At 41.1% G+C, this 142,225-nt stretch overlaps 9 protein-coding genes across 12 annotated transcripts; 6 read left to right on the top strand and 3 right to left on the bottom strand.

Moving 5' to 3' along the window:
- Nucleotides 1-2,023: 2,023 nt before the first annotated feature.
- On the bottom strand, nt 2,024-13,684 carry zgc:110045 (uncharacterized protein LOC664755 homolog). Of its 2 annotated transcripts, XM_035173619.2 has the most exons (14): nt 13,148-13,684; nt 11,855-11,895; nt 9,662-9,772; nt 9,452-9,475; nt 9,297-9,329; nt 9,075-9,191; nt 8,727-8,858; nt 8,165-8,293; nt 6,964-7,053; nt 6,287-6,328; nt 5,796-5,871; nt 4,767-4,819; nt 3,691-3,860; nt 2,024-3,343 (listed from the first exon to the last, which is right to left on the bottom strand). In XM_035173619.2, the coding sequence occupies exons 3-14, from the start codon at nt 9,737-9,739 to the stop codon at nt 2,983-2,985; spliced, it is 1,305 nt and encodes a 434-aa protein (XP_035029510.1). In that variant the 5' UTR covers nt 9,740-9,772; nt 11,855-11,895; nt 13,148-13,684; the 3' UTR covers nt 2,024-2,982. The 2 variants fall into 2 exon arrangements, with proteins under 2 accessions (XP_035029510.1, XP_035029511.1); XM_035173620.2 differs by lacking the exon at nt 11,855-11,895.
- A 2,417-nt stretch (nt 13,685-16,101) lies between these two features.
- mocos (molybdenum cofactor sulfurase) lies at nt 16,102-24,563 on the top strand. Its single transcript, XM_035173394.2, has 15 exons — nt 16,102-16,414; nt 16,501-16,590; nt 17,542-17,608; nt 17,718-18,362; nt 18,454-18,530; nt 18,684-18,883; nt 18,995-19,111; nt 19,196-19,576; nt 19,684-19,846; nt 19,964-20,051; nt 20,454-20,578; nt 21,817-21,913; nt 22,057-22,198; nt 22,295-22,399; nt 22,498-24,563. The coding sequence occupies exons 1-15, from the start codon at nt 16,303-16,305 to the stop codon at nt 22,585-22,587; spliced, it is 2,499 nt and encodes an 832-aa protein (XP_035029285.2). The 5' UTR covers nt 16,102-16,302; the 3' UTR covers nt 22,588-24,563.
- Nucleotides 24,564-25,601: 1,038 nt separating this feature from the next.
- On the top strand, nt 25,602-32,520 carry si:ch211-117n7.7 (Monoacylglycerol lipase ABHD12-like). The gene is made up of 13 exons (XM_035171971.2): nt 25,602-25,821; nt 28,736-28,851; nt 28,950-29,055; nt 29,190-29,309; nt 29,452-29,482; nt 29,588-29,633; nt 29,922-30,051; nt 31,273-31,310; nt 31,400-31,479; nt 31,579-31,661; nt 31,785-31,863; nt 32,001-32,122; nt 32,231-32,520. Exons 1-13 carry the CDS (start codon nt 25,736-25,738, stop codon nt 32,250-32,252), a joined length of 1,059 nt encoding a protein of 352 aa, XP_035027862.1. The 5' UTR covers nt 25,602-25,735; the 3' UTR covers nt 32,253-32,520.
- Nucleotides 32,521-34,091: 1,571 nt separating this feature from the next.
- tm9sf3 (transmembrane 9 superfamily member 3) lies at nt 34,092-45,136 on the top strand. The gene is made up of 15 exons (XM_035171970.2): nt 34,092-34,296; nt 35,252-35,447; nt 35,588-35,710; nt 37,639-37,799; nt 37,911-37,988; nt 38,306-38,437; nt 38,601-38,767; nt 39,569-39,663; nt 39,777-39,907; nt 40,626-40,765; nt 41,441-41,509; nt 41,591-41,737; nt 42,423-42,506; nt 42,728-42,804; nt 43,498-45,136. The coding sequence occupies exons 1-15, from the start codon at nt 34,204-34,206 to the stop codon at nt 43,563-43,565; spliced, it is 1,761 nt and encodes a 586-aa protein (XP_035027861.1). The 5' UTR covers nt 34,092-34,203; the 3' UTR covers nt 43,566-45,136.
- A 252-nt stretch (nt 45,137-45,388) lies between these two features.
- On the bottom strand, nt 45,389-50,879 carry prdx3 (peroxiredoxin 3). The gene is made up of 7 exons (XM_035171976.2): nt 50,769-50,879; nt 48,844-48,955; nt 48,409-48,550; nt 48,062-48,197; nt 47,865-47,968; nt 46,239-46,404; nt 45,389-45,565 (listed from the first exon to the last, which is right to left on the bottom strand). The coding sequence occupies exons 1-7, from the start codon at nt 50,802-50,804 to the stop codon at nt 45,515-45,517; spliced, it is 747 nt and encodes a 248-aa protein (XP_035027867.1). The 5' UTR covers nt 50,805-50,879; the 3' UTR covers nt 45,389-45,514.
- Nucleotides 50,880-51,191: 312 nt separating this feature from the next.
- sfxn4 (sideroflexin 4) lies at nt 51,192-55,483 on the top strand. Of its 2 annotated transcripts, none has more exons than XM_035171974.2 (14): nt 51,192-51,401; nt 51,500-51,565; nt 51,641-51,694; nt 51,783-51,809; nt 52,388-52,442; nt 52,689-52,714; nt 52,825-52,878; nt 52,959-53,021; nt 53,124-53,195; nt 53,289-53,379; nt 54,347-54,462; nt 54,539-54,624; nt 54,711-54,828; nt 54,990-55,483. In XM_035171974.2, the coding sequence occupies exons 1-14, from the start codon at nt 51,363-51,365 to the stop codon at nt 55,065-55,067; spliced, it is 945 nt and encodes a 314-aa protein (XP_035027865.2). In that variant the 5' UTR covers nt 51,192-51,362; the 3' UTR covers nt 55,068-55,483. The 2 variants fall into 2 exon arrangements, with proteins under 2 accessions (XP_035027865.2, XP_035027866.2); XM_035171975.2 differs by having other exon boundaries at nt 51,193-51,401; nt 53,127-53,195.
- Nucleotides 55,237-60,209, bottom strand: dennd10 (DENN domain containing 10). The gene is made up of 10 exons (XM_035171972.2): nt 60,021-60,209; nt 59,872-59,926; nt 58,932-59,128; nt 58,260-58,339; nt 58,008-58,156; nt 57,400-57,511; nt 57,195-57,295; nt 56,980-57,087; nt 56,803-56,897; nt 55,237-56,724 (listed from the first exon to the last, which is right to left on the bottom strand). Exons 2-10 carry the CDS (start codon nt 59,915-59,917, stop codon nt 56,557-56,559), a joined length of 1,056 nt encoding a protein of 351 aa, XP_035027863.1. The 5' UTR covers nt 59,918-59,926; nt 60,021-60,209; the 3' UTR covers nt 55,237-56,556.
- Nucleotides 60,210-62,144: 1,935 nt separating this feature from the next.
- On the top strand, nt 62,145-72,403 carry eif3s10 (eukaryotic translation initiation factor 3, subunit 10 (theta)). The gene is made up of 22 exons (XM_035172352.2): nt 62,145-62,334; nt 62,790-62,980; nt 63,064-63,200; nt 63,367-63,530; nt 63,929-64,128; nt 64,325-64,533; nt 64,612-64,783; nt 64,959-65,063; nt 65,217-65,315; nt 65,426-65,542; nt 65,700-65,885; nt 66,551-66,898; nt 67,005-67,109; nt 67,196-67,309; nt 67,421-67,543; nt 67,741-67,894; nt 68,583-68,764; nt 69,039-69,118; nt 69,209-69,729; nt 70,627-70,753; nt 70,868-71,169; nt 71,559-72,403. Exons 1-22 carry the CDS (start codon nt 62,286-62,288, stop codon nt 71,738-71,740), a joined length of 3,867 nt encoding a protein of 1,288 aa, XP_035028243.1. The 5' UTR covers nt 62,145-62,285; the 3' UTR covers nt 71,741-72,403.
- Nucleotides 72,404-74,981: 2,578 nt separating this feature from the next.
- On the top strand, nt 74,982-79,865 carry emx2 (empty spiracles homeobox 2). 2 transcript variants are annotated; one of them, XM_035171762.1, is made up of 3 exons: nt 74,985-75,738; nt 76,968-77,152; nt 78,625-79,865. In XM_035171762.1, the coding sequence occupies exons 1-3, from the start codon at nt 75,348-75,350 to the stop codon at nt 78,790-78,792; spliced, it is 744 nt and encodes a 247-aa protein (XP_035027653.1). In that variant the 5' UTR covers nt 74,985-75,347; the 3' UTR covers nt 78,793-79,865. The 2 variants fall into 2 exon arrangements, with proteins under 2 accessions (XP_035027654.1, XP_035027653.1); XM_035171763.1 differs by lacking the exon at nt 76,968-77,152 and having other exon boundaries at nt 74,982-75,738.
- The last annotated feature ends 62,360 nt before the right edge of the window (nt 79,866-142,225 follow it).

Genomic DNA, 142,225 nt, shown 5'->3' on the forward strand with positions numbered 1-142,225 from the left:
GAAGAATATTTTTAGACTATAAATGAGTTTTTAGTAGCGATTAAGAACAGCCCTATACCATCCAATTTCCCACAAACCCTCAGCGGTTATAACACTAAAAATGTTTATTTATCTACTTATTTGACCATGAATTGCTTTTCAAAACTGCACGATGGCAGCGTGCTCCAAACACGAGCCGCTCCCTCCTGCCTGTGTCAGGTTGAAAAGGGAAGTCATTAATTTAGCATTAGAAGCTGGCTGTGAACTCATAACTGCCCTGGGCACACATCGGCGTACACGCAGCACTGTTCTCTGCTGCTACACCTTCCCTGAGGTTGAAATGTCATCCTTCACTGTCATTACATTTCTGCCCCATTAACTATTGATTATCTCCACTTCAGCATTTCGAGCCCTGCCGTGGAAACGGCCCACATGGCTCACAACCCCGGCACTCCACGGATTAGGAGCAGAAGTGCCCACCTCCTGCAGGGGGAAGGGGGTGAAGACAGATTTGCAGTGGGGCTGGGGCAGAGCTGGAGCACAGGGAAACATAGAGCGTCTAGACTGTACCTGCCCATTAGCAGTATGCTTGAGTGGACAACCGGAGGTTTAGTTGTTCTTTTTCAGGACTCCTGAGAATGTTGCCGCAGCATGAATATTTGTAATATTTGTTGAATATTTACTGTGAGGTTAGTCCATGTTTGTTGCTGTTTTTTCAGCAGGGTTAAGGTGGAAAAAGTTTGTCTGTGCAGGAACTATGCATCCTCTGCTTCAACAAGCTGCATCCATCAGACAACGTGCTCGTTTGTGCAGGGTTGTCTTTATATACCAGCCAAAACTTCTGTGCATCTGTGTGCTGCAAACTGCTAATGGCTGCTGTTACTGCTCTGTATTGCTTCTTATATTTCAATATCAGTGCTGTTTAATGTTCCACATGTGCAGGCTGCAGAAGCAGGTTTTCTCTGTGGAGAAAAACTATCAAAATGAAAAATATGTATATGCTCTCACTTTATGCTGTGTCTAGTGTTTGGGGTTTATACAGATCAGACATAAAGTTAGAGAAAAATATCCCCCTCATGGATGTTCCTCTGAGTCAGGATATTGTAAACACAATATAAAATCAGATATGGTCCCGATGGAGTCTTCATTTCTATAATTTTTAAAGCATTTAAAGTAAACAATTCTAACAACCCTTATTAATGCCATTAATTTAGATCTCCTCAGTTTAAGTGTGAAAAGGTCTAATATCATTTTACTTGCAGGAAATAAGAAATATGTTAGAGATCATAATAAAAAGGGAATTAATGTTGCATCAACATGTTTTTAGCCGTGTGACTGATAATAAACTCTTTTAGACGGAACAGGGGGGTTTTGTCAACAAAAACTGTTACTAAAGAAGGTTTTGTACACAGCAGGTGTTTTTATCGTTATATTATAGCTTATTTTTTTCAATATTTATTATATTGCAATATTATATGGGCAAGTAGTTTTCAAACATATCTGTACAAAATATTGCTTCCCTGCAAAAACTTTATCCAAAGCTGTTTTACCAAGTGCACTTCTCTATTTTTGATATTAACATGTTACAAATATGTGCATTTGTTTTCAAAGTAAAATTTAAAATGGTAAAATGTATCTTATTGTTTTAGATACGATTTTGACCTGCTGTTAGCAATGAAAATGATCTCTTTTGAATTCTGTTAATCAGTTGTATTTATAGCATATATACTTCCCAAACTTATATATGTCCAATCTTCTCTTTCATACTAATATATAACCTGTATTGAAGAATTTGTATGTTTTGTATTTATTCTTTTGTAGTTAAATTTGGGTGTGGTTTTCATATAACTCATTGCAGGTTTCTACCACACCACAGACATATTTTTAACATTTAATTTATGTATTTTGTATTTATTTTGTATAAACTAAACTGAACTAAACTGATATTTCTGAAAATGTTGATGTTTGTATTTAGGGGCATAGAGATAAGATATAAGATATAAGATTTACTGCTTCAACAAAATTAGAACAAAACAACCAAATCTGCATTGTCGAAAGTCCCATTTATTTCAGTCATTTCATCAGCAAATAAAACAAATGTGCATTGTTTGGGGGATAGACCCGCACCAGAAACACATGCATAAAACATTTATTACAATAACTGCTCAGTATTCACTCTAGACGCTGAAAGTTGAAGCATTCCACTCATTTAGGTTGGAGAATAAACAGGAAATACTCTGGCGTACAGAAACAATTTAAATGAGTTAGTTAGGCCAGTCCCGCTCTACAGGATTACTGTGTAGAGTGAAATCCACTAGAATCCAATGTGGCTTTTAGGATAATCCCATCAGAACTGCAACAGTGCAGCGTTACTACAGAACACCCAAGCCTGTTAGCATTGATGAGAGCCTACAGTGAAGGAAAAGGGGGAAATATGACAGAAGAGTGGAGCAATCCTTGTGAAAAAGATACTTAACACACTGATTTCTATCGTACAAGACAAACATTTTAACAGCCTGCTGCCAACAAAGCACCACGTTTTATCATATTATTATTGATTCTCTAAGAAAAACTGCTTGTAAACTAGTTACACAGATAAAAAACTAAGTCAATCTTTGCATCATGGAAAACACACATGGTGTAAGACTTCATATAAAGCTCTGTAACATGACTCCATTTGAAAAATATCTTCTTTTAGGAAACTAATACAAGCCTGAGTTACCCAAAGTAATTGTCATGCATGTCCAAAAGATAATACTAAGTTCATATTCACCTCCACTCCCTGTTTTAATTACTGAGGACATGGTTTTTTTTAATGCTACCATCCTCCCAGTATGCTTTCAACATTCTCCTGATTTATTGAAAACAAGTATTACGCTCGCAAAGCTTACACTCACTGGCTATTTTCAAGCCTTTACCCTTAATGTTAAATAATTTGACTGTACTGTATATTGATAATGTCTTTCCAGCCTGCTAACACTGACTGGACTTAAAAAGCAGACATCAATAGGGAGCAAACTTCTGGCGGTCAGATTTTTTGATACCGGAGGTCTGCATTTTTGCGGTGAATGGGGATAAACTCTGTGCTAGGCTAGAAGCAGCTGCTGGGTGCATAGCCAGGACAGGCAGAGTTTTCATGCCGAGAAGGCTGGAAACGGGTACGGCGTAGTGTGGGTTTTGGAAGGCTGATAAGGTGGAAGGAGATTGGACGTTAATGGTGGTTGGGGCTTGGGTTGTGGCCGCCAGGACGGCCATAGAGGTAGCAGCAGCGGAGGCAGTAGGAGCGGACTGAGCAAAGCTCATGTTGAGGTCAACTGAAGTCGCTGCGGAAGCGGCCTGCATGGTGTATTTAGCCATCTCTAAGCTGCAGGTTGTGACATTGGGAGAAGGGGCGGGGGAGGGAGGGGTGAGACGGCGAGTGGTTTAGAGAAGGGAGTGAAAAATGAACAGGGGGAGGATGGATGGAGACAAAGGAGAGGGGAGGTGAGAGAGAGGAAAAAACATAAGAATCACAGAAGGAAAGTGTTAAAAAGCAGAGACAATAAGGAATTTAATGCAGTGAAGAGAACGGAGCAGTGAGCTGGAACAAATCCAGCCTCACCCTGAGCACAATAACTCTGCCCTAATACAATAGCATTGTGTTTGGCTGTCTTATCATCGGACTGTGATGTGAAGCCCTGCTGGACGTGGCCAACCTGCGTAATGTCTTACCTGGCGTTGATGAGGTACTGGGCCACGCTGATGCTGGCCAGCGAGCCGGTGATCGTGACTTGGCGCATGGCTGAGCCATCAGTGGCGCTGGCAATTTTGATGTGAGCTCCAGAGACCTGGCGAATCTCATTGATCTTGCTGCCTTGTCTTCCAATTATGCAGCCAATAAACTAGAAGGGGAGAAATGTGAATAACAAAACAGCTCATGTTTCCGTTTTTTGCAGGAATTGGATTTCAAGGCAGCATTTGGAAGTAACCACTGAAACAGACCACAAAAACAGATCCAGATAGATTTCTACAGAGGAAAAACACATTTCTAGCTTAGTTATTGTGAAAGCACAAACATCTTATAGTAATATTACTAAAACACCTTTCTATAATTGTAAGATTAAAAGGAATGTAATGATATTCAGAATGTCATCACTGGATCCCTAGCCATGCAACTCTATTAATATGAAGAAACACTCAGATATTCTGGGTGATATTATATGGAGGCCTACTTGCTTTCCTGCTGACAACTTAATTAAAAGATTTATATCACTCATATCTGTATCATAGACTGTGTATAAATATGGACAACAAAGCATTTTGGTCATGACCTGGTGGCTGGCTGCAGTATAGGTCATTACTCCCAGCTCCTCTATGTCAATGATTGACAGCTGAGACTGATTCATGATTGGTCGATATTTTAGCCTTATTTCAGGATAATGGGAGGAAGTGGAGAAGAGTCTATCTCTATTTACAACTTTATTTACTTTAATTCTACAGAAATATAAAGCACATTTATCTAAGATATGTGTTACTATAAATCCTTAGAAACACTGATATATATATATATATATATATATATTCAAGATAACTGATAATATTAGCACAACAACAATGTGTGCAATGGATTTATGTGAGCCAGAAAGAGACAAGTGATGAAATGCTTTGTGCTCCTTTTACAGGAGGTGAAACACTAGTGTCCAGACATTGCTCATTAGCCGTCCTCCTGGGAAGTGTTGATGACAGTAGCATGAGGATTACCAGTGTGAGTTTTAGTGCTGCAGGAGAACAAACAAGGTGGCACTTACATCATTAGGTATTGCCAGCTCTTGTGAACTTGTGTGGGCAGATGCATCCAAACCTGCAAAGTAGGACAAGGAATGCTAACAACAGCATGGCACTAATGGCTTCCACTTTCATGGCATGACAAGTTGGCCTACTTTATCTAGTGTATCACTGTTGCACTGCTAAATTAGGAACATTCCAATGGCATATGGCACAATGTTTTTTCTAGTTAGACACGTACATATTCAACACACATTCTATAAACACATTTCACACGACTACAATAAAATAAGCTAGTTTAACAATAAAAGTGAGCATGTGTTATAGGTTTTCATCAAACCAGTGCTGCCAATGTAGTCATACTGTTTTGTTCGCAGTTAGTTGTGGCAAAATATATGAGTACATGGGGTGGTTCAGGTCAGGGATGGTTTGGCCAAGACAATGTTAGATTTAGGGCAGAAATGTTGCAGAGGTGAAGGATGGGTCAAGAGATTAGGATTTCATTTTTTTTTCAGACAGGGAGACTGGGCGAATGGAGCTGAAACTTTGGGAGGATATGAGAGATAGTGAGAAATGATTAAATATTTACTCTACTGTAAATATTTCCTACCATTTTTCACATTTCACTCTCAGAGGACTCTCTTTTTTCTTTTGTATTCTAACCTTTATATTGTTTTGTCTGCTTGAGTCTGTCACATACCCTTTTGGATTCTACATATTTCAGGGACTGACTTTAAAGATTGTTGACAACAAACTACTTTTTTGCGTTACCTTAAAACTTTACAATTCTGTTTACTATTCTTCCATCTTTTATTCTATCCTCTGGTACAAATAGATGCAAATTACCAATGCTTTTTTTTTTTTTACATATATACATCTCTCTAAAGTCGCTTTCTACAAAAAAACAACCTGTGAGAAAGTCTGTAAACACTGAAGGAATGGAGACATCCTTGATCCTCTCTGAGGTGACAGGGTTGTTTTAATGGTGTGATTCGTAGAGGAGTGAAGACAGAGGGATAGATGGACTTCCCTGGGGAGCCGTGGGTACGTACCAGGGAAGGTAGGGTTGCTCTGCCCAAGGGAAGGGAGGGGGATATGCTGCATAGCCAACTGGTGAAGCTTGGTCAACTGCAGGGTAGGAAGGAAGTTAGAGCTAACCAATCAAACTGGATTATTTCAGAGGAGCTGACAACTACAATACAGAGCCAATCTGAAGTTCACAAACATCACAGACGGTGTCAGTACGAAGAGTTTAATTTTCCTTCAGAGAGCATGCTGGCTTATCTAGGCAGTCATCTGAAAATGCAGTCACATCTCTGGCTACAAAGCTAAAACTGATCATGAATTCTTTGAGATCTTCCATTTAATTTCAATCAGTGCATGCTGCTACCGTGTGTTAGAGTTAGTAATGTCAAGAGATCAGGGTTACTGAAGTTTCATCTTCGCAGAGTAGGGCACACAGAGGGCGTAGTGGTGGCTTGGAAGGAGTGGGCAGGAGTAGGTCATTACGGCACATGTCAGTCACTCGAACAAGCATACTTACATCTTGATGTGCAAAAGCATACTGCCCTGGAATTGCAAAGGCCTGGAAGGAATAAAAAGAATGTTATCAACCACGTAAAAACACGGTTATGTGACTGAGAGGTACAGACGCGTTTCAACATGTCACTCCAAATGGGAATTTGTCATAGAGGATGAAAAGCATGCTCAGTGCAGTGGTTTCTGAAAATCCATCCCTGACCTCTTTTCCATAGCTCTAATGTGTATAGATTTGATGGAATTTCATCTAAATGTGATCTGCTGTCTCTCCCCCCCACCCTCTTTTGACCATGGCCAGAAATCCAATAACATAAACAGATGTTTGATAGGTCAGAAGAGACTGTGCCAAATTCAGGACAGTGGCTGGCCAGCTCTTAGAAAACGTGCTTTAGTCACGACATTGTTCAGATTTCCCACGGCAGGGGAATTATTAATGTAAATGGATGTGCTTCAGCTCTGCCAAATACTTTTTAAATAAGATCATTACTGCATCTTTCTGCTTACAGCATTACAATATGAAGGGCTTATAGTTGAATAATTACACAGATGTGACCTTCGCTTGGTAAAAACATACTTGATCAGTGTGGCTCTGAGATCACACATAATAAGGGGCCTATTTGCCAATGTTTTTTCACAAAGAGGCTAATATCACACCTACATAGCCTGCAAATGGGTACTTACTTGTGCATGGTGCTGCGGTGCTAATACTGCATGAGCACCTGCAGGTATGGCCTTTGGACGGTAGGGAATAGTCGCTCCTTTCGGTGGAGACTAGAGACGCAGTCATGCCAACAGAAAAGGAGAGAGAAAATTATTCACTGCTACAGCTGAGAAAAGAATGGCACTGAGGCATTTTATATCCCTTTTTATCTCACTCGATGAATCTTTTCATACCCCAGTCATTGCTTGGACGTGACATGAGACCTTGGGCTAAAGAGACCTATGATACAACTTTAAATAGACCTTTTATCCTGACGATTCAAAGTTGTCAAGTCAAGTCTGATCATAAATCTAAAATCTTTTTCTAAGATTAACAATGCATGAAGGAACCCATTTTACCTATATTTTTAGGCTTACATAAATCACTAGAAAAAGTGATAACACTATGCTGAAAAATGGCATTATGACATGTCTAACAAGTATCTCCATGCTAACTGGGAGATTGAGAAGAGGTCAACTATCCAACTCTTCCAAGCCATACTAACTCAACATCATAAATCATAAATCAGATTTTTTTTCTAAAATAATACATCAACATGTTTGTGTTAGAGAGGAAAATATATAGAAAATGGAACCAAATGATTTGACAAACTAATAATGCTATAAAGCTGGATGTTTTTTTATTGTTCTCTTTCATGTTTGGAAGGGGAGGGAGAGGGAGAGGGGAGGGGTATTCAGCGGCAACATGCAACTTCACCACTAGATGTCACTAAATCCTACACACTGAACCTTTAAGTAATACATAACAGTTTTATTTGAATCAATAAATAATAATGATAATTTATTTATATAAAGCACTTTTCTTAACAATGCTATGAATTGCTTTACAAGGAAGAAACACTGAGAATACAACAATAGAACGTGACAGAGTAGAGAAAATATAGTTATATATATAGAATAGAATAGAAAATAATTATTCAGAAAATGAAAAATATTTCAGCTGATTATTTAATATAAATAAGAGGCAGTGCTTGTAAAAGCGTTGCATGAAGTTTGTATGAAGAGTTGATAGGGTTAGATAAAAGCAACACATCGTTCTGACTGAAAATGTCCTAGATGTGCTACTGAGTATCTCTTACCGCAGCCTAAACAAATGAGACACACTTGACACCTAAACAGAGATGCAGAATGTGAAGATCATCTGCTGCCTGACAGTGCTTACCTCCAGCATGACAGAACAGATGTGTCTTACACACTGAGTGATGGCCTGTGGAGTGCCCGAGATTGTGACAGCCCTCTCTGTGGAGTCCGGCAGCATGTCTCCAGCCACCTGAACCTGGGCGCCTGTGGTCTTTAACATCGCCACACAACAGAAGAAGCAAAGTCTATTTACTGCTGAAAAGAGCACAGGCATCACCCAAATTGAAATTCTGTTTCAAGCACCCTGCAAATTACCCCCGAATCCATTTTGACATGCAGGGAGCAGCTGCAAGCCAAGTAGCGCATGGGTGCTCCAATATTTGTAGGAGGCATACACAAATATTGTCCATTCAGAATGAGTATTCAGCCTCCGCTGATCTTTACAGGCATAATCAGTTGGATTTTCATGAGCAGCAAGCAAAAAAACTTGCACACATTTTGAGGCAGAAAGATGCAAGAAAAGTTTGACTGGAGTGTTTGATACTTGAGGTGTCGGAGCCCTGGGGGGGGGGGGGTTTCTGTCACCACTTGGGTGCAGACAAACAACTTCCTGATGGAGAGTAAGAAACGAAAAGGACTCCTACCTCTCTGATCTCTTTAATCTTTGAGCCTCCTTTGCCAATCAGTGAGCCACACTGGCTCCCTGGGAAAACCAGGCGAAGTGTCACAGGTGGCTTGCTTGTCACGTTGCTGTTTGTCATTGCTGCAGTAATGTCCTGAGGGAGAATTACAAAAATATATTGTTGAAGTTTTTTTCAGAGCATAGACTGTAAGAATGTCAGTCTTTTTTTTTCATTTTACAAGATTGAGGAAAAGGTGCATTCACTGCGTTTCAGACTTCACACCAAGTCTTCAAAGAACCTCAATATGATGTTATATCATGACATGCAGAAAGTTGCAGTGGAGTTTGTTGTGTATTAGTTCTGCAGCACCTCTTCAAACTTCAGTGCGATCATGGAGAAAGCTTTAAAGATGCCCTCTGTGGGTCCTGTGATGGTGACAATCCTCTCAGGAGAAGAGCCCTCTGATATGTTGATACGAGCACCACTCTGGAAATACACATCCACAATTATAATCAATTAGTTCTAATTAATCTTAGGGACCCATTAAATCATATATGTTTCCACAGTATGGATCTGAGAGAGACGTCTCACCTCCTCTCTCATCTTCTTTACGGTTTCTCCTTTCTGTCAGAAATTAAAAAAGAGGAGGCTTGATTAGTTTTATAAGGCGAAGGAAACAAGACAAGCAAGCAAGAAGGAAAGCAGTATGAATCAATGGATATGGATAGATTGTAAAATAAATCTACCTTGCCAATTATGCTGCCAACTTCCTGTGGATGAAAAGATAACAACGAGTGAAACAAGTGGCAACACACACAGGATTTTCTCTGAACAGCTTCTCACATTTAAACGGATGTAATCCTTTTAACGGCAATGACAGGCTATTACCCCACCATTAGGCTTTTACTACAAAAACACACTAAATTACTGTTACTATTCCCACGTCTGCCCATTACCTTTCCATGCATCAACAGCCTCAGCGTCAATGTAACATTCAGACTCCCATCTGAAGCCATCTCTTCCTTGTCAGACATCCTCTGTGTTTTGCGAGCTTTAAAGTCAACACTCTGCAGGAAGAAAGAAATTGTCTGAGACAGTTCTTGTGTGTCACCTGTGCTCCAGTGTTTCAGGTGGTCCAAGACATTAAAGTTAAAGAGGCATTCTATAAAATCCAAGTGAATTTTGATGAAACTTGTGCTACAGTACCCGTTCAGTTGGGATTCAAATAACTAATTAAAACAAAGCTTATTGGAAATGTGAACACATGTGACATTCATTAGTGTGATAAGAGCTACCTAAAATTGCAAGAATCTTCTTTGGATGAACTGTACGTGTGCTTTGACTTTTCAGTTTGGTCGATAATCTACTAACATGGAGGAGGTGGGAATTATTAACTATACTGCAGCCAGCCACCAGGTGGGGATCGAAATGCTTTGGCTTTACTTTTTGGGATCCGTCATGTTATCCATCTTTATATACAGTCTGTAGTCTCTGTATATCATGATACGCTGGCGACCTGGTGTACCACACCTATCGCCCAATGTCAGCTGTTATTGTCTCCAGCCCCCCATCCTCCCACGACCTTCAAAGGATAAGTGGTATAGATGATGGGTGGATATGGTACTTTATTTTGATTGATTTCAAATATATTTTTTCAATAAACCCTCAGCCTCCCCTGTGTCTGTTGAGTTTGTGTGGTTATCATCACTGCTCCTCCTAACTGCCCTCTTCTTCTTCTGTGTATTACGATCAAGCGGCTGCAGGAAACGTGAAATGTAACATATCCTGGGCTCAACCAGATTTCTCTGGGAAAGAGCTCCCACATTCTGTGTAAGATCTTTCATGAACTTGGTGAAGGTTGCGTCATCGTTGTTAAATCAGTCTGAAGCAGTGATTTAAAAAAAACTATGCAGAATCTAAAGTAACTGGAAACTGCTCTGAAGTTGCTCAGCGGCTTTTACGCTTTTAAAAGGAGCCAAATTCCCTCCTTTTTAATAGAATTTATCAGGGGACTGATGCTCTCTGAAGAGTTGTGGATCATTGTTGTTCGTCTTCTGATCGAGTTGTGAGCGGGGGGAGAAGATAAGCCTATCACTAGGTGCAATCTTCACATGGGACGGTGTCTTTCGTTCCGGCTAAATACAAGTTGTGTGACTCCCTGTGATTAGATTAGATACAAAGGAAGCCTCTTGTGCAGTGCGAGCCTGAGGATCGAGTGTGTGTGACTGTCTCTTAATATCTCACTGACACCACACAATGTTGGCTCTGTCGTGGCCGCGTATCCAATTTGTTGTATTTGCAGAACAAATACAGAATGCCTTGACACAGCGTAGGTACTTTATGGCATCACAACAGACAGACAGACATATCCTATATCTATAAAAGGAAAAGGTCATGTTGTTTATTAGATTATCATCGTTTTGAGAATGTCTTTATTACATTTACTCATGCCAGGATTGACAAAGTGCAGTATTTGAGGCACTATGTCCAGACAACCGACTCAGACTAAAATTTGTCTGTAATAAAATAAATAAATAAAATAATAATAACTAAACTAAAATACTAGATATAAATACTTAAATAATCTAAATAAAAAATGCACTGTTACAATTGCTGTTTTGATTTAAGGCCCACTGATTAGCCGGTCACATGTCAAACTTAAAATCTAGACCTAAAATCTGTAGATTTACTCGAAGAGACAAGGGAGGAGGTAACATGGCGGCACGCTATTGGTGAGTGTGTGTGAGGCAGTTAATCCAAAGTTTAAATCAATCCATGGTTTTAACCCTACGACATTTTAAAGCAATGGTTCAACAAATTGGGGAAATACACTCATCCGCTCCCTGGACGAGAGATTGATTTAAAAAAAAGACGGAAACCTCTCCCTTGTTTGTACTGTAAAGATAAGGCTATAGACAACTGTTAGCTTAGCTTTGCACAAAGGCTGGAAGCATGGGGTGTAAACCTATCCCTGCTGTGTCCAAAGATAATCCTCCTACAAAAACTAATGTGTTACAACTTCAGTTTTAATAGACACAGACAGCAGCAGAAACAATCTTCTCTTCTAACTCTAAAAGCAACAAAGCCTATTTCCCAAAATGTTGAACATGACCTTTGACCCTCCCACACGCTCAAGCTGAGATACTCACACAAACCAATAAATACAGAACTCTCTGCCGCCATTCCACTCCTAAAAAGAAAAAAAGGAGTAAGTTTGACTCTAGCATGCTTACTCTGGCGATAACACAAGAGAAATGTAGCAGCATCAGTGTGATAATAGTAAAACAAGTCTCTCTGTGAGACGAGTTCACTAAGATATTGTTCACACATTCCAGTGTGTAGCTAAAACACTTAATTCAAACCATATCGTGAATAAGTGGAGGGGGTGTCTTCCTGTTAACAAGACTCAGGACGCTCCATGCATCATTATAAAGTTGCAGTGAATACATCAAATAAACAGCAACATATCTGTCTGATCCTATGGCCCGGGATTTGTTTAGTTAATGCTAAGACCCTTTTGACCCATTTCTGTCACCTCGAGCACGTCAGCACCCACTCAAGACTTTCAAACAAAACACTGGTGCACAACAGCACCCACAGAGGGTACGTGATAAAATGGATCATCTAAAGGAAGCCAGCACCCACAGCACTGACACACAGAAATGTGTTTCTGAGACAATCAAAAACAGGCCATTAATCCTGGAGGGAATTGAAGAACAATGTCTAAGTGGATTACTTGAGGAGTCGTATTTGAAAATGTGCTCAAATTTGAGGCTAACACAAAGGATTCAGAAGATTGTGATGAAAAGATTATTGCAAGGAACAGTATTATAAACAATAGTGATTGAGGAAAAACACACTTAAATAGACATGTTTTTTTCAATGCCCACATTTTGACAGAGCATTTTAGAAATAATTTATCTTTATCGACATGATTTTTTTTTTTTCTTCTAAGGCAACAGTAACTGCTTATTCAATATCTAACTGAATGTTCTATTAATAACCATTTGTGAGCCTCTGCATATTAGATTAGAAGCACGGGGCCTTACAGCATGGCTTTCCTTCCTCAACACAAGGTTTACCGTACTGCAGATTCATCACATGTCTGGTTTAATGTGATATTAATTACAGCTCAAACCATCTCTCAATCTAAGATTTCAGCAAAAATGCACTTTTACTGCAAAAGAGAGCACAGAAATAACTCAAATTAACTCAACCTAATGTGAGTCAGGAGAAGTGTATTAAGAAAAAGACTCTAAATATATAGAAACTAAAAGGCAGAGCCCGAATTAAAAGGTACATTTCAACTTCATGTCTGGCGAAACCCAACATTACTGTAGACTACAACATGGTCACCAACACAAACTGAACTCTGAGCTTCTCTGTGTGGTTTGGAGAAAGGCCTGACAAGTAATGCAACAAGAATGATATAAATCACTGACCTTAAATACAGAATACTTGCTCCTCTTCTTTACTTCCTCTATCTCCAAAATGAACGTTCTTTTACTTTGTAGTCCGTGTTCAATGTTTGCCCCCTTTGTTGGTTATCCACAGAGTGGACAGATGGCTCCCTGTGCCCTCAGACCGGCTGGAGCGGAGGCTGGCTTTGCTATTAGTCCCTCAGCTTAGCCCAAGATAAGCCCCTACGCAGGGCAAGTGAACCCGCATCTCTTGCTTAATTCTCCCTGTCACAGCCACCAAAGAGGCGTTCCTCCACACGGAGATCCACGAGCCGAAGAGGCCTGAGGGCAGGGCAAAGAGGCTCTATGCCTGGACACTGTCCAGCATGTAGAGCGAGCTACACTTCCACCACAACAACAAAAAAACGAGGTCTAGCCTTTTGCAGGCATCAAAAACACACCGAGAGACACTGAAGAGAAGCTTTGTTAACCAATGTTGCTCTGTGACTAACAACTCGGCATGACTGCTGTGTTCTTCATTCGATTTTCAGAGAGCTTCCTGGCTGCACCGGGCCAGATTTTCTCTAAAACTAAATCTCTCTGTATGAAATCGGTGCTTTGTACGAGGAACACGACTAATTGAGGGCTGGGAAGGACAATGTGGTGTTTGAGTTATTTAGTGATGTTAAGCACAATGTCTTGGTGGGGTGCTTCTCCCCCCCTCACTGCCTCTGCCCTCCCCCACACCAAGCCCCTCTGCCCTAGTAATGAGGCCATACTGGTAACAATACAGCCCTTCTGCACCGAGAAAAAAAATGCATTCAGCTGAGCTTCAAAATGTGAAGGAAATGAATCAGTGAAGCATAAGTGGCATATTTAATTACTATTCAGTGCGTTGCACAGAGACAATGATGGCTGCTGTGAGCCTCATGGCCGTCTATCAGACATCTAAGCAGCTCCACATTACATTCACTCCTCAATACAACTTCTGAGTTATACTTCTATGATTAGAAGGACTGAATGTCTTCATGAGAACAGAAAGATGAAAATAATCCTTTCAAATTACAAGTATATTGCTTTGTATCCTCACTTTTAAAGGCTTCTGCAGGGTTAAGACTGTGTTAGGTTAGGATTTGAGGTTGAGGAACAAAGGTCAATAAAAGTCCACAGAAGTGTAATAAAACTTTCAGAACAGCGTGGCTTTGTGTGTCCGAACTGCAAACACACTCAACCAGAACAAAGACTTCAGAGCTGTCAAGGACACGGCTCCTGACCAAGTGTGTGACAGTTATTTCAGATCAATTCAGAGCCCATGAGATGATCAGGTATTTCATGCCAATCACTTGTGACTAATTTACTCCTTCATGTTCCTTGTGCGACAATGAGATTACAGAGTCATGGATGATATGTAATGGGATTACTGAGAAGTGTTGGTGTTATCAGTTACTGTTACTGCAAGAGGGGTAGATTTCAAATTGGGAATAATCAGAAATATTAAACGAAATGGGGTCATGGTTTTACCTGAATCTAAAGAATAACTGTGATTGATTCGTTTATCATTATCTAATAACACAGCAGGTCTGCATAGCTCTACCATAAAGTAATCATTACACTTGAATAATGTAAACTAATCAATATTTTTTATCGGATTTTAAATACCATAATTTACATGTGCCTTGTGTGTCAGTTTGTTGATGAAATCAGTTACAGTTGCTAAAAGAAGAGTAGATTCCAAATGTCTTGGAAGGTACAGACTGTAGGTTGCAGTTGCTATCATGCTAAATGGCCACTAAGTGTACATTTTATATACATGTTTCTCTTTCATCAATATATGTGCTCAATTTAAATGTCAAACAGACATCTGAAGATATATTACATTTACCTCTTGGGACTTTGCAATAATTTCTATGCTGTTTTATGATTTGAAATGAATCATATTTGAATTTATAGTGAAAGTTATAAAGTTTGTATAGTGTCATTAATGACTTTAGAATATTTTTTCAGATTTAGGACCAGGATGATGAATAAAGATGGAAAAAAAAGTTTTTATAATTACTTTGGTTACTTAAAGAAGTGTAGGATTTAAGTTTCTTGAAATGAATACCTTGAAATGATTGAGGGACCCGGGGTTCCTTAAATAGATCCATGCAGAACTAATACAACATTTACATGGTGCTACAATGCTTACAATACTACACTAACTTTTCAGGTCTGAAATAGAGAATTTGACATATCACCATTTATAGAAATTACATATATTGTATAGTATGTGTGTCACTGTTTGTCTTTTACCAATATTAATAATGTATGAGTCAGCATAACATGCAGCATATAACATATATTTCAAAAGATAGCAAAACTGGGGGTTTATGTATATTTCCAATTTTTACAGCAAATAATTCTAAAATAAAAAGCTGTTGCAATATGAAACATTTCCCATATCTCACCATCTGGTGTAAATTCTGAAGCATCTTTAATCTCTGTAAATAGAAATCATAGAACATATTATAACAAAGACATACAATTAATTCTCAAACATTTAGCAAAATACAAAATTCACAATCCCTGATCATATTTAATTCGATTACATATTACATAGAGTAATTATTTCATGATTAAGGTATATATAACACACAGTGTATGTATATAAAAAAACATGTACAGTAGACATACATATTATTGTCCAAAGCCAATATTTCAATTCAATTCACTTTTATTTGTATAGCACCAAACCACAACCCCCACCATCTCAAGGTATTTTACATAATAAGGTCGAGACCTTATTATTGAGAGACGCAACAGTTCCCACAACCAGCAAACGCGTGGTGACTGTGTGTTATTATCAACTGATAGTTTAAACTGTCACAGTTAAATCAGCTTTAGTCATAGAGGAAGGAGCAAATCTGGACAGACCAGTTTGTCACATGACTGAAGAGCATTTATTACGACACAGTTTCCTCTAAAATGTGCTCTGTGGCTCCAGTCAACTATGTGGGAGTGACTAAAGTTACCGTGTTGTGTGTCAGCAGACTGGTTGAGAGGAGCAGGACTTCGGACAGAGCAGGAGAGTGTGAACCGGCAACTTGTCAATGAGTTTACAGACTGTGTGTGTGCGCGCGTGTGTGTGTTGACATGTCTGTACCCTCAGCAGTCCCACTGTCTGCTCTGTAGCTCTCCTCCTCAGCAGACAGCGATCGATGGCTTTCCACCAACTTTGCTCGTTTGAAACGTTCCTGCAGGTCTGCGGCCACTACGGTTATGGTGGGAGGCTGGAGGAGGTGGTCGAGCAGGAGTTCGCTCGGATCAAAGGTAAAGATCGTGTGCAGACATAGTGGAAGTAACGGGAGAGCGCAGGCTGATCGCTGTAATGGCTGCTGCCCCCCCCCTGTAAACAGGAACCACCTACTTGGATCATGCAGGAGCCACTCTGTACCCCGAGTCACTGCTCAGGAACTATGGCCTGGACTTGTCAAGGAATGTCTACGGTGAGAGAAGTGTTATTTTTAATGTAGCCATTTCTTTTACTGTCAAACACACAATTTAAAGTGTCCAACCAGTGGCGGATCTAGGATTTTTCTAATTCGTGGGCCATGAACGGGCCCTAGTTCTCACATAGGGGTCAATTATATGTCCAACGTCCATGCACAATTCATGATCCAAGCTGCTTTCAGACATGCACTGTACTCTGGAGGGGCTGTATGTGAAAATACAAATGTCCAACAAAGAGGCTCCAGAATTTTTTGTGGAGTTTCACTGGCCAGCCCCCTAGTATAAAGTCCAGAGGATGTCTGAGTGAGCCCATGTGAGCGCACAGCAGGGGATCCTCCACAGGACTCACTGATGATGTTGTTTCAAACACATGACAGTAGCAAAACTGGGAAAAAAAAGGAATCAAATATCTCTCTATCTATCTATATTTTATATGTGTATATAAGTGTGTATAAGAGACAGAGGAAGATGACGAGAGATCTTTTGGTGATAAGGGAAGATACCAGTTTCTAAAACATGAGATCTCTACAGCGGAATTAATACCTTACTTCCTGCATCCGCCTGCTTGACCTCCGCTCACCTGAAACCTCTGGAGATTTCTGGGTTGTTTCTGGGATGCGTCTGAGCGGAGAATCTCCTGCTGCATTTTGCATGTCTGAGCTCATGTCTGAAAACGGCTTCAGTAAGGTGCACACTCCTCATTCTTAGTTTACTGTTAGCTCTCTAACTTTCAGCAAAGCCACACACCATTTAATATATTTTTCTAAATTGTGACTTGTTCAAGCACATTGTGTACTTCAAAAAAGCTTAGAAAATACAAAAATAACAAATTGTCATATTTATTGTCAGTATCAGGACAGGGGCACTTCATGAACCAATCAGAATTGGCCCCCGAACCCACCCCTGGATTCACTCTTGTGTCTAAGTTTTGTTTATCTCCTCAACAGGGAACCCTCACAGCCAGAACCCCAGTAGCAGATTGACACATGACACCATAGAGAGGGTCAGATACAGGTAAAGTCTATTCACGCCCTAATACGCCTTTATAACGGGGCCCTTGTGAGACCCTTGAATTAAACTTTACTGGTTCAAATTATTTAAAAAACAGAACATTTTCTTACAGGATATTGCAGCATTTCAATGCCACCCCCGAGGAGTACTCTGTGATTTTCACTTCTGGTTGTACAGCCGCACTCAAATTAGTGGCAGAGAGCTTTCCCTGGAGGCCGCAGACTGTGAGCGAAGCGGGGAGTCACTTCTGCTTCCTCACTGACAGCCATACCTCTGTAGTTGGCATAAGAGGGTTGACTTCTGGCCGGGGGGTGGTTACCCTGCCTATCTCCCCACAGGACGTGGAAAACAGGGCAAAGGATGAGCCTCGGGGTGAAGATGATATTTGCCAGACACCGCACCTTTTCTGCTACCCAGCACAGAGCAACTTCTCTGGGAGAAAGTATCCCCTTAGCCATGTGAAAGGCATCCAAGCAAGACGCCTCTACCCAGCGTGCGACCACCGAGGCCGCTGGTTTGTGCTCCTCGATGCCGCCTCTCATGTCAGCTGTTCCCCTCTAAACCTACAGGAGTGCCCCGCTGACTTCATTCCCATCTCCTTCTACAAGATGTTTGGCTTCCCCACAGGGCTCGGGGCCCTTCTTGTCCGTAACGACGCAGCAGGCATACTAACAAAGTCATATTTTGGAGGAGGCACAGCAGCAGCTTACCTTTCTGGAGAAGATTATTATGTGCATTCAGCAAACATTTCCGACAGGTAAAGCCTTGATATTCTTTGAGTTTACAGTTGCTCTGTAGTTCCTGCATCCTTACCCTGAAATGCAATGTTTTCTTGCTCCCTGATACAGATTTGAAGATGGAACTGTCTCTTTCTTGGGCATTGTTGCCCTGAATCACAGCTTTGAAGCTCTTTATAAGATCACAGGTGCTGTAACAAACCGTGTTGATTCTTAGAAAAACATCTAAAACCTCCTTTAATAGCAAAGTCCTAATAATGCATATGCAAGTTGTTCATATTGAGTAATTGCCTCAGGTTAACATCAACACTGTCCCTGTCTTTTACCCTTTTTGCCTTCAGGGGGCATGCATAACATCCAACAGCACACGTTTGGTTTGGCACGCTACACTTACATGCTGCTGTCAAGTCTTTGCCATGGCAACGGGCAACCGGTAGCTTGGATTTACACCGAAGGCCAGTTTGAATGTCCAAGCACACAGGGTGCAATTTTAAACTTTAACCTAATGGATTCTCATGGATTGATAATTGGGTATTCTGAGGTAAATAACCAGGGAAATAGGACTTATTTCTATTTCATAACAGTTTCAATACGACATGTATGAATAGTTAGTACTTAGGCATATACTAAACTATTCCTCTGCTGTCCTCAGGTGGACAGAATGGCCAGTCTGTACAACATTCACGTGCGCACAGGCTGCTTCTGCAACACAGGGGCCTGTCAGTCCTTCCTCGGGATCACCGATGAGCAGTTGAGGAGAAACCTGCAGGTAAGATCAAGGAATAGGAAAAATGTCAAAGTCTGTTAAGGGGATGAACAGGTAGAATAAAACATTGTCCTTTTTTTCTTCCAGGCCGGCCACGTCTGTGGAGACGGTATCGACCTGGTGGACGGCCAGCCTACCGGATCGGTTCGCGTGTCCTTTGGTTACATATCAACATTTGAAGACTGCCAAAAGTTCCTTAACTTTGTTGCTGAGTGCTTTGTGGAGAAACCAGTCACAGTGGACCAAAAGAAACTAGAAAAGCTAAAAACAACCACAGCGACATCCCCGGGCTCAAATGAAGATCTGCCGACCAAAATTTCTAATGGAGAAATATATAAAGGAGATGAGAAGGAGCCCACAGAACCATCACTGAAGGGATTTGGACAGAGACACTCAGAAAGCCACGGGGAGGCTTATACTCTCACCAGCATCTACATATATCCCATCAAATCATGTGGAGCACATGAGGTCTGAGCACAGCGCCACCCAGTCTCTTTTCATTCCTTTTATTTCTTTCTCTGTCTCTCCTTATTTCTTTTCCTCTCTCTGTTTTGACTGTGCTGTTCTTCATGCAGGTGCACGAGTGGCCGGTGGGACCACAGGGTTTACTCTATGACAGAGGCTGGATGGTTGTGAACACAAACGGCGTGTGCCTGAGTCAGAAGAGAGAAACACGTTTATGCCTAATTCACCCACAAGTCCACATGCCTTCAAACAAATTGCTCCTGCAGGCATCAGGTCAGACAGTCTGTCCGTGGCTCACTGAAAATAAACACACCACTTAGCCGCAGGAAATTTCACCTGCAGGTGAATAAGTGGAAGTTGGTTAAAGGATTTTTTGTTGTTTCCCTGCAGGAATGAACACCATTTCTGTTCCTTTGGAAAACAACGCTCAAAAGCAGACAAGCTATCAGCTGTGCCAGAGCAACGTTTGTGGTGACAGGTGAGTTGGCAAAGTTAAAACATCTGAAAGCAGCCGCTGCAGGAAATACCGTCACATATCATTTGCTCCATATCTTTCACTCATATCAATGCATTTCTCTCACTCCACTGTTCTTGACTCAAACTCTCTACAGTGGATGGCATTATGAGACCTCCCTTTCTCAGCTTCATATGAATTTCCTGTTTTTTGTTTTATCATTTGTAATGGAAAAACAAACAATGAGCAAGAGACATTATTAATGTCCTCAGACAGATACCTGCATGACGAGTCACTGGCTGAAAACAAAACTTTTTCATCCAGTGATTCTTGGATTAGATGTCGCCGCAAATAGTAAGCAGCATCAAACTCTGTAGATTTCCCCCAGGGCCTACTGAATATAATCGTCCTCCCTCTTCCCCCCAGGGTGGAGACTGTCGACTGTGGGGATGAGGCTGCTTCGTGGCTTTCAGACTTTCTTGGACAGCCGTGCCGCCTGATAAGACAAAGTCCTTATTTCACCCGAGACATGAAGAAGAGGCCGAGCGGAGGTACACGACAAATAAGCATTTCACCTGTTCTGTCTGGCTCTTCTTCCTGTGCTTCCTTTACAGATGTATCTGTACAAGAGAAATACAGTGTAGCTGAGATCTTGCATTCCCTCCTGCTGCTTACTTGAAATTTAGAAATGTCATATTTTTCTGCAATTGCAAGTAAGTCTGTTTTGAAGCATTAGTTTATTATGTAAAAGAAGATGAGAAATTCAGGCTGAGGTTGGATAATATATTGATAAATGAGTCCCGGGGTTCTTCTATTCCAGGTAGCTTTATAAGATCATCTTTAACACCTGAACACCACCTGGTGTCACTGACTACATTTACATGGACCTTATTCTAAATGAGACCTCATTTCAATAATGATATTTACATGAGTTGCAAACAGAATACTTATATTCCTGATTATGACGTATACATGTTGACTTAATGTGACTAAGATTGGAGTATTTTAAACGTCTTGATTTGAGTATTGCTTGTTCAGAGTATGTCCTTATTCAGGTTAAGGTATTCAGAAGATTCTGTTTACATGACAGAATCGCAGACTATTGCCTTTATAAGGTTAATATTGGCATATTGCTGTCAGTGTAAATAGTTATAGAGAATAGATAAAATAGATAGTACCTCCATATTTTAATAATAAGAATGACCTGACCAAATGGACCTAAATGCTGGCATTTCAGTTGTGGGAGGAAAATACATCATAAATAATCTCCACTTTATCATATTCAGATGAACATATTTTGAACATGACAGGTGCTGCTGATGAATGTGGCAAGGCTGTGAGGATATGTCAGACAGAAAAAGACTGATGTATGGACCTAACATCAGACAATATGAATTTCTAGTACATCAGAGACTCTAATATACAGAGGAGGCGATCAGCACCACTGATTTATACATGTAGTTTAGTGTTCATGTTACAATGATGTCTTCTGGCTCTGAAGGGAGCTGCCAAGTCCGGGAATATTACCATGATGATGTCATGAATCTCAATTGATCCTCTACCATAGTTGCTATATCACAAAGTGCTGTATATTTATAGTAATTACTACTTCATGTATGTTGATATAAGTTTTGATCAATATTGATAAATGTAGTTTTTCTACCTTCTATATTACATTAGAACTGAGTTTGCAGCCTCTTTGGGGATGCACATGGCTGAATCCAGAGATCCGAATGTTTTGCTGAAGTCAGATAAATCACTGGAGTAATATGAAGTCTTTCCGTTCTAGCTGCCACCTCCACATCCCTGTCCCTGGTGAATGAAGCTCAGTATCTCATGATCAACCGTGCCAGTGTGGAGCTCATTGAGAAACAGATGAGCCGCAGGTTTGAACACAGAAAGTGTTATTAAAAATATGCAGTGAAAAACACCGGAACGCACGGACACCCAAATGTTTTTGCATTACAGTGGATCATTTACTTGGGGTGGCAAACTAACATGCAATTTCCACATCCCCTCTTCTCCTCAGTCAAGACTATTCTGAGGGCGATCAGCTCCTTGACACACAGAATGTCATTAGCCGCTTCCGAGCCAATTTAGTCATCACTGGAGTCGAACCATTTGAGGAAGATAATTGGTCACACTTGATTATTGGCAACACTCGATTCGTGGTGAGCTGACACTTTGAGATAAATGTTGAAATCTTCACATGCATTAAAAGCGGATTTTTCGAAAATGAATGTGCTCCCTGTGTGATTAACCCGAAGGTCGCAGGTCAGTGCGGAAGGTGCCATATGGTGGGAGTAGACCAGGAAACAGGGACCAAAACAAAAGAGCCGCTTATGTCTCTGTCCGCTTACCGCAGAGGGAAGGTCGGTCAAACTTACTTCCTCTCAAATGTTATGTTTGTGCCAGTGTGTTTGTGCATGAAAGGTGCGATCACTCTGCCTGTTATTTTGTGAATTTTTAGGTGACTTTTGGTGTGTACCTGACCCATCAGCTACCAAAGGGTTCCCTCTCTGTTGGCTGCCGCATACACCCTGAGCCACTCACTTCGTGAAGAGGTCATCTGCATCAACAGCCTCTTTAATTTATTTTGGTGACATCTTTGGTCCTCACCACTCACGCCCTAGATCACATGTCATACACTGTGAGGACCTTCTGTAGATGGCGCTCTCTCAGTGGCATTTGTTCTCTGAAGTGTCCTTGTCACACTCAAATTTGATTCCATCCAAGTCTGATTTGATGGAGAATGTAATGAGATTTTTGTATTTTTTTCCTCCCATGATTATGTTCTTTAAAGCATGTGTTGTAAAGTAGATTTGAAGTACTCATTGCATGACAAAATTACAATTTGTATATGTTGCTGTTATTTTTTGGCAAAAACAAGTCAGGCTTGATGCTTTAATCACAGTTCATGTTAACCTCCCAGACAGCTCTTCCACTGTGTTCACCCTAGGAGGTTTATATTGCTATTTATTCCAAACACAACACCACTCTAACTGCTGCCAGAATTCAGAAACATGTTGCTCGCTTTAATGAAAAAAACTACCAGAAATCCAGTGCTCGGTACATACTCCCAAGTGGTGCTGAATTGGACATAATATTTTATGCCAGGACGTGTAATAATTTGAAAAGAGCAGTAAGGTTAGGTTTCATGGCCAGCAGAAATGTTATTCTCAGAGTGATGTGCTCGAATATAAAGTATATATGTGCTGTACTGATCTGTCAGTGTCTGGTAGTAAAACTGGTCCTATGTGGCTCACCTATGGTGGAGTTATAGAAAGAGGTGGCTGCTGGGTATCCCAAGGTTTTGTAATGCTGATAGCAAGTTTGCCAGTGTGTGTGTGTGTGTGTGTGTGTGTGTGTGTGTGTGTGTGTGTGTGTGTGTGTGTGTGTGTGTGTGTGTGTGTGTGTGTGTGTTTTCAATTGTATTTGTACAGCGCCAAATCATAATATACATTATCTCAAGGCACTTTACATAAAAGGTCAAGACCTTCAAATTTAGGTTAATTTATTAATTAATTAATGTTTGAGTGTTTAAGTGTGTGGTGGTCCAATTATTACATATGTTTTGGGGACCTAAATCTGTTTAAATCTGCAAAAATGGGAATCATTTATTTTCACTATAATTTCATCCAAGTGACACACTGAGAGAATGTATGACTATTTTGGTCCTGAATTTCATTATCTTCCTGAAATAAACCATCTAAAACCAAATATCTTGTCAAATGGGGGTCAAAGGTCTACTTCGTGTCAGTAAAGCGGTCAGAGCCACATTATGGGGACTTGTCTTCCTTATGGGGACAGTATTTAAGTCCCCATATTGTAAATCATTCATTTTATAGGGTGAAGACAGGTTAGATTAAGGTTAGCGTGAGGCTAGGGGATAGGCCTAGTAACTAAGGTTAAGGTAAGTTAAGGTTAGTCTCCAAGAAATCTATGTAAGTCAATGTAATGTTCTCTAAAGTCATGATTGTGTTTGTGTGTGTGTTTATGTGTGTGTGACAATATTTAAAGCCCTTACAAACAAAAGCTGAATTAAATATAGAGGGATGACAAATTTTGGAATTGCCCATGTAAAGTGTCTTATTTAATATTTTGATGATGTGCGACGGGCACCGTCTAATAAAAGTCACTCCAGAATATTTCAGTTTGGTTGAGATCTGGTGACTTCATAGGCCATCGGAAATGATTCACATAATTTCAACACTCGTCACCTCCTTCAGTGACTCATTCACTCTGGTTCTCCCTTCAGTATATTCACTCATCTCTACCTCCTACTGGTGCACAGTCTGTACAGCAGTGTGTGCACCCTGGCAGTGACTCTTACTGAGAAGCTGCTAATTGATTTTAATCAGCCGTGTTTTGTTTATTAAAAACAGACAATTATGTGTGAAATAATTTAATTAAAAATAAAATTTTGAATAAATAAAAGCATATTTTAAATAGTTGTATAAGTATGGCATGTACTGCATATGTCCATATATAATGTCACAGTTTAATTTGTAAAATAAAGAATGTTTTTTAATCGCATTGTAAGATACTTTTTTGTGTCAAGTGACTTTCAGTGCCATACCAGTACAAAGAATGTGTCAGATTTAATCATAAACCGTCAATAAACATTGATGACACATCTTCACTTCCTCTCTCTATTCAGAATCGAAGCCAATTATCCTGTATACGAACGCTGCCATTTTGCGCATTTGAAGCCATAGTCTATACAGTAGCGTAGTCTCGCCCATACACGTCAGTCACAGCTGTCATCACAGCATTTGACCCAGTTTTTTTATCAAGATTCAAATGCACAGTAAAAACAGGCGTCACACTGTACAAATCTTACTTTGCTCGTCCTCCTATTGCAACAGAAATAAGGATTAAACACAAGACTAGTTTACTAATGAATAGTATATATACAGTACATACATACACACATATACACATACTTGTGTACATATACATGTATTTTGTACAAAGATCAGCAGCAGTGGAATCATAAAGTGAACAATATTTGATAGGTCACAAAGTGCATTGTGCATTATTGTTGTGTGTGTTATTGTTTTCTAAAGCTCTACAGTCACAGTGGTGTAAATGAGCAGTGTGTGCTCCTGGGCCTGACGGCCTGTGGGTAGAAGCTGTTTACCAGTGTTGTTGTCCTGAACGTCAACACTTCTGCAGCGAGTGTGAAGAGGCAGTGTTGTGGATGTGTGCGGCCCCTGATGATGTTGTGTGCACTACTTCTATCATCATATAACTCATTAAAACCAAAAATAATGGAAAAATTAACACTTGAACAAACACTTGACTTGTGCTTTGATTTTTCTTTGGGGGGGGGGTCCATGTCCCTTCCACTAACATGGAAGAGGCAGGATTTATGACCTGTACTGCAGCCAGCCACCAGGTGGCGATGGAGACACATTACTTGAGGTAGCTGACATGGACTCAGGGATCAAGCTAAGAACAGTATACAGTGTACTGTGCTGCCCTTAAGGTGGCGTCGAGTGCAACATGTATTGTGCTTTGTGATAACATGATATAAAGCAGCGCTACCTTAACAAGCACTGGTTCCTCCCCTTCCTCGTGTTTTAACTGTACTTTGATCAAACTTGTGATCGCTGCTAATCAGCAGTCAGAGAACTGTGAGAAGTGAACATATATACACATATATCATATATATATATAATCAGTGTGACTGACGAGGAGACGCCATGAAGAGACGAGTGGTTCAAAAGACTCCTTCAACTTCCGGAGTGGGAGCAGCTCAGAGAACTAAGCAGAGGAAGGAGGAGACCCTGTGAGTTCACTAGATTACCTCTCTAACTATTTACACATATGTCAGTCACTGTGGATCACTGTTTTTACTAGTTTGCATTTCGAACGAAACAAGAGAATCCAGTTTAAAGGTTTTAAGTTGCAGCAGTTTAGTGTCTGACATCATGTTTCACCCACTGACTTATTTACAGTTATAGTTAGAATAAATAATGATTGACTCAGGATCCAAAGACCACAGTTGTTGTAAATGTGACACTGATCAGGTTGGTGAGATGTAACAAAGGACTTTCAAGTGCATCTTTCATGTATCTGTACTTTACTGAAGTAGATTTGTTTTCAGGTACTTTATACTTCTACTTCATTACACATATCAAACAAATACCTGCGCTTTCTACACCACAACATCTTTGCACTGCATTGTATTTCATATTCATATTATTTCTAATGTGAAGTTAAAAGTTTAAAAGTTATCAATAAGAAAAGGGGAGTTGATCCAATCAGGGCAGGCAGGTAATATTAGACCCCGCCTCCCGCAGCAACACATCTAAAATGGATTCAGAAGAGCCCCCCACTGAGAGCCAGACATGATGTTGGAGGAGTCCATTGCATTAAGGAATAGGATACACTCAGCATTTACTTTTAGTTTTAATATTTAAGTATATTTAATAGCAAGTGACCCAGCCCAAGCTTCCTATCATAACAAGTGTCTATGCCAACCTAACAACTGTACTGTTTCACAGATTCAGATCAAGATTCCCATAAAAAAACAAATTTTTCCTTGATTTGACCCTCTCTGGTGGATCTAAAATCCATTTCAGCAGATGAATAGCAAATTTGATATGGAAAAGTTTCAATGTACAAAAAATTGTGCTATCTCATATAAAAGCATAATGTTTTTATATTTTGATGACTGAGAATTTTGGGTCACTTTAGGAAAAGTCATCACATTTCAGGCTAAAGGAATCACAATAAGAGTGTCTTTACTGCTGTCAGATCTCAATAAGTTATGTGTGTAAGGGTGAAAACTGCATTTACAACACAAAGTGCGAAAAGTGAAGGATTCTGAATTTCTGGTGCATCCCTACAAAAAGAGTTTGTCCAGAAGACATCACACTGCAGGTGTTTAGTCATTAAAAAGTCTGATATGAGCTCATTGCCAGCTTCAGAAAAAGATCTGAATATCAAAGTGAGTAACTGTGGACAGATGAGACCACAGTCTAATGGTTGCTGGAATAAACCAACTCCTCTGTGTTTCCCTCCGAGCTCTGTGGAGGAATCTGTCTTGGACTAAAAGGGCTCTTCTGGCTGATGAGAGTGTTAATGGAGGGGGAGGGATGTATTGTCCATTAATTGGTAATAGTCTGAATAGCTTCCTCTTTTCTCAGTCGCTGGCTTCAGGGAGTCGAGGCCTGTCTCCAACGACCGCCTGCCCTCCTTAATAGATTATTCAATTACTCTCTTCTATATTAATGTTTCCATATTAATCTTGCAAGGTGAGACATGTGCGGAGCAGCTCTGTATATACCAGTGGGCGTAAGTGTGTGTCCTCATGGAGGTCTATATCTGCTGCATCGGTTTCACCATCTCTTTAATGGCAGCTGCTATTTAGAGGTCATTTTTTCTCAAGCTTTGCCTCAATGCAGCTACAGGTGCTTATTTCTACACTACTCACAACTCTACTTCACCCTGAAACTCCTTCCCTTTACTGATGCACCTCACAATCCCTGAATCACCCAAAGTCACCCCTCTGCAGCTGAACTGAAACAGAGGTTGAGCTGAGTTCAGATGTAAAGTGGATGAAGAAGAAAGTTGGGATTTAAAGATTAGCAATGTTGCCTGGTGATGATTTGGTGTCTTGGCACTTCAGATTGGATAGGTATTGATTAGAGAGTTTGAGCCGATCTAGTATTGAAGAGGGCATTTCAAATCATCAAGAGGAATGACAATCAGAGGAGGCCAAGGCCAAACTGTCCCCTTAAATTCAAGCAAGCTGCAGAAAATGTCAGACACTCGTAGATATCAGTCCCCTAAACATAACATTATTCTTTGAGAAATTAGTGAAAATGTAAAAATAAAAAATAAAAAACAGCCTAATCTCACAATGTTAAATTAAGTGATAAAAACCTTCTGGAACTGCCCTTTTTGCAGATCTGCATCAAAATAAAATGGGTTCTTTAACGACAAATGACCCACCCTCAAAAAAAGGAATATGCACATACAGTAAAAAAATCTATAGATATGTGCTGGATCAAAAAAATATAAATAAATAAAATGTTTGAAAAAGAGAAAATCCACACACCTGAAGCTCCTTATATTTGCAGGTGATGCTTCAAGCTCTTTCCCAGACTTGTGATTTCAGTAATACAGAATGTATACATATCATAGTACATATTGTAATTAATATATATAGAAAAGTAATGCTCAAAATATAAACATGCAAAATGTAAGATTGATTGGTTTGGTATTCCATAATACATTCATAACAAATTCCAGCTAAATAGTTGTTATAAATACTATCAGTATCCATGTCTCATTAAGTTTCATGGAAATTTGTCCAGTAGTTTTTGTGTAATCATGCTTGAAAACAAAGACATTAATGAACCTACCAACGAACAGGGGCTGAAAACATAACCTCCATGGCCAATGTAAAATAAACAATAATAACTATTGTTAAATGAACAGATGGTGATCTGTACTTATTGACACTTTACCTATATGTTCTTGTTGGGCTTAATTATGAAACTACAATACTACAAAACAAATATTCGAGTCGGAGCAGACCACCTCTGGATGTGGTCGGTGGTGAGTGATCAGTGTTGTGATTGGATTATCAGATGTTAACACCAGGTGTGAATAGTGCCTCAGAGACACCTGGAGGCTCCTTAAGATAAAGCTTGGATGGTTAATAGTCTCTCTCTCTCTCTGTCTGTGTCCAGGTCCCGATGGTGGCTGAAAAGAAGCTTATTGGCCGTCTTTGTCGTCTTCATATTGGTGCCCGCCTCGCTGACAACACTCCCAGATTTAATTCAGCACTTTGTTTACACTCACAGAAGTAAGAGAACAAAACCCTGTCTGCCTCTAGCAAGCACTGTGAATCCTCCACTTGCTCACAGAAAAAGGAGCCCACCTCTCTTCTTCTCCTTTTTGTAGTCAGGCTGCCGTTCTTCCTTGACCTCCGCCAACCTGCTGATCTCTCCCTTAATCACACAATCAACATGTACTTAACATCAGAGAAGGGAATCTCCCTCGGCGTATGGTGAGTACAAGCCAAGTTCGACCGTTTCTTTCTCTAGCATTGGTGTAAAAAGGCAAAAAGGACAATACCCGTTTTTTAATGATCTAATTATCAGTCATGTCTCTGAACCAGTTTGTGGTTTCAAACTGTTCAAGGCACACTGTCCCTGAAAGTCGGTGGAAGGAGGCACGGGGGAAGGACTTGGCGTGGTACCAGAACACTTTAAGCGATGGAAGGCCAGTTTTCATATATCTTCATGGGAACACGGGCACAAGGTATAATGAATAATGCATTTGTCCTATAGTTGGCTCCTGCAGAGGCAGAGAGAAGGTGTTCCACACCACTGGACATATTTTTTCTTTTCTCCAAAAACACCAATTTATTGGCACTTGTGTTGTGTCTGAATCATTCCAACAGGGCAGCCTCTCATCGGGTGGGAGTGGCAAAAGTGAGTGACCAACACCACAAACATATTGTTTTTATGGCACTCTAATAAAAAATATAACGTCTCAGTAGCCATTATGATGATAAATAAGCCTTTTTATGTCAACAGATATTGAGTTCACTTGATTTCCACGTGCTGGTGCCTGACTACAGAGGTTGGTGCTGAGTCTTCTTTTAAACATGATTTCCATCTCTATGTTTCTTTCCCCTCTCACTGATTGTAACACACAAGCTTCTCACATTGGTTTAATATATTCACGATCACTGTAGAGTCACTGTGCAGCTTGATCACCTGCTTGTTGTGAGACAGTTACCAGACAGTAGTTCAACTGAAGGTCAGCCTCTAGTGCAGGTTCCCCTCTGAGTGACTGCCACCTTGTGGCAGAGCGAGGCAGCTGCGTGATGTTTCAGTGAGCAGCAACTGACATGAGAAACTCTGGCAGGGTTTGGAGACTCCACTGGGGAGCCGACTGAGGCCGGACTGACCACTGACGCCCTCTACTTGTACAACTGGGTCAAAGCTCGCAGTGGAAACAGCCTGGTTGTCTTCTGGGGACACTCTCTTGGCACCGGGTGAGACGGAAACAACTCAAAATCCGTCCACTGCTGTAGAGCGTGTGCACTGTATACTATTCTGATTTCTCTGATTGAAGAGATAAAGAAAATAGCTCAAAAAACACAAACCTTCAGAAAACTGAAATTCAGCACAAGAACCAAAGATCCAAAGATTTCTCTAAAATAGTGATTAGTTACACAATTGAGTATCTTAAATTATTTAACTAATGTGGCTCATGATTGGAGCATGTTAAGGAGGGGGTTAAATGGGTAAGACCACAAACACAGTTAAGTTTGACAACTCACGCATCAAATAGTTATTGCAGCAGCAAAACATAGTCAGAGTTTGGCCTGAAGGCTCTGACTGGGGATATAAATATAATATATTTAAACCCTCTGTCGGAGCCTACAGGTGGATGCTGCTGGGGTGGTGGAGGGGCTGAATCAACAGGCAGCGATACTGATGCAGGGCAGCAGAGGCATTGATAAGCAAAGGGAGAGATGGGAAATCTTTTCAGCTTAAATATACCTCCACATTAGGAGGGTGTGCATGATAGGGGATTGTAGCGAATGAGGCATGTCACATGATTAGAGCAGAACTGCCTGAACTACCTCGCAAGTGTCGATCCATTTTGGACTGACGACAGTCACACACACAGAAACACAAAAAATCAAAAACACAGTGTAGCAGGTGGATCTTGATACAAACTGCAGAACAATCTCACCATCTTGAATTTACAGTTTCTACTAGAAATAGTATAAACTGTAACTGACTATATATATTTGCTAAGTAAATCATTTAATTTTAATTCATACCAAACAACTGATTATCTGTAGGTAAAATACATCATACATTCATTCTCAGCTAAAATGAACCTGCCACCATCAGAAGTAGTTAAAGAAAAAACAGAATTATTGATAATAATAATAATTTTCTGTGGTTGGTTTCACCTGTGTCTGATGAAGGATGATGCAAAAACTACTAATTTGATTTCCACCCAAACTTGAGGGAGGGATGGGGCCTGATAGAAACCAGTTAAATTTCTTGACAAATGCAGATTTACGGGCAGATCAAGGATTTTTTCACTTTTTTTCTTTTTTCTAAGCTACTTTGAGACCTAGACCATCCTGTGCAGGATTGTTTGTCCTTGGCGGAGGTTTGCTCTTCAGTGAGCTAATTGTTGAAGTTATAGACAAAATGTAGAAACTGAGGTTGTTGTTTTTCCCATCTCTTTGCAGTGTGGGCACCAACACTGCAGCAAAACTGATTGAGCAAGGTAAGTTATGCTACCAGTGAACTTTGTCAAATATAAATAAGTGGAAGTAACTTCTAAATTTTAAAATGACAACGATTTCTTGTTTTCAGGTGTAGTTCTTGACGGTGTCATCTTGGAGGGTGCATTTAATACTGCTAGACAGCCGATTACAGATCATCCATTTACTTGGGTAGCTTAATCTAACTTTTGGTATTAGATTTGTAAATATCATGGCGCTGCCACTGCATTACACAAAACCCTGACATGTTCTATTTCTTCCTGTTCGAAGTATTACTGGAAACTTCCAGGCACTGGATACTTTTTCCCGGAACCATGGGCAGAAAACAAGTGTTTTTTTCCTACTGAAGAAAAGTACGTTTTCATGAACTCATGGTTAATGACAAATATGAGCTGATGCATGATATCAAACACTGATTAACAAATAATGTTGTTACTACCAGTGAAACAGTAATATGTGTCTTTGTGATCCCGCAGTTTGAAGAAAATGAAAAGTCCAATACTTTTCCTTCATTCAGAGGACGATCACCTAGTTCCCATTCAGATTGCTCAGCAGGTACTTCTGGCACAGAGAGCTTCTTTTCATCTATGGAAACTGAGGCAGTGATTAGAGCTGGAACAGATAAAAGTGTCTTCTGTGGGATAACTTTTTTGTTTTCGGGGGACTGAACTTAATTTGCCTTTCTGTCCCAGATGTACGAGGTGGCAGTGAGTGCCCAGAATGCAGAGCAAGTGAAGATAGTTTCATTCGATGGTTCTCTGGGGTACCTGCACAACGGCTTGTACCGAGACCCTAGTGTGCCTGACATCATTAAGTGAGAAAACATGTCACTGATAATGCTTCAAGTGGTTTTATTCTGGGATGTTTTATTTCTACCACATGTGTTTGTGTATCTCATCATGTCTCCATTGCTCCTCTGCAGGAACTTTGTGCTGTCGTTGTAATGAGGGCAAGACAATGGAAACCGAAAAACCACGCCACATTCCAGATGATTTCATTTCAATATTTTTGATTTGTCTTTACTGCTGCATATGAATAAATATATGATCCACAATGTTTGTGATGAATACAAATAAAATTGTTTAGGGGAATCAATAGCTGTAAATTTAATTTTTAAAGTTGCAATTGCTTAGGAAGGATTACATTCTTAACTGCTGTTTTTTTTATTATATCTGTCAACAATAAATCATCCTGACTTAACAGAACTATGAACAATACTTTGAATGTGAATTATTAATCAGATGAGATGTTGCTACAGCAAGGGCCCTCTGCTGGGTGTGTTTGTGTGGTGATAACGTTAATCTATAACACTAGGTAATCACTTTATTAATCCAAGGCTTCACATGTCTATGTTTATCAGTAACATTTCAGAATAATACAAGAAGAAAAACGAAAAAACATCTGACCCCTGACCTGGTTATCACAAGTGTGGTTTCAGGAAAACACACAATCTTAGTATTCTGACTGCTGTCAGTTCAACCATATATTCAATTATTCATAAACATTTAAATAATCTCTGTTCATATGTAACAGCAGTTTATTATAGTAAATATTGTTTATTCTGTGAAACCAAAATGTAAAGATTTATAAGTTAACCTGTGGTAGTCACATAGACATTACACTCACAAACTTTCCTATGCTTCATGCTTACAACAAATTTCATTATGTTAGATATTCACAGAGCAGTTTTTTCTTTCCTCTGTCCATTGTAATACACCACTACAGCCTAATCTCTACCAATCAAACTCAGTGAAGAACATGGGGAGGTATCATTCAATAAGGTCCAGCACTGATATGTATATAAAACTAAATTTTGGTGAGGATCCAGGAATTTTTCTTTCTTCATGTGTGACAGGTTGTTGTTGATTTCAAGTAATTCGTAGATCTTGATGAAAAAATCGGAGATGTTTAGGATTGATATGTATGAGTGTGTGCAATTGGGTGCAAATCGAAACAAAAACCTGGATCTAGTGAATTTACAAGTGGTTTCATGCGGGGACTGTTGGGCCTTGGCAGAGGTTTTGAGTCCCATTCTAGTTTCAGGTATGTATCTCAATATTTGTATTTGTAAATAACATTTTAAAGCTCAGGAAGTCAGATGTTACCTGTCAAATAAGAAAGGCTTGAACTAGTATTGTCCCCCAGTGAAAGAGAAATTACACTGAAATACTGCTGTAGATTGAGCATTGTGTTAAATAAAAAACTGCATGCCAATTGTTATTAAACTTGGGTGTTGTGGTTCTGATGAGTTAAACTAACTTTATCACAGAGTTGCAAAGTGAAGCCTCTATGGGTTTCTGGAAGTGGGAGATATCGTGTTTCTTAAAGCCTGTCTATTAGTGGACTTTTAAATGTTCAACTCTGGTATAAGTTTCCTGTGTTATCCTCAGGGGAGCATGACAATGCAAAGCTCACAGAAAAGCATAGGTGGTGGCTGTTGTGAACACTTTAAACTCCACGGGTCAGTGTGTGAAAGGTGTGATATTGTTCAGAGCCGTGCGGAGGCCTCGGGAGACGGTGCAGGCGGTGAATGGAGCGGGTTGCGTGGGGCTGGGATCGTGTTTCCTGCAGCAGATCCGTCAGTCACACGCTCCAGCTCCGGTCCAAGCAGTCGGATGACGTGGCTGAAGGTTGCGGACGCTGCGCCGACACGGTTTCTTTACTCACCGCTGCTCGGCCCTCTCCCCGCGCTGATTGGACGCTTTGAGCCACGTGACTCCACTCGGCCAATCCGACGTGCGTGCGTTGAGCGGTGGCGAAGCACTTACGCCATATGCGTACGAGAGCATCCCAAAAAAAAAAAAAAAATCGCCTCTGTCATACAACCAGGAAGAAGGTGGGATAGCCCCGCGAAGCTAACGTCCCCGATCTTTCTGCACACTTTCTCCGATAACGATGGGTTCCTCCCGGTGGAAGGTGGCAGCGGCGGCGCTCCTCGCCATCGTGGGCTCGTTATTAACGGTGGACGCAGACGAACACGAACACACGGTAAAACAGCGTCTGAGAGGCCGATTGAAAAAAAGGGGGAGCCTTGAAAATAATGGACGTTTGTGCTCTGTGCGAGCTGCTAACTGTAGCTGCGACGGCTAGCTGCTGGCCAGAGAGGGAGGATTTACAGACATGACACAGTGTTAGCTTTAGCCCGTCGGGTTATTTATCCACTCCTGGTTAGCTCTCCTACACAGACACTCAGTTAGCTCGCTAACTTGTCTCCACTTATCGGCCTATGTGCTTATGGCTAGCCTCTGCCTGCTAGCTTGTTAGCACGGTCTCCACTCAAGCTTTCCTTGAGCACCGGCGGAAACTGCACTGAAGTTAAACTCGTTAGCTTTAGTTAGTTGCTAAACAAAGTAAAAAAAACACTAACATAAAGAACACTTGAGCCTTGTAGCCTTGTGAGAATCTCACCAGACTATTTCCCTGAAGCCAAGACTGCTATTGTTGTGTTTTTTAACAGCTAACGTTTGACTGGAAGCAGGAACTCTGGCCACACAGCGTCAGGGCCTGTCGGTGTTTCCTCAGTTACTAACTAGTTAACAGGTTAATAAGATGTGTTACACTGTGGTTTAAAGCTGACTTGTGTCTGGAGGCTGGTAAATTAGCGTAAACTGATAATATGAAGTCCTCTGTTTGTAAAGTGCATCGCTTATCATAGTGTTAAACTAAGACAGACATGCTATGTGTTTGCATACATTTGAATGAGATAGCGTCCTTCTACTCATCAGTATGAGAGATAATGTGATTATAGTTCTATTCTCAAGAAGTGTTCTTTAAAAGTATTTAAACCCAATGTTGCTGTGTTGTCATTAATAGGAGTGTGATTATGTGCTGGTATTTTCCAGTGTAATATCAAAAAGCTGCAGGGTGAAACCAGCAAGACGAGCAGAACAGGTGTAGCATTCCTGCATATACACTAAGAGCCTTTGTGTTTTAAATGTTGCAGTACATCGATAAGGAGGAGGTAGTTTTATGGATGAACACAGTGGGGCCTTACCACAACCGACAGGAGACCTACAAGTACTTCTCTTTGCCCTTCTGCGCGGGCTCCAAGAAGACCATCAGTCACTACCATGAAACACTCGGGGAGGCTCTGCAGGGAGTGGAGCTGGAATTCAGCGGCCTCGACATCAAGTTCAAAGGTAACTCCGCTCTTTCACCGGCTCTCACCTGCTGAGCTCATAGGAAGTGATGAGTGGGATGTTTTTACAGCCAGTCTTCTAGTCCACACTTCATTTTGACATCTCTAACAGAGATTATGTTGTGTTTTTGATCCGTGTAGATGAAGTCATGCAGACGACGTACTGTGAGATCGACCTGGATAAAGCCAAACGGGATGCCTTTGTCTATGCCATAAAGAATCACTACTGGTACCAAATGTACATAGATGACCTGCCCATCTGGGGTAAGAGATGCTCTAAAGAAATGGCCAAATAATGAATGCATGCTTGTGTTGAGTTGCTCTGTGATTTTAAGTTTTATTGTCATATTTCCTGGCTGTATCTTCCATTCTGTCTGAGTTACTTATTTGCTTATTAACTATTTAGCTAATTACAAAGGGTTTGGTACAGGTTCATTCACAGGTAGGAAAGAGCTTCAGATGCCAGACCTGACAGTAAGGTGCTCAACTGCATTTCTATACTAAGGAGGATATAAATGAGTCACTGTCATTAGACTCTTCTTAAAGCGTTCACTCTCACAAGCTGTCATTGTGGTAGCAGGATGGACTACAGTGACACTCCCACAGCCGCTCAAACACAACTGTGTAATCTGATGTCGTAGGTTGTGGGTAGGTCCCTGACATTTGTTCACACATTGTTGTATACTCAAAGAATACAGACTTTGACCTCATGTCCGGTTTGCCAACGTGGAAAAGGAACCAGGGTGGTTCATGGTTGGGACATTGGCCTGGGTAGCTGTGCTTATTCACAGCAAATCTCAACTCACTCACTTTATAACCTCTTAATATAACCACACTTAAAGCACTTCTCACTACAGTTTGTTAAATCAGCCTCAGACCACATGTGAGGTTAATGAACAAAGAAACATTAACTAAAAAAAACTTGTATGTATGATAATTATGGAGGATGTAATTTATGTTTCTGTTAAACTACACCGAAATACATATAGATGTGTTCTCTTATTTACCCTGCCCTCATTGATAATGGTGGGGTGGACAAAATAATAGAAACACCTTGTTACCATGTAAAGCCAAACAGCAACACAAACTGCAACCTCCAGAATGACCATAAAGTGGACACAATAGCTCTCCAGATCAATTTTTTTCAGGGCTGTTGCATTTAGGGCGTTGTCACATCTGAGAGTGTGGACCACGGTCCAAACCAAGGTTCATGTCTTTGTTACACTTGATCTGGTTTGTTTTGTTTACACACTGCAATTTAGGGAGTGGACTTAAGAATATTGTATAATATACGTACATCCTATCATCGTTATCATCGCATCTACCTGAACCTAGTTGTGATTGATTGATTGGTTTGTAGACGGGTATGTGGCTGATGTTGGAATGTTGTAGAATTCTCTATTGTATTCACTAACTCTAAATTAAGTGCATAGAAAAAAGTTATCTTTCTATTTGAATGGAGAAAATGAATGAACTGGATCACTTTCGTTGCCACTGCAATATTGTTATTGTATTACTACCAGCAAAATGAAAGTCCTCGTCATTATATCGTCATGGTAAAGACTACAAGCAATTTCTTCTTCTATTGTTTAATGCTATCTCAATTTCCTGCAATTGATCCAAATTATCAACACAAAAAAAAATCACACTATTAACGAACTGAACCATGTCTGGACTGTGATCTGAAGCACCTTTCACACCTGTTATTTTGGTTCAGACTAAACTGAAAAGTCAGAGGGCCCGGACCAAACAAGGAAGCTGTGAAGCCCCCTTAGTTTCAGTGTGTAATAGACAGCCAACTTAAAATATATCACATCAAATGCTTTACCTGGTATTTTACCCTAACAATGCCACAGTATGATGTGGTATGATGTACTGTAGGAGAAGCAAAACTAGTGTATTATGGTACATTCTCATAATTTTTTTTGTATGAGAGTGATTGTTCTGCATCACACTGATTTGATAGATAAGATTGTTTACCGTGGCCAACAGGCACAAACTTTGACAATAGCTGAACATTGGAGATTTAAAAGAACAGATGAAAACAGATGATGCTGTTGGAGAAGTTAACAAGCAGTGTAGCAAGTGACCTTTATTTGGCATTTCCACATCCTGATTATTTATTTTTATAAAACTGAAGGTCTGTCTACATGACGAGATCTTAAATCCAATGCATATCAACTTCTTTTTAGGGATTGTTGGTGAGGCAGATGAAAACGGAGAAGATCATTATCTGTGGACGTACAAGAAACTGGAGATCGGCTACAATGGCAACAGAATTGTTGATGTAAATCTGACCAGCGAGGGGAAAGTCCGGCTCGTGCCAAACACACGGATCGGAATGTCTTATTCTGTGAGTTCAGAATGATCCCTTTTATCAGCTCAAGCTCATATTACGTTTGTAGTATCTTTATGAAGAGAAGAATGAGAACATGTAAGTCTTAATACATCTTTCTCATCACAGGTGAAGTGGAAGAAGTCAGATGTGAAATTTGAAGACAGATTCGACAAGTACCTGGACCCATCCTTCTTCCAGCACAGGGTGAGTTGAATATCATGTTTATCATACCAGTCAGGAACCTGACATGTTGTAACAGCACACAGTGTGTGCCCTTACAGTGAGTATGAGTTGAGCTTGTTCCACACTAGGTGCGATGTAACTGACCAACCTGGTAACTTTTGGCTGACTCTTAAACTGTTGCTGCCAGCGTGGCAGGGATCCAGCTGGTTTCTCTAAAAGGAAGTTTGAGAGACTGAACTTTGGAATCCATCTGCTGCTAGAGTCTGTGGATGATAAAGCTTTGTCCTGCTCAGACTTTTTATTATTCTTTCATACAATTCCTGTTGTTGGTTTTTCAGATTCACTGGTTTTCCATCTTCAACTCCTTCATGATGGTCATTTTCCTGGTGGGTCTGGTGTCCATGATTCTGATGAGAACACTAAGAAAGGATTATGCCAGATACAGTAAAGAGGAGGAAATGGATGACATGGTACGTTTTCAGTTTGCTTGTGAGCTCACAGTTAGTTGATAAATGAAGATTATGTTTATTTTATTTATTTATTTTTCTCTGGGTTTTAATAGATATTGTGTTTTGTCTTTCATCTGATCTTCTTCTCTCCTCATCGTCTCATTCTGTCACTGTGCACCAACAGGATAGGGACCTGGGAGATGAATACGGGTGGAAGCAGGTACATGGAGATGTGTTTCGACCATCAAGCCACCCACTGATCTTCTCTTCACTCATTGGCTCTGGCTGCCAGATCTTCTCTGTCTCCTTCATCGTCATCATCGTCGCTATGGTTGAGGATCTGTACACAGAGTGAGTCACTGGCAGCTTATTGCTAAATTCTTATTTAGTTATAGTCATTTGGCTAAAAAACAAATATGTAAGCCCTCAGGGGAAAACTCACTGAGTTTTTTCCCTTTAATTGAGTAATCTGTTATGTAAAATTGCCTAAAGCAAAACCTAAATGATCGATAATCACATTTAAGAGGATTCAAGTTTCAAAGTGAATCTTATGTAAATGTCTAGTTAAAAATGTGCAAGAGTTAAAAAATATTATTTCATCACAAATGGAAAAATCACAGAATTGATGGGTCCTTGGAGGAAAGGAAAATGTTTTCATTTTATTTTTTTAATGAAGCAAACAAGTGATTGCATAATCTAACTGTGTGTGCATGTGGGTTTTCCTTTGGGTTATATCAGTTAAAAATCAAGCTCTGTATTTAAATCTAAGTTTGAAAACATTAAATAAGATGTGAGTTGGGCCAAAGACTTGAAATATTAAATCCTATGTTCTGAACTAGGCCAGTAGGAGAGCACACACCTCAGCGAAGGCTAACGCCCTCACTCGTCATATTAAAGAAAGTGAGAAATAAATCCTGGATCCACCATCTGCTCCAAAATGTAGACCTTGACTACACTATTGCGGCTATAAAAAAGAAAAAAATGAAAAACCTAGTCCACAAGTCTACAAAATGTCAAGGAAATCAGCTCAGTAGTATTTGAGTGATCCTGCTGACAGACAAATAAACAAATTGCCTGAGATAATAAAGTCCAGTCAGTGAGGGAGAAGAAAAATTCACAGGACTTGACTTGTGCCATATTTTTTCTCTACAGGAGAGGATCCATGCTGAGCACAGCCATTTTTGTTTATGCTGCCACCTCCCCTGTCAATGGCTACTTTGGGGGAAGTTTGTATGCAAAACAAGGAGGTGAGACAACGCATCCTATTCTCTCTGACTTGTTTCCTGGACATGGACTTCTGGATTTATTTATTTTTTAAGACTTTATCTCTGACACTGTTTGATTTGTTTCAACAACACAGGCAGAAGATGGATAAAACAAATGTTCATTGGGGCCTTCTTGATCCCAGCGATGGTGTGTGGGACTGCCTTCTTCATCAACTTCATCGCTATGTACTACCACGCCTCCAGAGCCATCCCATTCGGCACCATGGTGAGTCTGACGCAGGAAACACTTCCCTAAAAACCACAGAGTTATGAACAACATCCTCAAACGTTTCCAGTTTATGTGTGTTTGATTAAAGTCCTACTCTTAGTATAAGTTTGAAAATACATTTATGAACTGGTCACTTATAACATATTTTCAAGAATCACTCACTCACTCACTCACTCACTCACACACATATACACACACTCTTGATTAAAAATGTCTTACGCCCAAACTGTTCAGTTTCCTAATTACAAACAGCTGTTTGTTGGCTCGACCCCACACTCCAGAGTTGTTATCGGCACAACATAGAATCAATCAGTCTTGAAATCTTACCATGAAGAAGCTTTATTCCAACTGTATCAGCCCAAACTCGTCAGTTTAACAGATCTGGAAAGATTCGGCAGCAGTTTTAATTTGTTCTGGCTGAACCTAAAAATCTTCGGACAACAACCATGAGTCTGTCTGTGTTTTCATTTCTTCAGATTTAGTGCGCATTGGTGTTTTTGCATCAGGCTTTGAGCATTAATGATAAAAATCTGGGAACGAGGAGATCCAGCTTCTTTAAAAACATTTTCAGCAGTTAATTAAATGTTATTGAATTTATAACAAAACATTAATGAACAGTTAAGATAAAAAAGAGGATCTGAAAACACTGGATGTTTCCTGTAAACACAGACAACCCAATTGACTATTAATGCATGTTTGTTCGTTTGTCTCGCAGGTTGCTGTTTGCTGTATCTGCTTCTTCGTCATCCTGCCGCTAAACCTCGTGGGAACAATTTTGGGGAGGAATCTGTCAGGGCAGCCAAACTTCCCCTGCCGAGTGAACGCTGTGCCGCGACCCATCCCAGAGAAGAAATGGTAGGTGTGGCCCAACTTACCAGGGTCGATTCATTCTACATTACAGAAAACTGTAGCAACGTGCTGGAGACAGTTAATATTCTTCACATTGTACACAAAGAAATACAACATCCTTTTACTCTTTAAAATTCTTAAAAATGATACAAGCCCAAAGATTTTGAATGATATGAAACAAAAAAGAAAAATAAACTACAAAAACATCAGAATGTCTAAAGCACATTTAGTAGCTATTCTCGAGTGTGCTTTCAAGCACCAGGGCATATGCTGTATTTATTGTTGCAGGAGGAAGTGTAATGAATGATCAGTGGGCAGCGGGTGGGCTGTTCTTAATGCATGAAATGAATCCAAAGTGTTGTAGGGCCTGTGTTCAAGTGTTTGATGTCAGCTCAGAAGCAGAAAGTGCTTTTGCTGTCTGCACAAACTCTTTGGATAATGAAAAATAGCAAAGCAATAAGCTGCGAGTAGATTAACATTTACAAACCTCTGCCTGGCGTGGGGGTCTGCTGCCAACAGGAAATGTTAGATGTGACTCAAGGCCACTGTCAGACTATGCTTGGATTTCCAATCTGTCGCTACCTTTTCTTTTTTGCTTCTAAAAAAAACAATAAGTCATGTATCCCTACGCCCCAGAGCGGGGAGTCTGACGTAAACACTCATATTTGATCCTGTGATCAGGTTCATGGAGCCCGCTGTCATCGTCTGCCTTGGAGGAATCCTTCCTTTCGGCTCCATTTTCATTGAAATGTAAGTTTTTGCAGTGATACCGACAGTTGTATATGTTGTTAGCTGATCTTCGCAGCTTTAGTGACTGTCCTCATTCTTCAGGTACTTCATCTTCACGTCTTTCTGGGCCTACAAAATCTACTACGTGTACGGCTTCATGATGCTGGTCCTGGTCATCCTCTGCATTGTGACCGTGTGTGTCACCATCGTTTGCACGTACTTCCTGCTCAACGCTGAGGATTACAGATGGTGAGTGTTTTGGTGTTTTGCCTAATGCAATGAGGACATTTCCTCTATAGATGTAACTATGAGCCATGAAGTTAATGTATCCTCATAGCACCAACTTTAACTTTTTAAAGATGATTCTACAAGTTTAATTCCACAAGATAATCTTTTTCAGGTTAGTCCCATATCATGAGCTGAGAATAATTACTGATTAAAATAAAAACTAGAATGACACTCAGTAGAGTTCATACCTCAGACAAGGCCCAACAGTCCCTTTATGAAACCTCATAAAAACTCACTAGATCCGGATTTTTATTTGTATCTGCACCAGAGTGCACACACTCAGACATCAGTCCTCTAAACATGCCTGATTTCTTTTTTTTTATCAAGGTCCATGAATTATTTTCTGAGAAATCTGTAAAATGTCGGGAAAATGCCATATCTCTCAATGTTAAAGAAAGTGACAAAAAAAATCTTGAATCTGCCCCTTTGTCCGGATCAATGTCAAAATTAAATTTGGTCTTTCTTGACCCATGTTCTTGTGTTTTGTGGAAATCCGTTCAGTAGTATTTTGTGTATTCTTACTGACAAACAAACACCCGGGGTGAAAACATAACCTCCTTGACAGCTGAGTGAAAAGGTGAATTAGGTCACTGATTGAAATAACACTTTTACTGACCATAGCTTTTTGCTTTCCCCTCATTTCCAGGCAATGGACAAGTTTCCTCTCGGCTGCATCCACTGCTGTTTATGTTTACATGTATTCCTTTTACTACTATTTCTTCAAAACTAAGTGAGTATCAGTATTTCTCAATCACATAACTCTGTTAAGTCCAGTTGACCTGTTTTTTTAGCACTTGGGTATACCATGACCTGGATGACGGAGAATCTTCAGACATAACTGCGTTAAATAACCTCATTACAGGCAAAAATACTACTTTAAGATTCAGAAAAGTCAGAAAAGTCAAATTCCTTTCTTCCATGTTGTTAAAATGCTCTGCTGATGTATTTCAGGATGTACGGGCTGTTCCAGACGTCCTTCTACTTCGGTTACATGGCTGTGTTCAGCACTGCTCTAGGAATCATGTGTGGTGAGTACTGGTTTGACTAAATACTGTGACACTGCACTGGACCACAGAAACTCTGAGAGGAATAATAGTCACATAATTTTGCCAATTCTTGTGATCACAGTCTGTTGCAGTACAAGAGTCATGGAGTTTACTGCTAAATCGTATTCTGTCAGATTTCTCTTTATGACAGAATAATGTAGAAAGGCAGTTACTCAGTGAGATTAATAATCTGAGAGGTTAAGAACTAAGAGGCTCTTGAATATTTTGTATTTGCGTACTTGCAGACGCCCGACCTGACATTTCCAGCAGCATTGGAGGCATTTCAGATTCTGTATCGGTCTCAGAAGATCTCTAGTTCTATTGGAACTGCAAGTGTTTGTGCACGGCACAGGCCATTGAAAATAATGTGTTACAAAGTGCAGCAGTGTTGCTGTCATGTTGTATCTGAAAGGGCTTTTAACTTCATGTCACACTCCTTCTTTATCTTGAAGAATGATAAGCCATAGCTGTCCCTCGTGTATCTATGTAAAACACCTTTAGTGGAGCGATCTCTTGTCTGCTCGATCTACTACATGCTGCCTTCTGGGTCTGTTGGAGATCTGGCTGCTCAGTCTGTACATGTCACTGCTCACCTCTCCTGTCCTGTGATGGATTTACCCACAGAGTTGTCAGTCCCTCCTAAAAAGAAACTCACTGACCACATTTGTGTTGCAGGTGCCGTTGGATACGTGGGAACAAGTGCCTTTGTGAGGAAGATCTACACAAATGTGAAAATCGACTAAGGGGCGTAGAAGCAACACAGGGATATTAATGGATTTGCCTACGACGGCGGGCACAAGTCATCCTTTATTACTTTTCTTTTTCTTGCCGAGAGATTGTGAGAATCTCACTTCGTACAATGTAGTTTTTTCATTTTTCCTTTTTCCTTTTTTTCTGAATGATTTTCCACGCCCGCAAACTCGAAGCGACCAAGAGCAAACCTGTGGCGGAAATATCAAAACACCAGGTTTTGTTTCTATCAGTTGAGTTCAAACAAACGTTGGGGCAAATGTTTAAGGCTGACATGGCTTCTCTTTAAAAACCCAGTCCCACCTGAGACCAGAGAACATAAATGTTTATCGATGGAATAGTGAAGCTCTCTTCAGTGAAGAGGCCGAAGTGTATTGAAAGCCTTTCGTTCTATGTGTCCGAATATTAGAGAGTTGGGTGCGTGCCCGTGTTCTGACTTGATTTCTATTTTGTATTCTTGCAGTCACTCGAGAAATCATTACTACACAGTGCAGTCGTTTGTTCAGACCTAGTTCCACTGCAAAATGAAAGAGAACTCTGTCGACACTTGAGAATCATTCCCCCCATTTTTGCCGATTCTTAATTCCCTGTTACAGTAGCAGTCCATCCAGTCGATGATTTTAGTCCTGCTGTAGTTTACTGTACAGACGAGAGCAGAGGGACTGATCCATGGTTGAGGTACAGTAAATAAGACCAGATTTCTTTTTTAAATGGATGTTTGATGTGATCCCATTTCCCCGTTTAGTCTTGTTTTCTTAATGTTTGGGTTTGAATGAAGTCTACTTGTAAAGATAATATATGGATGGGGGGGGGAGTGTATATAACCTTAAAAATGTACCTTTAGATGTAGATCTCAAATGTATTTTCGTTGTACAGATTTACTACAGGGTGTTTTTTTTTTTTAAGAATCATTTTGTTTCTGTTTGGTGCTTGGGGTGGGGCTGGTGGCGCTGTTACATCTTGCCTGAAATTGCATGAAGTTTTTACCGAACCAACGGATCATCAGATTTTCATTTCAGTCAGCGCTGTCGACTTCGGTTTGTCTCTCTCTCTGATCGTGAGCATCCTCTCAAAGTGTAAAGGTACATTTTGACGAGCTGTAGACTTGCTTGTGGACACTTCTTCTTTTGATTTCATGTTTATTATTTAAAGCTTTAAACAGGCTCTACATGTTGGGTAAGCCATTGTCCCGTCATGTTCCTTTTGTTGCCCAACCTGAAGCATCATTTGTGAATGTCAAAACGGAATGAGGCAGTTGCTTTGTTTCCACAAACATACTGTACAAAGTGAAGTTTATGTACACTTAAAAACTAGATGTTTTCATAGCCACACACACACACAGTGCTGCGGAGTGTTTCAACTGCTTCTTTTCCATTTTGTGTAAATACAGTACGTTCCCTACTTGTATGAGAAGGGGCAATGCCTTTTTTTTTCTAACTTCCAGTTCTCCCCCACTGAAGTTGACTTTGGCACCTCATGTTGTGTACCGATGTCTGATTAGACATTTTGAACCTGCATATTAACTTGCTGTAAAAAGAGAAAATAAACATGTTTATGTACAGGGGTTATTAAGTGTGGTTTGGACTCTGAGGGTAAATATTGTTTGAGCAGGTTTATTAGATAAGCTCATACACACAGTAGATGTGTGTTACTATCACTGGTACACACAGTGGTGCAGTTCAGTGCGTTTTCTGCAGCGTCTCGTGGGGAAGCTCAGGTGATTATCTTCATCAGTCACGAAAATAAGAGCCATGAATAAAACTGAGGTTTCAGGTCACTTATTCAGAACCACTACACACAAATCCAAACAGAGCTGTCAACTATAAAGAATATATTTATTAGTGCATTCAGCTGAACAGGACTAAATACAGCTTCAAAGTCATTCATTTATTTATACATTTGTAACATTTAACTGTTGTAGCTGAAAATGTTTAAAACTTTGTCAGTTGACTTTTTCAAAGTATTCCTTGGATCCCTCTGGTGTTGGTTTGATCTGAAAGACAAAGATATGGGATGAACTTATTCCATTATGGATGTCTCACACATGACTGAGGTACTTAAAGCAGAATAGGTTCTCGTATTAAATGTATTCAATCAGGCTACAGTCACTTATGTGTTTTAGTGTATTAAGTCTATTAGGTCTGTGTCAAATAATGTCCATCCACCCTAACACACTTGAAAACTCAAATCACATGACCACTCATACATGGTCATGTGTGTGCAAGTGTTAACAGGAAGCAGATTGTCGACTCTGCAGTTTAAGTGGCAAAAAATACAAGTGAGGAATAGCAATTGTGTAAAGTAAGACAAGGGATTACTGATGGTTACTTAGCAACGCTTTGCATTCACCACTGTTAGTCGAGTCTTTACTGATGAGACCCAAGAAGCGAACACAGGGGACTGTGACACTGTCTCTGCCCGTCCAGTCTAAAAGCACAGCCCCAGAGTCTTTAACTGGACGCAGGGTGTAGATGAAGCTTAAGGGAAACATTTAAAATCTGAAATGTTCTAGTGTGGATGTGGCTTCACTCTCCCAGTGAATAATTAATGTAAAAACCTGACTATAAAAGGACAGAGTGAGAGGCATTAGTCGGAGACAGGAACATTTATATCTTGATGTTGGATACATTGAAATGTGTAAATGTCCAGAGGTTGAATGAACTCACTGTTGGGGAGTCGGGGGTCCAGCTGGCCGGACACACTTCACCGTGCGTCTCCACGAACTGGAATGCCTTCACCAGACGAAGGGTCTCTTGGACAGAGCGGCCCACCGGCAGGTCGTTGACACTCATGTGCCTCACCACACCGCGTGGATCAATGATGAACAAACCCCTGAATCACCACGACAACCAAAAGGACAAAAATTATCAAGAATCTCCCTGGACAACTCATAAGTGGTTAGTGAAATAAAGAGCAGCAAGTCGAGGCTGAATTCTGTATTCTGTGGACAAACAACTTCATCTAAAGCATCATGTTCTCTGACTTCAACTGAAGCATTGATCAAATCCTTCCAACTTTACCGAACACTGTTAATAGCCATATGCAATGTTTCTCTTTCACCTCGAGCACATCTGGATTGGACGCACAGACTGGTTTGAGAAGTTCATAAAATGAGTCAGGACAATGGGCCTATAAAAAAAATCCAACAGTGCTGGAGCAAACATGGTCTCAAGTAAAAGTGACATCAGACAAAAGGGTCGTTAGCCACCGACAAAATTATTGTGATGAATACTTCATAGTATTTATCCAAGAGCCAACCAACTGATGTTTGCCACTAGTTTGTGAGCTGCCATTTTGAAGCCTTAAGTTTGACATTTTGTCCAGCGCCATCTTGGTTCATTACAACCAGGAGTAACCATGTCTGGAGGAGCCTGACCGACGCCCGTTGAGCACTGGCCACTGTCTTCCTTTTCATTTCGGCGCCCATGTTATCAGGTCAGAGCAGCCACACTGCCTGCTTGAGCAGAGCATCTGAGGCGTGTGAGTCCCGCTGCTCTTCTAAAGAGTCATGGTCTCGCCTATTTTCTCCGCGTACAGTATTTATAAAATATGATTATTTGCAACACTTCCTATAGCTGTTTCTAAGTAAAAGAACTCTCACGTTTCTGATGACTGATCCATTCATTTGTTTCAGCAAGCCGGAACCGGAAGATGCACAGCTTCATACCATAGTGTCGTGGCATTTAGTTGAGGCCGTACTTTTATTCGAGGAAAAACAGAAGCTATACCAGAAACCTCACGCAGCAGACACGCTAACCCTAACCCTGTGTGAACAACAGACAACAGCCACACGCAGCAGATCCGCAGCTGAGCCATCTCATTGTCTATTTGACTCCAAATGGGACCATCATTTTTCGCGTTGTATTGCAGAAGACTTAAAACTAGAGGTTAAGACCATAAACTCTGTATAAAACTGTTTACTGACGTTACAACTCAAGTGCGATGGAGGATCATTTTGTCATAGACTTCAATGGAAACTGCCTTTTCTTGCCACCAGAGGAGTCCCCCTCTACTGGTCATTTCAGAGAATACAGGTTGAAGGCACTTCCCCACTGGCTCCACTTATCAGACCTGGAGTCTACGTTCATTTTCATAAACAGTCTATGGATTTATCACATTTGCAAACATACTTCTCTCTGGTTTATTTTCTGCATCTCACCAGCAACTTCTAATAGCTTCATATCACACACAACTTTACCTGTGAATTAAATTCTAAGTTATTTTAAATTCCAGGCTACTTTAAAAAGGGGGCTGCAGACTGATATGCTGAACAGAGGACATGATGGACATACCTGAGTGCAATGCCCGGACCCTCCAGCAGGACTCCATAGTCTCTAGACACCTGCTTGTTGAGGTCTGACAGCAGAGGGATGTGGATTTTGCCCAAACCTCCAGTCTGACAAAACAATGGTGGATTTATTTGAGCGTTACAAACCACTGTCAACACAACACACATGTAGTACCTGCTGAGTAATGATTAAAAGTCTACCTTGCGTGGAGTGTTGATCCACGCTAAGTGGGTGAAGTGGGAGTCCACGGACACGCCCACCACCTCACAGTTGACGTCGTGGAACTCGTTGGCCTTGTCGCTGAAGGAAATGATCTCCGTTGGACAAACGAAGGTGCTGCAAACACACGAGAGACACACGGACGAGGAAAAGGCTCCGTGAGTGAAATGGTCACAAAATAACCACAGTTCACCTGCAGAGGACTGAAGTACTTTCATTCACCCTTCATCCTCAGTAGAGCTACTTAACATGTACTCGCATTGATGTGCATTCAAATGAGCGCCAAGCAGAGGGGCCATGTTAATAACTTCTGAGAGTCACTACTCACAAATCCAGTGGATAGAAGAAGAGAACCAGGTATTTGCCCTTGAAATCATCGAGGCTCATTTCCTTAAACTCCCCGTTGAGAACAGCTGTGGCCTTAAAAGCAGGAGCCGGCTGAGTGACAGCAGGAGCCCATCTGTAAGAGCCTGATAGAGACGTGTCCAGCACATTTATTCACACACTGTTTGCATGAGTCAACTGAGGCCATTCCCACAGTTCAGAGAACAAACTGCAAGAATTCTCTCAGGTTATTATGCTTCTGTTGTCCTGCGTCTGTGCAAGATTGCAGACATTAGTATTGCAATTTACTTTCACAATCGTTACACCCATAATATTCATGTATATTAATGAGGATAAACAGGATTAATATTGTGATATCTGATTGGATCTGAGAGCAAAGCTTGACCCTAAAGTTCTATAATTTGGGATTTGTACGTACTGGTGGAGAGACAGGCTCTCTGCAGTGAAGGAGCAGCGAGGGCTCGTGCAGCTCCAGAGACGCCATGTTGAGCTGCTGCTGCGACGTTCAGACGTCCAGCTGCAAACCTCGCCTGACAAAACAAAGCAGTTCATTGATCAGCCACATGTGTTGAAAAAATGCCAAGTTATTTTAATTAGCAACTTGGCATTTTTAACGTTCAGTTCAGTCGTGTGTGTGTAATAAAAACACTATGAGTTCAAGGGTGTTTATTCCCTCGTGTTCGAACCACTTGAATTCATCCATTAAGCTAAAAGATGTTCTGACTATGTTTTTTTTTTGCTGCCACCACTTCAGAGTGTAGTGAACAGAGGTCATGATAGTGAACATCATAAAGACATCTTTACAATGAGAGGTTGTGTTATGAGCTGCAGAACACACTGAAGCTGCTTTCAGACATGCACTGAACTCTGCAGATATTCTGTATTTTCTCAGGAAGACGTGCATGTGTGAACGCAAATGTCTGAGTGAGAGGCTCCACAGTTTCAGGGGACTTTTTACGTCTGGCCTTCTAGTATAAAGTCTGTAGAAATTCAAGAGAATTTGAAGTGTGAACACAGCAGGGGATCCCCGCTGGATTCACTGCGAGCGAGTTGGGGGGTGATGACAATTGTTTTAACACGCGATAGATGCAAAAATTAATAAAAAACTAAAAGGAAACAAATATCTCTAGATGAAAAAGCGGCGTCACACACATAGAAGAGGCTGTAGAACATGTCAAGAGAGTTTGTGGTGATAAGAGCCGACACCGGTGCCTGTGTGTTGTGAAGAAGATCATGTGACCTCCGCAGCAGAGTTAATACGTCACTTCCTGCCTCTGCCTGCTGCACCCGGCTGCTCCACCTCTCGCCTGAATAATGTGGAGGATGTGTTGCTGTTGTGAACGTGCAGAGAAACTCCTGCTGTGTTGTGCATGTGTGAAAAGCAAACTGTGGGTAAACTCCGTATTCAATCCTTCGGACTTTACCCACAGGTCATGTCTGAAAGCGGCAATAGACAGGATGTCCACAGTTATAAAACTGAAAACTTCTCCAGGACAAACAACCCTCACCCTTATTATCTGAGCCATGATGGATGTTCAAACCCAAATTTGCATAACGACTATTTTTATAGAGAAAACTCAATTTGAAATATTTTTTGTCACATATTGACATATAACCTAAAAGACAAGAGTGATAAGACTTGTAACTCTGACAGTTACAGGATTATGTTCCAATTCAAAAATTAAACTATGTGTCACACAAAAGCCTTTAACATCCTCCCACTACACAGACATAAAGACAATATGCAGCACATTTATTGTATTTGTTTTCACGTGCAATATTCTTTGTTTTACAGTGTGTTTACACTGCTTTTGAAGTTGTTCTATTTTTAACTATTTATATACATTTTTAAGATTTATCTCTACATTGTGAACCAGAAGCAATGACATTTTGTTTAAATTGTGAATGTGTCTGATGTTTAGGTTTTGAATGACAGTAAAAGTATTTTATGAAGTTGACGTTAGAAAGAAGATAAAACACAGAGTTTAGTGTCCTTGTGAACTGACTCTGCTTCTGATGAAGTTTTCATACAACAGCAAGAATTGAATAAATTGTGTAAATGCACCGAATGGAACAAAGATCAACACATTAACAGTTACACAACATTTAAATGGATATTGCATCAGTAACTCAACAACAAACTCATTCTTAGCTTTAAACAATATTGTTCTCCGCATGTGTCTGTGCCCGCGGCCGTGGACCAGAGGTTGGTACCACAGTGTCCGTCCTGTCTCGGATCCCTGACCAATCAATCACCACTACCTGGGATCGATACCCGTTCATTACTGATCGATAAAGAACCAAACCACAGGTACGCGCTGTGTTGTGCGCAGTTTCACTCACAGAGGTCTGGAACAGGCTTCTGATGGTGGCTGCCATTTTGGATTATGACAGAGGACGGCGGCGGATTGAGCAGGTTGTTGCGTCATTTACGTACGTGTTCGACGTAACTCCTCAAATCGATAAGCCTCCGTGCTGCCTTCACGTGTTTACTGTGATATTTCAGATAAAATCAAATAAGAAAATATATATTTTTTTTTTATTGTGCAGCACTTTGGTCAACTCTGGTTGTTTTTAAATGTGCTTTGTAAATAAACTTGATTTTATTTAATTTTGGTTAAATATGAATTGTTTTTTAAACTATTTTATCTATCGAGCATAAAAACACACACAGAGAACATACACATAGAAACAACAGCAATATAAATGTCGTCATGCATATAACAGAGAAGACTATTTAGATGTGGTGGTTTAGTCTTGTAACCTCCGATATGTCTGATGCTCCTGAATGCAGCACGACTCCGCCTACAGGTGGCCACGTGGTTAGACGCGGAAGTAGAGCTTGACCTCAGAGGCATGAGAAACCAGTGCATCAGTGTAGTTTTATATTATTTATTTATATTTAATGTTTGAGAAGCCCATGCAGTATCTGTTGTGATGGATCCCAATCTGCTGTACTGGAAGAGCCAGGGTCAGGTCAGTGTGTGAACACGCAGCAGCAGCAGCACAGCTACTCTGAATGGAAGTGGGCTGGTTCCTCTTGTTTCTATTGACCTGCAGCTTGTCTCCTTCAGTCTTTCCTCAGCCGAGTGCGGATCTGGTTCGATCTGCTCGACCCGTCGCTGCTGCTCTGCTCTGATGTAAGTGACCCACAGTGCAGGGATCCTGCTGGAGAACAGGTCTGATGTTTAACATGATGCTGCTCCTCTCCTCAGGCTCAGATCCAGGGGGCGCGCTCCCTCATTGGAGGAGGAGAAGACAGTGAGAAGGTCAGAGGGTGATTTACCTGTCAGTGGTTTGTCGTTCAGCTTCATGACCCGCCTCTCTCTGATTGGTGTAAACCTCTTTGTTCTGTAGGTTGCAGCTGCACAGACCCTCGCTCTGGTAAGTGTTCACAATGGATCAGTTCTTATTGGAAGAAATTAGAAGAATTAATATAGTTTCCCTTTCTTTTATTTTATTTACTTTAATTCTCATCATTATTATTAGTAGTAGCTTTTCTTTCTCTTTTATACTTTTGTAATGGCCCCTGTCTGTGGTGGGTTGGAGGGACTGGCTTTATGGGATTACTTTAATATGTGAATTATTTCCCCTTACCCGTGTTTTCCCCTGCAAACGGCTCTGTGTGTCTGAAAATTCAATAAGAAAATTGTTTTTAAAAAATCTGAAGAATTCTTCATTATCTGCTGAAAGCTTTAATTCATAACATCACCATTACAGTATTTACCAAAGCTTTAACAGAACCCAGGGCTGTAATGACTGCTGCTGCTTTAAATGAACGTCATGTTTTTGGACATTTGAGCCTCACACACTTCAAATACTTGTGCTAACACAACTGAAGTTCATGTGTCCAGTGTGTTTGTGTCTTTAAATGTGTCCAGATGTTTAGTCTCGTCAGAGCGTTGGTGTCCAGATGTTGTGATTAGAGTTTGAAAGTCAAAATGTTTTCTCTTTGTTCCCAGTCGTCCGTCCACGCCGACTCTGGAGCCGTTCTTCCTCTGGTTTTCCGTCCACCAGGTACAGCAGAGTCCAGACTTTGACTAGTCGATCTCCAGCCAGAATTCAAATCTCAAATAAAGTAATATAAAGGAGGTTTGGAATTCAATAGGTTTTTTCATCTTTGTTTGTTTTTGTTAAATTTCCAGTAGCATTAAAACAAGTCTTTAAACACCGCACATTACATGTTTGAAACTTGCACATCCTGTGTATGACTTCTTCTGAAAACACATGTTGATTCCCTCACTTCTCTCATTTTCCTTCTAGCCTTGATGCCAGTAGCAGCACCTTTGGTACGTGTGGCGTCTCATTAATATTCTATAATTCTACAACTATTTCCTCCTTTGACACTTTGCTCTTGTTATTTTATTGGCTGTTAAACAAACTTTATGTTTTCTTTCAGGTGGTTGCCAGTTTCTTACCTCACAGCAGTGTTAAACCAGCTCTGATTTGGCAGGTGAGGAAGCACAAGCACCATATTAATACAAATATATTACATGTGGCTGTAAGATTAATGAGTAAAATGGATTCTTTCAGTTGCTGCTGCAGAGTTACAATGCTGGGTTCAACTATGCAAACAGGAATTCTTCATCAGAGCAGGTAATGAATCAGTGAGTAGTTAAAATACAACAGATCCTCACATATATCCCGTTCTTTGTTTGAGTCCTTCATTAATCTCCAGTCTCCCTCCTGTGTCACCAGCAGAGTAAGACGGCGTCTCTGAAGCAGCTTCTGTTGATCGCTGGAACTGTGTCGTACGCGACGTGTGCAGGGGTGTGTACGACCTGACGTTCACTGTTGACTGTGACGATCCAAGTAAACTGTACAGCTCAGAATCAAAAGTTCTGAATCCATCTTCTGTTTCAGGCTCTTCCTCAAATTTTCATCAACCGTCTCGGTGTGAGAAGTGCACCCATCCAGACGTTCTTCAGGTCCATATTACCAATCCCACTCTCAGGTAACGTCTTCCTTATGAAACTCTGCCAACGCCCAACTGTCCCTTTTGATTCACACAATCACAGATATCAGTTCCTTAAATGTGTCAGAGTTGTTTTCACCAAGATCTCTGCACTATTTCTTTCGAAATCTACAAAAATGTTGAAAGATCTCACATTAAAGAAAGTGAAAAATCTGCAGCCAAATGTAACGTGTCCTTCCACCAAGTGTCGTGGTAATCTGTCAAGTACTTTCTGTGTCATCCTGTTAGCTGATAAACAAACATATCAATGCAAACTTAACCTCCACTGTGGAGGTGAGTATAGTATCAGTAATCTGAACGCTGTTTGACTTCTCCGATAGTAGATATATAGAGCCATACATTATGGACGCATCTAGACAAAAAAAAGATACATAATGTGCCTATTTTCCTTTTTATGCCTTCGGCCGCCGGTGAGTCTGATGCTGTGTTTTTGGGTTGGCCATCTGTCCGTCCGTCTCATTCTCGTGAGCACGATATCTCAAGAATGCCTTGAGGGAATTTCTCCAAATATGATACAAATGTCCAGTTGTACTTTATATTTTGGTGATCAAAGGATAAAGGCCATGGTCGCTGTAACCTTACAAAGCACATTTTTGCCTTGTGAACACGATTTCTCAGGAAAGCCTCCAGGGAATCATTTCAGATTTAATGATTAACTGATAAGAATTTGTTGGTCAAAGGTCAAGGTCACTGTGACCTCATAGTCTTTAACTGAAGACAGCATATTTATAACTGGCAATTATTGTGTGAGTGGTGCTTCACATTTCACAAGAACTACACTCAAGAGCTTATATTAAATTCAACATATTATGATTGAAACTGAACTGGTTGGTGGAGGCAAACAGCCACAGGGCTTTAATTCTAGTTCTTTATGATTAAATAATAACTCAGCCAGCATGGGTGCAGTAGTTGGATTTTTTACACGAACATGTGTGTGTCTCTCCAGCTGCTCTGGCCTTCTTCAGTGTCTCCACCATCAGAATTGAGGAGACGGAAACAGGGATCCAAGTGTTTGATTCTCATGGAAGTCCTGTGGGCATCTCTAAAGCAGCAGGACAAAAGGTTTGAAAAATGGTGCATATGGACAAAAATAAGCCTCATTTCAAACTTCCAGTGTTAATCTTTTCTTTTTGCTCAGGCTGTGAGGGAAACTGCGTTGTCAAGAGCAGCTCTGTTTGGTACGACCGCTGCTGTTCCTAACCTGCTCATTTTCCTTCTGAACAGGTGAGTGACTGTCAGGTGTCGCTCTGTTTACCTGGAGCAAGTCACACATGTTAGTAAAACTTCACCAGAGCCGTTTCTCTTTCCAGAACGAGACTTTTCCAGAGGAACTCTCTGCTCGTCGCTCCTCTCCGTCACATCAGCATCGCATTGATTCTGGGCCTGATGATCCCAGTGTCGTTCAGTCTCTTTCCACAGCTGGGAACGGTAAGAAAAGAAGAGAAAACTACCTAATATAGATTAGAGAAACATCATTTTAATTAAGTGCCATAATCAGTTTGCCCAATTCTTTGTACGATAATGGACCCTCATTCGGCTGTGATGTTTTCTTTGGGATGAACTCGGCCGACACTGACCTTGTTTTACAGATAAAGAAGGAAACGCTGGAGGAGGAACTACAGGCTGCAGCCGCCGACGGACACTTATTCTATCACAGAGGACTCTGAGCTGCAGTTACACACAACAGATACTAAATTAACCACAATTAGCTTGACAGCGTTAAAATAAATGTCTTGTGCAGCTGAATATTTCATCCATGCAACAGACGGGACAATGAAGTACAGCTTTTCCTTAGATTCATGTGGAATATTCTGTTAAAAAAAACCACAGACGATCTATTCTGATAGTAAATTTATTTAGTTAGAATATTCAATGTTTTTAATCGATAGGAAATGTTACAGTTCATGAAAATACATTTTGTTTTCAAACGTACATAAGCTTTTCTATGTATTGCACTCTGTGTCCTATCTGAAATACTGAGGCACAAAAACCATCCTTTCAGCAATGTGGAAGAAAATGATCTCAAGGGTTAGACAACATCTGTAATTGTACATTTAAAAATAAAAAGGAATGTGAACAAACAGTGTGATATAAATCACTGAGGAATGGAAGCATCATTATTAGATCAGCTGCAGTGATGAGGAACACATCTTTTTCTTTCTATTTTATAAAACACTTTGAAAAAGCCTCATAACACAATCTGCTTCTCTTTCAGTTGTGGCACTATAGTCAACATGAAGTGCGATGTTTGAGTCCAGATGGGCACTGTGGTAGCAAACATCTGGAAAGCTCTATCAGATGTACTGGCTGAAAAACTACCAGACACTTATTTGTGTCATTATGACATTTGAGACAAATACTGTGGCTCCTTATTGTCCATGGCTACTAATGTTAAAATGATAAGACTGTCGTTATATTTATCTCTTAATCAACAAATACCATGAAAAGACCAGAATCAACTTTACATACGTAACGACTTCAACACTCTGAAATGTCACCGATTCCTTTAAAAACAATCCACAAATACATCGCTTTTTTATAGTTAACCTTCTTAGAAGATCTGGACGCTGTGGTGTTTATCAAACACTGCTCACACGACAGTAAACTGTAGATTACTTGGGGACTATTTTCACCAGCGGATGGAAATGCATTTGGTGTTTCAGTGAGTATTTTAGCGGCAGGACTGTGTATAGTGATATACGTGTGTGTGTGTGTGTGTGTGTGTGTGTACACACACACACACACACACACACACATACACCCAGTATAACAGTGTGGCTCGTTCATTCTTTCTAATAGTTTGTCATGGATAAGATATAATCAATAATATATAAACAGACTTTGAATCTTGATTTTGGATTTGGTCTTTTCATGGGATTTGTTGGCAGGAAGAAAATAAAATATTGTTAAAAGAATGTTGAGTCGTGACTCGTGTCTCATATTAGCAACAGTGCGAGTTCAAATTCGATGCTAGCGACACTTTCCTACCTCACACGCAGGTTCCTGTGATAAACGTCTGGTGCAAACTCTCATGATAACAGCAGAAATCTGTACAAGCCTTTTAGAAAACAGTATTTATCCCAACATGTACAAAAGATTTGAGCCAGAGTCAAAGCTGACGACAGTAACGTGATTCTGCAGCGTCTGAAAACAGGTTTATATCCTTAAGAGTTGCTCAGCCGCTGCCAAATGAAAGAGGAAGTTCTCTGTTGCAGGGGGGAAGTGATGCTGCTTCAAACCCTCCAGAGTGATTTTAGAGTCTTCACACTCGTCTGCCAGGGCGACCAGGTTTGCGAGGATCTCTTTGGTCTTCACAGAGATGTCCTGGTAAGTAGAGTGGGATTCAAGACAACATTTCTCACAGTGTAAAGCCAGACATGTTAGTGTTGTGTGTGTTCTCACCTTGATCACCTGACTGTCTGACCTCTCACTGTCCTCCGCTGATTGGACGATGAGGAGACCAACCTCCTTGTGTAACTTCCCCATAGTCATGGCGTCTGTGGAGGGACACTGCTGCTGTTACTCTGTAACTCTCTCAGGAATCTCTCTCAGACACGTATCACTTTAAACTTCCTGTACCTTTGGCATCCTGGGAAACTGTGATGACGCTGTCAGGGAGGTTCACGTACACATCAAACAAGTCCGATCTGTTGCTCACTTCCGGATCCACAAATCCTGCAACATAACCTGAGAAGAAAACACACATAAACAACGCATTTCTCCAACATGAGGTCACAGCGATCGCAGTGCATATGGTGGCATAATGAGAATCAATAAACCTGGAGCAGCCTCACCGGGACATTTCTTTAAATCCTCTAGCTCAGGATCGGTCAGGTGCACGTAGGGGTGCAGGATGGACCAGTCCTTCCTGTGCCACGTCAGAGCCGGCAGAACTCTGGAGGGAAAAAGATGAAGAGTTAGGACAGTGATCTCCATAAACAAGATTCATTATATTTACACTTTTGACCCAGAAATCTTTTATTTAAGTCTCTGATTTACCTTGTAAACTCCAACAACGCTTCAATACGAGGGTGATGGACGACGATCCTCTTCTTCAGCATGAGAGCGGTGTACAGGATGATAGTCTCCAAACCAAACTGAGACACCACATCTGAGGAGGAGTGGAGACAGGAAAACTGGATGAATCTCTGAGGGAATCTGGGTTGTGTTTCTAATACATTTGTATGAATCACTTTAAATGTGAGTTTTTCTGCTGGATGATCAAATCACCAACATCACAGGCAGCAAGGACAGAGAGACTTCCTGGTTTCATTTTCTACTTCATTTCACAAAATAAAATGTCAAATCCACTACAGGCTGTTGACTGAACTCCATTTTCTATTCAATATTTAGCACCGACATTTAGAGCTGAAACCATTTCATTTGTCAATTATTTGATCACCAGAAAATTAATCACAACAACTTGGATAAACATCTAATTCTTTGTATCGGAGAAGCTGGAACCAGTGAATGTTCGGTTTCAATTTCCAAAATAGCTGAATATTTTTCTATGAATCAATAAATCATAATCTTGGATAGAACCATAAATGCACTGCAACAAGTGAAGTGAAATCAGACAATAGTGTCCAAAAGCCCTGATTCCTGACCTTTGACTGAACCAGCCAGGTACGCCTTCCGCACGTCGTAGTCCTTAATGACAAACGAGCCATTTTCATCACTCTGACAGATTCCTTTAGTAAGAACAGTGAGGTACGCCTCCATCATCTTCACTGGGCTGCCATATTTGATGTACATCCTGGATAACATATATAAACATACCATTCTACTGGGTAAACACTGTACAGATGATCATGTTAGTATTACCCATGAAATACCCTGAGAACTTCACACACAATTACCTGCAGAGGATTCTACTGAGAGCAGCGTACTTCTCCGGGTTGAAGTCTTTTGCTGTAACAACTATTGAAAAATGAGTAACCTGGAGGCAAAGAATAGAGTCAACGGAGAATGAATGTGTTATCTACTTAACTAATTAAGTCATTTACTAAAGACAGAGACCAACAACTGCTTGTTCCAGTTTCTTCAATGTGAGGGTTTGCTGCTTCTCTCAACTCAACATCATTGTAAATGTAATATATTTGTGAATACGGCTGTTGGATTAAACTAAAAATCTGAAAACTTCACCTCTCTGAGAAATTCAGATAATTTTTTATCATCTTGCATTTCATAGTATAAAATAAAAACTCTCCCACAATGTACAACGTTCTCAGTTTATATATATATCATACTTATGAAAGTCTTGTATTCTTTTTATATAATATTTATGTATTTTATGGTTGATTACAAAAAACATATAGATACATTTTGTTAAAGATCTTGAGCACACTGCTCTTGTCCCACCATATGTCTTATAATACAAATGGCTGCCCAAATATAAAGTAATAAAAAAACAAAAAATAATGAATAAAAACAATAGTGCAGAATAGTGATTTCAGCTGCAGATTCATTGTCCCTAGTTGAGAGTAAATGGGTAATACTGGAGGATTCATGTGTGGGTAATGATGCTCTACCTTTTTTAGCGCTGTGGGCTCCTGCACCTCCACTGTGGTGATGTAGTACCACATACGAGTGAACTGACCAAACACAAAGGTGTGGATGTCCCGGCCATGCTGCGTCAGACAGCACTTACTGAGCAGGACTTGCCTCACGCCTGAGTCCACGGAGGGGAAGCACCACACCCACAGTGTGTCTCCATTCACATCTTTCTCTGTGCACAGTATAGAATAGTATAATGTTGTGTTAGAAGATGGACAGAGAACAGAACAGGCCTTTCTAGGACCTACAGCGTGTGGGAGCTAAAACAAGAAACAGACAAAACTAAAAAAGAGCCAATATGATAAAAGTAATTAAATCTCATCTATGTATTTATCACCTTACATTTTTTTTCTATTTGAACTTGCAAAGTGAGCGACATTATTTTGGTTCTTCAGCATCTTTATTCCCAAAATGTATTGTTCTGTGTGTCATTACCACAGTTTTTTCTAAATGTGCTTATTCCAAGTAGAGTCAAACCCATTCTGAAAACTGTGTGTCTTATGATATGCTTCATACATTATCTGTGCAGTATTTAAATGCATCAATAGTAATACAGCGCAGTGTCAGCGTATATTACTTAATAAAATGGATGCTAGTCAGTGCACGATAACCAGATGGATTCATTATTCTAGCCTTCTTCTGAAACATGAACATGTGATGTGTTTGTTTATTATGTATTTCCCAGACTTCCACACAGTAGGTCATGTATTAAACACTGGGACCAGTACAGATCATTTAAATGTGGTTTCTATCTTAATGAAAAGCAATGAACATGCAGGGGCAGTGAACTGGTGAGGGGCGTGGAGCTCTGCTGATGGGACGCTGAAATCTCACTGGCATCATGTGATCCCCCTTCATGCACAGAGACTGACCCACCAGCTCCTCTTTTGAAAACACTGCTGAACTGACACTTACCGATCAACCCGACGCTTAACATAAGCTGTATTTCAGTTGTGGCCATGTTCCATCCCTGAAAGAGTTCACAGTCCCAGAGTTAACAGGAGAGACAGCAGGAACCAGCTCACACTCACACACTCACACACACACACGTGACTGAGAGGCACCTTGAGGGCTCCTGCTGAGTCCAGACACCAACACCCGACCCGGGACAGATGAGGAGAGAGAAGAGTTCAATCTGCCTCCGTGACTCAGATCTTGTTTCCGCTGTCAACACACTTTCTTCTCTTCCCTCTGTGGAACCCTCTTCCTCCTTCCGGGACCGGAGAGCGGCGCGTAAGGAAGCGACACGCCGCTCACAGCCAATCACAGCGGGCGTTTCTCCAGGGCTGATGGTGCGTTCACGGTACGGGAATAGTGGATTGATACAAACAGATTTCCTAAACGCGTAAAATGCCAATTGATCGAGTGATAGTAAATGTGTTTTACATGTTTGTGTCCTTGTGTTTATTTTTACTACACCTCCACTGTGTTTATTTGTATGCATCCATGTCCAGGCAGCAAGGTCTATTGTCCATTTTTACACAACAAAGTCCATAAATCACTTTGTATATGTATGTACATATATATGTGTGTGGAGTGGTTATCTAGCTCATTTTGGGCTGTTGTAAAATGCTTATTTGCTCATCTAGGGTTGTTTTAGCACAAACTTTCTGGGGGCGCCCCTGCTACTACTACTATGACTACTACTACTACTACTACTTATACTACTACTACTACTGATAATAATAATAATAATATAATAATAATAATAATAATAATAATAATAATAATAATAATAATGATGATTACTAATAATAACAATAATAATAATAGTTGAGCGGTCAAATCTGTATCCTGCAGCTCTGGAGTCAGAGACACCTGCAGAATGATCTAAAATAAGCTATATAGAATAAGTTATAGGAAATAGTATTTTAGTATGATGCCTATGAAGAGGAGGTTTAATTGACTTCTCTTTGTCTCCATTGTGAAAAAATCTTTAAGTTTTAGAGCTTTAAAAGTCTAGACATACCAAATACCACTGAATGTATTAATACTTCCTCTTTGAGGGTAGATGTATATCTCACGTTCTGAGTCAAGACCACTGAAAACAAGGTACAAACTTTAATGGTAAAAATCCCAAAGTATCTTTTTTTGATTAATGCTGCTTTAGTAGGGTTTTGGTGTGATCTTGCAGTTACACATAAGTTAAGCATGAGATTGACACTTTACGTGGGTTACCTGAATGCATCACTAACAGTGGTCATACGGGAACTTTAGACACCCAGAGCTGCCAGGTTTGTTGAAACCCCCCATTTGGGAAGCCTACGTTTTGAGGAGTGCGTGTTAATTTCAGTTTCAGTATATGGTCAAACATTTATTCAGGACTATCCTCTAGGATATGACTACTCAGAATAGTCGTCAATATCTTATTTACTACAAACTTTATTATTGATATGATTTAAATCAGCCAACCATGATCACATATCAGTGAGTTACAGATACTGTTTTAAACAAAGATGAATAACACATGTGTGAATTATAAAGTTCAGGATTATCCATAATACAGATGTGGCCATTCACCAGTGGCTGTTGTGAGGTACAAAAGTCTGTAGCTGAGTGCAGTAAAGTATGTGCTTATGTATTTTTTATGTGTAGCAAATAGGGCTGGTCGATAAGGCCAAGATATACATTTCATATCAGTCAATATTGATAACATTTAAAGGCTGATATTTGCTCCGGAGTGGGGGTTGTGGTTTTAAACTCTTATTTAGGAGCACAGAATGAAAAACACTTGATAAAAAACAAAACACTTTATAAATCTTTTGTTCCAGTCTATATCTATAAAGATAATTTATGTGTTATTACTCCTCACTGTTATCGACTTTTGTCATATTTTGTCATTCTGCACCTGATAAAAATGATATTGCAGTAATTATTGATATTGATTTATTGCCCAGTCCTGGAAGCAAATATCAATAAGAAACATCAACAACTTGGACAACCAGTTTAAATATATTTCCAACTATGATTTGCACAAACACCCGCAAAAATCACCCACAAATCACCCAAAAAAACAGCGATGCCCAAGTTGACAAGTTTGCATGTTGAGGTTTTATTATAAATTAATAAACAACACAACCTGAACCGTAGAGACGGGTTCATGAACTTCTTTTCCTAAAATTGTTTCCGAGACAGAACCACAGTTCTCCAGCTCATGATAGGGGGATAGCGTGCGACGCATCTGGCAACCCTAGCTGGGCCGTTCACGAGGTTCTTCCTTTCGCAGCCAGCACCGTTGAGGGGAGTGAGTGCGTGGCCTGGATGGCCTGGTGAAATTAGTCCAAATACCCGAGTCAGTGCATTTGGAGTGTCACTAGAACGCCGCAAACATGCCGGCGTATTTCCAGCGGCCGGAGAATGCTCTTAAACGAGCGAACGGTAAGCGGAGAGGCGGCCCCGCGTTTCACGGAGATCACACACTCATGCTAACTCAGCTAGCCGCCGTTAGCCGAATTCACCTTTCTAATGCCTCGTCGCTGTAAGGCTGCGGCGTAGTTAGCTAGGCTAACTGCTACTGCTAGCCTCAATGGCGGGGAAGCCATGTCTCTTTCATGCAGCTAGCCTCAGTTTTAAGCTAGCCGGCGTGGCCGTCAATGTAGCTTCGACTGATCTTATCAACCATAAGCGTTAGACACACAGGTTTCTATGTTAGCATTAACACCAATGTCCGCTCTGAACGTGACAGATTGTTACCCTATGTCAAATAAGCAGCACATTGAACACCGAGCATCATCACAGGCCCGACCGTCAACCACCGTGTTGGGTTGGTACCATATGTCAGAGGCATTTTATGTTACATCACTGACTTGTGTTATTATGATCTGTTTCTCCAGAGTTTCTTGAGGTTGGCAAGAAGCAGCCAGCCTTGGATGTTTTATACGATGTCATCAAGAGCAAGAAACATCGAACATGGCAGAAGATCCACGAGCCCATCATGCTCAAGTACCTGGAGCTCTGCGTGGATCTTCGCAAGAGCCACCTGGCCAAAGAGGGTCTCTACCAGTACAAGAACATCTGCCAGCAGGTGTGTGATGGTTGTACAGGTTGGGTAGTTTCATGCACCAGAGTCGTTCAGGGTTGAAGTGGAATCTCTTTCTCTGCCTTCAGGTGAACATCAAGTCTCTGGAGGATGTGGTCAGGGCTTACCTGAAGCTGGCGGAGGAGAAGACTGAGACTGCGAAGGGGGAATCCCAGCAGATGGTCCTGGACATTGAGGATCTGGACAACATCCAGACTCCAGAAAGGTGAGGGTCGTACAGGAGTCAGGCTGCCGCTGGTGTCTCCACTCGGGTTGTTTAGACAGAATTCTAACTTAGAATTGTTGAATGACAGTTTGTTAATCTCATCAGATATTTAGGGTTGTGTTAAAGCTATGATGCGTTATTAAAGTTGAGTGTGCTGTGACTTCAGTGTGCTCCTGAGCGCTGTGAGCGGAGAGGACACTCAGGATCGTACTGATCGCCTGCTGCTCACTCCCTGGGTGAAGTTTCTGTGGGAGTCGTACCGCCAGTGCCTGGACCTGCTCCGAAATAATTCCAAGGTGGAGCGGCTGTACCATGACATCGCCCAGCAAGGTAGCGACACAAACCTAATATCTTACCAAGTACATTTTGCTATAATTTAATCTCATATTGTCTAGATGTAGCGTAATGTTTTTCAAAGTTGCATAAAACCTTCTGTCTACAAAATATTTTATAGTTTTTGATGCCATATCTGTAAATGTTACTGAAAGGCTAAAATATGTGCAGTACATGGAAGTGGCCTCATGTTTAAAATGATAAACACTATCACCTCAGTCGGAGAGAAGATAATTAATCTTTGTTTTTGTCCCATCAGCAAATTCAATGTAAATGTGCCTTTTTATATTCACTTTATTTTGACAAGATTATACCAATTACTTAATTATAACTAATTACTTGCTGAATGTTGCATTCTAAATGCTGTTAATAATATCTGGTCCTCTTTTCTGCAGCATTCAAGTTCTGCCTTCAGTACACCCGCAAAGCTGAGTTTCGCAAGCTGTGTGACAACCTGCGTATGCATCTGGGGCAGATCCAGCGCCACCATAACCAGAGCACTGCCATCAACCTGAACAACCCTGAAAGCCAGTCCATGCACCTGGAGACACGCCTGGTGCAGCTGGACAGTGCCATAAGCATGGAGCTCTGGCAGGTCTGTCCTCCTAACACTGAGACCTTAAATGGGTTACACAAACTGTCCATACATAATTATGTTTAGTAATGCAAAACATGTAGTGTATGACTTAAAGAATAACTAAAAACATGTGTGATCTACTCCGCTGTACTAAAATTGGTGTTAACTGGGCCAGGTGATATTTGTACTGATACAATGTTGTTTCTATTTCCAGGAAGCCTTCAAGGCTGTTGAAGACATCCATGGCCTGTTTGCTCTTTCCAAGAAGCCTCCCAAACCTCAGCTGATGGCCAACTACTACAACAAGGTGTCAACTGTGTTCTGGAAATCTGGAAATGCTCTTTTCCACGCCTGCACCCTTCACCGCCTCTATCACCTGTCCAGGGAGATGCGTAAAAATCTGACCCAAGATGAGATGCAGAGGTATCTTATCATTATCTCTAGAGAAGTGCACATGTTTACTGTGAAGACCAAATGGTTAATGAAACTTTTCACCTTCAGGATGTCCACCAGAGTCCTCCTGGCCACACTGTCCATCCCCATCACCCCAGAGCGCACTGATATTGCTCGGCTCTTGGACATGGATGGCATCATTGTTGAGAAACAGCGCAGGTTGGCCACGCTCCTGGGTCTCCAGTCTCCACCAACCCGCCAGAGTCTCATCAATGACATGGTACATTATGTGATTTAGGTTCCGTGGGTTAGTGCCCCTGAGCACTTTGATATTTTACTTTTGAGAAGTCTTTAGGATAATCTGTCAAGCTTTTCACATTTTACTTTATAAAACTGCTAATAAATATTTTATTACAGATGTTTAACAAATGTTTGTTTTTATCTTTTCATACTAGGTGAGATTTAACTTGCTACAGTACATTGTACCTGATGTGAAAGAACTTTACAACTGGCTGGAGGTAGACTTTCATCCTCTGAAATTGAGTGGAAGAGTCACCAAGGTAAAGAATGTAGCAGCATCTGTCACATAAGTCTGTAAATTAAGAAAATATACTGCCCAGCTTTTTAGTTACGGTTGCCGTTTACATGATCATTAAACTGATTGTAATGTAGCTACTTGTTTCATCATAATTTAACACTTACTGTCCCACTAGGTATTGAACTGGGTGAGAGACCAGGCTGAGAAGGAGGCTGATCTGCAACAGTATGTTCCTCACCTGCAGAACAACACCATCCTCAGGCTCCTGCAGCAGGTATTTGTCCTTTTATTTTATTTTATTTTTTCATTAATTCTGGAATGCTTCTAGTAACATCTACATTTCAATGAGAGTAATCGCTCATTATTCTGCATCCATTATTTTAGGTTGCACAGATCTATCAAAGCATTGAGTTCAGCCGTCTGGCCACCCTGGTTCCGTTTGTGGACGCCTTTCAGCTGGAGCGCTCCATTGTGGATGCTGCTCGCCACTGTGATCTGCAGGTAAGGTCAACATCAGGAAACACTAAGACATTTTGTAACCATTAGTACTATTTGTAGACCAGCAAAAGTGTTATTACAAAGAATGAGCATGGATGTTATGACTTAATAATGATCAATTTCTTATCTAACTAATCTAATGTTATGTTTTGTCTCTCAGGTTCGAATAGACCACACCTCTCGAACTCTGAGCTTTGGGTCAGACCTTAACTACTCAACCAAAGAAGACGCTCCTGTTGGCCCGTTCCTGCAGAACATGCCCTCAGCGCAGATCAGGAACCAGCTGACAGCCATGTCTTCTTCTCTGGCCAAGGCCATCCAGGTCATCAAGCCTGCCTCCCTCCTGGTAAGTCTGCCTCTATACCCTTTTTACACTAAATATTCATGTACATGCAAGTTTTTTTTAGATGCAGGTAACCCCAAATAAGTTGACTAATTTCCACTTGCCAGTATTTTGACTTTAAGGCTTTTCTGTGTTGCGTTCAAAGTCACAAATGTGTCATGGGTAAATAAATAGGGTTAGAAAGCAGCATGGAGGCATGGTTACTTTTTAAATATCTTTTACTTCAGTCCTTTAAAGCTTATCGCAGACTGAGCAATGTTCAAGTGCTGCTGGAAATGAGATGCATAGAATTCATGGCTAAAAGGACGTCAAGCATTTATGACCTGTATAATGCATGTCAAAGCATCATGCAGGAATGTGGGCATTCCAAAACTGCTGGGTGTATTGATCCATCAGTGCTGATCAGAGCTGTAGCTGATAAATACCTGTGACTACTGCAAAGTCATGTGACCTGAGAATTAATGTCATTTGTACCATTACCCACAGAAGACAAAGCCAGATGTTAGTGGGTCTTTTGTCCAGTGTGAAAGGGGCTTTTACTGAGCTCATGTATAGATGCACAGTGTCCAACATTAACTTTAAACATACAGGCATGTTTCCACATGTGGTAGTTAAGTCCCTTTTTTAGTACAGTACCATGGCTTTATTCTTGTTTTTGTCCTTTTCAGCAAGAGCGTGAGGAGCACAGCCAGCTGGCAATCGCTGCGTACCTGAAAAATGGACGCAAGGATCACCAGCGCATCCTGGCTCGCAGACAGACCATTGAAGAGCGTAAGGAGCGCCTGGAGAGCCTGAACATCGCGCGTGAAAAGGAGGAGCTGGAACAGCGGGAAGCTGAGATGCAGAAAGTCCGAAAGGCTGAAGAGGAGCGTCTCCGCCAGGAGGCCAAAGAGAGAGAGAAGGAGCGCATTATGCAGGAGCATGAGTTGATCAAGAAGAAAACTGTCCGTGAACGACTGGAGCAGATCAAGAAGACTGAACTTGGGGCCAAGGCCTTCAAAGATATTGATATTGAGGTAAAACGTAGTGAAAGTAAACTAAATTAAGATGAACTCCATGTGTCAGAAATGGGTCAATTCGATATTAAATTTAAATCATGAGAATAACAAATCTGTTTTACAGGACCTGGAGGAGCTGGATCCCGACTTCATCATGGCCAAACAGGTGGAGCAGCTGGAGAAGGAGAAGAGGGAACTCCAAGAGCGTCTGAAGAACCAGGAGAAGAAGGTAACTGAGTGAGACATCACTCAATCACACATGTTGAGGATCTCATTTTAACTTATTTAGTGAATTTGACACTTTTTTCCCTCCAGATTGACTACTTTGAGAGGGCAAAACGTCTCGAGGAGATTCCTCTCATCAAACAAGCTTATGAGGAGCAGCGCATCAAGGACATGGAACTGTGGGAGCTCCAGGAGGAGGAGAGGGTAGGTTGAAAAAAAGAACTGTTTTGTAAATCATTTTACAAATTTGAATCTAGGAAATTCAACACTTTCAGATTAATATCCAGAATGTAATGATTTTGCCTCTTGTTGTAGATCAGTAACATGAAAGTTGAACGGGAGAAGGCTCTGGAGCACAAAAATCGCATGTCCAGGATGATGGAGGACAAAGAGAACTTTTTGTCTAAAATAACTGATGCCAGGAGCTTCATTTATGAGGTAATTCAATTTAACTTTATTTTTGTAAAGTCAAATCAGAACTTCCATTATTAACCAACATTATAGAGATAAACCCAAGAGCCAAATACAGCTTCGACCAGTTGGGTTGAGAGGAGAAACCATTCAGTCATTTCACAAGGCTATGCTGAGAACTTGTGATTTAAGCAGTGCTCTAATGTTCACTTCTGTCTTTCAAGGAAAAACTGGAAACTTTCCAGGAGCGTTTGGTGGAGGAGAGGAAGAAGCGTCTGGAAGAGAGGAAGAGGCAGCGCAAAGAGGACAGGCGTAATACTTACTACCGCGAGAAAGAGGAAGAGGAACAGCGTATCCACGATGAGTCTCTCAAGAAAGGTAAGAAATCTCTGTTTGCACGTGTGCATGGGGACAGAGAAACTTGTCACAATAAAGGAAAGGTAGCATTGCATGTTCCACAGGAAACGGACGCTTACAAAGAGAAGAAAATTAAGGACACTGGTAGAAGTGGGCAGTTGTGGTTAATTGGTTGTATTGAGCTTTTGCCCAACATAAAATTTTAATTTTGCCAGTTACACATACATGGTAACTGAAGCTGTCATAAAGTGTATAAATAGACTAAGATAAAGGTTTCAATCAGGAAATTGTTGGTCAACTTGAATCATTAGCTGCTTTCAGACATGCAGAAACTCAGGGCTTCCTGAGTTTCTGCTGGGTTTTTTTCCTGGCCCCATAGTATAAAGTCTGCAGGAACTCAAGAGGAGCTGGTATGAGAACACAGGAGGAGATCCTTGGCAGAATTCAGGATTTGTTGCTGCTGTGAATCCGTCTGAATGGAGAATCTCTCGCTACGTTATGTATATGTGAAAGGAAAACTCTGGAGACAGTCCCGACCCAGTTCCTCCACAGGTCATGTTTGAAAACGGCTTTTGATATAATTTTCTGATTGTGCGAGCAAGTGTGTGGCACCCTACTTTTTAATATCTGCAAAAAGCGGTCGGTCTTTTTCTGTACAAGTTAATGTAGTTTGAACAAGCCTCAATTTATTTTTCTATTTATGTTACAGAGCGAGATGAACGTGAACGCGTGGAAAATGAGCAGCGAGAGGAGGAGGAGAGGGAGTACCAGGAGAAACTGCGCAAGCTCGAAGAGCAGGAACGTAAGCAGCGTGCTCGTCAGCAGGAGATCGAGGAGCGGGAGCTCCGTCGTGACGAGGAAAAAAAGACTCCAACAGAGGAGAGAACCAAGGTACAAATGAGCTTTATTTTTAACTGATGGGTGAGCTGACAGTTAGTTGAAAATCACAATGATTTGGTTTTTCTGCATTCTGAAATACTAAACCAGAAATAGGCTGAATACCCAGATTAACAAGTTACTAAAATGTTCAGGGAAGAGTAATGTTGCACATTTATACTGAGTGATATGTAAGAGTTCCTTGTCTGATGAGGATAAATTAGGTCTGGAGAAGTTTGAGTGTTCCTGGTGTGACAACACAATGCGTCTTTATGTTTTGCTCACACAGGAGTGGGGTGAAAAGGAGGAGGGATGGAGGAGGCGCACAGAAGGAGGTGACTCAGAATGGCGCCGTGCTGTGCCTGACAGGTTTGTGTTGGTAACTCATCTTATTTCTAATTGTTTCCATATAACCAAGAAGAGCTACACTAACATTACCTCTCCTCACTCTTCCTCTAGGGAGAGGACACAGGAAGGCCAAGATGAAGAGAGCGAGGACAGGCGAGCTGAAGTTCCCCGCAGGGTCGGAGATGAGAGAGCACCCCGTCGTATTGGTGAGGAGGATCGTCCTGTACGCAGAGGCTTTGATGAGGATCGTCCTGCACGCAGAGGCTTTGATGATGATCGTCCTGTGCGCAGAGGCTTTGATGAGGATCGTCCTGCACGAAGAGGCTTTGATGATGATCGTCCTGTACGCAGAGGTTTTGATGATGAACGTCCTGCACGCAGAGGTTTTGACGATGACCGTGGTGCCAGGCGTGGCTTTGACGATGATCGTGGTGCCAGGCGTGGCTTTGACGATGACAGAGGTCCTCGCAGAGGCATGGATGACTCAAGGGCTCCCAGGCGTGGGGCTGATGATGATTGGGGCCCCAGAAGAGGAGGAGGAGATGATGATGGAGCTGGAAGGAGAGGCATGGATGAGGGGCCACGTCGCGGTGGTGAAGATCCCAAAGCATGGAAACCTCTAAGTAGAGCTGGTAAGCCTGCAGCTGATAAGTGATTAATGTGTTACATTGATCAGTAAGGGTGTTCCGATCAGGATTTTTGATCACGGGCTCTATGGCCCAGTTTACGCCTGATTAACATGCGTCTTGGGTGATCCAAGTGACCACTTATGATCCGATTTCTCTTCCCTGCTCTATATGTAAATTAACACTACAGAGCTGAATCCTACTTAAAATTTAGTCAGTAAATATCCATTATTTCTGTCAAGTTGTGACTTTTTTTTTCTTCAATTCAGCGCCACATTAAACTCCTGTACCAGCCTGTGTCTGTGTCCCGTATTCCACCTGCGCTGTCAGCAACTGCTGGAGTGACGCTGTGGTGGATTTTATGACTGAACTAAATGAGTAGGACACACACTTTAACTTTCTCTGACTGTGTGGAAATGTGATGTTTTCACATCACAGATAGATGACTAGGAAAGCCATTAATACCAGAGAAAAAATAAATGTGCGTTCTGTTCGCACCACGCAGCGTCTGTCCTGCCGGGCAGTGACAGGCTCTCACCCGGGAGTCGCACACAGCGGACCGCAGTAGAGGAGGTTGTAGACCCGATCAGACACACCACTCATGATAGAATTCCCCGCCCAATATACAAATAAACACATACGTCACCCTGGTTGCAAAGAAGAAATGTGTTAAAGAAAAAGACGAAATGCGTTTTAACCAACACTACTGAGCCAACATGCATATTCACATACCTAACCTGATCGGCTCCTCTGATAAGCTTTTATAGAGCTCGGCGATCAGAGGGAATATCGGCCGATACCGATCTGTGGCCGATCAATCGGACCACCCTTATTTATCAGTGGGACTAGTCAGCAATTGTGTTTAGATGTAATGTTTACCAGGACACTGAACCAATGCCTCAGTTGCAGGTGGCTGGCGTGAGAGGGAGAAGGCCCGAGAGGACAGCTGGGGACCTCCCCGTGATGACGCCCAAGGTGATGGAGAGGAGGGCGAAGAAGAGGAAAGCTCCAAAGCTCCTCCTCCACAAAGGTTGGCCTGACAGAAAACCTGCGTTGATAATATTTATACATTTTTTGATAAATACAGGGGTTAAGAGGTGTTTCTTTTCAGTGAGTTGTAATTGATGTGTCACTGTATTTACAGAGAGGAAAGTGCCTGGAGGAGACCAGGTAGTGAGGAGGGAGGCGGAGGAGGCGGAGGAGGCGGTGGCGGCGGTGGCGGCGGCGGTGGCGGCGGCGGCGGCTGGAGAGAATCTCGCAAAGAGGACACCGGCCGGGTTGAACGGGTCGAGAGGGTCGAACGGGTCGAGAGGGTCGAGCGTGTCGAGAGGGTCGAGCGCGTCGAGCGGGTCGAACGGGTTGATCGCGACGACCGTGGTGACCGCCGTGATAGAGACCGCCCGGATGACCGTGAACAAAGAGCCCCACCCAGAGATCAGGATGAAGGTAAACAGCTGGATTGAGGGATACAAAAATGGTAGAATGCTTCATAGTTTTGCTTGAGGAAGTGATGTCATTAAAATCTATCGACAATACTGCTAAGCTGAAATGTTTGTGGAGTTCTTATTGACATGCAGCTTATGGCTGAACAAACCCGAAGTGACGCCTCTAAACTTGTATTTATCCTGATTGCCTCCAAATAGATTCATCAGGTTATGATAGAATAGAATAAAATTTATTTAGCACTCCTGTCTAACAAAAATAATTTGGTACCCTGTAGTGATGTATTCAGCCAGCAGGGGTCGATGTTGATGCACGTACCCATTCCAACACCAAGCTGGACTAATATACATTTTCTAACCAACATGAACTAATGATCATCTTTGTTTCTTCAGGGAGCTCTTGGCGTCGTGGCGGTGAAGAAAAGAAGGAGGAGAGGGACCGTCCCAGAGAGGGGGACCCGGAACAAGACCATGGTGATGCTGATGGAGAGGGGGGTTGGCGTGGTGACAAAGAAATCCCTCGTCGCACCAAGAATGAGACAGATGATGATGGCTGGACCACTGTCCGCCGCTGAGCAACAGTTTTTCCATCTCTTTGGCTCATATTATGATAAATTGGTTTTGGAAAACAAATTTAATTACCCAGTTATAGCCACAGTGGTGAATCAACGGCTACAAGCTTCTGATATTCATGTGTGTTATTCCTTTGGATGAAATATTTGTAGACGGTAGTTTTCCCGGGAATTGTTTCCTTTTATTTTTATTTTGAATTTCAGCTGTTCTGACACAGAGGCTCTCCACCACTTCAAAAACATCAGCTAATGAACTTGTGTCAACTTAGGCCTCATGCATACCATCTATCTATCATGATTGCCCCTAGTGGTTAGGAGTGTTATTACCTAATGTTAGAAGAGAAGCTGATACAACTGAAAACCAATTTTCAACTTCCAATGCAAACTCAGTCTATCACCAAATGCCTCTTTTAAACAACTAACCTTTGCGTAAACATTGTTATGACAAAGATACAACACTTATAAATACTAACAGTCATCAGCCTCACTGATCTCTTCTCTTCATGTTTCCGATGCTTCTTAATTTTCCATTTAGATGCGTTTGCTTCAGTTTTCAATTGGTCTTGCTCAATATCCCGCGTGTGCTTCTATCTTGCTGCAATTGTTAACAAACCAGGTTGCATGTGTACAGATGAAGCCTTTATTAATAAAGATGTTTGCTCACCACATACAGTGTGTTCATTTTGACTGATAAATGCTTTGTACATTAGATATATTCAGTTGCTTGAAACAGTGAGGTCACAAACATTGTCGGGTGGGAGGGAATCACTGACCTGCATCTGGGGGGGAGGGAACTGATATTACTATTTTACATTATACTATTTACTGTAAGCATTATTATTATAACTACTAACTGGTGCAGCTATCAGTAATGGCATAATTACATCTGTGGGTATCACTATTATTGTCATTATGACAACCAGTCTGACAGAGTTTAATTATGAAAGTTTACTGTTCCAGGTTGTCTCCTCTCTTTTCCACTCTCCTCTCTACCCCATTTCTTTCCCCTCACTCCAACCAGTAGAGGCAGACAGCCACCCACATGGAGTCAGGTTCTGTTACGTCTCTTGTTAAGTGTTTTTGTTTGTTTTACCACTGCTGCCAAGCGTTAGTTCATTATGGGAACTGTTGGGTTTCTCTATAACAATATATAGACCATGAGAAACATCACAATGTAAAGTGCCTGGAGATAATGTATTAATTAACCTGTCAGTTATTTCTTTCACAACCCAAGAAAAGACTGCATTAAGATGTCATAGCAGCTACTTCTACAAACATTTCTAGTGTCTGTACTAGTGATGTGGGTGAATTATAGTGTATTAATAGTGGACCATTGAAGTTATGAAGACTGTTCACTGAAACAATCTGAGTTACTGTGCCAGCTCTAACGTCTACATGGTGCAACCACCAGTGAAAGTCAACTGTTGTTCATTTTGTTGGAAACTTGCTGGATCTCTGCTCTCCAGCTACTCGAAGCTCCTCTGAGCGCGGCTGCGGGACAGCTTCATCGCGCTACCGTGTTGCAGCCACCAGAGGTCCTTACAGCACCGCGGAGAGGCCTCTAACGCCTCCGTGTCACAGCGTGGTGGTTCGTGTCGGAGATCAGCCGTGAAGACCATGTCAAACTACACAAAATATTAACACGCAGCCAGAAGTCATGTGCGGGGACCGTTTACAAACCAGTGTCATACTGTTGGATAATAATATCAGTAATATCACACGAGCAAAACTATTTCCCCTTGAAAAACGTGTATGGTTTAAATTCAACTTCTGTGGCCCGACTTATAGATACGAAGGGCTATAATGTATAATACAAATAATAAAATAATAATGGTTATTATTGTAATAATAGTGTAGATCATGGTAAGACACGGACATATTGTAATTAGACAATATTACACAATAATAGCTCTTTTTTAGTTTACATATTAAGCAAGTTTAAATAAAACTCCCACTGTCTCCTCTCAGTGTTGATAACTTTTTTAAATGTCAGATCGGTAGTGTTGCGTGTTGTACAGCTGCTGATGCTCCTGACTGCTTCACTGTTTAGTTTCTATTTTATTTTCTAGAGCCCAAACAATTTAATCTAGAGCCTTAAACTACCCGCAGAAATTAAGCCTAGTGGAGCGCGCATTGACAAATATACAACCTGCATTACACGTCAGCGACAGTAGCAACTATGTCATAATAATAATAATAATAATAATAATAATAATAATAATAATAATAATAAATAATCTTACAGTTACATAAATATTTTTATTAATTTACACATATCTTCTATTTCGATTTTGTGTTCCTCTAAATGAGAAAATCTAGTTCCCTGCGTCATGGAGTCATAATCACCTCATATAAAATATTCCCTCAAAACAAAAAAAGGTTCATACAAAAATGTGAATATTAATAGTAATTGAAAGTAACATATAGGTGGACAGCTCCGGTGATTTGTAAGCCGCCTCTTGATGGTTCAACTCGGCGTGCGGTTAGTGTGCAGTGCTGATGTTTACAGGCCCTCGGTGCGCGGCCATGGCTGCAGCTCTGTGCTGCTGCTCTCCACTCCCTGATCCACACACATCAGCACAGAGAGGTGACAGCTTCACTAAACACAGGAGCATTTAGCCATGAATAACTGTGACACGGACCGACTCATCGGTGGGAAGGTGTTTAGTAGATCCTGAACCCTCTTGTCAGTCTTCACGCACAGTCAGTCCTCTAACATCAGCTGACAACAAGCTCTAAATCTTGCTCACGCTTGTTTGTGTCTCCGGTGTCTCCCAGACATCCAGTCCGACAAGAGCTCAATGTGAACCTCATCCTGCAAGAACCTGGAGACTGGTGGAAACGAACTCTCCACAGAGAATCCAGAGGAAAAATCCAGATGCAGGGCGACAACTGAGGAGCAAGTGAGGGCCTTGTAATGTACAACCTGGTGATATAAACCTGGGAAATAGACTAGTGCTGATGTGATGTTTGCGCCACATTGTTGTGCGTAATTTAAAATAATCACTCCCACGCTTAAAAAGAATAAGTTTGAACCCGTCACAGGCCTCACACACACAAATAAACAGGCTACCTTCAGCTTTTCTTACTGGCTCACTTGAGTGTGTTAAATGTCCTGGAGATATGTGCGCGTGAGTGAGCATGTGTGCGCGCGCGTGTGTGTGCGGGGGGCTCCTCTCTGGACGAATCCGTTCCGTGTTGCGCGCTTCGAGTCCGCCTCTCCGCGCCCCTGCTTCCCCATTGACGCACTTTTTAAGCGTCTTCCCCCTCTCTCCACCTTAAGGCGAGCAGCAGCGGCGGCGACCAATCACCATGCCATTACAGCCTTCAGAGGAAGCTGTTTATGGGACTGCAGCGCTAATTAGGCTCATGAACTAACAAATCTGCCTGCACGAACCCGGCGAGGAAAACGATCACATCCATGGATTAGTCTGGGAGTAAGCCGAGCACTTTTTATTTTCTGGCTTCCTCGGCGCTGCAGCCTTTTCCCTCTCCAACTTATTTTTGTACTGCGCCGAAAACTTTCCCCTTTTCTTGGGTGTGGAGTATTTTTTAAGCGAGAGCGCCGCGACGACTTCAACTTAAACTGGGGAACCTGGACTATCAGACCATGTTTCAACCTACACCCAAGAGGTGTTTCACTATAGAGTCTTTAGTGGCGAAGGATAATCCTCTACCGGTGTCCCGCTCCGAGGAGCCCATCAGGCCAGCGGCTCTCAGCTATGCAAACTCCGGACAGATGAACCCCTTTCTGAACGGCTTTCACTCCGGCGGCCGGGGCGTCTACTCTAACCCGGACTTGGTGTTCGCCGAGGCGGTCTCTCATCAGCAAAACTCCGGCGTCCCGGTGCACCAGGTGGCCCCGCCGCACGCTCTGGCCGCTCATCCGCTTTCCTCGTCACACAGTCCGCACCCTCTTTTTGCCAGCCAGCAAAGGGACCCTTCAACTTTCTACCCGTGGTTATTACACAGATATAGGTACTTGGGTCACAGATTTCAAGGTAAGTGAGCAAAGAGCATGCTTCGGGTTCTGGGTTCACTTTTACGCACGACACACGCCGAGCGGCTGGAGAGAGCAGGCACATTATTTTCCTCTCTGTCCATCAGTGGCCACACCGAGCAGACTGTGAGTAGAATTAAAAACGTGTGGATGTGTAGCTGACCAGCTTTAAAGCTAATCAGCTCCAATCCTCAGGCCCAAACAGACACTTCTATAAAGATTTATTTTCTTAAAGTGGTCCTGTGATCATTTCATCAATTATAATAGAAAGCAGAATAATGTGGCTTTAGGAAATAATTGTTGCCTTGGTTTATTCTGCAGCTGTCTGCTGCTGGAAGTGTCTGCTCTGTGTTTAAAAAAAGAGCAGTGGTGATTCTGACATGTTTGTACACTGTACGACTGCAGGTTATATATAGCATATGATTTATATTCATGCGTAAAACAAACAGAAAGTATTTGACTGCTGCCGGTTTAGTTTTTAAAATATCTATTTAACACTAACTGCAAAAATACATTTTTATTTTCAAAGAGAAAATTATTAAAACAATGTGGCTGGTAATTGAGGAGGAGCCTGCTGCTAATTTTCTAGAGCTGACATGTGTCAAATTTGCGGTAATTTTTAATAAAATAAAAAAAAACGAACTTGCCCTGCTCGGTGTGAGAAAATTCGATTATTATTTTGTGCCTCTTTTTACTCATTTTAAGGTATTCCATTGTTATTATTTATTTATTTTCTGGACAAATTAAAGCTAATATGTCATATTTGCAGGAAATTATTCTAAATTAATTTCTAATGGGTTTTTTGGCTTCGGCTTATTCAAACGTTTTCATGCTGTTTGCATTTTACCTGCGATTTTGTTTACAAAGGCTATTTTGGAGCTAATTTAATTAGGCCCAGGATTATACCTCCGCTTTGTTTTGTTTCCCTCTGTCCTTTATATGCGGTGGCCTCACAAATGAATACACACATCAACACAGTCGAATAAACAATTATTGAAATACACGTTTTTTTGATAAATGATATGCTTTTATTGACGGATGTCCACATTCTCCTCAGACGTTATCATTATGACATATTTCCAGTCTTGCCCTCGGTGCGCTATTGTTCCACAGTTGTGCGCACAGGCCTGCTGCTTGTTCTGTGATGTTAATATTTTGTAAAAGATATATTCTAATAATGAGGGGAAAAGGCAGATGATGACACTCGCTGGTTTTGTTGCTCGTCTGCAGGTAATGAAACGAGTCCAGAGAGCTTCCTTTTGCACAACGCGTTGGCCAGAAAGCCCAAAAGAATCCGGACAGCGTTTTCACCCTCGCAACTCCTGCGGCTCGAACACGCGTTTGAGAAAAACCATTACGTGGTGGGAGCAGAAAGAAAACAGCTCGCCCACAGCCTTAGCCTCACAGAAACTCAGGTAAGAAACACCTGCTTTACTTTCCCTTTTAACTTCACATTGTTTTTGAATTTCTCCTGCGAGCAAATGCTCTTATTTGATTGTTATTTCGATGCTGCTGTCCAGTGTGTTGTGTGATGTTTGGACTAAACAGACCCACTTGCATTTTATAGCCATTTTTATGGCATCATAAAATTATATTTCTCACATTATGACTGAATGTGTTGTTTTAGTGTTTTTTTTACTTCTTTCTGAACGTGGCACCGTGCGTCGTGCGCCTTTTAAAAAAAAAGCAACATACATTGACGCATACAATTAAAGAGGCGCAGTATCTCTTAAAACACAACCATTTTAAATAATCAGCCGGCTAATTGTTCCTTTATAAACGCATGTTGTCAATGGAAGACAGAGGCTTTCTGTTGGATCCAATCCACCGTCATTGTATAGGCCTAACCTCATTTCAGGAGGGGTTGAATTACTTTGTTTTGGGGGGAGAATGTTGCCTTTCAAAATGGAGGGCAAATTAACCAGTTAACCATTTTATGGGATAGGCGATACAAAGAGCAGAGGCGGGTTCAGTGAATTCCCCCTGCCATATTTAAGATGCCGTTTGAGCCCATCAGCCGGTCGTCTTTTGTCCGCCGCGTCTCCCTCGGACGGCGCGGCCTGTTTGGAGGAGCTGAAGGGAGAAATGAACCGTCACCTACTTCAATTAGTCCACTGAAGGCTTATTAAACGCACCTCGGCTGCCATTTAGGAGCTAAAAGAGAGGCCGCCGAGTGACAAAGCAGGAGCAGACAATTTATCGATTTAGATGTTGTTAATCCCCCACGGTACCTTTCAGTATCAGAGCTGAGTCGGTTTAGAGGAGTGTGTGAAAATATATGTTAAATTAATGACATGGGTGGGATTCTCTTATATATCCTACATTCAGTCTGCAGGCTGACATAATACTTAAGCTATTATTATTATTGTGCAAAACAAATATCATGACCTACTTTAGGTGAAGCGTAAAAGTTTCCCCAGAATCATGTTTTGTGCACCTATAAATAAAATAGTGTTAGTTTATTCCACCTTTTTACCTTTACCCTTTTTACTTTTTATTTTTAAGTGAATATTGTGGTGATAAAATATACCATTTTATTTAAAAACAGAATTGACGGATTATTTATAGTCTGACCTAACGCTCTGTGCCATAAATGAATATCATATATTAGGATAACAATTATAATTTTATTATTTAAATGCGTGGATTTATGCTACAATGAGAATAGTATTGACATGTTTATTGTGATGGTTGTTTGTTTTATAACCATCCAGCACAGTTTACATTTTTACTCCCACTGTCTGCCTGTATTTAGCCCTGGTATCCAAACAATGCGTCCCTTTTACGCGTGGTTTTTACGCACTGGCCAATCGCGGTTTATCTCATGAAACTGATCCCTGTTTTTCCCCCTTCCTTTTCTTTTCCTTTCTCCCTTTCTCCTCCTCAGGTAAAAGTGTGGTTTCAGAACCGGAGGACGAAGTTCAAGCGACAGAAGTTGGAGGAGGAAGGCTCGGAGTCGCAGCAGAAGAAGAAAGGTTCGCATCACATAAACCGGTGGAGAATGGCGACGAAACAGGGGAGCCCAGAGGAAATTGATGTCACTTCGGACGATTAAAAAACTCAAGACAGACAATATGATCGTTCGCGTGAAGGAGGAGGACATGGATAAAGGATGTCGTGTAGAGACAATGAGAGGGTAACAAGCCAATGTCACATTTCAGATCTCCGGGGATCGGCAGCTGAGGGTGAGAGAAACCCGGCTGGTGGCACTGCTGTCACCGTGTGGGTCCGTCAATCCACTTGAGCCGGGGAAACGTGACTGACAGTGTCTCAGTCCACCTACCTGCACCCTTCCACGCACCAACCACCACCACTACAACCCCACATCATCCACCACCTCCAATTCTTTCTTTTCTCCAATTCATTTTGGACGTTTGCACTTCAGAAGTTTTTTTTTTAATTACAAGAAAAAAAAACGTTTCCACTCAAGATACCAAAACACCAAACTGCTTTTGTAAAACTTGAATTGCATGGTATAGTTTTTTCCTGCTAGCTGTTTTAATTTGACAAAGTTTTTCTCAAACCGAGAAGAAGAAAAAAAAAAAAAAAGATCAATTTTGTTTTTAACTCTATTTTCAAACTGAGAGATGTCGTGCTTCTTCCTTTTTACAAAGTGTGCAGTCTTTAATTAATGATTCTCGTGTAAAAGTGATTGTGAAAACATATGAAGTAGCGGTGCTGCGTTATAGTGTTTTTTTTTCCTTTAAAGAAAAGAGAGCAGAAAGTGAATTTCGATTTATATAAAAAAAAGAAGTGAATCAGACCACAGATAAACGTATAGGCTACTTAAAGGGAAGGTATCAGGACATTCCTTTAACATAAAGCTTTACCAATGTGTCGCTGCAGTGCATGGCCCCACGCACGCAGCCTTTCTGTCAGGACTTGACCCTCCAGTGAAAGTTGCCAAGAAGGACTAAATGCAAGAATTGAGGAGAATTAAAAAAAAAAGCACTGAGCGTATTCCATGTACAGAAATGCTAAAAGTTAATGTTTCTGTTGAACCCTCTTTTACAGAATGTAAATAATTTTTGTGTTTGTGTTAAGTTTGCTACAATTTTAACACAAAGTATACTTCCAAGAAGTATGTAATTGTCAATATTTTGTCAATAAAGTTTTATCAATATGTGGCGCGCAGTAAAATATAAAGGCTTTTGATTGTGTAGCGCAGCAGAGCGCAGGCCTCTGACAAAATAGGGCGATGATCTTTATTCTTATTCTGGAGGAGAATAACGTGGGGCTGCTCTGTGAGGTCTGTGGAGTTTGATTTTTTTTTAAAAAAGACACAGAGGGAAAATGCTGCAGCCTGTAATCTGCTGTCCACTGCCTCTCAGTGTGTGGAATGGACCAGGTTCGGCGTTTTTATTTGAGAGGCGCTGCTGAAGCCTGGGCTCCGCTGCAGCTACAAAGACTCTGCACAAGCTTTTGTGAAGGTGCAAATCAGTTTGGGCAATTATCATGCGAGTAATATGAGGGGTGTGGGGTGTGGGGGAGAGGGATGCATTGCCCAGTGGTCCACTTTAATCTCTTAATCCACGGATCCAAGGGGGCTTGGTTGGACATAATTTAGCACAATCTGACTACCCCTCACGACGCGATAAGAGAAGGTTGCAGTGTGCCCGCAAAATGGGATCTTTGTTTCAAATCTTGTCTTGTAGGCTCCACCATGCTGCTGCTGCTGTGGACTGAACGGGGACATTAGACAGGACTTCTTTATGGCAGCCTTTAGGCTAAACGAAAAAAAGAGAGAGGCTATTTACAGCAAGGAAACGATTCCCTATTTACACTAAAACAAACTAACAGCAAAACAATGCAGCTCAGTTTTAAATCAAAACTGGATTATGATTCTCCTTTTTTCCCCAACAAGCCCAACTTGAGTGTTTTCTGGTGCAAGGTGCATGTTTTTGTTTTATTGTTTCATAAAGCATAAAAAAAAAAGAAGCTGTTTATGTGGTTTGGGTTGAGGAGGGAATTCTTAATCGGCCCATAGATTATAACAGCAATAAAAATCTTTAGAGAATACCATTAGCTTTGAAAAAAAAAAAAACCTAAAAGCTTTATTACAAACCCAGCTTTGAAATAGGGGGGATTAGAGGACTGAAAGGGTCCCACAATAGTTAGAAGAAAAGGTTTCATGCTAATGAGGTTAATGCCCTTTGTATCTCCGGACTCCACAACTTCATTACTCCTATCTCGGGCAACACGGAGCGGCTCAGAGCTCCACAATCCACTCGAGCTTTTCCCTTCCCTGCCTATAAAGAAGGATTTGATAGCAGTCCTGTTCAAACTAGATAATTATATCTTTTCAAGTTGGAATTAAGATAAAGAAAGTGCAGTGGAGGCGGTGAGCCTTGATCCGCCGCAAACAAATTTGGCGCATTCTCCCCCCTGTCTCCCCCCCAACCTCACCCTCTGTGTGCGCCTGTATGGACACACAGGAGACATGGCTGCTCATTAGGGACAGACACCGGCTGATTGGATTTAGCCCGGAAATATTTCTTTTAAAATAATTGTTTATGAGGGAACATTTTAAAAAGCGTAAAAAGAGAATTTATTAGGTTAAAATAAAAATTGTTTAAAGTATTATTTACTAGAATAAAATCCCAGTCTATTATCCAACTGTCTTTGTTCTAACCTTATTAATTAAGTTGCAATACGTGTTATTGTAAAGGCACCGATCGAAAAGGATAACATTTGCATAATAGTCATTTTATATTTTGCATTTTTGTGCAGCAGGTTTCGGTGAAAATTAGGTCGATATTTTTTAAATTATAGGGTAAATAATTGCATTGCGCATGTAGGTTTGTAAACCACACATTTGCTATTTTTTCATGAATTTCTTTGCGTCTTAAAAATTCTTCTGCTCAGATCCTATTAAAGGACGATCAAGCGCAATTTGAGACTAAGGTCCCATGAATTTAATTGGTTTGGACAGAATTCAAACAGCGTGTGCGTGTGTGTGTGTCGGGAGGGGGGGCTCACACTCACCCACACGCACACACACCACATCCCTCTTCTTCCACACTCTCTCCACACTGTGCGTAAAGGGCCACACGGCTGTGCGGGACCTTTGCTGACCCGCTTATCTAAACTTAAGCTGCCTGCGTCCCGCTCAGGGGCCAAACTCTCCATAAAGCACCGCACAGCTGCCGAACAACCCCGATTCTTCACCACCCGAGCCCGGGTTTTTTTTGGGGACATTTTTGGACCGGATCCCTCGCTGCATTAAACATTTAGCCTGCAACGTGAAATGATTATCCGTCACTGAAAAGAGTAGTCGCTCCTATCAAGTGACCCCACTGACCCAAAACCTCTAATCTGCAATTAGTAGCCATAATTACGTCGGCTGACACCACTAATGTGAATGGTGGCAGAGGGAGGGGACAGGCCTCGCATTAGCGCTGAAAGTCAATAATTGATCGGGAGAAGTGTTTTGTGAAAGGATGGCTTTGGGTAGATTGTCAACACGTTGTCCGCTGGCTGTCCGCCGCTGGTTTTATTCCAAGCATGCAGGCTGAACTAAATAAAAAGCCTGAGAGGTGGTGGCACCTGTAGGCCGGGCCTGACCTGCACGACTAACCCGATCTGTCCTGTTGCACAAATTGCCTCTGAAATTGATCCTTGAAACGAGAGAATCGAGCCTACACAACTCCCTTGGCCTTGACATAAGGTACAGCGATAAATATACAGGACTAATGAGCAATTACCATACAATCAGCCTTCAATTAGCTGACATAATAATAAATTAAACATCGCGCCCGGGATCCAGTTTCTCTCTTTATTATTAATAACCAGGGAGGAGCAGCCATGATGATGCGCTCTGATGATTATGTTTTCCAAATGCAGCAATTTCCAGTTCGGCATAGGACTGCAGTCCGTCAGTCAGTCAGTCCGTCAGCCAGCTGCACGTGTTGTCTCGGACTGACTCAATAAAACTGCTCCGCTGACTTCCTATAGCATCAACTGCGCAGGCGCAGAGAATAACTTTGAAACGCACATGTTACTTTTTATTGTTATGGATTTGAATCGATTTCTGATTTAGGTTTTTGAAGGAGATGATGCGTTTAAGAGTCACGCCCGTGCGCGCGCACACGCACACACACGCACACACACACACACAGCATGCATCACCCTGATGATTCAATTACATAAACCAAGTCTAAACTCTTAAATCAATTGGCCTTTGGACAATGAATCCTAGTCAATGCATTGTCTAAATTACGCTACAATGATGCAATGATGTTTTTGATTTAAAAAAAGTAAAAGATGTCAAATGACATCCGCAATATGTAAAGTTACATTTGGATACTGAATTTATTTTGCTGTCACAATAAATTCAGAGCGGGGTTACACACTTTAAGAGCCTGGTAGCAAAATGTAATTATTAATAGATGAACAAAGCCAACAACCACATTACAAGCTGCTCAGACACACCCAGCTCTGCAGTTTGTTTTGCTGCCCATGTCCAGTGAGGTCACCAACACAGATGTCACAGACCTACAAGTGACAAACGACCATCTCACGATGAAATATTCATGGAGTGCTGCGATTCAGAAACACTAAACTTTTTTTCCACCTGCACAGACGCCTCTTTCTCCGTCTTCTTCAGGCTTCTTCTTGGCCTCGGTCCCATAATGCCCCTCGCAGACTCCACAGACAACTCCAGCATCTGCCTGAACTCAGCTCGCTCCGTGCCGTAACCACGCTGCACAGGCACGGCTCAGTTTGAGGAAGCCGCAGACAGTTTACAGCCTAGCTGTTTTTACCTCCTATTATTTCCATTGGCTTTAGCAGTAAACACCTTTTTGGACTGCATTAATATTCAGCTGAAATGCCATAGATTCCTCACATTTATTTTCTTTGATGATAGGGGGGAGTTTGGCCTGTAATGCAACGCAGTTTCATTTGCATATAAGTGTTTTCCCACTTATCCACCAGCTATGAGGAGAGCAAATGTCGACCCCCTGTCCTCTGAAGTTCCAAACTGCAAACATTTTATAGGTTGTATCTGCAACCAGCAATCCCCTCTGCACACTAATGCGTAACATATGGCGGACTGTACACCTGATAAAATACCTCAGGGGCCCTGCAGTTTGGAAAATCCTCAATTCGCTCCCTAAATAAAACAAACAATGGCCTCACTAAATATATCACATGTGCCCGCTGAACTTTTCTGTGTCTCTTGACCTGCGAGTCCCCTCCCACACCATCAGCAGGTCTGTGTGCTCGCAGGCTGGTGCCATGGCAGGTACTTTTGAAAATAATACCACAGATTTTTACAGCCTCCTGCTGTAGGCTGACTGCAGCTCGCTGAAGCTGCATTGCTCTCATGTCCAACCCATATGAAGGCTGCTGATTCTTCTGCCTGTGTTTTGTGTCTTTCTGTGACAGGATGTGATCACGTCCAATGAAACGAGCTCACATCTAAAACCGGTGTCCCTGTCCACTTTTCGTCTCCAGTTTCAGCTCGGTGACAGTGCTGCAAAATGTGGCTACAATTAGAGCTGAAATGGAATATAGCTGCTGGTGTGTGGGTTACTGAGCAGGCAGGTGAAATTGTGGGCACCTGTTCTTCTGTCCCTGCCTTTGCACCCATCTGAACCTCGCTATGTCTCCCCCTCTTGGTAGCTGGGAGGGAGAAAAATCTGCCCCCCAAAAAACACACGAAATATCAGGTTTCCGTTGGCTGCGTCTGACAGCAGTTGAGTGCTTAGTGTCTGGAAAGTGAGGCGGTATGAAATACTAGTGGTGGACTTTTTGGACGGGGGCCTGTGTGCACTTGGATAATGGATGGTGCATCGCTTTGCCTTATTCTTTTACAACGTGAGAGTCGACTGAACTTGTGACACATTTCAAATGTAATTTCAGAGCATTGGATTTTTCATTAAGTACTTTAAAATAGGTTGGTGTTGAAAGAGTGAAGCATTAAACTAAAACAAACCTCACAAGCAAATAATATTTAGCTTATGGCCTGAGCTATTCAGATTATTTTTGTTCGCGCATGTGCTTTTGACAAGTTGTATCAAATATGAAGAAAAGTTATTGTAAGAACTACTTACTGCTTTTTAAATAAGGTAATGTAAACTAATCATCATGTACAGGTTTTTGTCTAATTCATTACAAATTACTATAACATCAGCTGTAAAGATAAAAACAAGCATAGACTGGTTAGTGACACAACATTTATAGCCAAGGGTTTTTGCAATATGCGACCATCCCAGCTAAAAAGCAAAAAAAAAAAACTTGTGCAAATAAATTTATCAATTGATGTGTTATTATGCCATTTAAACTCCTCAAACACTTAAGCTGATTTATTTATATATTGTGAAACAATAACAAGAATAATTATATAATAATTAAAAACATATTGTTTATGTTGATCTTTGTTTTGAAGGGGGAAAATGTCACACACTGCATTCAAAAAGGAGCTTTTTAAATGTAACAATTTAAAAGAATAACAACACAGGTTTAAAGTATTAACAAGCACTTTAACTAATTTTCTTCTCTGCTTTGAGACGTAGCGTTTTTTTCTTTCCTCAAAATTCTCCCAGGATAAACACGAGAATGAAATGTAACTCTATAACAAACAACATCTATAACAGCGAGGAGTTTTTGACATTTATGGCAAATCCTTAAATTTCAGCTGCTCCACAGCCTCACCCGGCGTCTTTGTGAACGCTGACCAAACTCTTAACGCCAGCTCTCATTAGCTTTCATACGACACTGAAGTTATTTGTGGCATCGATGCAAAGCTGTGCCAATTCTCTGGTCAGTGCTGACATAATACCCTCATCCCCCCTGCTCGACAGACGCTTGAAGTTGGTTTTAACTTGACTAACATGCACAAACAATATTTTCAGCGGGGGTGTGTGTGTCTCCATATGCATTTGTGGTGGGTATCTCTGGATCCTCTGCTATTCCTAGTGGGGGAAAACATGATACAATGTCCTGAAGCATAAGTTGCAAAGCATGGAAGCAATATAGAGAAGATGGGGCAGAAGTTCTTGAGTTCCCTGTTGTAAAAAAAAAAAGCACGGCCATGTGTTCGAAATGTGTTACAGGGTAAAATACAATGTGCTGATGTGTGTGACATCCAAACACTGACATGTTTAAGCAAAGTAGAAAGAGAAGAAAAGGTGTTTAGCCATTTGTCCTGAGCATAAATGTGAAGGTTTCTGTACGACTCCTCAGAGAGCTGGAGCTTTCCTTGACAGGCGGTGTAAATGATTGGTGGTAGTAATTCAGGTTGTGACATCTATTACGGGCCAATGAACACCTTAGCACCTCCACAGAGAAACAAACCTAAATTATACATGCTAATCATTCACTCTCGTGCACTCACAGTGTTCTTGCTGCACATTGCAGAGCTTAGCCATTGAAGGAGAGGGATGCTAACGTTGTCTAACGATTTCAAGTGCAGTTTCTGAGAGCTTCTAATTAATAACAAGCATAACTTCTTGGGTTTATGTAAGCTTAAGGTGAAACGATTACTTCTCCACCTGCAGTGGGGGCTACCATATAATTGCATGCAGCATGAACATGTGAACTCTAAACCCGACAGAAATAAGTGGCGGGTGACTGTGAAGCCATGTGATGTGCGATAATCTATGCGAACATCTCAAATTAATGATTTTGGATGATAAAACGGCAGTCAGAAGAAACAGGTGCAACACTGACTGTAGAATATATGAAACAAGGTAATGATAATAATACGTCTTTTCAAGTCCAATTACTGCAAAAGCCAAAGCCATTGTGCACGGTCTTGTTGCAGCGAAGACCACCCCACGGGCTGTCCTATGTGTTTATAAGCGAGGTATAATGGCAGGAGGGTGTGTAAGTGCTGCAGGTTATTTTGTATTTGGAGGTGAGGACATGGCGAATAAGACCACTTCACACATGAAAGGCAGCAGTGGGTCCATTTAATTCTCTGTGCCTCTCTTACCCTGGATCTCACTGTCCTTTTAGGGGGGACTCCAGAGGCTAGTTAAAAGGTGTCTGATTCTCACCATGAATCTAATTAGATCTCTGACTGAGGTCTTAACATCTCCTTTGGAAAAAAAAAAGAAGAACCACATGGAGGAATAAGGTGCTACAGCACCTACGCTTTACCTCCTCCTGCACCTTGGCCTGAGCTGTCCCCTGCTCCCTCCTTTTCTGGAGAAAAACAAAGTCCTGCAGGCTAATGAAGTTTGTAATTAAGGAGATTCTGTCAGGCTGAATGAGTAATTAGGACGTGGTTCCTCAGGGGTGTTAATGGTGGTCAGGCTCAGCGGAGCACGGGCTGCATGTATGGCTAAAGAGAGCACCCTTTATTAGCTCAGCAGTAAATGAAAGAGAGAGAGGAGTGCTTGCTTTTCACTCATTTTCAGGGAAGAAGCTTCTTCTTGTTTGCTGCATTATAAAATGTTAATATAAAAGGGTTGCAGTGTCATTTTAGAAACACATAATCTGAATATGTCCTTCTCGCTTATTTCTTCCAGATGATAATGTTTACATTTGTCTATGGGAAACATTACTGCATATGTTGGCCCACTAATTTCCTATAGATTTCTGATGTGTTGTGAAATCAGATATAATTCGAGGGAAATGGCTTCGGGACAGGACCGCGCTCTGTTCTCGGTGAAGACATCTCCGTTCTAATTATCACATTTACTCCAGATTGGTTGACTGTGCTGCTGATAAAGAAAGTTCACCTGGCCTCAATTAACTATATTTATCTCAGATTATCCCTCCATGAGATTTCTGCTCTGGCAAAAAGATTAGCATTATTAAGAGTCGCATATGCAGGATGAATACATTTTCAGACAAAGTGACATCTCTTAAGGATGAGAAATTAAATCAATGAAATGAAGAATCAAAAGGAAGCAGCTGCATGTTCTTGGGATTCTCTCAGGCAGTGCACGTCTTTTTCCCCGAGTGCTATAAAATCACAGTTTATATCAACTGACATGCTCTTTCATTTGAACAAATATAATTTAAAATTACATTTGATAAGTGTTTACAGTGTAAACTGTCAGTGTTATGAATTTGATCAACTTGTGTACTTTTCCTATTTATTATCTAGACTGTGGCGGCCTGCATTATTCTTATTTGTCCCACTGCAATTTTCTAATGAAGCAATTTTCTTTTACACCTCATAAGAAATCTTAAACTTGCTTTGTGCAGCGCCATTTGCCGACAGTTTCAGCTGCAGTTGTGTACGTACCAGCAAGTGGCATGAAATGCAGATCTCTCCCTCACATGATGGAACTTCCCTTTCAATTTGTAGTCTGTGTGCCTGTCACTCAGAATTTGTAGCGTATTACTTGTACGCTTGCACCCCCACTACCTCTACAGATCAAATTAATTCTGTGGGAAATGCTGTGCTTACATTATTCAAAATGTTTCTAACAATGTTCAAACCCAGAGACATCCTCAATTTTATTCAAGCTAACGGGACATTTTGTTTTTGTAGCGTTTGGATTTCATCGTAGTCCGTCTCTGCTGTATCTTTGGGGGCAAAACAACTTATGAGGAGGGAAAAAACAGCTAGCCACTTAGCCGGTTGGCTGTTTTTGCCTTCCAGTGTTTTTGTCACTCATAACGGATCATGATTATTCATTGATGTTTTCTGCATAACGTGAATAAAACTGATGCATTACCTCACCCAAGTCTGAGTCACGTCAGGTAGATTTCCATAAATAATGGTGATGAAGACAACAACTCCCTCCCTTGATCCCATGCTGCTTCACAACGCCATCAAACTAGGTCTTTTGTTATTGATTTGATTGAGAGACCCAATAGTGGCCAAAGTTACATGTTACATGAATCCAACTCGTTCATCAACACATTTGCATCCAGTGGTGAGATTTGTTTTAATTTGATATTTGCTCTGATCTGGCAAATGGGAAAACATACAGTTGGTGTGATACAAAAATAAGTGACAACACCAAATAACCACACACACACACACCAGATATGAACAGATCAGTGTGTTTACAAACCGATGTCCTTGATAGATACAGTAGAACGATTTTCTTCAGAGGTGGCTCTGTTTGATCTCGGGTTAACCTCTACATTCTCTAAAATCATTTACACTGTTTAGACTGGGAAGTGTCCTGCTGCAAGGCACAACACCTGGGCTTTGAACCCATGACCTCACATCTGAGTGCTCTCGCTGAAGCCCCTGCTGCCTCCCGGTTAGCTGGAGGATCAGCGTGGACAGACAGGCCCAAAACTCTTCATTTCCTGTTTCGCCTGCAACCAACCTTTCCCAAACTAAAAAAGAAATGCTACCTGTGTTTCAGATAATATAATCAACATAACCAAGGTATGACCTTTATGAGGACAAGACATGTTTTCACTGCAAAGTCACAAACCAGAGAAGCCAGCGGGATGAGAGTAAATGAGGGGCTTTTAAGTAATGTTACATTTTTGATGTGGTCATTCATTTTTATATATATATATATATATATATATATATATATATATATATATATATATATATATATATATATATATATATATATAATCAACAAAAAAGAGGATATTTTAAAGTAGCATTCTTCTAGATTTGTCCCCTTCATCAACACTTTTGTTTTCTTAGGATGGCTGTCACAGACAAGAAGAGCGATCGGAGTTGCAGACTCATTACAGGTTAAGTAGAACAGGTGTTTGTCAGCTCCAGGCAGACCTACGTGGATGAGACCTTTTCATGTCGGCTACTTCCTCACACATTAGTCTTCAGCCAAATTGCTCTGAGTGGAGGCTTCGCCCCGCCCATCCCTCCCCGTCCATCGTGACCTCTCTCCCCTCCGTGCTCCAGGCAGGGCTGCAGATAAAAAAAAGCTGAAAAACGGCTCTAGGAATCCTAAATATTAGTGGTTGTAAATCAGCCCCCAGTGGCCTATGAATAGCAATTATCTTTTTCACACTAATAAATCCCCCCAGTCACAGATAAGATGGTTTCCCTTCCTAAGCTGCAGTAAAAACAGCTAAGTACTGAGCAAGCAAAAATAGGAGGGGTGCAGCAAATAAATGAGGGCTCTTTAGCTGTGGATTACTCTTAGACATAAGAGAAAATATGTGTTTTTTTGTGCTGGTGTGCACTGTATATCATGTATGAACTGAGAAGGATACGACACGATCACAAGACTTTGGGAATTCCGATGATATCGAGAAGCAAGGTAGAGCTCTTATCGGCCTTATCAATACCTGCTAAACATGATTCACTTCAGTGCACAGCGACTTTCAGCTGGTAGAGGTGCTGAGGTTTCTGGAAAATGTCACCGGGGGGCAGAGGTTGTATAGATGTGATAGGAACAGTCTTTGATTTTATCTGCAACAGATCAGCATGGACAAAGTTTAGCCAGTGTAGAGCGCCACTCTCAACTGATTAAATTGACAGTCCTTCAACCAGAACCACAAACCAACTTCCTGTCGTCTCCTCTGCTTTAGTGTTACCATGTGAACAAGTTCAGTCTACCTCTGCTCTCCACTGGGATTTACTAGACCTTATGTGTGTATAGGAGGAAAACACAGCAGCAGTGGGCCTTTTTTATTTTCCACTATAAGGTGACTGAACCCTTATTCCATGTAAAGACTTAAGTTAACCTCATTAAGTTCGCTCATACACTAGATACATAATTATCCCTGAGAGGATAGCCAGTGCTAATACAAATTAGAAAGATAATTAAGCTACTGAGACTGGCCAGTGCATCTCCCAGTGCACCGGACCCATAGAGCCATTATGGTGAATTAGAGCCTTTGTTTACAGTCACAACGAGAGCCTTTTACCACGGGCCTTGTTTGTCAGAAGCCCCACTCAGCCTGGATCGAAGTTTACTGCACGATATGATTGGGAACATACCAGGTGTTTGAGTTACAACTGCAGAAGAAACACAAGGTAATGTGAATTCCTCTCTTTCCAGTGTCAGGCGTGATGACATCACGACGCCTTACCTCGCTGAAAGCAAAGAACCTCGGGTCTGTTTGAGAGAAGTGCCTTTGGGTGCTCATAAAAATTCAATCTAAATGACAATTCACCTCTGTAGTGTGCAATGCATCTGGCCCTCTCCGTAACAAGGCAGTTTAGGGCCCTGCCCTGCTTACAGCTACTTCAAAGATGCCTTAAATGCCTCCTCAAGCTAGAGAAAACATTTCTCTCTTTTCCTTTGCAAATGCTCAGTCAAACAGGAACAATAAATCTGGCTGATTTTGACATTCCTTTTTAGATCATATGATACCTGAACAGCAGAGTAAAAACTCAAACTGCTCGCAGCCTGCAGTGCACAACAAACATATATGTGAGCTGCTCGGCCTGGTCTCGCTGCAGCGTCACGATTAGATCAGGGCCGGATTTTATGGTGAAAATATGTCAAGAGAAAGGATAAGTACAGCCAGCTGGATGCATTTTAGAGAGCAATTCCCTTTTGTCATAGGACGAGCACATGCTGTGTTAGGGCCCAAATGTAAATGCATTTTAGTGCACCACACCAATTGTAAGGGGAATCATTGCACACACTTGCGCTTTATAAATGCAGCAATACAGCTTGTGACGTTCAAAAAGTTTTTGGCCTTGCACAGAAGCGAGTTTCCTTTTTTCTTTGCTTCCATGGTGAGGGGAGTACGGAGGAGAGGAGCACACCGCTGGTTGTGTGCCAGCTCTGCCTCCTGTGGTTTCACGCATAACAACCTTGCATGTGCTCAGCTCTCAGTAAAGCATTGATTTAAGAGGGTACTTCTTCTTTCCACAGCTTTAGCAAAACAAGCCCCTATGTTTGGATAGACCCAGTAAGCAGCTCACTGACCTGAGCAGTGGGTCAGATTAAGTCAGACCCCTCCTTCACCCCTGCCTCCCACCCTCCCTCCCTCCCTCCCTTCTTCCCTGATGGCCCGACGCAGAACGAGGAAAAGGAAAGTGCTTTTCGGGGCAGGCGGGCCTGCCAGCCAGGTCAGGGGAGTTGCTCAAGAAAACAGGAAACTGACAAGAGAGACAAATGATAGGGCTCACCCAACCACAGGCGTTTAAGCACTTTGCCACAAAGGTTGATCATCCATAATTACTGCAAGAGTCATACTTAGAGAGGTTTCTTAAATAATACACATCTTGTGAGATTCAGTTGAAAAAAATTAACAGCTTTCCTCGAGCAATCAACACGGCCCTGTCTGTTTGGAGATGGGCAACCACAGTGTGATCGGAGTGATCCCATTCCGGGTAAATCTGTTACCACTGCAGCCTGTCTGGGATGAAGCAAGGATAATCACCTATAAAGGAGCTCCTACAGTTTGTCATAAACACAGCAAACCGTCTGTTTTAATCCACAATTAAAAGAAACATTAACTTTGTGTGAGTTTTTCTAGAAAAACCACAAAGCAAACATTGTGACATGGCAGCAGTCTGAACTGATATTATCTATTGACCCTGCTGAGACTGTTCACAATAAGTTAGTTACATATTTTCTCTGGACAGGCTGGAGGGAGGATTGTGTGTGTGCATGTGTGTGTATTTGTGTGTGTGTGTGTGTGTGTGTGTGAGTGTGATAGAAAGGGGAGGTGGGTTCAGAGTAGTGAAGCTGCTTTTGGCCAAAGGCAAAGATAAGCGAAGAGGAGTGGTGGGGGGGACACAATGGATTGAGCCAAGCAATCAGTGAGCGATCTGGGGCGGTGTTTAGTGGTGCTGTAAGATCTGCTAAACTAGCCCTAATTTCCCCTGTTGTAGGAGATGTGTGAGTTGAGGTGGAAAGGGGCAGGAGGAGGGGAGGCCTTTGGTCTGTCAAAGTGGAGTTAATCTGAACCTGAGGCATCACGTTCACTTTTGATGGAGGCCAGAGATAGGACGGCGAGGAGGAGGAGGAGGAGGAGGAGGAGGAGGGCTGGAAGGATGAAAGATCACCCACACCTGCGAGGGGCTGCTGAAAGTTACAACTCACTCAAAGAGGCCTTTCTATCGCTGCTCCATTTGTCAAAGATGATGGGGGCAACTGCAGCGAGAGCACTTCACTCCATTTCTGTTTCCACTGGTGGCTCACCGTGTGCTGCGGGGATAAAGATCATATTGATTTGTCTTTCACACTAGTAAATGTTTCCCAAATGCAAATTAATGGCATATTTTCAAGCAGAGAAAACACTGGTACTCAACAGGACGGACACCAGATAAAGAAAAAAAAAGAAAAATAATTTTCCACTACTCTTTATAGGATTCACCATGGCCTCCTTTTGGTTTTGAGAAGTGTCCGTGTACGAAATCCCCCATAATCCTCATGGAGAGAAATATGAAGCACCGCCCCTCGAGGTTAGCCCTCTTTGGCCCTTCGTCTCCCTTTCATGCACCGAAAGATTCGTCAAGAGCTTTCCTTTAACTTATAACTGCAAAATGATTAGAGCTGCTTGCTGCCTTTCAGTCTGTCTCAGCGAATCACGCTATCGTTAACAATAACTCATAAACAATTATTTACTGCTGTCAGGATTTAACACAAAATTTCATTGGCTTTAAAATAACGGTGAACATGCTAAACTCAGTAATTGTGTCAAATGCAACTCCATAAAGCAGCTGTGAGATTAATCTTCTGTGTGTTCCAACGCTCATTATTAAAGCCAGTTTGTCAGTGCATTTGTTAATGGGTCAGTTCCACTGTATGTGGCCAGTATTCACAGATGCAGGTCCCCAATAAAAATGGTCAGAGAGCATTAATCCCCCTCCTCTGTCTGTTTCATCTGGCCTTTTTGCTCTTTGCCAAGGTAATGCTCTTCTGCTCAGCTGGCAGCTCAGACCACGCCGGGAGCACAGCACATCTGGATCAGAGGGCTGAAGGAAGGATTGTGTGACTGTGTGTGTGTGTTATGTGTGTATAGATGACGAGCGCTTGTGTGTGTGTGTGTGTGTGTGTGTGTTTGTGTGTGTGTGTGTGTGTGTATTGGGCAGGTGGGCAACACCACATGTATGGGCATATCCTCTCAACTATGAAGAAAATGCCCACTTTGTCCCGACACGATGGGGTGAATTCCCAGGCAGAGGTAGCTGCTCATAAACAAAAACATATGGAGGAGTAGAGAATCATAAAGATTTTGTTTCCGTTGCCCTGGAGTCCCACTGAGACCAAAGTATCAACTTAAAGTCAAAGAATGAGTGTATACTGTGAGACAGCAAAGCTGTAAATTATTATCCAGACAGGGCGAATGAACATCTCTCCAAGAGAAACAAGACAAGCTCGCAGCTGGGAATGAATTTGATTGTGTTCTACATATTTTAAATGAGTCATGTTAATTGTGAACTCGTGTTAACATATTGAGATGTTTTACCAGTGCTTGGTGCAAGACACGTTACCTCTCAGGATCTGTGCTGCCTCTCGTCGAGACCACCAGACTCATACATGGAATGTTTTTGTGGAGTGTGGTTTGGATTCACATGCTTTTGAGTTTCACTTGCAAATCAATTTCCATATGTTGGCCTGCGCTTTGCAACGACGAGGACTAAGAGTGAGATTTGTGCGTGTGGTGAGCACTGCCATAAATTCATGTTCTCTCTCTGAGCTATTCTAATGAGAATCTGTTCAAATATAGACAGGGGAATTGCTGGTGTCATATATAAACAAAGCGAAATCATTGTGTTTGACGAGTGAGCTAACGGAGGCCTGTATACGCACATCGCTGGAGTTAGCTGCGGCTCGAGGCTCTTGTTGAATAGATGTGAGGGAAAATGTGGGCCAGAATTCCAGGCGAAGCTGACAGGTCAGGAACTTTTCACTTTATAATGGTTCAGTGTTGTGAAAAACAAGTGAACCAGCAGCTCACAGATCACATTTCATGCTCATGGCCAATTGCTTTAAAGAGCATCAAGAGCATTTGAACATGACCATAGGTTAGTGATTGGTCTGTCTTAACCCTTAACGCTACTACAGTGGAATAATTAGTTTTTTATAGGCTGTAACACACCTGAGGGTCCTGAGTAGTGTAGTACTTCTCCTTGACAGGAGCATCTAACGTTTCACAATCTTGTTGCTTGTGGTACCTCGGATGGTTACAATCAAAATGTCTATTCACAAAATGAATGGATTTGTACTTCCTGAACCACTCTGTTGACAATGGGTAGATCTTTGCACCATCAAACCACATCTTATAAAGTGGATGGAGTGGCAGTGTTCGCTTGAACCAACAATCAAAAAACGTATGTTACAGAGAGACTCACCTGTAACAGGCAGCTTGTCTTTTCTTTTGTCAGTGTTCTTGAAATCATACCTAGAGTGTGAGCAGCTAACTGGGGATGCTGGGTGTGAGAAAGTGTTGTTGGAATATTTCACCACATGGAGGGCAGTGTAATTGTGTGTACAGTGCCGTCTCTGCAGGGATTAGCAGTGCCATTAAGTGGCGATGAGTTGCGGTGGGGGGCCGCATCCCCTGCTCCCTCATTAAATTGCTGGCAGCTGCCCTTTTTCACAGCTCCTCTACTGTACCATCAGCACCCACGCAGCACCCATGGTGCCAGTTTAGGACCCTTGACCATCATGAACTCTCTTTTGACAGCATGAAGAAAGTTTAATTGCCGGCTAGTATGACGAACACTCAGACATACAGCTTTTTGTTGTATATTTCTGAGTTGAAATTTTTCAAAAAGTTTTCCTGCATGTTTTGATCATAGGAGAAGAAGTGCAGGGCTTATAATAACTGAGAAATCTGCAGAGATGGTGCTAAAATTAATACATACACACAGTATGATCACAGATATATATATTTTTAGATTTTGTCTGGGACAGAGCTGGGCAATTAAACTATGATAATTACAATATAATTTTTATCAATAGCTATGTAAGATAATTTTAATATCTGTTCAATATACTTATACATTGTGCCAGCACGGTGAGGAGCTAAAACACATAATTGGTGTTATTGTTCTACCTCAGATTAGTAAGAGTTTACCTCAGATTAGTAAGAGTTTAAAACAACAACCTTCACTCAGCAGCAAAAATCAGTCTTTAAACAAAAAAAAAATTATAATGTGACAATTATCGTGATAAATATTGATATCAACTAAAAATAATTATCTTGACAACATTTTGGTCATATCGTCCAGCCCTAGTCTGGGATGTTACCTAGTGGTGAGGATGGTGACCAACAACTCAGTGGGTGTGCGAACATGGAGACGGGGATTGATTTGTTCTGTTCATGCAAACAACATGACAGTGATCATCACAGCATTAAGCTTTTCCAAGAACATCCTTTTCTCTTATAGACACAGCTCTCTCATGGCGCTTTAATCCATGACAAAAATTAATCCATCGACTTGTGTTTTAAGTGTGAATGATGGAGAAAAAAAAGCCTCTACACTCCTGCATGTGTGTGTGTGTGTGTGTGTGTGTGTGTGTGTGTGTGTGTGTGTGTGTGTGTTCCAAAATATATGCAACAATATCAAAAGAGATCCATAAATATTCCCTGGATCTAAACAGCTTTTGAACGGAAGAGGTGTGTTCAAACACTACTAGAATGCTGTGCCTGAAGCCTTGGCCGGGGGGCATAGGATTGGGACAGAGGGAGAAATAATAGGTGGGAGAGGCAATAATGACAAGCCTGCCATGTCTTTCCGAAACGCCCACTTTTGTGAAGTTTGTCATTTCCTGAAGGCATAATTGATTTCTGGAATCATCAGGCCCTCCATTTAAAGACAGTGTTTCCTGACTCAATGTATTTTAGACTTAAGACAAAATAAAACATCTTGATATATATGCAATCTGTAAATGGAGGATCTTTCGTTCCAAAAAAGAAATCTGTGAAGATTCTCAGTCATCCAGGTCATGGTATTTCACGTCTGCTTCTTTTCGAAGGAGAAGTGAAATGTCTTCAAGTGAGTCCAGTTTCCTTCGAACAGCACTTAGAAACACAAAAGCACTTCAACAGTTCCACTCTAATTCTTGATAAGTACCGTAATAAAGAGACAAGAAGCGAGTCCAAGGCAGTTTAGTTTCAGTAGTTTCAGTGTTACAGAGCACAGCAGCCCTGCCCCAGTCTCGGCCCCTTAGGCAATGGAGCCGAGGTGAGGTCCCAGAAATACAATCATACACACATGGATTTGGGGAAATTAGAGTTTCACGTAAATGTAAGCATTTACAGGTGGTAAATATCCTGTTGGATTTCACAAATGTAAAAGCTTAAGCATGACGCCCACAGGCTACGGAGCAGACGCAGGCACACACACGCGCACATTTATGTGGAAAATGATTTAGTATTCAATGTTAAGCAATTCTGATGTATATGTTTTTTTCACACCTTTGCTTTGATAAGTAAAGTAATACATTTTGAGACAAACACAATTTCACTGATATGGTGGATGAGAATACAAACTGTAATATGCAATCTGTGGCAATCACCAACTCAACTGCTGGATAAACAACTGAAATCTCTAACCTATGTCATTTTCTCATATCTGCAGCATGGAATATGAGTCTAATTTCAAGGTAATTAAGATGATCTCTTTCCTATTTATTTTTTCAATTTACGTGCCTTTTCAGTAATATCTTCTCCCATACATCAACCCTGGAAATAGTTAAATCAAATTTGTAACCCTTCAATTGAGTATATCACAAACCTGATTGCATCTGCAAATCCACCTGTTTTCCAGGGTTTGACTTTAGTCATGCTTTGTGTAATTACATCGCAGAGGACGGCCACGACGCCCAAGACAACCGAATTACATCGATACACGGCTGAGGTTAACGCTCATCCGAGTTTCCACTGCTGCCTGAAGTTTGCGACTCTTTCATTGAAGCGGAAGAGAGATTGTAAAGACGATTGCTGCCGCTCAGCCCCTCCAATTTGTTACTGAGTGTGTTGCCATTACCTGGAGAGCCGCTGCAGTTAAAAGAGAATAACAGCTATAATGGAGATCTCTATCCAAGGTTACATATCTGATCGAGGGGCTTTAAAGATCAAACGGTTGTCCAAACATTTGGCATTCCTCACAGAGTCCACTTTGATGTTGTGGACCGCCTCTCTTCAAAGGTGTTGTCTTCATATCACCATGAAGATGTGAACATTTTTACTGTTAATCCATTTGGCCATATTGTGTTTGCTTTCAGGGCAGAGCCATATTTGTTCTATGCAGTAAGGCTCAGATCCCCAACCATTCGTAACATGGTTTAAAAATGAAAACTTATAAAATATGTAGAATTCACATGCTCATTTGCTTTACTGGAGCTTTTACTGGAAGCAGCTCCAGGAAAAAGTTGTGCATTTCCTCACTTGTAATACTTCATTTCAGTCTGCAAATAAAAAGTTCCAGTCCCTTTTAGTCTGAGAAAATCTTGCAGACATTTTTACTAATTATTATATAGATGGTCGGTTATCACAATATCCCTGATTGCACTATTACTTAACCACTCCTAAAATAAGAAGATTTATTCTACACAAATGTTAAATGAAACAAATGGCAATCATTTACATTTTGACAGAAATATCTTTTGGCTTGCGTCACCTTTATTCTGTACAGATGGACCTATTATCTGGCAAATGATGTCTGAAAAGTGGAGAATATTAATGATGACTGTCACGCAGGCCCAATCACTTCCCCGGAAGAAAAAAAAATATAGCGGATTATTTCTGAAAGGCAGAAAAACATGACGCTTATTAAATCATGTCTCTTCCCCCCTTCTTCATGCTTTTCATGGGTGGTCAACAGTAATCAGTTTACCGTCTGGCTCTTTCAGGGTGTTAAGACATCCACTTTTCATTTGCACAAACAGTATGATAGTTTCAAGCACCCATTTATATTAATCCCCTTTAAAGTTTTGTGCTGTCCCTCTAGAAAAAACACAAACCTCCCACTTTTAATCTGAAACCTATGGGTTTTTTTTTTCAGGAAAAAGGATTTACCCATAATTCTCACTGCCTGCATCCCTTCCCCCCATATGCAGGAAACACATTTGCACTCTTTTCGAGCAAACGCATGCAGACCCACACACACAAACACACACACACACAGACTGACGCCACACACAAACACACACTGTATAATTTATAAAGCCTAAGCTCTTTCAATACTCCAAAATGCCAGATAAACTTTTCTCATTTGCTCCTAATTTGGTCACGCAAGATAATGCCAACATCTGAAGGCTTTTTAAACTGCTTTTTAAAATGCATTCCTGAAAGGAGCTGGCACTGGCACCTCTGCACCTTGTCAGCTCCAATAATTATTTCCAATCCGGAGCTAGCCCTTAATGTGCTGATTAATCCAGGCCTCTCCTTGCTGTGAGATGCATTCAGCTCCATTAATTTTTCAAAAAGGCCTCACTCTCTTTAGCTGGGAGCCCTGCAGATGTCAGGGCTGTGACAGAGAAAGCCATTAGAAGTTAACACCTCCCACTCCCCTGAGACTGGCATGGACTTCACCCTCCCTCATTCTAATGCCAAACAGCCGTATTAAGGACGTCAGCTGCCAGGCCTGGCATTCCCTGAACTTGGACATCACCATCTAAGCATCACCCCACCCCACCCCAAAAAAGAAAACAGCCCTAACAAGAGAGGTTTCAAGAAACCAACATAATGAGGAACAAGGGTACGGCGCACTCAGCCTCTCACGAGCAGTGTCAACATCTTCTCTTTCGTTTTCTGGGAATATTCAGGATTCGTGGGGATTCTCATGTCGTGTGTCACTGTTCTTATCCAAACTCCCGGCTCAGAGATTCCCAGCCAGGTTTGAGATCAGCCTCTGTGAAAATGTCCTTTAGAACAACTCGCTAGCCAGTGTGTTCAAATTCAAAGCGATTTGAAATCTGTGCTCCAACCTCCTCTCACTCCGGAGCTTTGTGCAGCTCCCCCCTTATGCAGACTGGTTACAAGCTGTCTCAATTGAGGAACCCCCCCCCCCCTTCAAGCAGCTTTTATCTGCCGATAGGTAGGTGAATGGTGGAAATTAGGATTCCTGGAGAGACTTGGGATGGAGAGAATAGAAACAAAGACTTCCCCATGTCGGGAACCGATGTCTCTTTTTCCACTGCTTTTCCCTTTCATCCCAAGGGCTCCTGTCAGACAGAGGGAAGGAGAAGGAGAGCACATATAATACCTTTTAAGAGGCTGCCAGTTCTCTCCCATGCGATAAGCTCTGCTCGAATCACAATGGAGTTTCAGGACCCTGCAGTCACCCCACGGTAGGCCTGAGAACACACTCCAGCATACACATCAACACCGATATGCAAACTGCATTGAAATATAGCACTGTAGCTAATTAGACCTACAATATTGGATCCATTTTATACTAAAAGTTCCTTTTCCCTGTGATCATTTCATCCAGATTGTCTTTAGAGCCAGTGTGTATCCTCTTAAGTTGTGATATAGCTAAGAAACACTTCAGCCCTTCAACAACTTGCATACATACATCTGTTTACAATGCAATGTTTAGGTTGCCAATGGTGTGCAACTCAACTCACTGGAGATACCATGTACACAGCATTTTGTACACAATCCCCCACTGCAAAGTATTCAGAAATCTGTATAAACAGAGGCAGTGTCAAAATCCCAGCCCTTTTGAATGTTAATGAAACCGAGGTGTTAGGATGTCAGAAATCTGTCCAATAACGATAACAGTACAACTCCTGTTTACACTGAGCACGCTTCAGCTCCCAAAACCCAAAGTGCAGCCTCATTTACGTGCTAATGTGGGGAGGCAGATAAAGGACGGAGGAGCGATCACATGCCCTGTCAGAGAGTCACCCTTTGAACCATCCCTCATGCCGGTGAAGAGGGGGGAAATTAAAGAGCCTCAGCAGGTTTACCACCTTTCAAACACAACTCACACTCCACTCGAGTCCTCACATTTGTGACAGAGTGAAAAATAACTGCATTACCGCGGTAATACACATACATACACACTCTCAGGGCAGGAGTTCACTGTCATGCATCTGTATGGGAGATTTTCTTTGGCAATTAATCCAAATTATTGTTTGGATGGAAGAGAATTAAGTTGAGACTGCTGTACTAATGTACATGACAGCACCAAAAACAGCCATACTTTGTATGAGGAATTAAGTACACATCAGTACATTCAATGCTTTCTGATGTAATGCTACCAGGTTGTTAACAGTTTGACTCGCTAACAAGCTAATTTAACTTTTGGACAAATGCTGCTTTTAGACATGCGCTGAAGTGCTGACATTTTCCTGAAATTTTCCGGAGGGTCTGTTAGTGAGAACGCAAATCTCTGAGTCAGTTTCTCCAGAAATGTTCTGGAACTTTGCCTGCTGGCCCCTTGGTAAAATGTCCATAAAATTTCCAAGTGAACACAGCAGGAAAATGTCTGGAAGATTCTAAGCGAACGAGTCGGCATGCTCCGCTGTTGTTATTTACAAAAAATCTATGATTGTAGATTGCTGTTTTCAAAAGTTTGATCGTTTCTAAACAAATAATTTCCTCATTTCATTTATTTATTTACAAGGAAAGCAGAAATAATTTGTTAAAGAAATTAAAAACATAACTTCATTAAGAGTGGAATTTGTAAGGTTTCCAAATTTGTCCACACAAGAAAAAAAACGGACTTTCTCAGTTGTGGTGATAGAAAAATATTAAAAAATAATACAGCTGCAGACTATTCCTCAGTGTTGGCATTTCATCCTCTGACCTTTTTGACATCTCTGTCTTGTCCTGAGTTCAGGGAGATGAAACATTAACGTAGTAATACCAAAATGTTTTGACTGCCGCCGGAAAGAACTGTGAATCAAACACTTTGTGACGCTGTCTGGATTGTTCCAGTTGAGTAAACCCCACCCATCTGGTGCCCCAAGAAGGTTAAAACAAATGAACTACTTGCTCACACTTCATGACCCTGATCTGTTTAGGGTTAAAATGAGGTAACAGAGGACTGATGGAGCACGTACGTGATCCCAGCTGCAATGCTTTTTTTTTGGAGGAGTGACTCTCTCGGAGGAGGAAGTGAATTCACGAGATCCTCATGTAGCGTTTCGGCATGCTGAAGTTTTGAACAAATAGGCCTGGATGTTCTCCATCACCCTGTGCCCCAGCCCTCCTGCCCCAGCCATCCTGCTAATGAGAGCAGCCAGCTAGGCCACATTAGTGGTGCTGCATTAACTGTTCCCACATGTTTCCTGAATTCTGAGGTAATGCACCTGTAATTTTTCCTCTGTTCGTTAATATTTTACATGCGGGTTTAAGGTCGCTGTTACTGAGTGTAAAGGGTCTGGGTGGGCCTGCGGTCACAGTTTGATACTTCTGTTCGGTTTCCATTCACACCTGCTTACAGTTTTACAGACACTGACTGCTCTAACATATTGGTGGTTGTGTAATGTGCACACATAATTCATAATAATGCCCACATAAAAGAAAACTGTCTCAGAGGTCACTTCAGGGTGTAATCATTTTCCATCTGTGCACGTAAACTATATGACTGACTAACTTGACTGTCTTTTACAGTCAAGGAATTCCACTCTCATCCAGCTATGAAATAGTTGCATGTTTGCAAATGATTTCTGTAATATGAAACAATGTGGTTTTGGTAACGTGGTTACTTTCCAGACTCCTAAAGGAAACACCCACATAGAAAGATGAAGGTCTGGTGAAGGCCTGACTTGTAAGATATTCCTTTTCTTGTAATTCATGGAGAAGGATCAGACTCTAAGAGGCATACATTTTGAATAAAATTTCAGAGTAATTATTCAGGGGAGATTGGAACAGTGGAACATTTAGGCCTTTATCCCATGTATTATGCAGGGAATTAACAGCTCGAGAGCTATCTGCGTTTGGCAAGAGCAACTAAGTAAATACCCCAGATGGATGAACCAGACAACCTAGAATCACACTAGATGCAGTCATTAAACTTCCCTGCATTTTGTTGCCCAGGTTCATTTGTGTGTGGAACTGGGAATCATTACAGATTATACTGACGTTTAATTCAATTCAAATTTATTGGTATTGCACATTATCACAAGGTAGAGAGTGAGGGAGAGACCCTACAACATTATAGAGAAAACTCCAACAGCACAATGAGCTGCACTTGGTGAGAGTGGAGAGGAAGAACTCCCTTTCGACAGGAAGAAACCTCCAACAGAACCGGACTCAGGGATGTTATGTTGCAAAAAACAATAACAACACTGTGAGAAAAGCAAAGTACAATGACTTTGTTTTCCCTCTGTCTTTCTTTCATTTGGAGATATTCTGGCGGCGACAACTAAAGAAATGAACCCCAAATGGCTGGAGTTCAGAGAAGGGGCAGCCCAGATTGCAGAAGAATTGCTTTGAGTGGTGGATCGGCATTGCAGGAATTTTTTAATTTCCTGTTACTCAATAATTCTGCTCTTGTTAGGTCCTTGGACAACATCCTGCACTGTACCTTGTCTGATCAGTTCAATCCATTGGACAGATGCACGGGAAACATGCTTTAATCCTTTATCATTGGTCCATGACATGGTGGCCCTGTGTGACTGGCCTGGCAGGTAGGAGACTGGGTGTAGTGATTTGGGAGGTGCTTGGACTATGTGGTCAGGCTCAGTGATGTCACACACTGGGGACATACCACGACACCCCCTCGCACGGTGTACAAGTGATTATTTTATCCTTCAGGCTTTTTATGAGCTCATGGTGATAAACGGGAACGATTCTGCTGTCTTTTAGTGGGGAAATAAAGAAAACAGTCAGATGAGAAGCAGAACGAAGCAAGCGGGTAAGTGCTTTACAGTGGGGGCATTGACTTCCAGGCCTCCGGGGCTGTGGAGCTGGTTTTCTCCTGAAGATCTTCCCCTCTTCAACTCACCGCCCTCCTCACAGTGCACTCGTCATGGCTGTTCAGGGTCAAATAAATCACCTGCCATCGCAGGTGCTGACCTGTTGTTTATTAGTAAATGTCTAAAGGACAAGCTTTGAGAGGGGGAGGAGTTGGTGAGAGGTAGTAGGGGTTAAAGCACTAGTCTTAGGTCTTAAGGTTGATTTAGCAGGCCCTCTGGGAGGCTGCTGTACTACCCTGAAGAAATGAATGCCAATAAAGCCTGCAGTGACTGATGTTTGAGAGAGTCTTAATTGTCTTGTTAAAAAGAAAGACGCTGGTATGTAGGAAGAAAATATTCTCTTGGTGCTGTGAGCGTTAAAGATATGGAGAGCATTCTAAAGGTTGAGAAATGGTGTACAACTGCAGTTTTGGAAAAACTGCAAACTGACAGTTAAGAGATACCTGGTTTTTATACAAACATTTTATAAAAAAAACTATTCCACTTCATTTATTCATGTCCTGTGTTAAAATGCTGGAGGATTATAAAGGGATTATTTGGTGAGAGCACCGACTGTCAAAAATGACAGACACAGACGAGAATGTGCAAAATTACTTCCATCATTGCTTCATACCTGAGACAATAAAGGACTACGTCGTATAACCTCAGAGAGAAGCCAGGACTGACAGCAGGACTGATCTTCAGCTATCTAATAAATTACACTATTGTCTCTTCACTCTTGACTTAGCCTCCTGAAGCATGTGAACTGGAAAGAGACCAAAGCGCTGGAGGCCTTAACATAACACCGCCGCTGCCACCATCCAACAATGACTGGCACCTTGCACCAAAGGTAAGTCAACCTTAAAAATTTTAAATTAAAATAATGATTGTCTAAACATTTATACACTCAATTTCTATGTACATATACGCCTTTGTCTAGACGGTGCGCTGCCATAAAGCCGGCAAAACAACATTAGCCTGCGAAAGCGGTACAAAATATCAGTATCAAATGATGTCATCTGCCCATGTAATGTAAAGCTAAGATTGAGCTCGATCAATTAGGATTTGCAGTGGAGCAGAAAATAGCTTATGACAGAGCTAAGGTGCAGGAATGTATGAGGAAAATAAACTTTTCCTCTGACACACACTCTATTGCAGATTCACTATTCACACAATACAGCCAGACTACATGGTTTAATGTGCTTACTATGGAAAACATGACACAATCATGTATGAATCTTCCTGTAAATATTAATTTCACTGGATTGACAGTTGTAGAGATGCCTACACTTCTGGATTTGTTTATACCAGGAAAAACACCACCGACTCATTTAATAACCCTTCGAGGGCAAGTGAAGAACCATGAGAAAAATGACATTGTGAAGCAGTTGGATTACATCAGTGTAACACAACATTAACTTACACAGCCTGTTAGATCAGACTGTCTTTTGGATTTTTCACTGTTTCTGCTGAGGTACTGGCTCAGTTCTAGTCACATCTGATCACTCTACTAGCCCTTGCTTAATTACCAGGATTGGGGGGGGACCATTAGAGTATGCTGAGGTCTGACTACAAACTGTCCACCATCTTTCAGGCTAGAAACTAAAGATGTTCCGATATCAATTCCAGCATCGGAAATGCCGTAGATAATGCTGGATTGGGAGTACGCAACTCTATGTAACAATCCGATTCCGTACATTAGTTTCACTCATATGAAACTACAATTTTTTTTCACAGAAAATCCCTTCTTCTTTGCCGCTCCACAACAGCAGTTGCGCTGTACCAAGTAATGTTTTTAGAGCGGAGAAATACACTGAGATTGGATCGCAATCGGCATCAGCTGATACGCAAAGTTCAGGCATTGGAATCGATTTCAGAATGGGAGGGAACGGAAAAATGGTATAGGAACATCTCTACTAGAAACTAAAAAGAGAAAGTCTTGAAACAAAACCCACCGAGCAACAAACTTGTTTTCTGGCATTTCTCAAAACTAGAACTAAAACCTTACTGCTTATACTAAATACCAAGTTCTTCTTTTCAGCCCCCACACAACAGAGCAGCTGCTGTAGGAAATATAAAATATTTTATTTTCTGTGCAGGTCAGGCAGGCAACATTTGGGTGTGAATCCAGTCTGGGCCTTTTGCTGCATATAATCTCTCTCGCTGCCGTGTCTCTTCTGTCTATTTCCACTGTGACTATTATTACAATAAAAAAAACTCTTTTACTGACACATCAGCGAACCTGTAGAGTTCATCTTTGCATAGCCTATAACTTGTTGCAGATATAATCAGTATGTATATCAGCATGTCAAAGTGAGTTAAATCATGAATCAGATAAGACGACTTATTACCTGCTTAATCTGACCCATCACCTTGATCTGCTTTCAAACACACCGTCGTTAACAAAAAACTTCCTCTAAGTGAGCTGCAAGTCTGTGCAGTGGATCATATGCAGCTCAAATCATGTTTGTCATTGAGCAAGAGGTTGAGAGCCAAGGCTTTGACGGGCACGTGTAATAAGCCGGAGAGTTGAGATGACACCCATGGGTGCAGCCCAGGGGCAAATAGGGCCTTGGGAGTGTCTGAGAATTCCACAGCTATAATGTAACCCTTTGTTTAAATTGTACTGCAGAGATGGGAAATATGTTCATGCTTGACATGTTCTTGTAATGCCGGGGTAATGAGTGTCAAAAACCAACGGCCATTCCAAATACCTTTTGGCATCATGCAACACTTTGCTGTCAAAACCACAATCTAGATGCAGGTGTAGCTGTAATTGTTTCACTTAAGAATATGTGATTTATTTCAGCAGTGAGCTTTGAAGCACAGGCAACATTAATATTAGTCATTAGTCATTTTCACGTCAAGATATTTAAGGTCAAGATCAAAAGATTTCAATTTATATCTGTCTGGCAAAAGAACTTGATAAACTTTAACATAGAATCTATTCAGGTTGTTACAACTAATAATAAATTAATTCATAATTAAATTTTGTATGATTAATGACATGCACAATACTTATCATAACTATAGCAGTTAACGACAGCATACTTTTCTTGTCAAAAACGATAAGACATGTCAACGTAATTAAACAATTACATGAATAGAATCTTTTTTCTTTGTATACAACCATGACACAAACTCATCTTTCCTTTTTTTTAATATACCCTATTTAAGGAGGGCGGGGTACACTCAACAATGCTAAATGCTGGTAATCCTAGCTGCAGGCCTCAGACAACAGAAATACAAATTTTCAGCTGTCTTAATTACTGGATTTCAAAAACAAACAATAAATCTGACTTAGATAGAGATGCCGGTAGAAAACAAACAACCTCTGGGCTTATAGATGGTTATCACCATATTCTGATGTCTTAGGAAGATTTGCATAAAAGCTTCATATACTGTGGAAAAGGGCCTGTGCACGGGTTGTGACACTTAAAATTGTGTGAATCATAAGTTCCTAAACATAATGAATTCTTGTTCTTCAGAGCAGATGCTGGCAAGGGCACTAACTTTAAGGGTAGCCGTTTTCCGAGTTGATACTTATATGACTGAGGTACATCTCAGTCATTGGAACAAGGTGTGTCTGTTTTACGCATGAGTAAAAGCTTTGGCAGCACAAAGATGTGCTCTGTTCTCTCCTGACCACCCGAGTACTGCTGCCCAGCTTTTGAGGTTTTGATTATATTTTATGAGTCCTAATTGTGACTGACCTGGGCCTGACGGTGGCTTCATTTTCATCCGAGGGAAGAAGGGTCCTTCCTGCTGATTGGGGCATCTCAGCCCGATCAGCGTGGCTGTCTGCTGACCTCCACCTTCACAGGACGGTGAAGGACACATCTCAAGTTCATCCTCCCCTTGGGTGGTATGGCTCTCAGCTTACCTCCACCTGTCCGCTGGGGCCAGCTTCTCCCTTCACCCCTCGCCCTCCAGCCTCTCTGTGAGACTACTTAACATACCCCGCTCAGCTCCTTTTACAGCTCTTAAACAAAACTCTGTCATTGTTTACCGACACTAGTTAAGGGAAAACACTGCTTTCAAGTCCTTTTAACATTTATTAGCTACATATTTTATAAAACGAAGTTGCTTTGAATGAACTTTATATTTTTTATTCAGATGTTAGCCTAGAACAAAGTAACAACAAGTATTTTTTCCCTCTGAAGTCCAGTGGCTATTCTTCTCTTTAGGTAGTAACATAAGAATGTGAATCCAACTCTTTATTAAACTGCAGATTCCTCACTGTTTGTATAACCCCAATGTGACTCCTGAGTCGCATTTGTTCTCTAGGCCTCCATACAGCAAGAAAATGGCCGCTGCATGACCAGAATCCTCTTTGATGCAATAATGAAAACAAATGAGTGTAACATGATAATATATCTAGGAGCGCTGGAGTTTCAAAGCTGACATCGTGGGGAATTGAGGTGCAACCAGGGTAAGACTAAGCTATGTTTGTCATCACTCTCAACATTGTCTCTCGCACAAATGATTTCCTCCAGTTCACTTCAGAGTATTAGTCTTCTTAAGGCCTCAATTAATCAAATGAAGCACGGTTCCACATGTCTCTGCTGGGCGACTTCCACTGACCCCGCCATCACTGCAGACTTAAAGCCATACTTCATTATACTCTTCCTGGATTTTTTTATGCTACGAGTAATGCTTGTGTAAACAACAAAGAAAACTGCAAATCATGTTGAAAAATAGCACCTGAAAAATAAAACTATTTAGCAATCACAAATGTTGCTTAAATAGGACTTCCTTGGAATTATTACTATTATGGCGCTCTAAATATGGTTTAAGGACATGACCCAATTTATCATGTGTGAATTAAGTTATGGAACCATATCCCTTATTTCCATAAACATAATTTTATCTTTATAGACAAGGTATTACCTGCTATTTAGGTAGACTCCCAAGTTATTTTCTACAAGCTCACCTGTTGTTCTCAGAAGGAAATCAATGCCTCTCTCTGGTGGTATAATAACATTCCCGCTGGAGAGTAACAGCTTAATTCACTCTTATCACTTTTGGTTGTCTGGCTCCCAGTCAAGCTGGGGTCCAAGAGGTGAAATGAGTTTGGCAACCTAAACTCCAGGCTCGACAAGAGAACACACATCATGGTACAGTTAGTGGAAAAAAGAGAGGAAAAATTGCCTGCATAAGCAGGAAAGATAGAGTTTCATCGTCATCCCACTAAAAACGAACACTCGTCTTTGGCAGACTTCAAACACTTAATCGGCAATCATTTTTCAATGAGCCCCAGAGGAGCACATTTTAGTGCTCCACCAAACAGTCTGCTGCTTTGTGCTCTCTAATCCCTCACGGTTATGCATCATGGGGAGCCAGTGGTCGTTCTTTAGGCAGAGGTTAACCCCCCACCTCCAGACTCACAGACAAGTAGACAGACGGAGACCCCAGCAGCTCTGCTCTCTCCCCTCTCCTCTACTGCCTCTCCTCTGGCTCGCCCGCAACATCTGTATCCATCAGGAAACACTCACTTTCTATTGGTGCAGCCCTCAAATTAAGATTGTCTTTTGATCTGGAGGCAGGACAAAATGCAAATGAAATGTGATCCCATAAATGGCCTTCTCATCTGCCTTGTTAGGCTGCATGGAGAGGTTTGAGTTGTGCCTCCTCTGGACTTGTATAACACATGTGACTGCTTCACTTCAGAGACACACACACACACACACACACACACACACACACACACACACACACACACACACACACACACACACACACACACACACACACACACACACACACACACACACACACACACACACACACACACACATTGATTTCCTAACCTTTATCACAGTTAGTACTTGCCTAACAATAACCCTTACCCTAACCTTAACTTTAACTTTAGCCTAACATTAAAACATGTCTTAACCTTAAAGTGTAATGATTCATGTCATGGAGACATGCTTTTGGTTCCCACAAGGAAGACAAGTCCCCAATGTGTACACAGATTTAAGTCCCCACAATATGAGCTATACCTGGACACACACACACACACACACACACACACACACACACACACACACACACACACACACACACACACACACACACACTGGTTTCCCTTACCCTCTTCCGTTTACGCCCTTCTCATATTTTGTTTGTGTTCACAATCTGAGACATAGTGCTTGGGAAATAAAAATCATATGCAGGGAAGCTAATAATCTAAACAGCACTTAACCTGGTCGGTGGAGGAGTGTATTTGTGTGATGAGAAAATCTCCAGGCTCTGGCTCCGTCTCATTAATGAGAAAAGATGAGCGTTCCCCACTGCAATTAAGAGTCAAGCTCCTGCATTAACTCACCGCCCCGCGGCCACACACATAGCACAAAGACAACAGGCCATCCCCTGTCACTCATTTTCCTGGGGTGAGCAGTGCGGGGAGCACTCCCAAGATAGATTAAATTAGATGCTCTGTCGTTCTGAGCTCACCTGCTGAAACCTGAACTTGGAGAAGGTAATGTTGTGAGGAAATGCAATAAATGCAGCTCTGATTCATGTCACAATCATCATGATGGTGTAAAGCACCAGTAGTTGCTTCACAATCTACAACTTCAAAAGACCATACTGTTTCACATCAGATATTTGGACTTATTATATAAGCAATGGCTCTGTTCTCTTCAAGTGTCTCAGTCAGTCCTGACAGTGTGACAGTGAAACAACATGTACAACACCAGGATTCTGAAACAGCTAAATGTAATTCATCCATCATTAAGTTTATTTTCGATAACTGCTTTTCCTGCTGTGATAAAATATATATAAGTCAAAGGTATTTTCCATATTTAAAAGCTATGTTTATGTTTAATGTTTATCATCAAAATCGATTGAGTTAATCTAGGAGGCATAACAAACTTGCTAGCAGTTTACTTCATCCTTGTTTTTGGTGGTACATTGCTGTTTCTTGCTATATTGCAACTTCAGCTATATCAGTAGTAGGCTATAGAGTGAAACCATCAGTGGGAATGTGTTTCACCTTATTACCGTCGAAAAGGAGTTTGTTTTCCTTTTCTTCACTTTTGTTTCACTTTCCCTGCTGCGTTTCCCACAGAATTAATTCAATCACACATGCATGCGCACTAACATCACTGTCACACACAACAGATTCAGAGTGACAGATACACAGACTAAAGAGTGAAAGACAAGTTCTCACGTGAGAGAGATAACTGCATTGCAAGCTACTTGCAGGTACACTCACAACTGCAGCTGAGGTCTTAATGTCTGCATGGAACGTAAAAACCTAAGCGAGCAGTGCTAAATAGAGCTATACTATACAGCAATGGAGCACAACAGTATGAGAGCTCTTATGTTACTCTTATTTTTTTTTGGTTCATTATGAAACTGTGGCGGGACAAAGTAGAAAATGGCGGGCAGCCACAGTCTAGATAATTAATGGGAAACAGTGCTTTAACATGGCAAGATAGGGCATTAGCTTTGGCGAAGGAATGCACTCTCAGAGCACTCTTCTAGTTTGCATGGGTGTGGGTTTGTGTGCGAGCACAACAACAAACTAAATACAGGCCCATTCCAAAGAATAATTCTACAGAGCGCTACTAGAAGTCAAATTCTAGTCAGATTAAGTTTAAAAGTATCATAAAGTGCAAAAGGTAGCATGTAGACTTATTGAACTCAAAGGCACCCTGTAGAGTTTTATTGTCAACAAAGTCTCTGTTTGCATTTATCTAACCAAAATGGATTGGAATAGCATGAAAGTGAGATGTGAATTGTATGTGTGTCCACATCATTAGTGGTAAAATGGACATGCAGGACACAAACAAAACAGGGACCTACACATATAAAACATTGCTCCCTCACACTACTAGTGGCCAAAAACCCCCCTTGGTACCTATAATTATCAGGTAAAAGTCGTCAAAGAAAACATAGTATTTCCATTGGCAGAAACTCCCTGCAGGCTTCTCGTAGCTTAAACAAAGGTGTCTCACATCATAAAAAGTGAGCCACAGCACATGCACTGTATGACACTATTTTAGAGCTCTCAGTGGAAAAGCCGGTTTGGACGACAGCATTGTAATTTAGACAGCAAACATCATTAGGTACTCTAAGCACAATATTCATCAAACAAGATTACTCAAGCACTCAAAAGGAGCGCAGTGCCAGGCGACAACAAACAGGCAGTCACGTCAAAGAAGAACCCGCTGTGGGCGTGGCAGGATACAATCTCAGCAGAAATAATGTGGATAAACATGCCACTTGAAAACCATTATTCTGTTTATTATGTTACATCATCATGTCTTTGCAGGACTAGTGGAGCAAACAGAGCCTGTGGATGTCTAGTGTGTCGGTGTGTGTGCGTGTTTGTGTATGTATGGTGGTCATGAGGGTATTCAAGAGTCTGACGGAAAATAAGAGACAAGTGGAGGGACAGGAGATTGAGTTGGGGTGGGGTGGGCAGGCATAATGAGTGACATATTGTGAAATCTTTACCTACAAAGCAGTCTTCTCCCATGCAAATGAGACTCACTTGATAAGGATCTGTTTGATGGGACACATGCAGAATATGAGGCAGTTAATTCCCTCATTAGTATTCCACAGAGCTGATTGGCAAAGACCAGAGAGAGCCAGCCGGAGAGCATCTGCAAAACCCAATATTGATTTGTTTAATGGTGTCAGGGAGTCAAAAATCGCAAATCTCCTGTCAATTGTTTATGAGGCTGTTTAGCGGGCCAATAGATGCCCCTCGCTTAATTAATACCTCATTACGGAAATGTGATTATATGCTTGAACTGTTAATGGGTCCCCTGAATTTCAAAGACCCACCATAAAAGGTGTTTTGACAAACAGAGCTGGGGAAAATGCGATATCTGATGAGTCTCAGTGTGTTTGTTGATTTGGGACTCTGTTTGTTTTCTTCCCTTTTTAGTCTCCCATTATGCATCCGTGCTCCGAAGGCTCACCATTTTCTTCTGGTTACGTCCTGTTTTGTTTTCCAGGCTGGAAATGTCAGGCTACATCCATACTACTATGCTTTTGTTAGAAAGCGGCATTTTCAAACTAAAACAATCTATTTTCACACAATTTTGGCTTTTTATACATTTTAATTCACTTCCATACTAACACACCTCAAAACGCATATCACATGACTACTAACGTATACTGGGCATACGCCTGCCGGTGTACACAGGCATTCGCAGATTGCTCGAGTAATAGTCTCTGCATGTAGTTGCATAATTGTAAAATGCATAATTTAACTGCAAGACAACTGTAAGCAAAGACAACACGTTCAGCAACACTTATTATTATCCATGTTGCATTCTAGACTGGTAGCCAGGACTAAAGTCATTTGTTTTCTTGCAGAAGGGGGTCGTACGATAGGAGCCTGATAAGCGAACATCGAAAGCTACGTCATGACCCAATAGACCCAATCAGCAAGCGGCTGTGAGTGTGTATCTGTAGCAGAGTTGATGAGTTTTAAAATGAAAACGTAAGGTGAAGGAAACCTTAGTTAACTGGAGCGGTTAACATCAGCCTAATTAAGTGGACTGCTCCTAAACAATAAACACAAGCAAACACAACTTCTTATATAGATGACAAAAAAGCCTGTTAAAAAATCAGTGTGCAAGCACATACGCATACACACAAATAACATTCCTGCAGAATGCCTGCGAGAAAAATTATTCCTGACAAAGGGGCCGATCCAAAAAGCTTTAAACATCTTGTTACAAATGTCAGAAGAGTGAGGGGGCTGATGTTCACCTCGGCGAGCACACATGGCTGATCTGAGGGGCTCTCTATTTAAAGGCCCATAAAGAGAGTGATAATGGCATAGGTTTATGAGGACTCAACCCAGTGAGACAGGCTGTTACAGCCGCGGCTGCTGTTGTTGTTATTCCCACTGTTCCTCGATGGCCACTAAAGCGGAAAAATGGATCCCCACTTTGGGTTGAAATATGAAGCTAGGCTTATTCTCCCTCTCTTTCTCTTTTTGTGTGAAAGGCGCCCAGGCATTTGCCTGCATGGTTATGGAGTTAAATGCTCAGCTCCATGGCTGGGCTTCTGCACGGTCCCCCCCACCCCTTCCATTTCATTCCCCCTGACAGGATTAGCAGGTCTCCAGTGTTAGAAATACATTAAGTGGACCTTTGCAGTCACTTATTATGCCTGATTATGCAGCTGGAATGGGGAAGGTAGGCTCTGTTTGTAGTTAAATAACTTCTCAGATGCATTTTTTTTACAGCAGCAATCTTCAAAGCATGAACGGGTCAGTGGCTCAGGCACAAAGCTGAGATTGATTTCCACCCTCCTACTCTTTGTTCCCGTGGTTTAAAGAGGACAGGTTCTACTAAATTAGTTTGCCCATGTTATTAATGGAATAGCCAATTAAACTCCCATACAGTGGTGTCATGGCAAAACAATGCAGCCACTGAGCCTTCCCACAGCAGTGGTTAGCCCAGCAGGGTTAATGAAATGGTTAACTTATGTTGATGTATAGATAGGATTAGCCTCCATCTGGGTGCAGTGTACCACTCTATTAGCATGAAGTCTATCATACAGCACAGAGTCTCAACAGCTGGCCATTTGATGGACCTGTATAACAATCCTCAGCCGAGCGATCTGTGCTGGGATCTTCTCAGGTCAAGGCGATATATAGCGGCAGCATTGACATTACCCGAGACGACGAACGTGTCTAATTCTGATGCCTCTTGTTTTGACAGCTGGGACAAAACAATCTGAGAGTTTCTAGCTAAAGTGAGAGGACAATTCAGTTGAGTCTGAGAAAGTTTCCATGAAATCAGCAGAGGAAGTAAGATTGACAGGGTAACATGGAAAAAGAAAACAGTGAGGAAAAATGTGTGTAGGTGTGTGCATTAGGGAAAGTGGAGGTATACAGCGTTTACGTGGGTACAAAGGATGGCTTACTGTCAACTGCGTCAGAGCATATATTGTCCAAAATTAGAGATTATTCATTGTCCCGCCAACAATGAAACTCAATCCCATGTTCTTCCAACCTACTTGAGTTATTTTCTGTAACGCCAGCAACATTCGCCGTTTTGTTATTCATTCATTATCTCTGACAATGTAAATGAGTCATCACATTTAAAATGGGTCCCTAAGGTGAACAGACCCCAGGCATGATGTGAATGAAATCATGGGCATTTAGGTTACGGCTCAGTTCCCTTGGCCTAAAAATTCCAGTTAAGAGTACAAGGCAGAGCAGAGGGAAAATTAGTCGTCCTCGCTTGATGGCTGTTATACTTGGCCATTTCCTGACCCTCTGTGAATAAAGCTGCAATTTATGCCAATTATCCATGTTAAAGACGGCACCCAGACAAATTAGCAATAATGCCAGAGGTGATGAGAATGTGCATGCTGAAGCAGCTATTATCATATTCTTTAGCTGGAACACCTCACATGTGCAGCAGATCACAGCTGAAATGATTTCACATGTTATCTTTATATTGCAAGTTGTGCTAAAACAAAATTGCTAATATTTCTGCAGATGCGCTCCAGAGAAGCAGTTTATTTGTGGAAACTAGGAGGGTAAGAGCCGGCCTTCCCCCCAAGAACAGCTGACACAAGTGATCCGTTATTTCTTGGAGGGGAGGTCCAGCACATGGGGCCTCCACACATCACACACCTCAGGCCATGACCACTCAGCAACGCCCTCCCCATCCCAGGCCTAGTCCTGTCACATCTGGCCTCAAAGACCCTGGTTTTCTTTCTCCTGTTCAAAATGCACCAGTGGTTCCCATTTAACACCTGTTCGCTCTAATTTCCATTTTCAGGGACGCTGTGGATTTCAAATCATTTATCACTTCCCAAAGTGCTTCCACATGTGCGATGCCTTTCCCTGTGCGCGGGGTTCCTGCCTCCGGCCAACCTTTTCCAAATGTATTAAAATTCAGTTTGGTCCAAAGAAGTTCAGACACTGATGTTTCATTGTGGTGATGTCTGGTAATTATTAGCCTAAATTACGGCTCCAGCATGTGACTTGACAGGGCGGACTCCATGTTTAAAAGAGGAGATGGGGCGAGGAGGTAGGGCCAAGGTGGTCTGTCACGCTTTGTGCACTTTTATAACTCTAGACCCCAACACTGAGATGTCAGTCAGACTGAAACAGTTTCGCCACCGTGGAAACACTTGTGTGGTTAGGGACCTGAGAGAGTCCACTGGGGCCCACTGTGGGGCAGCTGGGTGAAGGCTGTGTCAAAAGCACTCCACTATGAGGGGAAGACTCCCACATTGAGCACTGATGAACATTAAATACCACCTCCAGTCCGGTTGATATTCCAGGTCAGAGTTCATTCTGTAAACCAGGATTAGATCTCAAAGTGGAAAACGATTTGAATGAAAGTGAAATCAGATTATGTCTTGGGGCTCTTTGGTCAACAGTCCCGAGCCTCAGCAGCACACCAACAGTGTGTAATTGGCTTTGACAAAATGGGACGGGACACATGCAACCTACTTGGAAAAATTGTGATGGGATTACAGTGTGTGCATAAAAACATAGACATGTTGAAGCATCGACCTGTAACGGCCTCTCCCACATATAATAGTTTTTCATTGTCGACACCTCTGTCAACAAATCCACCCAATGTGGAAATATGTCTAAATCATAAAACATGCAGCTGAGTTCAAACAGAAGTTATAAAAGATTAATTGTGTTTTATCTTATAAAAATAATAACCAAATATCATGGAAGGTAATAAGAACCTTATTATTGCCACGTATTACATGTTCAAAGAAATGTGCTACAGAATTAGAAAAAAAAAAACTATTTCCAGAAACACACACAAAAACATTATTCAAATTTAATCTAATTAAAAAGGGAAACTGCAACATTTGTGTTTACAAAGTAAGTTTCTTTTGACGCACTGAGCTCCATCTTCAAGTGGGGAATGTTTGAAACTGTAATGTAAGTGTGCTTAATTAAAGTGGGCTGTGAAAATGTGCACTAATCAGATATGGTTGGTAACAAAGTCCATGAAATTACTAATTAGAATTTCATTGAAAGGTACTGCTTTATCATCTGAGGAAATCGTAACCTTTAAAACGCTTTCAGGAAGGCAGTGTGCGTCTTTAAATGGGCTAAAGAAACGGCTGGCTTTTGATGTAATATCTCATTTAGGATTTGAGCTAAATTGGACCATTTAAACATGTCATTGTTTTGAACGTAATTTATCAGACTAATTAATGACAGTTATTGCCGGAGTTGGGTGGCTGACAGAACACCAGGCTCCTGCAGGAAGAGATCACAAAGACAGACATTTAGCTTGGATGAAAACACACCATTAGGCAGCATTTGCCAAGAACAAGAGCCACCTCCTTTTTTTTCATTTCTCGTCCTTAACAACTGATTTCAAAGTGTGAACACAGAACACATGCATTCGGTGCATATTTTAATCCTTGAGTGTAATTTTAGTATAAGGGTTTCACAGTCCCACTTCATAGAGATTCAATATTCTTAAAATGTACGCAACACATGCTACATTTTTTTATTCCGTCCTAGTGAGTATTTTAAAGTGAGCATCCTATGGGCGGTATAGAGTGTCGTCCATGTGACTGGCTGCCTGATTACTATTCCTCCCATCAATTGGTCAGGATGGGCTGTGTTAGTTGAAGGGATCATATGTCAGCACTCAGACCTGTTTATCTGAAGGACAGAGGCACGGAAAGAAAAGACAATCTGTTCTTGTAATGACGGCTTGATTTAAGTGCCACAGAGTTCACTTTTTTCTGCACTGACTCAACAGAGGAGCGAATAACAGACAAACTGTCGACGTCGAGCAGATATGTGTAGAAAGCTGATTAGTTGATAGTTCACAGTGGTAACACCCATGAGTCAGAGGTGAGCACGGGTGAAAAGTGAAAAGTAATACTGTAGGTTTCCCCTGTGTCGTGCCCTCACCAGAGGTGCTGGCCTGCTGCAGATGTTGAAGAGGGAATGCCTCTGGAGCAGAGAGGTACATTATGGGGCCAAAATTGTCAGTTTAACTGGATGCAGTTTCAGTTTGACTTTACAGTCCAACCAAGTTCAAATGAAATCAGGAACCTGATCAGGTCCAACTAAACCTGGGAACTCAATCTAATGCGAGGCTGCCATTAAGTTAACTGCCAGTGTGGTGCAAAACAAGGCATGTTGGGAATGCAGCTGTTTAATTTGCCCTGCAGGCTTCATAAACCTTTGCCTTTGAAATACCAACCATGGTGGCAACATTCTGGGCTGCTGTCTACATGTGTACACATGTAACACAGCCAAGTGTTTATCCCAGAACATAAATCTTAAAAAAGAACAATAGGATACAAATGTAAAACACATATCTTTCTGTCTTATTTGCATAAGTAATCATCGAATCAGCTCATAAAATGAAAACACTGGAGCACTAATGAAATTGATTAGCACAGACAATTTCCCTGATTTAACTTGATGTCAGAGGCCAATTGATGTCGTTAGTTTGATTTGTGGCACACCCTGGTTCCTCAAGTGGAAACTAATTTGCACCTTCGCACAGGCGACACTCAGGCATTAACTTGTGAGTGTGTCAGTACCTGTAATTAAAGCAAATGGTCAAATAACACTGTCAGGACTGTTAACAAAGTAGGGCCTCTACAAGGTCCTAATTCCGTGCCCGGCTGCAGAGCCGCACTGTGCCTCCAACAGTTCCCCCTGCACGTTGTTACAGAGAAGTTGTTTTTTCACTTGGTTTGGTCCTTATTAAAGCTGTGGTCACAATTAAGGCGTACAGTAAATAGACTGGGTTGAGGACAACAGAGCAGACGTTTAGGCGAGAGTGTCTGTGACATGGCAGATATGACCTCAAATGACTTGAAATGAAACCGTTGAATACGGAGCCGCCTAATCTCCACAGCACAGGTACTCATGTTTGAATGACCTTCAATCAGCCACCAAAAGGAAAGGAAAAAGAAAGAAAGAAAGAAAGAAAGAAAGAAAGACAGAAAGAAAGAAAGAAAGAAAGAAAGAAAGAAAGAAAGAAAGACACAAAGAAAGAAAGAGAGAAAGAAAGAAAGAAAGACTGAAAGACAGAAAGACAGAAAGACAGAAAGACAGACAGACAGACAGACAGACAGAAAGAAAGAGAGAAAGAAAGAAAGGAAAAAGAACAAGTACACCATGGGAGGTCAGTAAATGAAAGCTGTAACAGATCTGTAAGTTAGTGTGCGGTCGGGCTTCTATTTAAAAAAAATAACAGAGAGATTCCTATTAGGCCATTTTCTCTGAGCTCGTTCCAAATTTATGTTACTTCTCCCCTTAAATTGTGAGACGTGTTTAAAAGCACCACACTGAGATATGTGCTAAATACCAGCTGAGCAAAAAAAAAAAATCCCCATATCTGTCATTAAAAGGCTCATAGAGTATAATCATCATTTTAAGATTGGAACACATGCTGTAATAGCGCATTCAGCAGTCCTGTGCAGTCACTATACTTTCTGACATGATACTACAGCACATAATGCAGCCTGTAATTATCTGCTTCCTGAAGGTGGATGGCTGAGTAAAACTGCCATGAGCTCCTGTGTGCCTTTCATAAAACGCTTTTCTCCTCTTTGGCAGTCACTCTCAGGCTGACTCACTGGGCTTCGACAAGGAACTTAAGCAGGTTCACACCAGGAGGGGCAGTAGTACAGCAGCCACCGGGTCAGGAGAACAAAGACCAGTAAAACATAGTGCACACCTATGCACATACTTTCCACACAGAGTAGTCTTTAACTTATTCATTGGGGAGAGGCATCAGATTGAATCATCACCTAGCTTCGGAGCAGAAATATTTTTGCAATGGCCTGAACTGGCATCATGCTCTCATCCAGCCAGTGTAATTGAGTTTAGCCCAGGCTTCTATTTCAGGCCTTTACATGACTCTTCATCCCCACAGACAACTGTGAACAGCCAGGGTACCATGATATGCATATCTCTCTGAAGCGTGAGATTAAAGAATAAACATAATCAGCACAGACGATAGTGCTGTTGTCCACTGCCTTATCTAAAAATACTCTTGTGAGACGTCATCATCCTGCCCCTCACTTTGGTGGAGGTATTGAAGCGCTTTCTTAATGATACAGCAAATGAAAGCAGCGAGAGACGACGTGTGTGTGTGTGTGTGTGTGTGTGTGTGTGTGTGTGTGTGTGTGTGTGTGTGTGTGTGTGTACGCGGGTGCTTGTGGTGTTAGAGGAATAACAGGAGGAGAGAAAGAGAGGGTAAAAAAAAAACATTAATTATTAGCCCCAGTGGGATCTCTTATATTCTGTCTAGCCTGGACAACACCAATTAATACAGCAATTATTATCCTGGCCCGTAGCACAGGGTTGACTAAGCTGGCTTGCCTTCTGACGATTATGGCGTGAGGGGGAGCAGGAGAAGAGAGGCATGCTGGAGCGAGATTATTCATCTCATGCTAAACCCCTGCTTTTATGATGCATGGGTGATGGGGGAGATAGAGCCTAAGAGTAATTTAGTCTGCAAATTTCAACTCAGCATTACTGCAACACAATCTCCCTATAGATTAATTTCTGTCGGGTGTCATCTTTAGGGGCGTAGTGCAACCCCAGTTCGATAAAAGAGTGAGGCGCGCAGACATTTTCTCATATTTTGCCCTCCTCTGGAGTAACAAGCAGGCCTAAAGCTGTACTTTAAGTCTGAGACCCTCTAGATCCTGTGTGACAGGTGCACAGTTCACAGGGCTTCTCCTTTTCTTTTACCCCTGAGGTCTTATTCTAGGCTGTGACCCAGCCCTGCATTCATTTCCTAAACATTGTCTTCTCCCCTCCCCGTTCCTGGCCCTGATTCCTCACCAGTGGCCGCAGATGTAAGCAATAGCTCCACCTAGTTTCTGTGGTGGCGCTCTCTCCGGTGCACTCCTTTTTTCAGAGCAGCAGAGACGACTGAATGGGGCTCAGATGAGAGGAGATCTGCCGTTTCAAATAAAAGAGTGTGCCCATATTATCCCCCCTACTCCAGTCAAATTATCCACTGCGCTCTATTCTTCCTTATCATCTTTTTGGACAGGAGAGCTCTCTGTCTCTCTTGTTCTATTTTTTGCGCCTCCCCGTCCTCGTCCCTACTCCCCTGCAGTGACAGCCCTCGCAGGAGCATCTTAAGCACATATGCCCCTTTTCCCTGCAGCCACTGTAAAATCTGTGCTGACAGCCAATGAAAACAACACAGATGCTTGCATGTTATCTTGACATGGCCATGTTAAGCTTCGCTCTCGTGATGCTAAATGGTCGTCATAAACCTTTTAAGATCTGTGCGGCCTAATGTGGACTTTTATAAAAACATTATGCTGTGTAATATGTTTAGGTTCAGTGAGGACATACAGTAGGCAGCCACAGCTCAATGTCACAGAGCTCAGACATCAGGCACAATACAGTGTGTGCTGTATTCAGAAAGGACCAGCAAGGTGTTCACATAGATGTATCCTCTATCCCCTGAATGTGCCGTTTTTCATGTAAAAGCAGATTTTAATTTGGACTAATTTATATATGTATTTATAAATACATATATATATATATGCGGGAGACAGTCAAACATTATTCTGAGATGTAAAATATTAACATCATTGCTCTTATATATATGTGTATATAAGAGCATATATACAGTATATATATATATGGGAGACAGTCAAACATTATTCTGAGATGTAAAATATTAACATCATTGCTCTTATATATATGTGTATATAAGAGCATATATACAGTATATATATATATATAAGAGCAATGATGTTAATATGTTAATATATCTCAGAATAATGTTTGACTGTCTCCCGCTCTCTAATCTATTTCTACTTCTCAATGGGATCAATTGACAAAACAATTACAGTCTAAAGGATCTTGTCTAACAAGCCCTTGGAGTACTAAGAATGATTAGATGGCGGGTATTACACGAGGAACCCATCTCTGGATTAGCGATGAACACAATAAATTCTGAAATAAGTGGAGGAATATGTACATCCCTTTCATGGAAGACGCTTAGGTGATTGCTGCCACGAGAGGATTTGTCAGCATAACACAGGATCTCAAACAATAATGTGTGTGATAGGACACCATGGAACACATTCACAGCCGAATTCAGTGCCTGTTGTGTAAATGGATTTCTCCCCCATGAAACCGAGCGAAGGGCCAGAAAGAATTCTGTTTGGTTTCATCATCGTCTCCTTGAATACATTAAACCCTCCTCACCATCATCATCGTCAAAAGTCAAGAGGAAATAACATTTGTGCTTTAAAAATATGTTAAATTCAGGAAAATGTTTGCCTCCAACAGATCACAGGGTTTAGTTAGGTTTCAATTGGTGCATGTTGCGTGTTCTTTTGTTAGTTTTTATACCAGCAGCACCGTCATTTATTTACACGGGTGTTGTGTTGCGCCTCAGTACATAAAACCGGTCAGGCCTCTAAGAGGAGGCACTGTCATTGTCACTGTGAGGTGTAGGATAACAGCTCTTGAGCAGGTTGTAATTAGAGTGGCTGAGGTGTAATGAGGGTGCAAGATTCCTGCTCATGCAGCCCGTGCCAAACTGGACCGGGGCACTGATGGCACAACGTCGAGTGGAGTCCCAGCCAGGGCAGGGTTTCCACGTCTCCACCTGTGACATGGAGCGGCACAGTGAACACCTGAGTAAAGGCTGCGTTACATCAACAGGGGGTTGGATTGAAGCCGCTGAATACTATAGTTCCTCAGCTCATCTGGAGGGGTTCCCAACAGGTGGTAGTGTTAATAATAATAATGATCCTGAGGAATAATAATAGAGGCATTAAAGTGATTCTCAAGTGGGGACCAGTGGGAGTGCTTTGGCTCAACCGTTGTGTAAACCGTGAAAGAATTTGTGGTTTACTGAAAATGTTTGTTCGTGCTGGGTGTTGTTTGAAAATACATCAAATTCTTTTTGGCGAACTACTCTTTTTCTATGGTCTCATTTTTAACTTGTGTTCACAAGACGTGTACAGTACACCTCCCAACACACACCCACCAACCCACACACACACACACAGACAACACTTGCACACACGCTTCTTTTTGCACTCTTGGCAAAACGAAAACTTCTGTCAGAGTCAGATTGAAATTTATATCAGTTTGTCAGGCGCAAGCCAAAAATGATCTTACTGCACATATTATTTTGATAAGTTTGGTGCCAGAGATAGAGGAGAAATGGAGGAAAGAGGGAGGAAAGTACCACAAACTCTACACACCAGATAAGTGCACAAGCCAAGATTCCTCTTGCTGCTCCATCAGAGAGTGTTCAACCTGACCCTCAAAAAACAACCCTTTTGGTAGAGATGCCTCTTTGCATAATATCCCACCCCCAGCTAAACTCTCTAAAGTGCACACATTCTCTCAGGGAAGAAAAAGCATCAATCACGCTCAGATTTTTCAAGAACAATCCAGCTGCACAGTGAGGTGCGTTTATTCAACACTTAAACAACAGTGAGCTAATTTAGCTTTTTGTCATGTGCCAGTTCTGCACATTAACTGTACTACTGTGTGTGTGTGTGTGTCTGTTAAATTACTAACTGTACTACTGTCTGTGTGTGTGGGTCTGCTTGAATTACTAACTGTACTACTGTGTGTGTATGTGTGTGTCTGTTTGTATTACTAACTGTACTGCTGTATGTATGTGGGTGTGTGTAACTGTGCTCTAGGAGTTTGTTACAAGTACAACCTGCCACTACTGTACGTGATTGAACTTTTAAATTAGTTTGTGAGCAGTTCTCCATTTGACACTGGGGCGACAACTTTGCTAAGGAATCGTAATGAGATGAGCAGAGAAAAAAAAAGTCTTATGTCAATAATGTGTTGACATATAATTTTCTTCCCTTGTTTATTTATTTTTTAAATGAAGAGAAAGCCTTTATCAGTGGTTGAACCACCACCATGAAATTCTTCTTTCTTTTTTTTGGGGGGTGTGTGTGGAGTCGACCACAGTGTAACACAGTTTACACCATGTCAGCCAGCGCTGCAGCAGAGAGCGATGCGATTAATTACTGCTTTGCTAGAGAACATAACCACAATAAAAACACTCCTTTCCACCAGGGCAGGCAGCGAGAGCAGCCACTGTGTATGTGTCCAGCTTCAAGAGTGAAAGGAGTGGGAGGGCTGTAGTGGTATTCAAGTTAAAGTTTACTTTTGTGTAGTGTACTCCCCACTACACAAAATTCCCCACTGATTATTTAAAAAAAGATCATTAAATTCATGGTTGCACCTACGAGAGCAGTCTACTCCAGCATCTGTCTGCAGACTGGCAATGCGCTGATCCTGTCAGCGACCGTCATTTTCCTGAGGTCCTACGGTTGGGCAAGTGGGAGCAGACCCCCACAGGCCATAAACTCCATAATGTAGGCCATCACAGCAGCTAGCCCGTGTAAGTCTGACTTCTGAGGGGCTTCCAGAATACCATGGCAGCGCTTTCATTTCCCCACCACTCGCCAGGCAGCTGCAAGAATGTCAATACAAATGAAAGAATGTCTCGGGAAAATGTCGAGAGGATTAATCAACACCTGTACTCCTTGGATGTGGATTTACAAATAGTCCTACACTAAGAGACAGTGAGCAAAGCAAATAATAAGAATTCATCCTTCTTTGTATTCATCACATTTTGAGGAGAAATGTGAAGTCTCTTCTACCAGGAAAAGATTTAACATGAAAACAAAAAGACGTTATTTTTCATTTATCTTTTAACAATTTTCAATGACATACATGTCAGAGTGAATGTGAAATCTGATGGAAAATACGTGAATATTAGTTTATGATTATTATGTCAGTTATTCAGAAGAATTGGTTTGCATTTAAAAAATATATATATGGATATCTATGTTACCATGTGCCTGATGCAAATGTGCAGTATTCAGATCTTATACTTGATGAAACAATACCAGTGTAAAAATACTTAATTCCAAGTAAATGTTAACAAGTCTTATCAAGTGTCAAAAGTACTCACATGTAGTGAAGTAAAATATAAAATACTCATATAAAACGCTCTTTACTTGAGCACAGTAGTGGAATCAATGTCCTCTGTTACTTTCCACCACATTAACAAAATGACCAGTGATTATGTCTCTGCAATTGTTCAGTAATTTCCTCATTCAACTGTCCTATGAAATAATGATATTGAGTCAATTTGATAATTATTCTATTCATTAAATCATTTATGAAAAGCAAATACTAATTTAAATCTCTTTGAAAATGAGATGTGAAGGAAAAGAAGGTTTACACCTATTATATTCACACTCACTGTAATGAACAAATTACGTTGCATTAGTGTGCCGGATGCATTTTATGACCTAACACTGAGTAATATACAGCCCTGTTGTCTGTGCTGATATGTAGAGAGCTCATGATGTTATGAGGTGATAATGACCAAGCCGGGGTAATTGCTCTGCTGGTAGGAGACCTGTATTCACTGCATGTGATTATGTAACGGAGGTTGCTGATATGGAACAGGTAAACCCAGAGGGGGTTTACTGATTCTGACCAATTACAACAGAGGCTTCATTTGCATGTGCATAGAAATATAGATCAGATTGTTATTAAAACAATGACTGCAGGGAAACAGGAGCTTCAGCATGTAAACACCATACTGATGATGTCTTTACACCCTTCATGTGTAATTTATTTAGAGAACAGTGGTGTTTATTACGATCATTACAGATCATTAGATTTGCATTTAACTTTATCAAAGGTCTACTCAAGTTGTGTTAAATATGTTTAGTTGGGGGTAATTTACTTAATTACAGGTGGCTACTAAAGGGCTGTCTTTATTGAGCCTTGTTAAGCTTATCAGCATATTGTCCTAGTCAGGATATTGGTAATCAATACAGTATTGCTTGTATGTCAACAAAACCAGTGTAAGGCTAGCTTAAAGGATCAGTGGTAATGTGATAGTCTATGTCTTTTAACTTTTTGTTCAATGAAAGAACCAAAATTGACCTTATGGATTAAGTAAAAGTCTAATATCATATATTCCTCTTCTACATTGAGCTCCATTGTTTTCCAGGAAGTTGAATAAAGTCCCCTACATAATACAATTATAATAATAAATACTAGTTCCCAGCTATTTTAAGAAATCAAGAGCCTTTAAAAAATTGTATTTGTGGACAATTACCCTTATCATTTAATATGATGACAGAAGTTTTCATTTATTCAAAACACCTGTATATTTATATATGTGTGTGTTAATATGTATATATATATACATATAGTCTTAGAAAGGTTTTAAATTGTAACCATTGATCATTGCTTAAGTCATTTGTTTCCTATGTGTGTAAGTAAGTAATAGTCCATAAGGTTCTTGAAATATGTGCTATGGACAAAATGTGAACAGGCCTTCCGCTATTATTACCCTGAATGACAGATGAGCCAAGCAAACCAAGAGGTCTCAATCTCCAGCACCTCAGCTACATCACCTTCACCCAATTGCCTTTTCACCTGAGCGAGAGATGAAAGTCAGAGTGGTGAGAACGTTGAGCAGAGCTCGACCTCCCTCGTGCTGGCAGACACTGGACCTGTATCACCCTGTCTCGTCCTCCAACCAGTGTCTGCACCCTTCACTGGTCAGACGCTATTCGTCTTCCCAAAACAGGAGGATCCACGATTCCCAAGCAAGGTGCAGCACATGGCTGTCACTGCCCACCTCTTCATTGCCTGCACCTGCTAAAACATTTGAGGTATTTGAGCAGCAGGGCAACACATTTGCTTTTCATTTAACCTGCCTTTGGAGACCTTTGAAGCACATAATAGCAGAGCCGCATAGGTCCCCCTCCCACCCCCCTTAATCATTTACCTAGTAAAGGCACATTCTCTGCAGCTAACCCATCAAGCGGAAAACGAGTTTGGCCCGCTATTTCTCTCACCCTCCCTCACCCCCCCTCCCACCTTTCCTCCCCTGCTCTTTCTCTCTCGGCCTGTTTTGCTGCGTGTGAGTCACTCCCACTCCCCTTCCCATTGTGAAACCCTCATGCAGTCGCTCACTGATTCCACTGTATGTGAATGAGGGAGGCACAGAGCCAATTGTTGGCCACAACTGGGCGTGAAAAAGGCTTCAAGAGATGGTGTGGCTGGCAGCCCATTGATATAACATGGCTAATTATCATTTGCGTCCAATCGTGAAGAAATTTATTGGCATTGGGAAAAAGCCGTTATATTTTGGGCAAGATAATGAGACGTGTTTGCTTCAACAAGGATCATGAAAAAGATCTGGTTGTAAATTTGAGTTGGGAACGGAGCCAAATTTGGTCTAAATGTTTAATCATCTCCAGTGATAATAACATATGCTTTAATTTTTACTTGTGAATGTCCTTATTAGACAGATGGTGTCTGTCTGTGTGTGTGTGATTAACTCACAACTGTGATTAAAATGTTACGTAACAAATACATCCATTGGCGCAATATTTCTTAGCTGAGGTCTGTGAAGTTATCGGAGAGATATAAGAAATACTTCTGATGAATGAAACAGCTGTTTGTGTTTTACGTTATCCTTAATCAGAAGTGAATGTCTGGTTCAGATGGTCTGGGCAAATCATATGGCAGCTTAGAAAGTAACAGCCACATACACACTGAATAAACAGTGATGTGACGGAGGTGTTAGGCAGTGATGGTTTTAATGGATGAACCCCTGGGAGTCACACGCACTATAACTGCCCTCACCTGTGCATGCTCACCTGGACCTGGGAACTTTTAACAGACATTATCAAATGCATTAAAGACGAAGCCAAGAATCGGAAGATGCCTCGCTGGAGAATGTGCTAAGGAAATGCCAAAGGGCAATTTTCCCCACTAGCTAAGGTTATTTGTACATTGCAATCCATGTGGCTGTGTGCAATAACAATAGCCGACTGGGAGAGGACGTTCCAGCTACAGACAGCTGGGGTAACAGCTGCAGGTCTGCATCCTGCTCGCAGTAATAAACTAAAAATATTGTCCAGCGCTCTCTAAGGACTGCTTGATATTGTTGATAGCAATTTTTTTGTGGGAATACTGTAAAGTTAAACTTTATATGTTAAAGAAGACATAAATGTGAACTTGACAGGCATCATTGTCCATCAGGAGAGGAGTGCTGCTCTAATACCATTGATTCAATGTAAAGGCAAACATTCTTTATGTCACCTAAACATTATGGAAACAAATTTTTTGCAGTAATGTGCACCATGCTGTAGATGTGCAGTATGCATATGAAAACTGGGGGATTAGAAAGAATCCATTATCACATTTGATCTGTTGATGTGTCTATGACTCAATGACATGTCTGCTAATGGAGCAGAGAGTCCAGAGGATCTTCTCTTTGAAATAAATTTGTCCAGGACATGCAGAGTTGCAAGTGTGAAAATACAGAAGCCCCGATGAGCGGCCAAAAGCAGATGATCATCTTTTTCATCTGGACTTACTCAAAGTCTGCAGGTCATCTAGTGTTCCAAGTGCAGTTTTTCATGAATCACAGTGATGAATGCACAGGTGCACTTTTCATGTACAGTCAACTTGGTCCAAGCAAGCATGAAGCCTGTCCAAACTATAGCAATAGACTGTTGCCAAACTGGCTGCATACTCTTCCCAAAATAGCTATATATTGATAGATAATATAATAAACAGACATGTACTATGCAGTCTGATTATTGGCAGGGGCACTGTTTACAATACATTAAAGAAGAACATGAGGCCAAAAATAGTGGAAAAAGACTCATTTTTCAGGGCCCAGTTACAATTGCGTTTATCTTAAAGAAGCAAGAAGCAAATAATATGTCCAACAGACACTAAAATTTGGAAAATGCAGACTTGCACAACGGACAAAAGCATCATCCAAGCTACAGTTATTTCTCAGGTTTTTTTTCCCCTCAAAACCAAACACTGATATGTGCAACCAAGTAAAATGAATTCTCAAGGGCTTAACCTTAAGACAAATTCAAACAACATGTTGTATTTGGTTTGAGTGGTATAAATGGTGCTGATTTTGGATGTGTGGACAGTTGTCATCACTCTGTTTTAATAAAAGAAAAGTGAAGGTTTTAAAGCATGGACAAGACTCAAAAGCTTGCGAAACACACTTTGTCGCAGGTTTATTAATGATCATTAAAAATGACCAAGGAAAATATATTTGAATACATGGGAAAATACATGAGAAAAACAACCCAACTAGAGAGGGGTTGAGTCAATTGTCTTTGGTGGTTTCAACGTCAAAGAAAACGCAGGCTGCACTGAAATCAGTAGCAGCTCTTTGTTACACGGTAAGAGGCCTTCTGGGCCATTGAGGCATATTTGCTCCATCACTCCATTGTTCAAGACTCAAATCCACATTTAAATCCTCTAGCCTTTGTCTTCTTCTAAGTCACATTGCTGCCTCCCACTCTGAAAACTATAGGAGCAGACTACAAGCAACTACATTTATCTCAAATGTAAAACATAATAACTGGTGTAAAGTTTAAAGCTCAAAAGTTAAATTATCCTAAATTTAGAAAAAGTGTTTCATCGTTGACATCAAGCTCTGACCAGTGACCGTCAGAGCTGAAAATAGAGCTATAGCGAGTGGTTAATTAAAACCCACACATCATGCATATAAAAACTTATGAGAGAAAATAAACATTAAAGGGGTTGTTGCTGAGTTTCTGTACACATCACTGAATATATCAGAGCACTCAGTCCTCATGCTGCTATTAATGTCAGTCACATCTCCTCACTTGCATTTTAACTAAGGCCCTTGAGTGCTTCTCCTTAATGCTCAATTTAGCACAATCACCGTATAAAAGAACTACCTCAGCCACCTTCCTCCGGGAGAAAACCAGGATCAAACTCTTGACCCTGCAAACTCAAATTTTTATGGCCCCTTCCAAAAGAATCTGATGTTCATGCTTACTTAACATATCACCTTTCCCTGTTCATTTCGGTATTTTAGCATGGGTGCTGTTCCCTTGCTGCTAAAGCTTGGGCTCCTTCTGTCCTGAATTGATCTGTTTGTGCAGTTTCTAACAGGAAAATAACATGAGAGGGGAGACGTGACAAAAGAGAAATAAACTGTTTGGATAATTGTAACTGAACACAGCATCTCGAGTCGGCATCTGAAGTTCAATAATCAGAAAAGTATGTCATAGTCCCTGAAAACCCCCTTTAATGAGGCCAAACATTATTGCCCCCAAGAGAACGGACAAATATTTCCCCTTTGGTATTTGTTTGTGTTTATATGCATGACTGTTTCTCTCTCGGTTATGTCAACCAGAACTAAAGGGCTTGTTAAAAGGGGCAAATCTTCATGTTATCTAGAAATCCCAAATAATACGGAGTAGTTAGAAGAAAAAAAAAGATGAAAAAGGGACACGGGGCTTAAATCAAATAAATCACACCTGGATCCTTGGTGAAAAACTGGCAGAGTGCTCCTTATATTGCACTCAAATTACTCCATTTGTTCCCTAAGATATTTTAATCCCAACTGACCTCAAACTTCCCATGAACCAGAGTCTGAACAAAAGGCCGCCCACTGTCCGCGCAGTAAATCTGTTGTCTCCCTTCTGGGCCCTCAACAGGGGATCATAGATCAGCACTGCTCTGCAGCTTGCTTCAATTTACTCAATTAACTCTGCTGAAGAACTTGTAAGTTCTGCAGATGTTGGTTTATTATCAAGGCCTAAAATGTACAAGTGGGTTCAGGAGCCCGGGGTTGTGGCAAGGTTCACAAAGGGGGTGGGGGGGTTGGGGGCAAACTAATATCAACCCTTGGTTTTTAGTACAGAACATAGATTATGATAAGTTGTGGTGAATCTGCACAGTTTCTTATGACTGTTACAACCCCGTCTGTTCTTTGAGGCCTTTCAATATCAAGCTTTATTGTTCAGGTGGTGATCAACACGAGCTCGTGGAATGATAGAGAAGGCCCCAAAAGATGAGCACACGCAATGTATATATTACTTCCGCTGCTGCAGCTGTTAGACTTCCAACCAACCTCTCTGAATAAAGTTCTCTGAAGATCTTATAGCCACATGAAATGGCTTAGTCCCGTGGTCTGAATCATTTGCAGATGACAAACCTCAAGAGGCTAGCCATAAGTCATGATCACAGTATTATTGCAATGCCTACAGTTATCTCAGGAATGACCTCGCACCTAAATAATTTGTAAAAAAAAAAATGTTTTAGGTATTTATCACTTCCAAATCTCTTGATTTGCAAGAACAGAAAACTGCATTTTTATCTTCCTCTAACCTCTCTCAGATGAATCAAACTAAAACTGACGTGAGGAATGTAAAGTATACAGTAAGGAGGATGCTAATATTAACCAGGTGTGGTTAGCATCACCATAAAACATCCTGCCGACACCATCCCTCTGTGCCCATATATTTCCTCGCTTGGCCAACTACATTTCAATTAAGAGCAGCAACACAGTATGACATTCATAGTGCTTTAAAATAAGGTTTTGACAAATTATTTTCCTCTGTCAAGCTAATATGCTAACTGCGGGCTTGGCTCTATTGAGTGAGGGCTTATCTTTCTGCAGTTGGTGAGTCACAAGCCAAGTTAAAGTTGGGAGGCTCTGCACCAGTTTAATGGCTTGCCAGTTGATTTTAATGTGAAAAGTATTGCTCGTACACAGGTACAGCAGCTTCAGGCGCAGCAAATATTTCTCATAACCTCTCTCCTCATAAACACATCAAACCTATACTAATGACGTTGCTCTCAGTAGTTGACTTCTCTTTCAAGAGGAACCATTTTCTCAGCTGATGAATGAATCTTGGACATGGAGACTGTCGGATTTTTACTGAAAATCATCTCTGAACAAAGACTTTTGACAGGATGGAATCAGTTTTTATATATTGATAAAAACTGTAATTTAAATTGTGCACAAGCTTGGCTAAAGAATCAACTTACATGAATAATAAGCATACTAATGCTTATTTTATGGCCTTCTTATGCTAATATTGAATTTATGAACTTTGTTCGGTTTTAGGAAGCTACTCAGTCACAAATATGATATTTATCGTTGGAGTATGTTACTTATAACAGATTAAGAATGAAATCAAAACCTTTAACAAATTGAAATCTTCAGCCAGACATCCAAAATTATTGTTTTCTGGTCTAATTTAACTTTTACCTTTGCCAATGTTTTTGGCGTTAATTCGACTATTTAGCAGGATTACACAAGAACTACTCTACCCATTTCCATAACATTTTCTAGAGCGGTGGGGCATTTTGGAGTGGATCCAAAAAAAAGGGCAGATCGAGACATTTATTTTCACTTTCTTTCACTTTGCGAAATATTGTATTTTTCAACATAGTTTTTTTCTCAAGAATTAGTTCATGGATGTTGATGAAAACAATCAGGCATGTTTAGAGGACTGATATGTATGAGTGTTTGCAATGTGGTGCAGATCCAAATAAAAATCTGGATCTAGTTAATTTAAATGTGGTTTCGTAAAGGGACTGTTGGGCCATGGTGGAAGTGTGCGCTCTACACCATTATAGTTATAATTTAAAAAGAGGTTATTCGCGAATGACATATAATAACCCTTTGATAAAAAAAAACACCTATATATTTATAGATATATAGATAGATAGATTGAATTATGGCTGTGAAAGATATTTCAGTGATATTTTCAAATATTTTATTAGTAGCTCCTGCAAACAAAAGGTTATGGCTCCAGAAAACTGTAAAACAGATTAGCGTAACACAAACACAAACTATGAGACAGAAGGCTGCATGAAAGAGATGACACATACTGCCGATGTTTCTCCTCCATTTAAAAGATGAAGAGTAAGACAAAGTCTTTTGGGAGGATATAAGAAGGAATTCTCTGCTAATGATATTCCCTGTGGGAAGAATGTAATTTATTCAAGTTAATGCGTCTTATTTTCCGTTCAAGGTGTATTCCACGGAATTATCAAGCAAATTTAATTGTTAATCCATCTGCTCCGAAACAACCAAGATCGTGTTCAATAAGCTCTGAGTCAGCTTGATCCAATTATGCTAGAACGGAGACATTTGTAATCATTTGCCATCACACCACCCCTGCAACCTACACAGATACACACGCAAAACCGGCTTATGCTGTTTGGGAGAAAGCATGAAACTTGGTGCTTGGTGAGAAGCAGAGCAACACAAACTGTTTGAAATGAAGTAGTGACCCCAGAGAGTTCGAGGTCAAGGGTCTCGGGGTAAGAATTGTAAATGACATGTTCACCCCGGGGCTCCTTCTAATAACTTTTTTCTAAGGAGAGGATGAGGCCTGCTCCTTTCTCCACTGTCTTCATTGACAGGTCTTTGGGGAGTGATATGCAAGTATGGAATTGTAATGAACTTGTTTTCCTTCTATAAACCTCCTTGCTGTCTCCTAAATCACCTGCGCAGCACATGAGCCACCATCCTCTCTCCCACAGCTGCACTTGCTCTGAAGCCCTGAACTACACAAAGTGGTGTTGATTGTAAGCAGATACAGACCTTCTGTCCAGTCCGCTGCTGATTTATTGACCAAGTTCTTTTCCTTTAATTGTGAGCTTTGCAGCTTTGAGATTATTTGAGTTAATGATGACAGAATCTCTTTATCAGGACTGCTCTATACAAATAACAGGTGTATTGCTGTTTTTCCACTAAATGTTTTCTAAATTACTGGAAACCTTGATGATGTTTGACATTTCCCACTGACAGAAGATGGATCTGGAATAAATCTGGAAGTTTCTGTATATTTCCATTAGTATACATAATATTAAAGTAAATGTTTTTTGTGTGATTCCATTAACTTCTGTTATTATGTCAAAAGTTTCTAGAAATCGACAGTAACTGTACATAACATCCACTTTAACTTTGTTAGTAAAGCAGATAATAAGTTCTGACCTCAGTAAATTAAATGCCAGGCCAGTCACAACCTTTATAAATTGTTTTTGTTTCCTTTTTTAAATTTCAGTGCAGTGGGTGATTAAAACTCAAAACACCAGTCATTCTGCTGCAGGCCTGTCTTTAGCAGGACCCTTCACCTCCACACCTGGCTTCGATCTTAAATCTCTCTAGAGCCGAGCTGTTGTGGATTTGTGCATCCTTCTTTAGGAATGACGGCATCACCATCCATCCAGCATTCAAATAGTTTAGGTGCTAGAATTCTAACACACAGCATTTTTAAATATATACAGATTTAACACCTTCTCATACTGACTATCCATAGATGGTTACTTCCAGTCATTGGCTGCCTCTATCACTTATTTCCATTTCCAAACCAAGCCACATATTCACTCACTCCCCCTACTGGCCAGGAGTTTACAGTCCTCTTACAAATTGTGTGTCCTAATCTTGACTACTGATTCTTGTCAGAATCACTCACGGATCTAACAAACCACTTCCTACATTAAATATCCAGAATGATTACAGAAACACCAATAATGGACTTCTAGTAAAATTCCATAACTCCATAACTAACTAAACTTTTGTGCTAAACGACATCATCAGATTAATATGAAATGTCCCCCTCATTGAACTGTACCTGAAGGATAACACCTTTATCAGTTTATGTAGAACTTCAGGCCAAAGTCGAGGACTTGCTACCGCGTTCAGTTTTTCAGGTGGTGAGCACTGGGTCCTTCTCTTCTTATAAATAACAAATTCTTAAAGTTGATCAAACTTATTCTTTAGTTGTTGTTTTTTTTAACCTCATCCACCTCGCCCAAATATCTCCTTTTTAAATGAATTGTTTATTCTCAAACTAGATTTGAGCTTCTTGGCGGTTTTTCTTTTAGTTTTATTAATATCACTTTGCCTTTTACACTCTCACACAACATGTCACAGGCCCTTCACATGGGTTATTACTTTTGGCTTTAATGTTGATATAGTTTTCTTTAGAGTTTTTTGTTATTTTTGATCATAATTGTGTCTCATTTGGTTTGGATTACCTTGTCACTAGGGAGTTTTTTGCTACCTTTCATAAGAGACTTGTTATCATGTTATAGACTGATGCTGATTCAAAGTACAAGCGGTTAATAGGCATAGCCTTTCAGTCCAGGATAAAGTTCCAACTGGCTCGCCAGTGCACAATACTTTAAAAACCTCGTCTGGTCTCCCTGGCATTTTACCTACTTCATTGCGGAAAAAAAATGTAATTGACTCCATTGGTCCATGTGTGCTCTCTATAATCAATAATTCATTGACATTCGTTCATGCCCCGGCTTCTTCCAAACAAACCCCCATTCCAAGTACTTCTTATTTCCCACTTGTCTTCTAACACCAGTAAAAATCAAAGGTCGTCTGATCAGTGTTTATTGGTGGTTACTTGCTCCGGGATCTAGACAAAAGGACACTGTGCTCTTGATGCTGCAACTTCTAAACTTTGGGACTCTCTCCTAGACTAAGGATCAAGACCAACGTGATTAGTGTGCAGATTTCTGTTGTCTTCTTTTTTTTAAACATTTTTATTGCGAAAAACTTATTGACGTCTCCTCTTGATAGTCAAATTCACCTACTTAACACTTCTAGTATTCCTCCAACAAGTTTATCCTGCAAGGAAGTCATGTTCATTTTTCATCTCTGCTGGCTGCTATCATGCTTTCTCTCCATTATTAAATGTCAATATTTGTAAAACATATAAAACAGCCTCATATAAAAATGAGCACATTGACAATAAAATTCAGATATTCAGAAAGAGTTACTTTTATCAACAACACAATAGCATGAACTCAGTTGCTTAGATCCGTTGGCTTTAGTCAGCCCATTTTGAGGTTTGCATTGTAGTAAATGATATGTGATTACCACTCAAGCTTCTGAACACCTCAGTGAGGTCTGTGAAAGATGTGATGTGTTATATCCTGCACAGGGTGCACCGCTGGGTTACGCTCAGGTCTGCTCCTGGTTAACTGAATAGATCTTAATCTTCTGGGTAGACTGAGTGCAGCATCTGTGGTATTCAAAGAGGATTGATGTGCAGCATTCCTTGATTTTTTACCCCTGCCCTTCCCCATGCCCCTCCCATGATGTAATGACATTATCAATTAGCCCCCATTAATTTAGCAAAAACAAATAAGCATTTCAGTACACCTCCCTTCAAGCATGTGGTTCTGATTTCCTGAATGTTTGTCAGTGGCCGCTGTTTGGTTAATCCTTTGGCTAAGGTGGTGTGGCCAAGAGAGGTCATGCCTTTCTCCTCCCTTGAACTCGTTTCCTCCCTGTCCTCTGAAGGATCTCTGTAGCTCTGTGGCACACTGTTAACTATTAGCTTCCTTAAGTCCCTCTTGTTTGCTTTCTCCACAGTCGTCTATAAGATCCAATTATGTCCAAGATTCTGACAATTAGGAACATTTACCATGCAACGCATTTTTTTTAGGAAAAGGAAAGGAAAAATTCAACTTAAACAGAATTTAGTTGAGTAAATAATATAGTTTTGTGAATAAAAGTATTTGTCACAGCCAGACCTGCCCAGAATATAGAGATATTCAGCACTGACATGAGAATATTTTAACCTTTTTATTTATGAATAAGAGCTATGAACTAAGAGTACCTTTTAAGGAATTAAGTTAAATTTTTACTGGAATTACTTTTAATGAATTGCAGCAGTAATGATCTATCTATGCTATCTATATTTTATTAACATTAATTATCAGTCTGCTAGCTACAGAAGCTTTGTTACCTCTGCTATTAAGGAGGTTATTTTTTATTGCGGTTTGTCTGTCTGTTAGCAGCGTTGTGCATAAATTACTAAACCGATTTTATGGAAACTTGGTAGAAGGGTGCGTTAGGGGCCAAAGAAGAACCCATTAACTTATGGAGCTGATTCAATAAGGGGCCGGCCAAGGATTTTTTTGTCTCTTTCTTTAAAATTGTGAAATATAGGGCATTAGCCATGATGGAGGTATGTGCTCTCCTGTTATCCCTCTAGTCGATTAGGTGAACAGTGACGTCTTTGGTTAGTGTTGTGATATGTGTCTGTTCAATGATTGGACAATGTTCAACAACAGCTGATCATTCATGATTTGTCCTAAATTTAAATGGTAAATGGTCTGTATTTATCTAGCGCTTTTTCTAGTTTTGATGACCACTCAAACCGCTTAACAGTAGCTTTTTGCCATTCACCCATTCACACACACATTCACAGTGAATATGGGGAGCACTGTTTTTTCCGTCAGGAGCAATTCGGGGTTCAGTATCTTGCCCAAGGATGCTTCAGCATGCAGATGAGAAAGACTGGGATCTTTCCATGTCGCTTATTACTACTGGGGTAGAAGGTAAAGCCCTGAGGAGTAAACACAGAAGAATCATTGCTACATATTGCAGCCTAAGCATTAATTAATTAACCAAAACAACTAACTCAGCCAATGCAGACACATATTCATATACAATGGCATTCTGTACACACAGTGACGGGCTGATTTCAAATGTGTGATACTCTGAAAGAAATACTACACTACACAATCCTGGTCCTTTATGCTGAACATGTGGTAACCCTGTACAGTTCACATTACACTAGCTTTCTGACAAACTTGAACCACAAAGAAAAATACAATATTTGGCAACCTCTTTCTTTTTTCATTACTGACTACAGATTTCAGTGTCCTGGAAAGTCAGTTAAATGTGGATGATCTAAAATCTAGATTCTAAATTCAAAAGTCCTCTCAGCTAACTTCGATAACGTATTAAGGCTTAATTTATGTTCTTAGACAACAGCAATATATGGTTATTTGCTCTACACATTGTGGTTTAACACAAACATTAAATCTGCCCCCAGAAACCAATGTAGGTTACAACTAAAAGAACATTGTTCTATTTCTATGTCAGTAATTGTCTCTGTAAATAGTTAGCCCCATAGTCAGGGCAAACCGACCCAGACATACACTAATATACAAACAAACAATTAAAGACAAATATTGTAAACCTACAGCATATATTATCAATGTGCATAATATGGATTTATGTTATTTACAGGGAATTAATGTGGAAGCACATCAAAATGAGCCTGAGGAAAAGTTGACAACCTCCACTGCGAGCCCCTGCATCCCAGAGGAGCAGTTCATACATTAATACTCGACCCCTGCAGGAAATTGGGGCTTCTCCCCCCCTGTATCTCTGTAGAACATACTCCACTGCAACAAAGACTATGGAAAGTAGCCCGCTTTTTATATCAATAATGAGTTTAACACTGAAGCTCATAGATTAGGCCACGACGTCTGGCTGTACGGCTGCACACATGAGAAGATGACCCCCTCTCCCTCCTGACTGTGAAGTGGTGGAGAGGGAAAAGGAAAGTTACAGATCATACAGTTGTGGCTGCTGCTAAAATAACTGCTTTCTTTGGAACATTTGACCATTGATGCAAGTCTTTCATTGCCAAATATAACAGTTTTGAATTAAAGTTATAAAATAAGAAACAGAAAAAGCAGTTGTAATGATAGGGCTTCACTGACTGTGATCACTGAAGAAAAAATTTATCGGAACTGTTTGTTTTTTACTACAGTCAATGTTTCAACTAGTGTAAAATCAGAACCACATACTTTTATATAGATGGACAGTTCTAAATACTCAAGTAAATTAATCATGTTGATCATAGGTTGTAAAATAATAATAAATGTATTAGGACCAAACGGCTTAATCGAAAACTGATCTCTGTATATTAGGATGGATGACATGACAGCTCCTGAAAAGTGAAGCCATCGCATTAATCTGTTGGCTGGCTGCAGTATAAATCGTAAATCCCCCCTCCTCAATGTTAATTGATGGGACAAACTAAAAAGTCGTAGTGCATGTCAAGTGCATATTTAAGTAGTTCTTATTATCATAGTGTTTAAATACTACTGTGCAGACTCTAGCTTCAAATTACGTCATTGGAGCGAGATAGCAGCATTCAAATGCAGGATGATTTGGCTTTATTTCTGGATAGTGGGAGGAAGTGGAGCCGTGTTATGTTTATATACAATAGTCAATGGTCTTGGAAATAAAGTACTGTGGTTATCATGAATGTCACTCTAAGTAACTAAAAGTAACTGCCTACATTAATTAGTGATGAGTGGTTAGAGCTGAACACTGAGATGAATAAAACAATTTACTTAGGGTCAGTATCAAATACTAAACCACCTGCTCCTGGGTCAGTGAATCTGCATTAGGTCTGCTCTCTTTTCACTCAGTAAATCTTCTGTCTGAATGGTGTCACGCTGCCTTTACTCCGGCCACACTGCTGCCTCTCTGCGCCACTTCAATGCTCATGGCTCATTTACTAACTGGGACAGATGTTATTGTTTCCGAGGGCCACTTTTCAAAAGCGGCGAATGCTCAATATGCCTTGATTGAACTTGAACTGGAACCCATCATTCCAAAACTATCAGCAGATGGGAAATGTTAAAGAGTTTATCTGCCTGCAGATTAAATTAAACTGCAGTGATTCTGGTTATGACAAAATCTTAATCGAGACTGCTGTGTTTTCTTGATAGCAGAGCATGTGCTGGCTACGCGATTGCTTCCCTCCTGTCTATCCTATTTACTTTAGACTGAAGTGAACAAATCTCCAGCTTGTCCCCCTGGTTGCCACAAAGTAATTCCTGAAGAGAAATCAAGGACCTTGAAGCGTGTTAATGCTCATTTATATAAGTCGTACAGCATGGTTAAGATACAGTACCTACAAGGGAGCACAGATAAGAAGGTGTGGACAGTGATGTGAAGTTTCTGCAGCATGTTTGTGTAATATTGCATTAACACTTTAGAGGTGGTGTGACTTAGCTCCAGACTTTGCTCCTGACTTGTGCTTAACCTCGAAAAAAAGTAAATACTTATCTCAGAATCAACGCTCGATTAGGAGCTTTTCTAGACTGCACTCCAGAGAAGATTTATGCATCAGGTTTTGAAAGTTTAGAGGTAGAAATGCAGCTAAACTTTACAAAGCAGATTATCTTGTGTAAGTAATTTTTCTATTGTGTACATTGTTTTTGCAGGTGTAAACTAAACAGCACCACACACTCAACTTGCTCACTGGTGATCATTCCATGATGATAAAATGAACTATAATATATACAATACAATCACAAAATAAAGCCATTTAAATGTTAAATTACACATTTAACATTTAAATCCGAATTACAATATTTTTTTTAAACCACACATAGCATAGCTAAAAATTATGTTTCAGCCTATGACTGGATATAGTCAATATATCACAGCATATCTCAGCTAAGGGACTCAGCAAATCCCAACCACACTGGCATGATGTAGCACAGGCATTTACACTGCACCCTCCTATTCAGTGGATTTAGTAACTGTCTGTTCACTATTCAGCAAGAAATGGGTGTTTTTATCATTGCTTCAGTTTTAAATAGTGCGATGAAGAAATGTTTGAGGAAGAAGCAAACAGCCATAGAAAATCCAGTTCCAGGCACTGATTGGAGTTTGTGTAATCTTCAGCCCTCTATCAAGTCATCAAGTGAAGCACAACCTGATTTCTTGACCAGTATTCTGCAAACGAACTGTAGATCAACAATACTAACGAAATTGTAATGTGAATTAAGGAATATAATAATATTATAGTAATAATAAAATATTGTACAACACTTTTCAATACAAGTAACAAAGTGCTTTACAATAAACAATAAGAAACTCACAATAATAATACTAATAATACTACTACTACTACTACTACTACTACTACTACTACTACTAATAATAATAATAATAATAATAATAATAATACAGATGCAGATAATAAAGGCAATGGACATCACATGATAAAACTTTTTTATAAAGATGTGTCTTAAGAAGTGAGATAAAACGAGTAACCGATTCTGAAAGTCTAATCTCTTGTGTTATAAGCTGTTGGCCCTAACACAATGTACCTTGTTTTCAGAAATCCTTATCATGATAGTGACATTATATGTTGGGCTATGTAGGAGCTAAAACCCTGTTTAAAACCAATCGCCATTGTTTTAACCATTGACTGTTCTACGACCTTAACTGCTGTGACTCAGCTGCTAATAATTGTAACCATGACGATAAGGTCCTAACCTTCAGGAAGTACTAATTTTAGCCCATATCATGATCGTTTACGTGACCTAGCCAGGTAGTTCTTAATCCTAAACCAAAGAACCCATGCATCCATCATTCCATCCTTCCATCCATCCATCCCCCCACCCTTCCTTCCTTCCATCCATCCGTCTGTTCATGATCTATACCACTTATCTTTTGAGGTTTGTGAGTAAGCCAAACCAACTCACTTTTGTTTTATATAGTTGTTGAGGAAGGAAGACTTGTCTGATATTAACATAATAATATAAGCATTATTTAATATGCTATTTTATTTATGTATGGTTATGATAAAAGCACTCCAAACATAATTGTCATCATTTGATCCATAATCACAGGATCCTTCTCTAAGGTATGCCATAATAAAGCAACAGCTTCCTTTTTTCTTCCTCTCACATATCCACAGCTGCATGTACATACGACTTATTGGCTGGGGAACAAGAGAGAATGGAATTCCTGCTTTGATTTATATGATGGACCTGCTTTTGACCCAGTCCTACTGCTGGGAGCTTGCCATTACCCCCATTCAGATATCAGTAAGCTCTTGAAAGTGACCAGGCAACATTTTACACCACACTTTGGGCAGACTGGGCATTTAAGAAGTGGAGTGTCTTGTCAGGTGTGCGAGTAAATATGTCAGGAATGGATGTGCTTGCAGCTTCGTTTATTAAGACAGGACGACGAGAGATTTCGATTTATGAAAGGCTGCTCCCGGTGAAATAGTTTTGATAACAAGTTTACAAACTGTATGATTCAAAAAAGTGAAAGTAAAAGCCATCCCTACTATGTGTGTTGTATATCTTTTATACAAGGGGAAGTCAAGTTGATGGAGACTCACAGAAAGTATAGAGTACAGTAGCTCATTCTTTTTTTTTTTATATCTGGAAGAGCGATGTTAAAACCTTTCAATGAGCACTTGTAAAATGTCTGCTGGTAAGATGTGCAGCAGTTGGATAAGCAGAGAGGAAATCTAGAAATAAATAAAGTGGATTACGTCTTCTGAAAGCTGCATCTTTGTCCTACAGCCGACTGGGTACCTCTCCTGTCTGCATGATAATGCTTCTGTCAAGGCTTGTGACCCAGTTGGTACAAAGCGGGAAATTACGTCATTTGCAAATATGCTTTTATTCCATGATAGTGTATAATTGTACAAATGAAATGAGATTATGTCTGTAGTCCTCCACAAACGGCCATGCAGCTTTATAGGGGGGATTGGAAAAGACTGATAATTTGCCAAAAAACCCGTGGCGTGGAAGCATGTACTCAACCTTGGGCCCAGGTTATTTTAAGGAAAGCCAATCTTTGATCAGCCAAGCTGAAATGGCTAAGATAAGTGGGAGCTACATCTCGCGGCAGGACCGCGCACCAGTCTGATATTGCTATTTCCTCCCTGGTTTCTCAAGAGCGGTAAATAGCGGCTGCCCCCACCACTCCCCTCACTGCACCTCCTCGCCTCCCCCTTATCTCCTCCCCACTTTCTTCTGGAGATCTCTGTCACTTTAATCCACAGAGTCTGCCGCTGGTTAACAAGGAAATCCTGTGTCAATTATCACCAACCACTTCCTGCTGGGAGAGCAGCGGGGAATCAAAGGGGCCTGAGAGTCTTTCACACCAGAGAGGAGCAGTAGGCCTAATTAAATGGCCCTTGTGTCCCGCTAGCTGCTGGTGTCCGGGTGACAGATAGCCCAGCCCAACGATAACTTCCTTCAGCTGATGATTGTTTTGATAGGGCGGCTAGTAGGCACTTTAGGTGCCTGAAGGTTGACAGATTGCGATCCAGGAGTCTAAATTAACTCATACCCTGAATGCAAAGGTGTATAGGGAAAATGATGGCTAAATTCTTTGAAATGTAAGTAATCATAATGTAATGTGAGTATAA

The sequence above is a fragment of the Hippoglossus stenolepis genome, chromosome 12, assembly GCF_022539355.2.
Source record: "Hippoglossus stenolepis isolate QCI-W04-F060 chromosome 12, HSTE1.2, whole genome shotgun sequence".
Taxonomy (NCBI): Eukaryota; Metazoa; Chordata; class Actinopteri; order Pleuronectiformes; family Pleuronectidae; genus Hippoglossus; species Hippoglossus stenolepis.

What these genes read in the sequence shown, in the direction of transcription:
- emx2 (XM_035171762.1), top strand. Translation starts at nt 75,348, where the DNA reads ATGTTTCAACCTACACCCAAGAGGTGTTTCACTATAGAGTCTTTAGTG. An exon ending in CTTGGGTCACAGATTTCAAG is followed by an intron (nt 75,739 to 76,967) that starts GTAAGTGAGCAA and finishes GCTCGTCTGCAG; the next exon opens with GTAATGAAACGAGTCCAGAG. An exon ending in TTAGCCTCACAGAAACTCAG is followed by an intron (nt 77,153 to 78,624) that starts GTAAGAAACACC and finishes TCTCCTCCTCAG; the next exon opens with GTAAAAGTGTGGTTTCAGAA.
- mocos (XM_035173394.2), top strand. Translation starts at nt 16,303, where the DNA reads ATGGCTTTCCACCAACTTTGCTCGTTTGAAACGTTCCTGCAGGTCTGC. An exon ending in GGAGTTCGCTCGGATCAAAG is followed by an intron (nt 16,415 to 16,500) that starts GTAAAGATCGTG and finishes CCCTGTAAACAG; the next exon opens with GAACCACCTACTTGGATCAT. An exon ending in GAAGAAGAGGCCGAGCGGAG is followed by an intron (nt 20,579 to 21,816) that starts GTACACGACAAA and finishes TTTCCGTTCTAG; the next exon opens with CTGCCACCTCCACATCCCTG.
- eif3s10 (XM_035172352.2), top strand. Translation starts at nt 62,286, where the DNA reads ATGCCGGCGTATTTCCAGCGGCCGGAGAATGCTCTTAAACGAGCGAAC. An exon ending in TCCTCAGGCTCCTGCAGCAG is followed by an intron (nt 65,316 to 65,425) that starts GTATTTGTCCTT and finishes CCATTATTTTAG; the next exon opens with GTTGCACAGATCTATCAAAG. An exon ending in TCAAGCCTGCCTCCCTCCTG is followed by an intron (nt 65,886 to 66,550) that starts GTAAGTCTGCCT and finishes TGTCCTTTTCAG; the next exon opens with CAAGAGCGTGAGGAGCACAG.
- si:ch211-117n7.7 (XM_035171971.2), top strand. Translation starts at nt 25,736, where the DNA reads ATGAAGAGACGAGTGGTTCAAAAGACTCCTTCAACTTCCGGAGTGGGA. An exon ending in GGACACTCTCTTGGCACCGG is followed by an intron (nt 30,052 to 31,272) that starts GTGAGACGGAAA and finishes ATCTCTTTGCAG; the next exon opens with TGTGGGCACCAACACTGCAG. An exon ending in CAGATCATCCATTTACTTGG is followed by an intron (nt 31,480 to 31,578) that starts GTAGCTTAATCT and finishes TCCTGTTCGAAG; the next exon opens with TATTACTGGAAACTTCCAGG.
- tm9sf3 (XM_035171970.2), top strand. Translation starts at nt 34,204, where the DNA reads ATGGGTTCCTCCCGGTGGAAGGTGGCAGCGGCGGCGCTCCTCGCCATC. An exon ending in CCTCGACATCAAGTTCAAAG is followed by an intron (nt 35,448 to 35,587) that starts GTAACTCCGCTC and finishes TGATCCGTGTAG; the next exon opens with ATGAAGTCATGCAGACGACG. An exon ending in AGGAGGAAATGGATGACATG is followed by an intron (nt 38,438 to 38,600) that starts GTACGTTTTCAG and finishes GTGCACCAACAG; the next exon opens with GATAGGGACCTGGGAGATGA.
- prdx3 (XM_035171976.2), bottom strand. Translation starts at nt 50,804, where the DNA reads ATGGCAGCCACCATCAGAAGCCTGTTCCAGACCTCT. An exon ending in GAAGCCTGTTCCAGACCTCT is followed by an intron (nt 48,956 to 50,768) that starts GTGAGTGAAACT and finishes TTGTTTTGTCAG; the next exon opens with GCGAGGTTTGCAGCTGGACG. An exon ending in GGTCCGGGCATTGCACTCAG is followed by an intron (nt 46,405 to 47,864) that starts GTATGTCCATCA and finishes GTGGTGATTCAG; the next exon opens with GGGTTTGTTCATCATTGATC.
- sfxn4 (XM_035171974.2), top strand. Translation starts at nt 51,363, where the DNA reads ATGGATCCCAATCTGCTGTACTGGAAGAGCCAGGGTCAG. An exon ending in GGAATTCTTCATCAGAGCAG is followed by an intron (nt 53,022 to 53,123) that starts GTAATGAATCAG and finishes CTGTGTCACCAG; the next exon opens with CAGAGTAAGACGGCGTCTCT. An exon ending in TCTTTCCACAGCTGGGAACG is followed by an intron (nt 54,829 to 54,989) that starts GTAAGAAAAGAA and finishes CTTGTTTTACAG; the next exon opens with ATAAAGAAGGAAACGCTGGA.
- zgc:110045 (XM_035173620.2), bottom strand. Translation starts at nt 9,739, where the DNA reads ATGTCTGACAAGGAAGAGATGGCTTCAGATGGGAGTCTGAATGTTACA. An exon ending in TCTGTTCTGTCATGCTGGAG is followed by an intron (nt 7,054 to 8,164) that starts GTAAGCACTGTC and finishes CTGCGTCTCTAG; the next exon opens with TCTCCACCGAAAGGAGCGAC. An exon ending in GAGCAACCCTACCTTCCCTG is followed by an intron (nt 4,820 to 5,795) that starts GTACGTACCCAC and finishes CCTACTTTGCAG; the next exon opens with GTTTGGATGCATCTGCCCAC.
- dennd10 (XM_035171972.2), bottom strand. Translation starts at nt 59,917, where the DNA reads ATGGCCACAACTGAAATACAGCTTATGTTAAGCGTCGGGTTGATCG. An exon ending in CCTGGCTGGTTCAGTCAAAG is followed by an intron (nt 57,512 to 58,007) that starts GTCAGGAATCAG and finishes ACTCCTCCTCAG; the next exon opens with ATGTGGTGTCTCAGTTTGGT. An exon ending in AGTTTCCCAGGATGCCAAAG is followed by an intron (nt 56,898 to 56,979) that starts GTACAGGAAGTT and finishes GTCCCTCCACAG; the next exon opens with ACGCCATGACTATGGGGAAG.